At 41.3% G+C, this 144,179-nt stretch overlaps 5 protein-coding genes across 12 annotated transcripts; 2 read left to right on the top strand and 3 right to left on the bottom strand.

Annotated features, from left to right (window-relative positions):
• Positions 1-10,289: 10,289 nt before the first annotated feature.
• cdkn2aip (CDKN2A interacting protein) lies at positions 10,290-16,834 on the bottom strand. Of its 2 annotated transcripts, none has more exons than XM_030718494.1 (4): positions 16,782-16,834; positions 16,129-16,378; positions 15,914-16,038; positions 10,290-11,116 (listed from the first exon to the last, which is right to left on the bottom strand). In XM_030718494.1, the coding sequence occupies exons 2-4, from the start codon at positions 16,374-16,376 to the stop codon at positions 10,527-10,529; spliced, it is 963 nt and encodes a 320-aa protein (XP_030574354.1). In that variant the 5' UTR covers positions 16,377-16,378; positions 16,782-16,834; the 3' UTR covers positions 10,290-10,526. The 2 variants fall into 2 exon arrangements, with proteins under 2 accessions (XP_030574354.1, XP_030574364.1); XM_030718504.1 differs by lacking the exon at positions 16,782-16,834 and adding an exon at positions 16,523-16,758.
• Positions 16,835-17,638: 804 nt separating this feature from the next.
• On the top strand, positions 17,639-26,881 carry tubgcp4 (tubulin gamma complex component 4). Its single transcript, XM_030718480.1, has 18 exons — positions 17,639-17,811; positions 20,927-21,055; positions 21,139-21,261; positions 21,329-21,382; positions 21,474-21,530; positions 22,043-22,122; positions 22,465-22,666; positions 22,772-22,937; positions 23,028-23,152; positions 23,262-23,312; positions 23,396-23,501; positions 23,827-23,934; positions 24,631-24,775; positions 24,861-25,038; positions 25,534-25,668; positions 25,767-25,883; positions 25,964-26,103; positions 26,215-26,881. Exons 1-18 carry the CDS (start codon positions 17,734-17,736, stop codon positions 26,219-26,221), a joined length of 2,001 nt encoding a protein of 666 aa, XP_030574340.1. The 5' UTR covers positions 17,639-17,733; the 3' UTR covers positions 26,222-26,881.
• A 12-nt stretch (positions 26,882-26,893) lies between these two features.
• tp53bp1 (tumor protein p53 binding protein, 1) lies at positions 26,894-60,026 on the bottom strand. 6 transcript variants are annotated; one of them, XM_030718432.1, is made up of 29 exons: positions 59,990-60,026; positions 59,481-59,669; positions 58,319-58,397; positions 58,153-58,237; positions 58,002-58,069; positions 57,803-57,913; positions 56,269-56,323; positions 56,014-56,183; positions 54,341-54,467; positions 54,163-54,257; positions 53,893-54,080; positions 50,681-51,791; positions 49,696-49,812; positions 49,417-49,608; positions 49,260-49,326; positions 47,555-47,647; positions 45,720-45,978; positions 41,675-41,743; positions 41,431-41,583; positions 40,452-40,672; positions 39,979-40,149; positions 38,057-38,454; positions 34,275-34,466; positions 31,143-31,322; positions 30,237-30,425; positions 28,933-29,027; positions 28,393-28,589; positions 27,306-27,442; positions 26,894-27,215 (listed from the first exon to the last, which is right to left on the bottom strand). In XM_030718432.1, the coding sequence occupies exons 2-29, from the start codon at positions 59,658-59,660 to the stop codon at positions 27,028-27,030; spliced, it is 5,187 nt and encodes a 1,728-aa protein (XP_030574292.1). In that variant the 5' UTR covers positions 59,661-59,669; positions 59,990-60,026; the 3' UTR covers positions 26,894-27,027. The 6 variants fall into 6 exon arrangements, with proteins under 6 accessions (XP_030574292.1, XP_030574285.1, XP_030574301.1 ...); XM_030718425.1 differs by having other exon boundaries at positions 59,996-60,020; XM_030718441.1 differs by lacking the exon at positions 59,990-60,026 and having other exon boundaries at positions 56,269-56,320; positions 59,481-59,983.
• Positions 60,027-68,255: 8,229 nt separating this feature from the next.
• On the top strand, positions 68,256-117,663 carry map1aa (microtubule-associated protein 1Aa). Of its 2 annotated transcripts, XM_030719102.1 has the most exons (7): positions 68,256-68,328; positions 69,023-69,124; positions 106,498-106,580; positions 108,287-108,427; positions 108,544-115,447; positions 115,561-115,787; positions 116,652-117,663. In XM_030719102.1, the coding sequence occupies exons 1-7, from the start codon at positions 68,259-68,261 to the stop codon at positions 116,805-116,807; spliced, it is 7,683 nt and encodes a 2,560-aa protein (XP_030574962.1). In that variant the 5' UTR covers positions 68,256-68,258; the 3' UTR covers positions 116,808-117,663. The 2 variants fall into 2 exon arrangements, with proteins under 2 accessions (XP_030574962.1, XP_030574967.1); XM_030719107.1 differs by lacking the exons at positions 68,256-68,328; positions 69,023-69,124 and adding an exon at positions 86,107-86,149.
• An 8,984-nt stretch (positions 117,664-126,647) lies between these two features.
• Positions 126,648-144,175, bottom strand: ppip5k1a (diphosphoinositol pentakisphosphate kinase 1a; the record flags this gene model as incomplete). Its single annotated transcript, XM_030726205.1, has 13 exons — positions 126,648-128,662; positions 130,038-130,151; positions 130,245-130,382; positions 132,012-132,191; positions 132,838-132,897; positions 136,554-136,616; positions 139,026-139,151; positions 141,000-141,093; positions 141,470-141,610; positions 141,706-141,834; positions 143,471-143,578; positions 143,681-143,795; positions 144,000-144,175. Coding segments are annotated over 13 exons (2,082 nt in total), but the record flags the coding sequence as incomplete, so codon positions are not given.
• Between the last annotated feature and the right edge of the window lie 4 nt (positions 144,176-144,179).

The raw sequence follows: 144,179 nt of genomic DNA, 5'->3' as shown, positions 1-144,179 counted from the left end.
TTAGCTTTCAGGACCCTCTTCTGTGGAACCAGCTCTCAATTTGGACTCGGGAGACAGACACCCTCTCTGTTTTTAAGATTAGGCTTAAAACTTTCCTTTATGATAAAGCTTATAGTTAGGGCTGGATCAGATGACCCTGAACCCTCCCTTAGTTATGCTGCTATAGACCTAGGTTGCTGAAATACCAGGTATTTCTTTTCGTACTGTTTATATACACCTCTCCATATTTAATCATAGTCATCTTTTGCCCTGTCTCCCTACCAGGGTTATTATAGTTAACGAAAACGAACGAAATAACGAAAACTGAAATTGAAAAAACATTGTCGTTAACTGAAATAAATAAAAACTATAATTAAAAGGAAAAAACGATAACTAATTAAAACTGAATTGTGAGTTTACAAAACTAACTAAAACTAACTGAAATAATCGATAAACTTACTTTCATTTACTTGTTTTTTTGGGGTTTTTTTTAAGCCTTGTGGATTGATATGAAATCATTGTTTCCGCTCTCCGAGTTTAAGCTGGGAGCGCCACAGGACAACTGTGTGAGTGCGCATGTGCGTGCGCTCACCGCGCTGGTCCGCAAAGTAATGGCTGCGGTCTGCCGAGTCCTGTATGGAGGTTCTTTGAGTACAAACACCTGCACACGACCACAAGGTAATTAACACACACAATCCAGCTACACAAGCATAAATGCGGACATGAGGTCGGCAACTTCTGTAGGTTGTGTACAGAGGCCGCAAAGACCCTGCAGGTTTAATTAGCGAGCATCTAACCAAGCTAGCTCCAAAACAGAAGCAGCTTCAGGTGGTGAGAACATCAGGATGCAGCTGGATTTGAGCTTTGACTCCTTCAAAGAGTTTGTTTTTGTTTAACACCACATGTAGGCGTTATTAATCTGCTGCACTGATGCTGAAGTTTATTGTGGAGTTTATTGTAGAATTTATTGAGTTTGGGAGTTCATGTTTTTCTTTGTTTCTCCCTGATTATGCTCATGTGTGTCCTTAATATTACACAAATTTAGCATGTCTTGTGAACAGTTGGTTGTTGACTATATTTCTTTAAACTGTATCTTTTGTCAAGTTTTCATTACACAATAGTCACTTTTGCGCCTTGAATCTTGCACCTGATTAGGTATGAAAATACTAAAACTAATACTGAAACTAACTGAAACTAACTAAAACTAAGCATGAAACCAAAAATAAAAACTAATAAAAACGAGCAAAACCACTCTGAAAACTAATTAAAACTAACTGAATTAGAGAAAAAAAAGTAAAAACTAACTAAAACTAAACTATAATGTAAAATCCAAAACTATTATAACCCTGCTCCCTACCCTCAGCCCCAACCAGTCTTGGCCGATGACTGCCCCTCCCTGAGCCTGGTTCTGCCGGAGTTTTCTTCCCTGCATCTCTGTGCATATTTTCTTCAGTTCTTCCTACTCTGCCTCCATTTTCATGCTTTTGTCTTTGACTTTGATATAAAATACTTGTAGTTTGGTATTTCTCCTCTCAAAGTCTTCAGGAATATGTTACATCTCTCGCTCTGCATTTCTTGCTTATATTTGTTAATTAAACATTTTATGATACTTAACATTTTTGAGGTGGATCTAATTTTTTTAATGACTTGGACACTTGGAGAATAAACTCTCATATACTGTAAGAATGTAATTGAACTTTATCAGATGGAATGTGTGATTTTTAGGACCCTTGATACAAACATTAGCTGGCATGGTGTTAGCTTATAGCCTGCTGTTGTTTAGTTTATGATGAACTGTTAAATGGTCATACAGTTTAAAAGAGCTAGCTGAGATCTTTAAATAAAACTGACTTATAGTTGACACTTTACAGCAGTTTTTTTTTTTTTTGCTACATTTAAGTATTTAGACTTTTCATCAGAATTCCCCTTTTAGAATTCTCAGGAATCTGCAACATTCAAATAGAATTATGTTGGGATATGTATGTATATAGATGGATGGCTGGATGCACACTCCCCTCCAAAAGTATTTTTGCTGTAGACTGAAAACATTTGGGTTTGACATTAAAAGATGAATCTGAAACAACAGATCAACACCTCAGCTTTTATTTCCAGGTATTTACATGTGGATCTGACACACAGTTCAGAAGATAGCACCTTTTGTTTGAAGCCATCTTTTTGCTTGTGAGCAAAAGTCAACATGACAAGGAAGCAACTGAATAATATATTTTTCTCACAGCTGGGATAGGCTCCAGCCACCGCGACCCTGAATTGGATAAGGGGAAGCGGATGGATGGATGGATGGATGGATGGATGCATGGATGGATATTTTTCTTAACTTCACACTATTTTAGTTGACCCTCTTTGTTGATATTCCACATCACTGTGCTTTATCTCACATCCACCCTTCCTCTCTGCCTCTGTCAACAATAATGGAGTAGGGCCTAGAATAAAATGTTGACTTTTTTATGTTCGTTTTGCTTCTCTGTGTGCTTAGCATGTGCGTGGGCGTGTTACCACTTGGGAAATTATCACGGCGCTAAAGGCAGACTGTAGTTGGTGCTGTTGACTGCACACTTATTTCCTGGAAAAGCTGTTTTTGTCATTAATATTTTACTGACAGGTGGCAGGAGTCTCTGACACAAACAAAGGAAGTTTTAACTGCTTCGCAGCGACTTCTCTGTAGTATTAGAATCACTCATATGATATCGTGTGTAAAGCAAGAACAGACAGATAATTGTATGGTTTGACGTGCATTTTCTCCAGTTTTTGCCTGACCTATAGGTTTATGTACCTCCCCAGCACTTCTGCTCAAATATTCAGGGTACTTGAAAAATGAGTCATAAGTACTCTGGTCTCATTTTACAAAAATATGAAAACCATTACTTAGAACATTTATGCTCCACAGAAGATGAAGGTCTTGTATTTTGGACACTCAGTGACCTTTCTTGTAGTCTTGCCACTGGACAAATTGTCAGTTTACTGGAGCTCTCATGGTTGAATTACCAAGAAATTTGTCATAGATATTTTGGTCCACAATTAAATGAGTCATACTAATTATGATGACTTTTGACCTTTACACTATGGCCACTACTGAGCAAATTCTTGAAGAAGTTCGTTGGCGTGATTGTACAAATCATGCAGAGAAACCTTGGATTCTGTTACGTTTATGCATCAGTTTCCTCTCTATTTTGGTTTGTCTTTGATCTATCATGCAGTACAGCCCTCTGGCTATGCAATCAGCTGTTCACACAGAGTTACTAATGGCTGTATGGCTGCACAACCTTCTGGAAATATTCATCATCCCAGAAGAGGCTGAATCATGTTTGTTTTGCACGTCCTGCTGTCTGTCCTCTAGCACAACGTTTAATCTTTTAACTGTGTGTAAATCCAGTAATAGTCGGGAATAAATCCTCAGCCATGCAGCCAAACTGAACAATTTCACGTTACTGATCCTTTCTCAGAGAGCTTTGAAAAACTTCAGCAAAAGTGACGTTTTTACTTCTGCTCAGTCGAAAATATAAAATACAGAACAAATAGATGAGTCAGTCAAACCAGCTCGTATTAAATCTTCAGTGCACTCCACTTTTTAATTCTTCCTCATGTCATAAATTGATGCTGATGTGTTAAAATACCACAAGAGCGGTATACCTGATTAAGCATCAGTAAGTGACAATATGCTGCTTTGTCTCCGGGTCTTCTCCCAGTTGGACGAGCCCCAAGGGGTAATTTACACTTGTGACACATCAATAAAGTTCTATGTTCTCTGTATGATACAGTGAGGTTTCTGCTGCTACAATCCAAAAGCATACATACACCTGTTCTCCTGCGCATCTTAATACCAACCTTCATGTGGCACACTGATTCATTAAAAAATATGTTTTTATAGATAGCTTGTTTTTCCATTTAAAATCATCTTTACTGAATGTAAAAAAAAAACTCTTTGGTGACACAGTAGAAGGGCTAAACTGTTCCATCCCAACACATGAAAACGGTCCTATTAGGTTAATGTCTTTATGCCCACAGATCCGATTAGACAGTGTAAAGTCATTTTCCAAATTAAAAATATATCATGGAGCCGATCAAGAGGCAATTCATCCATCCTATGCTTGCATGAATCATGTGATCTTGAAGGTGAGACAATGACATGCTATTGATGTGGAAAAATCTTGGTTATCTTGGTTATTTATGCATAATTTGAATCCAACTAATACATATCAAAGAACACTGGACAGTCAAAACAGTCCATGGTGGTCACGTAGGGAACATCAGACAGTTTATCTTATTTCCTGAACAGCAATACTTTCTCCAGACAGCAAGGATTGTTATTGATTCCTCAGGGAATTACCTCCAATTCCAATAGAGATTGAATGTGTGGATAAGAGCTCTTTTTTTTAACCTCACACATTGACAGTTCCAACCTGCAGCAATTGCCCATTGGCAGTGGTGTTTGTTTTTGTGTGATAATTCGACAGAATGACAGATAGAAATGTTGATGGAAACAGGGAGACAATGAAAGAGCGAGTGAACGAGACGGGATGGTTGAGTGTGATTGATGGAGCGACAGAGCAGCTGACAAATGATACAGTCTGACAAAGAGATTGCTCTCTGAGAATGACTTCATTGGGTGAAAAATACTCTATACATCAAGACCAGACAATGCTTTAGGCTGTGAAGCTGATTTATAATGTGTGAACACATGCACATTGAGCTTGTTGTGTATTGTGTACAAGCCTCATCTCATGTAATGCCTCTGATTGTTATCAGTGACCACACGTAGTGGCTACAGTGCCCTTTAATTGCTTTAGAGCATGGCTGGATCTCATTGAAGTTACCTGGTACCACTCACATCTAATCTTAGTGTGTCCTATTAAGCCAAAAAAAATATGTATATTATACAACTTATTAACCAACTTTCTTCTGCCCCACATAAACAGCAGAAAAGCAGATGGGTGGGGTTTCTGTGCTCACAGCCGAGATAACCATGTTAGGGATATACCCTCGCTCTGACATCATACAGAGCCGAGAGTGGAAACAACTGTCTGTGTTTACAGCAGTCTGAAGGCTAAGCCTATTGATTATGGGGATTCACTGGATTTTGCATATATTGACTTAATTATGTGAAACTTTGGACATCTTTAATATCAACATCCATCCTTCTGACAGTACATACCAGAAAATGAGGAAAAGTATTATAGGGCCCCTTTAAATTTACTCGACTCTCCTTTTTGTCTTTTACCAAGGGCTCCTGGGAAAATACATGAAAATGGCCAGGTTGTGATGCTGGATATATCCAGAAAATGATTTGTTTGCCTTGTGATTATACACTCAGATGAGACACTGTCACTTTATTAGGCATACCTTGCTAGTACCAAGTGGGAGCCCTTTTTCCTTCCGAATTGCCTTAATTCTTTGTGGCACAGATTCAACAAGGTGCTGGAAACATTCCTCACAGATTTTAGTCCATGTTGACACAATAGCATCACATACTGCAGATTGTCAGCTGCATCCATGACATGAATCTTTCACCACACCTCAAAGGTGCTCTGTTGGGTTGAGATCTGGTGATTGTGGAAGCCATTTGAGTGTAGTGAACTCATTTTAATATATATTAAAAAAAAAAAAAACAGGTTGAGATGATTTGAGTTTTCTGACATGGTGTGTTATCCCACTGGAACTTGCCAGCAGAAAATGTGGTAATAAAGGGATGATATGATCACCAACAATACTCAGGCAGGCTGTGGCATTTAAACAATGCCCGATTGGCCTAAAGAGGCCTAAAGTGTGCCAAGAAATTATCCACCATTACTCCACCAGCAGCAGCTTGAACTGTTGACACAAGGCAGAAGTTTGTCCAATCTTCTGTTGTCCAATTTTAGTGAGCCTGTGTGAATTTTAGCCTCAGTTTTCTGTTCTTAGCTGAGTGGCACCCAGAGTGGTCTTCTGCTGCTGTAGCCCATCTGCTTTAAGGTTTGACCTATTGTGCATTCAGATGCTCTTCTGCTTGTAACAGGTGGTTGTTTGAATTACTGTTGCCTTCCTATCAGCTTGAAGCAGTCTGGCCATTTTCCTCTGACCTCTGGCATTAACGAAGCATTTTCACTCAGAGAACTGCCACTCACTGGAAATTTTCTCTTTTTCAGACCGTTCTCTGTAAACCCTGGAGATGGTTGTGTGGGAAAACCCCAGCAGATCATCAGCTTCTGACATAGATCAGCACATCACAACCATGTTCCATTCAAAGTCACTCAAACCACCTTTCTTCCTCATTCTGATTCTCGGGTTGAACTTCAGCAGGTGATCTTGACCATGTCAACATGCCTAAAAACACTGGGCTGCTGCCATGTGGTTGGCTAATTAGATGTTTGCGTTAATAAGCAGTTGAACAGGTGTACTTAATAAAGTTGCCAGTTAGTGTATTTCAGGCTAATTCTTATTGATAAAGAAGAAAGTGCAGAGGTCTTTCAGCCAGTAGTTAAGATGCACACCAGAAACATTTAATGCACTTTTTTTATTATTATTACAACCTTGTTTCTGAAAAGGTTGTGACCCTGTAACAAAAACAGGATCATTTAAACCCTGCATCTCATTCAAAATAGCAGAAAGATAACACCCTGGATTTTTTAACTATATTTACACAGTGTGGATGATGTCCACAGTTCTGTGCCTTTTGTGTGTACTGTTTAATTTTCTTTCAGTTGGACTTCCCTGTTAACTTCTCAAGTTTTGACAAATGGCAGCTGTGATTTTGTAACTTCACTGCTATCAAATTGCTGCTCTCTCTCTCAACACACTCAAAAAAAAAAAAAAAAAACATACCTCACTCCGCTCATTGATGCTGGCCACTTTAGAAAGCTAATGGATCGCAACAACTGTGTCTTTACAATGAGAGTTCACACCAGCTGACTGCAAAAGCAACAACAGGAAAACATGTTACTTTCAAAACGACAGGAATCGATCTCCTCAGTTCCCAAATACTTCAAGGGTCCTGTTGAAAGAAGATGTAACACAACAGAGTTTTTTAAGTTTTACAATGGTCTGCATTGTTCCGGTCCCCTGTAGTACCCATAGTCAGTATCAGAAGTGAATTTTTTTCCTCTTGATTTTACTCATGATTGTGCAGTCCAATCTTCTGCTGCGCTTTCTGGGTCTGCCTGTGTGCTTTCTTTCAGCCCATTCTCATTGCCAGGGCATCAAATACTTACATTGTGTCAAAATTGGTGGTGTCTCAAAAATACACACGTAACTAGAATGGAAAATGATAGAGTGCAAGCAAATGATGCTTGATCTTTATTCCGAGCTCATTTCACGTCACTGTTATTGAGATGCTTTTAACTACAGAGGATGTCCAAAAATAAGTTATGCCTAATTTCACTCAGGGTCACTCAGGTTAGCTTACCACGTTAACAACAGACATGTTCTACTAAGTTTCTTCAAAACTTATGCAAGTGTTTTTTTGCTGCTATCCCTTTGGGGTTGCATCAGGCAGAGCATCCGGTGTAAAAAATCTGCTAAACCAAACATGCAGAGCTACCTTCTGTGGCAACCCCTTGTGAATAAGGAAGCAGCCAAAAATAGCTTGTTGCAAGTGATTACTTGAATTGTTTCTTTTGGTAAAAATTGGTTGTTTGGGGTTGTTTGGAGTTATCCTTGACGATATTCAGCCACTCTAGTTCCAGTGTTAATGTGTAGAAAGGGAACACAGAGTTTTTGGTGTGTGATATCAGTGTGTCAGTGCTTCTGACTGGTGCTATCCTGAAGGAGCTTGACTACCTGTGCAACCTGAATGGGCTGCAGGTACTGGTAATACTACCGGTAGTGATAAGGACACTAGCAAGAAGCAAAACTTTTTTCTTGGAAACATATAATTTATTGTTGAAAAGAATTTAAAGACGTCTTAATGCATGAACCAACATAAACACAATGTGGGAAACTACTTCAGTATTTGAGGTAAACACTGCTGCCCTTTAGTGGTGAATGCCGGGACTTACTCTGAAATCAAACAAATGAAGTTGTACATAAGATGTGACAAAACACATTGACCCAAAGGGACTGTGTGTGGTTTGCTAGGCTTACGCAAAACAAATATTTCCATAGTCTAATAAGCTGGAGCTTTCTGAATAGGCCATGCAAATGTGATGTGCCCATTTGCCACTCATCATTTTCCTGTTTCAACCATAAATCAAGAGTGCATCATTGCTTGTGTTTAGCGGGAAAAAAATGTGGTGCAGCCATGCGAATGCAGTCCAGTCAGCTGTGTCAAAGAGGCCTGAAGCCTGCTTATATAAACAATAGGTCAATTTGAACTGTGGGAGGAGGTCAAGCATCAATGTCACTCAAATCACTGACAGCTCCTGATTATTGGATCCGCTATCTTTCTCCCATCTCTAATGAGCTACTGAGTCAGGCAGTGCAGCTGTGTATGAACTTGAGCTAATTAAAGCTAATGAGAGGAAATATGTGACACAACAGCAAAATTCTGTACTTGTCGCAAATTCTTGAAGTGAACTGAGATCATTAAGTTTGAGGCTGCAAGTATCACGTCTCAAGTTCAGGTGCTGTAGGTGAATACCAAAGACACTCGGCTTAGTTTAAATTTTGTTTATTTAAAAATATATAGAAACAGGACCACTGGAGTAAACATACACTATCATGAAACAGTATAGATATTTGCACTTTAATGCAACCCTGTTCAATTTCAACTCAGACTGGAAAAAAACACGAATCACATGTTTACGGCTGCACGTTACCCTCAAACACATCAGAAATGTACACAGTGTCCAAATGAATATTCTTTATATTAACAACCAAATATTTTAAACATAGAACACATCTCTCTTTTAAATCAGTCAACTTATATATGATAAAATAAAATGAAAGCAGTAGCATTTAGTTCTTCTGTGTACAGTAAAATGGACACTAGTTGGCATTTGGAGTTTGAGTGAAAGAAAAAAAAAGTCTTTGTAGAACCTGTGTGTGTGGGCATTTTTTTAAAATTCACTTTAGCCTGTAATGCTAGTTTCATCAACAACTGGAAATCACTTCAGCTATCATCACACTAACTGGGTTTTGAGAAGTTTATCTGAATCCAAGCTAATCAAGAAAATTTAAGATAAACTCAACTCAAATTCAAAGGTGCAGTTCTGCTCATGAACAATTACAGGGGATATATATATATATATATATATATATATATATATATATATATATATATATATATATATATATATATATATATATATATATATATATATATATATATATATATATTTATTTATTTATTTATTTTTTTTTTTTTTTTAGAGTGGGGGGATACTCATATTGAATATGAAACCGATGTTTAAAACAAACCAAAAAAAACGGGTCAAGGAATATGCAAGTAATCCCATGTGAGCCAAAAGCTGCCAGTTTTTTCTGCTCTGGGCTCTGCATGACATCAATGAGAGCGGGTAGCCCTTATTCGGCTCTCTCAGGCACACTCAGCTTTGGCTATGAGCACAGCAACCCGGTCCCCCTGCTGTTCATGTGCGGCGGCCAATCAGAATAAAGTTGGATGAGAGGGGAAAGGAACTAAAACAGCTTTGTTTGAGACAGGATGAACTGAAAATAAGTAAGAATGGCTTTGAATTGTGAATCATGCAAAGCTACTCTCATCAAAGAATATAAACATGGAGCTGGAAATGAGCATAATGGGACCCCCTTAAACTGCAGGTCATGGTGGAATAAGAATGTCATTACAACTAGTTACAAGTTAAAAAAACAAAACAAAAAAACTGACATTTATTGCTGAAATAAAAGGTTCACAAAATAAAACCAGTATTGATGTGCCTGTTTTTTTATATTCTCAGTACAAACACTAAGGAACAGTACATCGTGTTTAGAAAAAAATTAGTGACTGTATTTGTTTTTTTTTTTGCAGTTATTGGTGAGTCCATGTGTCTCATTTCCCTTCTAAGTCATGAGTTGGAATCTAAAACAAACTGAAACTCTATTAAAGTCTGAGAAAGTAAAACTGTGTGTTACTGTACCCAGTTACACTCATAAAATCACCAGAAGAAAAATTGTCACAACAGGAATGAAGTTGAGGGGGAAAACCGTCTACACTACTCTTAACATGAAGTACTGGCCAAACTGTTTTATTCACTGTGTTGGGATAAACAGTCATATCCAAATGTAATATTGCAGTTAAGCTTGTTAGCGGCTGTTTGAATTTTAAATGGTGGCACATATGCCACCTCCACACACTTTGTTACACTATTTGCTGCCTTTACAACTCTGAAAATGGCTGAAAAATACTGTGACTAGTGTAGTGATTTTTTTTTTTTTTTTTTTTTGCAGATTTGGGACTAGTTTTATTATTTTGGTGATCGTGCACAGATGTTTGTCTATTACCTGTGTTAAGACACCAACGTATTGTGTGAAATGCACCATGATAGTTAATGCTCCAGGTTACCTAATATTCTCTGGTTTAGCTCTGATGGTCAGCTGCATAACAGTCTGGTCCCGACACAGTCATGAATGCCTTCAGTAGCTCCGTTCAGCATAAGCTTCTATGCAGAACTCTCTTCCAGCTGCTCATCCTGAAAAGGGTAGCTGAGAGCAGGAGGAAAGCCCTGGCTCCGCGGCTGTTCGTCCAATAGCATCAAATCATCCACGTCTTTCCCTTTGTACCTCCGCCTACAGATCTTTACAGTCACTTTTCGCCCCTGAAATACTTTAAGGGCTTCTTTGGAAGCCATGGCTCTGGCAGCGGCCTCGTCGCGCCCGTATCCCGTGCCCATGAAGACAGTCTGACAGCGAATTTCACACACGTGGCCTTCCTTCTGTGTGCGGCCTGCGGGGAGGCCTGTAATGTCCTTCAGTGGCACAAACACACATGTCAGGGTCTGTTTACAGGACTCCACGCAGCTGCGAAGTATTTCAAAATGGTCCAAGTTGGGCCCGAAGCCCCCTGCCGACACCAGCTTCCACGCCACAGCCTTGTAGAGGCGGTTGAAGAAGGGCTGGTGCTCTGCTGGAGCCTGTGGAGGTGGTCCCAGCTTCTGACTCCCAGACCGTGCTGCCGTCCTAACCGCAGATCGACTGTCGAGCTCATTAGGCCCAGTTTTGGCTCTAAATGCACAGCTGTCATCATCAAGTTCTGCAAAAGACACAGCAGGCAAGACAATGATGGCACAGGGATCAACATTTAATGAGGAAACAGCCTCAGGTGTGGGTGTGTAAAGGGAAAAAAAAACCCTGCACATAGGTAATTACACTGAAAACCCACAGCAACAGAAAATAGCACTGAAATGTTTTGTTGGTCTGTAACAAGCTAGAGAAAACTAGGAAACCTTCTCACCGTCAAATCTATGAATAGATTAGTCACATCATTTGTAAAGGCTATTCAAGGTAACCCAAACTCTGTTTTTATGGGTTATGGTGTTTACAGTAGTGAAGTCAGAAAAGTAAAGCAAACAGAAACTGTTTTGGCTCTTAGAAAGGTAGAGACATTTATGCATTATTAGCAATACAGCACATTCACGGATAGATCCTAGTCAATGCTCGGCAGATGGCTTTAGCGAGTCAAAAATACATAATGGTAAATATTAAAGGTTTTACAGTTTTACTACTGTTTACATTCACAGCTGCTGTTTTAAATTGTTAAATCAGGATCGGTGGGGCTACATCAACTTTCCAAGCTGGAAAGCCAACTCGAGAAGGCATTCCAGTTGAAACTTCTGGCTGGGAAGATGAACGTGCCAGATCCCATCTGCAGGTGGATCATTGACTTCCTGATGAACAGGAAGCAGCACGTGAGGCTGGGGAAGAATGTCTCGGACTCCCGGACCATCAGCACTGGCACTCCTCAGGGCTGTGTCCTCTCTCCTCTGCTCTTCTCCCTGTATACCAACTGCTGCACCTCTGACCACCAGTCTGTCAAGCTTATTAAGTTTGCAGACGACATGACTCTCATCGGACTCATCTCAGACGGGGACGAGTCGGCCTACAGGATGGAGCTCAAACGTCTGGTGTCCTGGTGCAGCCATAATAACCTGGTACTGAACGCCCAGAAGACAGTGGAGATTATAGTGGACTTTAGGAAGCACACAGCCCCTCTACCCTCCATCATCCTGACTGACACCCCCATCACCACAGTGGACTCTTTTCGCTTCCTGGGAACTACCATCACCCAGGACCTCAAGTGGGAGCCCACCATCACCTCTGTCATCAAAAAGGCCCAGCAGAGGATGTACTTCCTGCGGCAGTTGAAGAAATTCAACTTGCCAGCAAGGACCATGGTGCAGTTCTATACTGCCATCATTGAGTCCATCCTTACCTCCTCCATCACTGTGTGGTACGCTGGAGCCACCACTAGGGACAAACAGAGACTACAGCGCGTTGTGCACTCTGCTGAGAAGGTGATTGGCTGTAACCTCCCATCTCTCCAGGACCTGTACACCTCCAGGACACTGGGGCGTGCAGGTCGGATCACAGCCGACCACTCTCACCCTGGGCACAGACTTTTTGACCCTCTCCCCTCAGGCAGGAGGCTACGGTCCATACGGACCAGAACCTCCCGCCATAAGAACAGTTTCTTCCCCTCTGCTGTTGGACTCATGAACAATAACCCTAAGACTGTTACCACCACCCTCCACAAACGCTGATGACCCTATGTCTATGCACCTGTCTGATTGCACTGATGTACATATTAGTGGAATATAGTTTACATTCTTTTATCTTTTAATTAGTCTCTGCACTGTATATTTTGTAATTTTGTAATATTTTGCTATAGTTATAGCTCTAATATCTCTGTATATTTGCAATTTGTATACTTGTATATTGTCTTATAGTTTTTATACTTATTTGTTTTTTTTTCTGTAAGCACGAAGTACCGCAGCAATTTCCTAATGCTGTGAACCTGTTCACCCATATGGCAATAAAAACCTTCTGATTCTGATTCTGATTCTGACCTCTGAAATTCAGACTTCCGACTTCAGCACAAACACATTAATAGTATTTGAATCCAATGCAATCACAATATACGCCAGCATTTTAAGCATGGCATTAACAACTTTTTAAATAATATGTGAGCGACGGCACTTAAATAATCTTTACCTGAAATTTATAGGACAATTGACATGGCTGAAGAAGTGTCCCTTTGTGAGAAAAGTAATATTTTAAAACCTTAAATTAGATCAAGCTTTAAAAAGCTTGATCTAACCAGGATTTTCACCAGGATTTTCAACCTCTCCCTGGCCCAAGCAGTCATCCCCCCCTGCCTAAAAACAGCCACAATCATCCCCATGCCCAAAAGGTCATCTGTCACCAGCCTAAATGATTACCGCCCTGTGGCCCTCACACCGGTAATCATGAAGTGCTTTGAGAGGCTGGTTCTCCAGCACATCAAAGACCATCTGCCCCCCACTTTCGGCACCCATCAGTTTGCATATCGTGCAAACAGATCCACAGAGGACGCCATCGCTGTAGCTCTCCACTCTGTGTTGAGCCACTTGGAGCAGCAGCAGAGCTACGCTCACATGCTCTTTGTGGATTACAGCTCAGCATTCAACACAATCATCCCGGACATTCTCACCACCAAACTGCACACCCTGGGCCTCCCCCCTCTCACATGTTCCTGGATCAAGGACTTCTTAACCAACCGGCCCCAGACTGTGAGACTTGGCCCACATCTCTCCTCCACCCGCACACTGAGCACTGGCTCCCCACAGGGCTGTGTGCTGAGCCCCCTCCTGTACTGCCTCTACACCCATGACTGCAGTCCGGCCCACAATAACAACCTCATCGTCAAATTTGCTGACGACACCACAGTGGTCGGACTCATCTCAAAGGGAGATGAGGCAGCTTACAGAGAGGAGGTCCTGAAGTTGACAGCCTGGTGTTCAGAGAACAACCTGGTACTGAACACCATGAAAACCAAAGAGATCATCATCGACTTCAGGAAACACAGGACTGACCCAGCTCCCCTCTACATCAACGGCGAGCGTGTGGAGAGGGTCCACACCTTCAGGTTTCTCTGTGTCCTCATCTCTGCTGATCTCTCTTGGTCAGATAACATCACAGCTGTTATCAAGAAGGCTCAGCAGTGACTTCACTTCCTGAGGGTCCTCAGGAAGAACAACTTGGACTCAAACCTGCTGCTGACCTTCTACCGCTCATCCATTGAGAGCCTGCTGACGTACTATATCACAGTATGGTACGGCAGCTGCACTGAGGCAGACAGGGTCAGGCTTCAGAGGGTAGTCAAGACAGCACAAAGAATCGTTGGCTGCCCTCTCCCCTCCCTGATGGACATCTACACCTCCCGCTGCATCAGCAGAGCCAGGAACATCATCAAGGACAGCTCACACCCTGGCTTTGACCTGTTTGACCTGCTGCCCTCTGGCAGGCGCTACAGGTGCATCAAAGCCAGAACAAACAGACTCAAGAACAGTTTCTTCGCCAGAGCAATCACCACCCTGAACTCACACACTCACCCACTGTAACTGTGCAACACCCACATCTCTGTGCAATATTAGATTATTCATACTGAACAATATCTATCACTCCTATATTGTGTAATATCCAGTATTCACTCACTACTGCAATATTCATTCACCAAGTGCAATATTCATCATCTTCATTATTATATGTATACACGCATTTACTTTCTTACAATGTACAGATGCACCAATGTAGGTATGTATATATTTTTATACATTCTATTTTTTGTATATTTTACACATTGTTTATTTTCTGTATATCTCTTGATCATATTGATTATACTAGATTATAATATTTTTCTTTTCATTTTAGAGAGTTTGATTTTCTGTTACATGGCACTGAACAGGAGTGGCCCTCCAATCTCATTGTACATCCTGTATAATGACAATAAAGGCATTCTATTCTATTCTATTCTAAAGCAGTTTTTACTCAGATTTGACTGAGTCTACACATGTGGTTATTTTATTAAAACTGAAGTTAATTAGAATGTTTCCAAATTACAATCCCTGAGTGCTTCAAAATGGCTGACAAGCAGAAAGACTTGTTTGCAGAAGGACTAATCCTGTTGTAATTTGTGACTGTTTTTGATTCGATCACCTTTACAGGTGTGTTAATGTCACCTGTACACACAAAAGAAAAACAGCCTATTAGAAACACTTTTTAACACAATACAACTCAATAAAAGACCAGAGTTTTGTATGTTTCTGTCACCTGTATATTCCCTGGAAGTTAAGAATTATTGGAGCACTAGGCTTTGTTGATTATTTGCATTATATTTCAATTACAATTTTGGCTTCCAACGATTAGATAGTCGACACAAAATTATTCTTCTGCATTCATTTTTGAAAACATGCTCTTGTGTTGCCTGGTGTTGTAAATTGAGCGTCCCCCTTTCCTTTACAGTACTGCAACTTTGCCCCTTGCTGAACAGCCAAAGCTCAGCTGGAGCCGAGATGATAGACAGAGCCTTTGGTCAACAGGAAGTAAAAGTTATAATGAGGTTCCACCAGTGAACTTTCAGAAGGATCATTAACAGATGCTCACTGTTGTCACTGGATTTGCAGATGTCTCATGCTTGGCCTGCTTTTGTGAGGCAGGAGGCATGCAGCTCTGTTACCGCCCTGGAGCCTGTGACAGGTGGGCTTCAAGGTTTAAGGGGGAAAAAAAAAAAAAAAACATCTCCTGACCATTTGACCCTGTCTCCCATTTTATTGGGTTATTTATTTGGTTTGAAATTGGCTGAACAATATTTGAAGTTCAAGGAAAACCTCTCTTGAAAGAAAAGATTTTTTTAAGTGTAATAAATGCATGACTTTTCTTGGATAAACACGTAATCAAATTAAATAATTCTGATTATGACTCATGTCATTATCAAGCAGCCCCAGTAAAAACTGGACCCCATTAAACACTAGCTAATGGTTTTCCCAAATGTTAAAAATGTGCACTGCATTACCAGCTGAAGCAGGCCGCTTTCCTTTGCCCATGAGTTCACCTTTCGCTGTTTTGTGAACAGGAGCATCTTGGACATGTATCCCCTCTCCCATCTCTTTGATCTTGTCCATCACAGCCGGTGGATAGCTGAGGGATTTAACAGGTAACAAAAATGAACTCTCATCTGAACAGAAGGTATCTGCAGGTTGTCAACTCTGTTCCAGCAGCCTGTCTTACCTGCAGCCGAGAAAAACGTGATTAGCCCAGACCATGGACAAAGAGAGCAGCCTGTCTAGGCCGCTGCTGGGGACTCCTGGCTGCACCGTAGGGAAACCTTCCATGTTCCTCAGAATGAACTCTCTCCGAGCGAGCCACTGCTTGTTGCTCTCACAGTAGCCTCTGAACGTTTCGACCCATTGGGCCAGCTGCGGATTCTGGCCCAGGTACTCTGAAACTAGGTCCTCTCCGCCACTCTCACCCGCCATCCCTACAGCCAGACACACTGAATAAGGTTTACAAGCACGACAGAAAACTGACAATCCCTCATTTATTTGCTAGCGGTTAGCAGAGTTAGCTTGAATCATGCTACTTAAATTCAACAAATATGCTCTAAACTTGGTGGTGACCTTACTGGTTTTAAATTGCTGATGGTTTCCTGCTTATTTGCCCGAGTGCAGCCTAACATGTATGTCAACGAGTAAATATTACAGAGTGGCACCGACAAATTGACGGCATGAGCGAAGGTTAAGATAAACGGCTAGTCGAGTAACATTAGCTACAGCAGAAGACACGCTAACAACAAAAACACACTTATCAACGAGAGCAACGGGGTATCCGCTGCTTTTACAATACATGTAAAGTCAGTATTTCACACAGTGACTACGACATACCAAGGCTCTCCGTTGCGATGTGTTGTTAGCTAACTACATGACCAAATGATGACGTAAGACTCGCGACTATACCTTACTGCACAAAAAACTACAATTCCCATAAGTTGGCTTGTGCTTGCATACCTTGCAGAGCTCACTTGAATTTCGTCGAAGCACGTGTTTGTTTTCTAAATGTTTTGTCGATTTAAAAAAAAAAATCGCATAGCAAGCCTTATTTTCGTGATATTTCAAACTACGTACACGACTACTGAAAGGCTTCCGCTCCTGCAGCACTCATCCCGGTGTTGTGCCAAAAAGTGATCGTCTGCCAAAAAGTGATTGCCAGAAAATGATTGCCTGTATTTATACTGTGTAAATGACTTGCTGACCTAGAATCTGTGAAAAATATGTCAAACATTTCTCTTGTGAATGATACCAAGTAATTTTGAGTAAGAAACAACATTTCTGTCACAAGGTAGACGCTGCAATCAGTGTTTAGCAGCGACTTTTATATATTCTTTATTTATCAGGGTAAAAACTGTGATCGGTCAGATTTTAAAGAGAAATCTGGCCAAGAGAGCAGCAGAAATCAGAACAAATATAACATTACTCTCTATAAAGATATTTTAAGTGACCAAAGAGGACTGGATTTATTATAATGTACGTGCAATAATGCAGAGTCATAAACATAATTGAAAAACAGGCCATTTCTTCATTTTATATTTAAGCCCTTCATAAATCCTATTGACTACACTCTATTCACCAATATAAGCAAAGACATTACACATAAAAGCACATAGAAACATCGAAAATCACTTTATGGCAGACGATCACTTTTTGGCACAACACCGGGATCCTTTTCGCGGTTACGTAGTCAGCCTGCGACAACCCGGGCGGCGGCAGTTTGTTTTGGTTGCTGAATGGGAATCTCACCCGTGCATTTTGAATTTGAAACAGCCTAAGTTGATTTGACATGATTCACGAGCTCTTACTGGCGCTGAGTGGATACCCGGGGACGATTTTTACATGGAACAAACGGACGGGTTTACAGGTAAAACGGAAACACACTGCAGCTCTCTGATACAACGTCTCTGCTCTGCCACGGAGATGTTAGCTAGCAATATGCGCGTTAAAGCTCAGTTTTTAAAATGTAAATAGGCCTTAGCTAAATTATTAACTCTGCGAGCAATTCAGCATGATAAAACTACACTCACCGGCCACTTCATTAGATACCACCGATCAGCTGCTCGTTAAAGCAAATACAGCTGATCATATGGCAGCAGCTCAGTGTGTTTTGGCATATAGACATGGTCAAGACGACCAGCTGAAGTTCAAAGCGAGCATCAGAATGGGGGAGAAAGGTGATTTAAGTGACTGAACGTGGCATGGTTGTTGGTGTCAGACATGCTGTATTTAAGAAACTGCTGATCTGTTGGGATTTTCCCACGCAGCCACAGGGTTTATAGAGAATGGTCCAAAATATCCAGCGAGCGTCAGTTTTCTGGGCAAAATATCTTGTTGATTGCCAGAGGTCAGAGGAAAATGGCCAGACAGCTTCCAGCTGACCATTGTTGTAACCAAGGTATGCAGAAGAGCATTTCTGAATGCACAACACATTGAAGCAGATGAGCTACAGCTGCAGAAGACCACACCCGGTGACTCTAAGTCTCTAATCCAGTCAGCTAAGAACAGGAATCTGAAGCTACAATTCACACAGACTCACTAAATTTGGACAGCAGAAGATTGGGAAAACTTCTGTTTTCTGCTGTGACATTAATATGGCAGAGTCAGATTTTGAAGCAAACAACTTGGATCCATGAATTCATCCTGCCTTGTATCAACGTCTCAGGCTGCTGGTGGTGTAATGGTGGATATTTTCTTAGTACTTTGGCCCGTTGGTACCATTTGAGTAGTGTTTAAAGTGCATTATCCAGCAGGATAATGCACCATCCCATAAAGCTCAAATCATCTCAAACTGGTTTCTTGAACATGACAGTGAGTTCACTGTACTCGAATGGCCTCCACAATCTAATAGAGCACCTTTGGGATGTGGTAGAATGGAAGATTCTCATCATCTATGTGCAGCTGACAAATCTGTGTCAACTGTGTGACGATATCATGTCAATATGGACCAAAATCTCTGAGGAATTTTTCCAGCACCTTGTTGAATCGATGCCATGAAGATTTAAGGTAGTTCCGAAGGAAAAGGGGATCCAATTTGGTACTAGGAAGGTGTAACTAAAGGCCAGTAAGTGTATATTACAATAATAAAAAATAGCTGATTTTTTTCCAAGTACTACACATAATTTAATTAAAATCTGCTCTTTATATATAGTACGTTATGTCACTGAGATGATGTGTAATTTTGTTTCAGCAATGCATTGTGAAACAAATTTAGTCCAAAAAATATATATTGCGGCTCATTGGTGTAATTCTCTAATTATATAATATTGTTCTTTTGTTTGTTTTATTTTTTTGACATACTGTTAAAGTCAGGAACAAGATTCACCTTAAATAATCAGAGCAATTAATAATGATAAAAAAAAAATAGTGAAGAGAAACAAAATAAATTATGTTTTAGACCAGCTGGATATGAAGCATATGACATTATCAGTGTAAGCATGTATGCACTTCTGGTGTTCCTCTGAGAATATGGGGTCTATTCTATGCTCTTGAGTCTCTTGTTCTATACACATGTAAACTATCTTAGGACAGAGTATAAGGAACTGTTTCAGACACTGGGATACACTGAATGAGTACCCCAAAATACAGATACTTTGCAGATAGTAGGCTATGTTATACTGATTTTTCTTTTTAATTCAGTTCAATTCAGTTTTATTTATGTAATACCAAATCACAGCAACAGTTGCCTCAAAGCAAGGTGGTTTTATTGAAATGATTAACAATATTACTTCCTTCTTCCTTTCACTGCAACATTGTCCGCTGTTGTTAAATCCATGTAAACTCACCACTTGGGTATCTATAGTACTGATTCATGTATTTGGTGAATTTTGCAGTTAAGCACCAACATGCAAAGTGTCACGCTACACCTAAATGGGTGAATGGGTGTGGTGTTTTGAAATGTCTAATTGAAAAAATACTCCAGCTGTAAGTAAGACGGCGCGCGGGCGCTCCATTTGATGTGATCTCTTTTATGAACGGCAGCGCACTGAAAAGGCAACGACGGAACATCTTGTGAACATTGTGTTCTGTGTTTAGAGAAGAGATGTGATCTAAGTTGACACAACTGTGTGTTATTTTTACTGTTACAGTGTAAGCAGTTGTAAAAATCAAATCTCTGCATTTGAATAAAATGCTCTCAGGCTTTCTTACCACTTAAAATATAAATAAGTATGTTTATTTTTCTTTTCAGAGTACCTGTTTTTTTTTTGTTTGTTTGTTTGTTTTTAAGGAAAAAAGGATAAAACAATTCAATTTTGGCTTAAATATTCCGTTTTGCTTTTATTAGACATGAGTTTCAAATAGAATCATTTTATGAGTAACACAGGTAGAGAACCGCTTATGATCAGTGTTTCTTTCAGCCAGGCTGCATGTGTCCTTGACTGTTTTAGGGAATGCATGCAAACAACATGCAGAATCCACACAGTGTGACGTAATGTGACAGTGCCAGCCTCTGCACTGTTCAAAAACATTGCATCCAATAAACAAACTAACACGAGCGACTCTTCAGCGAACATTTTGAACAAGCACATGATGGTGACCTCTGATGGTATGAAGCCAAGCACGTTGAGGTGTTCCTTGCAGATAAAGTGACTTATCCCTTATGTCATGTTTGTTCTTTTTGTCAAGATTATAGTTTCAGTGGCACCGCCCCCAAAATATTGTTTGATACAAACATCATATTTTCTACTTCCCATTTATCTTGAAACTTTAGTGACTCATTCTTTGGCAGATTTAAAAATAGAAATCTGTCAGTGATTTTTTTTTTTTGTTGGATTATTTCATATAAGACTGTCTAGAAGTATATAAAGAAATTTAAAGGACAAAAGAGAAATTGGTCTGTGAAAATGGTCTATTGATTTAAGTCTTGCTAAGGTCAAGGGAAAGAAAGGGTTGGGGTGTTACGCATCAAATTAGCTTTTAAGTATTTTTCAGGCATACTGTTGTGCTTTTTCCAAACGTAACACACTTTATTTCACTTTCAGGTGTCCCAGGACCTGCCCTTCCTCCACCCAAGTGAGACCAGTGTCCTCAACAGACTCTGTAAACTGGGCTCAGATTATATACGCTTTACAGAATTTATAGAACAACACACTGGCCATGTGCATCCACAAGTGAGTTCCAGTGCCGCATGTTTTTTTTTGACCGTATCTTAGACTCTTTCATGGTTCAGTAATATGCATCATCTCTTGTGTAGGAGCATCACACAAGCCAGCCCAGCCAGACTGGGCTTCATGGAATTTACCTGCGAGCTTTCTGCACAGGACTGGACTCCATGCTGCAGCCCTACAGACAGGCCCTGCTGGACCTCGAACAGGAGGTAAAACGAGAAAAGGTCGACAGCAACGTTTGTGAGAGAGCGCTCGTTTAACTCTTGTGTGTTTCAGTTCCTAGGAGATCCACATCTGACAATATCCCATGTAAATTATAAGCTTGATCAGGTAAAGACATTAAAAAAAATATCAGATTTGCTTTTTAACTTAAAATATAGTAAATAGGTTTATTTAATACTACTGTTTGTTTTTTGTTTAGTTCCAGCTGCTGTTTCCATCTGTGATGGTGGTGGTAGAGACTATAAAATCACAGAAGGTAAGAATAGTTTCTGAAAGTCTCTGGAAAAGAGAGACAGTGTTATTGAACTAAAGAAAACACTGTAGTCATGGCAGCACTTCCCCATCATCTGTTGTTAGCTCAAATTGGAACTTTATCAGCTGTTATTGTAGTTCCAAAAATGCCTGCATTTCAAACAGCTCATAAAGCAAAATCCAAGAGTTTCATAGTCAAAAAAATGAAAGCACTTCTTTCATTGTTTAATAGTTTAGCTTACTGGTCTGTTACTCATGGTACGATCCATAATCTGATTGATAAGCCTGTTTTGTTGTCACAAACACAGTATAAACAGGAAGTTGAAATTGATATGTTCATGGCTGTAATGTGAGCTTAGCTGAATGCTTACACCTCTAACAGTGAGTCAAAATGAATTTTGAAAAAGTGGACCTTTGGATGAGCAGTTGGACCCTGTACATCAGGTAGTAAGAGGATTTGTGATGCATCAGGAGGTCCACGCATGTGATTGATGCCTCGTGTGTCTGCTGATTCAGATCCATGGCTGCCAGATCTTGGAGACAGTGTATAAGCACAGCTGTGGGGGGCTACCTCCAGTACGCATGGCCTTGGAAAAGTAAGTCTATGTTTTAGCAGAGTTTTATATTGTGTTCATCTTGGTAGGGGGGCATATACACTATATTGGCACAGAGACAATAAGTAACCAATGTATTAGATAATTAGATGACAGAATTTGAATTATTTTACAGTAATTTTTCCCCTTGATTTGTGAGTCCAGCTTTAAAAAAAAAAAGTAATTAGCATTTTAGATATGCTTTAGATATGTTGTGTATTGTCTTAAACTACAATATGTATCATAAAATCCTTTGGATGATTATATTTTATTATTGTTTAATGTGTCATCCTGGGCTACAGAAGCTTTATTTTTTGATTTTGCTACTTTTTTTTTAATATGCAGGATTTTGGCAGTGTGCCACGGTGTGATGTACAAACAGCTGGCAGCTTGGATGTTGCACGGACTGCTGCTGGACCAAAGTGAGGAGTTTTTCGTGAAGCAGGGTCCCAGTGCAGGAGGAGCTGCTGCCAACCAAGAGGAGGAAGAAGAAGACCTGGGACTTGGAGGCTTGAGTGGGAAACAACTCAGAGAATTACAGGACCTAGTGAGAGCCACAGTCTCACACACACACACACACAGAGCTCTGTGCAGGTTTTTGTCAAGTTTTACAGTCTGAGTTGCATGCATGCCTGTCTGTGCTGTTGTGCAGAGGCTGATCGAGGAGGAGAACATGCTGGCTCCGTCTCTCCAGCAGTTCTCCCTGCGTGCAGAGATGCTGCCTTCTTACATTCCCATCCGAGTGGCCGAGAAGATCCTCTTTGTGGGAGAGTCTGTCCAGATGTTTGAAAACCACAACCACAGCCCATCTAGAGCTGGTATTCAGAGCTTCTTTTGTAAAGTGTGGAGTAGAACCTCTTCTTTTTGTGTCTCGAAAACAACCCAACCTGTTGCCTTCTTTATTTTAGGCTCTATACTGAAACACCAGGAGGACATGTTTGCTGCTGAGCTGCACCGACTCAAACAGCAGCCTCTTTTCAGCCTGGTGGATTTTGAGAATTTGATCGATCGCATCAGGAGCACGGTGGCAGAGGTGAGCTCATCTGTTGCATAATTTTCAGTTTTAAAGGAAAAAAAAAAAAGTGAGCTTCTGTGGACAGTGTTGGAAAGTAAAGCCCTCATGTTTTCTTATTGGCTCGCAGCACCTCTGGACATTAATGGTGGAAGAGGCAGATCTGCTTGAACAACTCAAGGTTTGCCCTCATCACACTTGGTTCTGCATCATAAATCAGTGTGAAATGAACTGTGCTGATGTTTGTGTTCTCTGTATTTCCAGATCATAAAGGACTTTTACTTGCTGGGTCGTGGAGAGCTCTACCAGGTTTTTATTGACCTTGCGCAGCACATGCTGAAGACTCCCCCGACGGCCGTTACTGAGCACGGTAAATACTGATGTGCAGATCTCAGTGAGCTTTATCAGACAGCTTCTTGCTGTGCTTATTTGTACAGAAGGTGAATTGCACACATTTGTGTCATGCTGCATATTAGAAAACATAATAAATCTTAAGCTAAAATAAAACATTTGCAGGAAATGCCCAAGTGTAAGGCATGCTACATGTGTGGGGGTTATATACAGCAACGGCAAAATAATAACACATCGAGGTTATAGTCATGTTGCACAGCAGTCACGCTCATAAGATGTGTTTAAGGTCAAGGATGTTAAACGCATCATATCATGTGTCATATCTTGTAATTTATTTTCCGCAGATGTAAACGTAGCGTTCCAGCAGGCAGCTCACAAGGTGCTACTGGACGATGATAACCTCCTGCCTCTGCTGCACCTCACCGTAGACTACCAAGGCAAAGATAGCAAAGGTGGGCTCGTTTGTTCACGGCGTAAAGCTCATTTAGGAGGCGGAAGGAGAAAACCATCCCGTTCGTGATGTCTTAAAATGGGTCCTTTTTATGCTTTCAGTTGCACTCTTTATGTGGTGGTTGGTGCCTTCCACTGGTTTTACGATTAAACTGTTTCTGGAAAGCTAAACATTCATGCCTTGCCATCAGTTTAAAGAAATATGTTGGTTAATTTTTATGTATGGCACAGCTGCATCATCTGTCTATTGTTTCATTACAAGCTATTGCTGTGTATACTGATCAGATGTTGATCCGATGAGCAGACACACATATAGTTGTTAGGAAAACTTGTATAGACAGAATGTACAGATATCAGCTTTTTTTTTTTTTCCACACATGCAAACGGTTTGATCGAGCCGTGATGATTTTAAATAACTAACTTCTCATATTTGGGAATTTGCTCCTTCTCTCTGGTTTGTGTCATCACAACAGTGCTGATCAGACAAAATACACAATGTGAAGACATCACTTTGGTTTCTTGGAAACTGTGATGCACATTTGCCACTTTTATTTAGAAGACAAAGTACTTTAGGTGCTTAATCCACCCTCCACACAGTATCCACCTGGCATATTCATACTGTCCATCTCTCTAGCTGATGCTGATATAGTTATTGTCCAATAAGAGGTGATGGTTCATTACTATGTCTGCTTTCTCAGAGGCGTCAGGCCCCAGAGATGGAGCCACTCCTCCACAAGACACTTCTCCTCGCGAGGTTCCTCCCACAGGTTGGGCGGCCCTCGGCCTCGCCTACAAGGTCCAGTGGCCTCTGCACATCCTCTTTACTCCTGCTGTTCTGGAGAAGTGCGTGTTTACATCCTTACTGCAGCTTTTATTCAGTTAGTGTGAGTGCATCTAGTCACCATCCTCTCCTCGTGTGTGTGGTCAGATACAATGTTGTGTTTCGATACCTGCTGAGTGTGCGGCGGGTGCAGTCACAGCTGCAGCACTGCTGGGCTCTCCAGATGCAGAGGAAACACCTGAAATCCAGCCAGACGGACGCTGTGAAGTGGAGGCTGCGCAACCACATGGCCTTCTTGATCGACAACTTGCAGTATTACTTGCAGGTAACAGTACAGAGTTGTTTGTTTTGCACTAAAGTGTTTATAAAAACACATCCACATATTTTAAACTGCAAGCACGTGTGATTTTTCCAGATTGTCGTTACATCCATTACATTCAAAGCGCTAAACATGAGCTTCCAGGAAGTTTTGGTCTCTAACAGTGTTTCAGGTTTTAGGTCTCCTCAGAGACTTTCCTCTGGATGGAAAATGGTTGCTCCAGGGTCAGAGGGATATTTTTTAACCAGTTTTCCCATATCCTAATTTTTAAAAAAGATACTATATCCATTTCCCATGTCTGTTCTGAGCAGTTTTTTCATCCTGTCTCTACTACAACTTAAGAACAGTGGAAATATTTGCCTAGATCAGGCAGCAGTGTCTAATGCCTGTGGAAGCTGAGGTCTGTGCAGAATAAAAATTCAAGAAAAAAAAAAAATCATGTGTTTAAACTTTACCATGTGAACTATTGCAAAGGCCTCAGTGACGGTTATTTGTCTCCAGGTGGATGTGCTGGAGTCTCAGTTCTCTCAGCTGCTTCAGCAGATCAACTCCACCAGAGACTTTGAGAGCATCAGACTGGCCCATGATCATTTCCTCAGTAACCTGCTGGCTCAGTCCTTCATCCTCCTGAAGCCGGTATGAATCACCAAACCAAAATGATGTCACATCTCCTGTAGCTGCTACATTCTGACCTCCTTACTTGAGGCTGCTTGCTCCATATTGCTTGTCTTCAGGTGTTTCACTGTCTGAATGAGATCCTCGAGTTGTGCCACAACTTCTGCTCTTTGGTCAGTCAGACTGTGGCTTCACTGGATGACCGAGGCGCCGCTCAGCTGGATCTCCTGGTTAAGGTAACATCTACACAACTTTTTTTGTCCTCTGTGGGAAACTGTAGAGATCTTTTGTAATACCAACACTTGTCGAATTTCAGGGCTTCAGACGCCAGTCATCCCTCTTGTTTAAAATTCTGTCAAGCGTCAGGAACCATCAGATAAACTCTGATCTGGCTCAGCTGTTACTGCGACTAGACTACAACAAATACTACACCCAAGCTGGAGGCACGCTGGGCAGGTAGGACCACATTGTCATCCTGTAGCACGTCCAGGTGCAGGAATTTTAATGCACTTCAAAAAGTTATGAGAATGTACCAGTTAATCTAAAATATATACATGTCTTTTTCAGTGTTTAAGAAGAAACCTGCAGAAGAAACTCCCGTCAGTTTGATCCTCTGACTTCATCAAAGTTTGAACAACCAAATTACAAGTATCACTTTCTCTTTACACTCTTATAGTACTGAACAGAGCAGATAGTTCTGGTTTTATTTGCATAGATGATCAAATCATTGCTTCTGAAACTAAAGTTAGGAAACAAGAAAAGTGGATGTCACTGTTTGTAGCAGTTGTTTCACTGAAAAATGGCTAATCCACAACAGACACCAGTTCAGTGTCCATCTTCTCATCTAATTCTGTGCCAGACTATACTCGCATTTTTCAATAAAGTCTAAACGTTCAAGTAGCTCCTTCTGGGATATACTACCATGGTAACACATTTTAAGTTAGATTTTATCAGAAATATCTGCAGTAATGAACTTGTTTTTTGGTGGGGTTTTTCCATTTTAAATCCCATTTCAATGCTGTGCTCATAATACCATCAGCTTTCAGTGTATGGAAATGGAAGCACAAATTGCAGAGATGGATGTCAACACCTTAAATGTACGATGAAGTATTGCTGGAATTTCATGGGGAACTGTTCTTTGTAGTGTGGGTGATTTGTCCCTTTGACTATAAATCTTGTACAAACTGTAAATATTAAACGCCTGCTGCGTGTACCATTTTCTGTGGAGAAAATAAACTGCAACGCATTAAAATGAAACAAGGGTCACAATTTATTATCCCATAAAAACAGACAGGATCAAGTTATATACAGCAGAGGCATGCAACAGAACTAACGCTCAACATTTAGCTTGGTCAAAGGCATTTTGCACGTGGGGTCAGATTATGAAGAGGACGAGTCGTGGCAAAACTCAGGCTTGCTGTCGAAAGCCAGGCGCTCCCCGCAGACGACACTCTGGATGAGCCACTCTGGAGACACCAGCGGGACTTCCTGTGATATCGCACTTTTCTCGACCAGCGGCGGACAGGCATGGTCTGTCACCACAAGGTCATACTTGCCAGCGGGAATGTCTACAGAGGGAGTGGAAAACAAACTGATTAATGTTTCATCATAACAGCAACACGGTGCATTCTTCGGACATCGTGGTGTGGATTCTGTACCAGAGTTGTCCTTGTCTGCTTGGAACTGCCGGACAGAGGAACCTCCACCCAAGGTGATCAGCTGGGCCCAGAGGTCCACGGGCTTCTCAAACACCAGAAGGGCCCGCAGGCCCTTAAACGGGCTGCAGCGGGGGTGCCTGAGGGAGCAAACAGAAAATATCAGATCGGAAAGAAGAGGCTTGGAGAAAAGTTTGACTTTTCTAATCCCTTAATACACACGAGGACACTCAGATTTATCCCGCATGAAAATCCTTCAAAGAGTGGCGTTATAATGTCATAAGCAACTGACAGACTTTGATTCTTATTTCCTCTTCTGACCTATACCTGCCAAGACCAGAGACATAAGTGAGGAGACACATTAGCACACTGGAAAGAAATCAACGTAGAGATTTTAACAGTAATGTTTTGTTTGGGGCACTGACTCATGGTTTGACTCACAGATGTGCTTCCATAACAAAAATCCAGTAAGAGACATTTTAGCAGAGCACCAGATTTTCTCACCCACAGCTTCCTAGCAGGATTTGCCTCGAAAGCTTGAAAACTGCTATTTTATCAAACATGTACATGCAGCACTTGATTTTTAAATAAACTTTCCTGCATTACTGGAACCTGGAAAGACATTTATTATAAAAGCAGGAATGATGAACAGGTCAAATGACTGGCCACCAGGTGGAGCTTGATTTTAACTTTTGACCGTCAATGCCAATAAAGATGTTTTTTGTTTACCGTTAAAGAATTTTACATGCAGGAGGTGTCCTACATTTTCACATGGAAACTATTTCTTTGCGCCATAAAAAAAAGGAGCTTCTGAATGAAATGATGTTTGGATTAAGGGCCATGAGATACAAGTTAACTGTTGCTGTAAAAAACAAACAAAAAAAAAACAAGATATGTTTTGATCCGTATTGAGTGAACAGCCTGTGAGGATTCTGGAGATACAATAAAACAGCAGCAAAGGTTTTTACAGACTGCCAGGGATTTATCTCTGAAGAACACCTTCTTAACTCTAGAATTATTACACATCAGGCAAAATCCCCCCAAACCATCAAATAAATCCCAAAGAATGAAAAGCGGGGCGTCCTCTCACCACTCTACTATGGCATCGTCTGGCCCCAGGCCGGCAGGCAGCAGGTAGTTCCTGTAGTTGAGCAGCTTGTTCTCTTTGCAGCAGTCTCTCACCCATATATGTGACACACATGGCACGCCGCTGGCCAAACACAGCAGGTACTTCCTGGTACGGCAGTGCTGGTCTGCGATGAGAAGGCTCTGGTAGGCTGCCTTACACTGAAGAGGGAATCAAATGCAGAACAGAAGACATGGGTAATACTCATTTACTGTAGCTTTAAGTGATGATGGAGAAGAGAATTAAAGAACACATCAAACAATATGCAAGGTGAATGCTTGACAATACTGAGTTAAACTGGCACATTTATTACACAGCTCAATTTTATTTGTATAGCGCCAAATCACAACAGTCACCTCAAGGTGCTTTATATGATCAGGTAAAGACATTAGAATAGCAGATCCTGTGTCACACAATTTAATGTTTATCTGTTTAACTTTCAGGGATTACTCATAACTCTTGTATTCACATAACTTTGTGAATGCTGGTGTTTTGAGTACTTACCTGCTCTTCATTGAAGTCTGGCAGGATGAAGCCTCCACCTGCCTGCAGCTGGGATTCTGTGTATGCCTTGTTATATGGACCCGTCTCCACATATTCTGTAAATGAGAAAAAAAAAACATCAAATGAGGAAGGAAGTTGAACACTCAAAGCACTTTATTCAACACATTTTGCATTTGCACATTCACACAAGCACTGTTTTCTACTTCAAAGACCTTTCTATCTAACACTCATGCACATTCATACTCTGACAGTTACATCGAAGAGCAACTTGGGGTTCAGTATCTTGCCCAAGGATACTTTGGCATGCAGACTGGAGCAGCCAGGAACCGAACCACCAACCTTCCGATTAGTAGATGACCTGCTCTATGTCCTGAGCCACGAGACGCAAGAAATTACAGTCATGCATACTCAATACTCACCTCATCCAGCCCAATTTACACACGACTGTAACTTATTATTTTCATCTTTACTCAACCATCCACACCACATGTGTCAGACTCAAGGCCCGCCGGCCACATCTGGCCCGCAATCTTATTTTCTTCTGAACTACGAATCATGTAAACCTACGCTAGATAGGAACAGAATCAGTCCCCTTTAATATCCTGAGAATCTTCTTAATATTTGTGCCTTTTCTCAGTAATTGTGTCGCACCTGTGCCACACTTTATACGCATGTTGTGATCTTGAGATGCAAATAGTTCATTTAGAGCTGTCTGGTGTTTAAGATGTTTACTTTTTGCAAATACCAAAAAAAAAAAAAAAAAAAGAAGAAAGCCCTGCACGCAAAGCTTAATTTAAGTCCATGTAGATGGCTTGGTATGTTAGCCACCCTGAGTCACGACACTCCTGCAAACTGTGGGGTGAATAGTCTGAGTAGGCCCATCGCAGTCTTTGTGACAATGCTGTCTATCCTATCTGCATCAGTGGAAAAGGGGTAGCTGGGCACCAAAAAACATTAACAGCCCAAGCATAGCTGTGTGGGATAATATGCTGTAACATGGAAATTGACTTAGATTCAACAGGCAAGCAACACTGCTCCCTTCAACATCGTTACCTTCCTTTTAACAAAAAAATGTTTTTTTGCCTAAACTGTCATATTTTCTGAAAAATGACAAACTATTATTTAAGATAAAGGTCCCTGTAAAATTCTGTCGACAGGCTACATTTGGGTGTGTTGTATAAGGATTTAGCTAACGTTTCAACATTAGCATTTATCTGGCATAACTGAAAGCTCAATTCTGGACTCTGTTAAAATCAAATCAAGAGACACTGAGGCTGAATTGTAAAATAAGTTTTCCGTCTCACCCTCCTCATTGTCGCTTGTGAGCTTGTTGGTCAGTCGGTCGCTCTCAGACGAGGCGGTCAACATGAAGGCGAAGCCCATAAAGAGGGACGTGTTCTGGGGCAGCGGACCGTGAGTCTCTGCCACGTCTCTAGACTGACCCGGGGCATCGGTGCCGCTGCCGGAGGTGTTACACATACCGACCCGCTGACCTGGGGATGCAAATACATGCTGGTCTTACAAGTAAAAAAGACAGTAAATGTATGAATCAGACACTTTCTTTAAAGGACTGGTTCACCCAAAGCCAATATAAAACAGATTCATGCAGATGTTTTTTGCTTTATTGTGATGATATCTGGACTACTTCCTGCCAAAAGAATCAGCCATCATGTTGGCTGTATAGAGCTCAAGAGAGAAACTGTTTATGATTTGGTTGAACTGATCATCTTAACATCAAACATAACAGTGCCACCCAAATAATTCTTAAAGCAAATGCACCCATAAAATACACTTCCCTTGCCCTCCACCTGTGAACCAACACCATGTAATACTGGTGGTATGTCGGTCATTACCGAGTCAGTCTCAGCGGCAGTGCCGGCAGTAGCAGAGGATGCACACACGCCATATGGAGGTCAAACTGTCTTAATAATGCTCAGTACAAAAATTATTGATTTCACATGAACAACAACCTGAATCAAGTCTTTGTCAAATCAGCGACATATATAAATAAAATCTGTCAACATTCAAACATCAACAGTAAAACAGTTTAAAATAATCAGCTGCCAATCATCCACACAGTCCATTAAAATCAGTTTGCATCATGTTTAAAATCTAAATTAAAAAATTCAAAGCTAACTGCAAAACTCTACACATGCACGCAAGCATGCGCACACGAGGCAGTCGTGGTCATGGTGAGTCAGGCTTCATACCAGCTCTGGCCCCTGCCCCCCTGCGCCCTCTCTTGGCCGGCCCTCGGTGGTCCTCAGAGATCATCAGCTTCCTCTTGCCGGAGGTTCCCGGGGTCCGTGGGCTGCTGGATGAATTGCGGTTGGGAGTGTTCTGACCCCCAGGGGTTCCTCTGCGTCTCCTCTTCCCCTCAACCAAGTTATCTGAGGAAAATAATAAATTCACAGCATTGGTAATTTGAATGTAATGTAGAACTGGGAGCAAATGCTTCTTGAGAAAACAGTTTGTTTGCACAGTATACATGGATCAAGCATAACATTATGATCACCTGCCTAAGACTGTGTTGGTCCCCCTTTTGCTGCCAAAACAGCCCTGACCCATTGAGGCATGGACTCCACAAGACCCCTGAAGGTATGCTGTGGTATCTGCACAAAGATGTTAGCAACAGATCCTGTTGCGAGGTGGGGCCTCCATGTATCAGACATGTTTGTACAGCACATCTCCCAGATGCTCAACTGGAGTAACATCTGGGGAATTTAGAGTCAACACCTCAAACTTGTTGTTGTGCTCCTCAAACTATTCCTGAACCATTTTTGCTTTGTGGCAGGGTGCACTATCCTGCTGAAAGAGGCCACAGCCATCAGGGAATACAGTTATCAGGGAACACATGAAAGGGTGTACATGGTCTGTAACATTGTTTAGGTAGGTGGTGCGTGTCAAAGTAACAGTGACATGGAGGGCTGAACCCAAGGTTTCCCAGAACATCACACTGCCTCCACCTGCTTGCCTTCTTCCCATAATGCATCCTGGTGTCGGGAGTTCCTCAGGTAAGTGACGTACATGAACCTGGACATCCATATTATGTAATTATGTATTATGTACATTATGTATCATGTTGTATAAGCGCTTTGAGTGCTCAGACTGAGTAGAAAAGCGCTATATAAGAACTAGTCCATTTACCATTTAAAAGAAAACATGATTCAGGTCAGTGCACGTTCTTCCATTGCTCTGTGGTCCAGTTCTGATGCTCATGTGCCCCATGTTGGCACTTCCAGCATATGGCAGGGGGTCAGCATGAGCACCCTGACTGGACTGCAGCTATGTAGCCCCATACACAACAAACTGTGATGCTCTATATAATCGGACACCTTTCTATCAGAACTTTTTTGGCAATTTGAGCTACAGTAGCTGGATCAGACCACACGGGTCAGCCTTCGCTCCTCATGTGCATCGGTGAGCCTTGACCGCCCTTGACCCTGTTGCTGGTTCACTACTGTTCCTTCCTTTGATAGATACAAACTGGGAACACCCCACAACAGCTGCAGATTTGGAGATGCTCTGATCCAGTCACCAAGCCATTACAATTTGGCCCTTGTCAAACTGGCTCAAATCCGTACAGTTGCCGATTTTTCTTGCTTTAACACATGAACTGAGGACAAAATGTTCACTTGCTCCCTCATATATCCAACCCACTAACAGGTGCCATGATGAAGAGATAATCAGTGGTCGTAATGTTGAACTTGATCAGCGTTTACATTCATTTTAAACACTAAGTATAAATATCAGTACTACTGTACAATTACTGATGACCTTTATCACAGTGTTTTGGGTGGGGGATGGGGCGGGGTCTCACTGTATCTGAAGGCCTCAGCTTTCTCAGCCATAGCCCTTAAACTGTGGAATGAGCTACCCCCTCATGTTAGGCTGGCCCCCACCTTGCACGTTTTTATTCTTTGGCTTTCAACCCGGACTGAGAGCTATAGCATTTAGGCTGTTGTATAATCTCCTGTAATTTTGCAATTTCTTGGATATATTTATTGATGTGTGTATATGGTGTATTTCTTATTTTACTGTGTAACCCTTTGTTTCATGTCCAGCACTTCAGTCAACTTTGTTGTTTTTAATGTGTTTTATAAATACATTTGGATTGGACTGGACCATGCCTTGACTTCAAGTGATATTCCAGAATAATTGTTTCTATTTTTCATACCTGTCCTCTGTCTCCCGGACAACTATTAAGCTGATTCCATCATAAATTACATAACTCACATAATAATTATATAACATCACGGGTTCTCAAGGCGAATGCAACCCTTAGATGACAGAGCTGTGCAGAAAAAAGCAAACATTAGCGTTTACAATGGATGAGGATGGAATGGAAGAGGATGGTGGTGCATATTAGCAGTTGTAATGTTAGTGTTGGTTTACTTTCTTGTAACCATCAGTGACATAGCTGTTAAATATAGCTGCTGCAAAAAATGGATCATTGTTAGGAAGGTTTAGTGTGCCAGAGGAACATTCATCTAGTCTCATTGTTCGGTGCAGCTATATCACAGTAAGACATGAATGAAAGGCACATTTGAGCATTCTTCCATTGTCGTATTCACAGGTCGCGTAAAATGTACCATTGGCCACACTTTATTATATTAAACCAGGGTTCTCAAAGGTAATTCATACTTTGTCCCTTTCAGCTTTAAACTGAAATCAGGGTGATCTGTGAACACTCCAAACAAGCTCACAGCCCACTGAAGCAAACCAAACTCAGACCCCTTCTTAATGTATTGGAGTTCAGTTTGTTGTTCCATCAGCCAGTGTACTGTTAAGATTAGGTGTTAAGATTAGGTTTGCATTATTTTTTTGCCATTGAATTACAGGTCTATTAGGCTGCTGTTTACACATGACATTCTACTGCATTTGCTTGCTGGGACAAACAAATAGATGTCAATATGCCCCTGATAATGAAAACCAAACTCCAAGATGAGCGGTAGTTTGGTCTAAGAAAGAAACTCCTGCACTTCCCCAGGTATGGAACAAAGAAAGAACACATCAAACAACAACTGTATGTATGCACAGACACATGATGGAGTTCCTCCAATTTACATCATCTGAGCAGTAAAATAACTGAGGAGCTTTTAGAACTGCACTGCAGTGTATATCACAGTAAAAAAACTAAGTACTACTTTAACATACATGAAGCAGAAAATCCTGGCATTAAAGGCACCTTCTTTGGACAGCATTTTGATTAACCTGTGCCAGCCCTGATTGTCATTCAAGAGGAAAGCACTGGCCATCACTCACATTTCTGACTCCACTGCTCTTCACTAAGTCCACAAAAAAACAAAACAAAAAAAAAAACACATCTCTTGCCCCCTTACCCAGACTGATGTCGGAGGCCTTGGCCAGGGGAGTAGTGGGTTCATAAGGCCCAAGGCTGTGCTGCTCCCTCAGCTTGTTCCCTTGCTCCAGCGACAGGATGACCGCTGTCCTGTTGTACCACTGCCTCTGACCCTCCTTCTCCACACTGTAGAACAGTTCCTGGCCCTCTGTCTTATGGCCCTTAACAACACCTGAACATACAGAAGAGACAGAGCATATCAGTACTGTAATGGTCTTGTCTTTTATTTAATAAAATATATTTAAACAGCCATACATTCAGTGTTGGTATCTTGATAAATTTTCTCAGTCCAAATGAGAAACCAACTGGAGTAAAGACTCTGGAGCTTGAAAAAAACGGCGACTGGACTTCTTTTGTGTTTCTTGAAGATGTTTCAGCTCTCATCTCAAAGGCTTCTTCATTTCTCAAACCAAAAGGTGGAGAGACCCAGGTATTTAAACCCCAGTGGGTGTAGTCCCCTGGAGCTGGTTGTGACCCACTATTGTTCATGTGCATAATCACATGCACCAAGCTCCAGAGACCACTATGACCTGGATGACTGAGAACCTACACAGACATTGAGGCCTGTTATTTTTACTCTCAGAATTTGCACGAGGCCTCAATCTCACCTAGGCACACATTTTGGTTCACATGACATTGTATCACCTTTATTTTACTTTATGACTGTCTGCCCCCTGAAGCATGACTCAGTCGACCAACTTGTGTTTGGATAATATGAATTATTATTTGAATAATTAATTTCTAATTAAGTGGGTTCTGTCTAAAAGTGGTAGTGTAGCAAAGGCTTTCAATTGGAAGAGTAGCCATTATTTACTATGCCTGTCAGATTTGTCACAAAGCATGGGGTACTCCAGTGACATGTGTTGGCAGTTTGCCTTGAAGTTATTGGTCTGTGATTAGGTTTCAGGGAACGACAATTTATGCAGATTGAGAGGGGTCAAAGGGCAAGTGGGCAGAGTTAACATCCTCAGTTTATATAATGAGGTGTCAGCTCTTCTCTCTTCTTTTCCTTTTCCTCTGCATCTGTCCCTGCCTCTTTGTTTCCCTTTCCTTGTGTGTGATTCCTTGTTTAATGTGTCCCATGGCAAATGCTCTGAGATTTTTGCTGTCTGTGTTTAGTGTAACCAGTATGTCTAATAAACAGCCTTCACTGGATCCTGCTCATCCCAGTGAATTTTTGGAAACTGTAGATTTAATTGAGTTTTATACAGGATTGAATCCACTTCATTTTGGCCAAAGGGACACTCGGGGACCCCCAAAATTACGACCCCAACAGGGGTAGGGAACATATACATATAATGATCATAGTGTATGTGTGTTTATATTACCTTTAGAAAAGTGGTGTAACTGCCTTATGCTGCCTTGAGACAACAAGCCAAAAGAAGTAAATACATGAATTCAAAATCTTTCTTTAAACAACCAAATATACTTCTTTGCATATTCATGCAAATGCACATATTTTTATTAATAAAGTTACTTTAATTTAAACATGGACAAAAATGATATTAATCCTGGAAGTAGCTAGCACTCCATCCCATGTAAATTTGGCTGTTCAAAAGATTGCTCGACCCCCAGGTCAAAGGTCAAACCAACTTGCATTCCTCAGTTTATCAGACTGGACAGTGAAATGTCTTGTATTCCAGTTTCATTTCACTGAGGCACAGACTCCACAAGAATGTGATATGTGGATGAACCTAAAAGACCGTGCATATATATGTGTGTGTGTGTGTGTGTGTGTGTGTGTGTGTGTGTGTGTGTGTGTGTGTGTGTGTTTAGGAATTTCAACTGGGTTTTCAACATTGCAGTGATTGCTGTGTCTGCCTTTTGAGTGCCAACTGGAAGGCTGTTCTCCATGTCAATACAAGGATCTCTGGAGGAACTGTGTGAAAGGCTGGTGTCAAAAAAGGGATGCCAGAAAACCTCCAAGGGTGTGATGCACTGGTTGGCATCTAAGTGCAGCATCTGTTTAATCAGGCTCACCAACAAATCCTGACCGTTGTGGTGTCCCGTTCTCATTTTCATTACTTCCTCAAGATCATCAAGCTCATCAAATTCTAAATATCTTGTTTCTCGAGGTTTGATTCCTGTCTCACATTGGAATTGTTTAACAGACTCAAGTCTCCAGTGTTGATTGCCACAGTTTTGTTGAATAAAGTAATAATCCGTGAGAAATCCACAGTCTAGGACACAGTCTGGTGGCTGGCCCTGAGTGTCTATTATAAATTTGAGAACATCAAATTCCGTTTTACCAGGGTAGAGTGGCAGCCCTGTGGCCAGCTCCACAGCTATGAGGCCCAGGGACCACATATGATTACATGGAATGAGGAGCATTATCTCTGGTGCCCTGTACCAAAGGCTCTGCACACGGACACCTGGAGCCACTGCAGACACGGGACATGCCGGTCCAAAATCGATGATTTTGACTTTGAGGGGAGACTGATGGCAGTCCACAACCATCACGTTACCTGGCTTGAGGTCAGCGTGTACTATTCCCATGGAACTCCGGTGAGACAGGGCATTTGTCAGCTGATATAAAACTGGCCTCAGCTCACTTAGGAAGGTCTTGGTACTTGCGGTCCGTCATATAATCATATAGGCTTTGGTCGAGTAGTTCAAAATTTAAGCAGATAAACTCGTTGTCAAGGAAAAAGCCATTCCATTTCACAATGTTGCACCTTTCTTATTGTGATGCACTCAGGTAAAACGTCTGATACACACTGGAAGAAAGTTCCTAAAGTCACTGGTTAGCACCCCAGATAGCAAAAGACTCCGGGGCAGATCCACCTTCAAGTCAGCAGATCCGCCCCATTGTGCCACTCATTTCTTACAGAGTACCACTGGGCAAACATTACCGGCTGCTCTCACACAGAAAGTAGGGGTGAGTGCTTCTCTAAGGTAAGCACTGTAAACTATTCTGTCAAATATACTTCCTTTATGGAGTTACCTGTTCAATAAAAATGATCCTGGTAGGAGATAATGAAGCTTACTGCTTTATTTGTGATTTTTATTGAGAAATGGGAGACTGTGGCAAGAGGCGTTAGCTTATGACACATTAGCTACCGGCATATTAGCTAACATAGCTAACCCTAACCCTAACCCCCCCCCCCCCCCCCCCCCCCCCCCCCCCATAAAAATCTGAGAGAACAGCCATCAGATTAAAGTGTCTCATCAGTTCAGTTGGTGTTATTTCAGACATTGAGCCCCAGTTTTGGCAAAGAGTTGATTATATTTTGGCCATAAAATTATCCTGATTGCACTAGTAACAATCTCTTTTGAAACATAGCCACTCATTTATCTGATCTGTCAGGACTGATATGACTGAGTTATGATCTGCAAAGGACTCTTTATTTATTTAACTCAAATTCACCAACTTATCATATTTCCTTGACCCTGAGCTCATACTTGAGTTCAAATGGACTCCAGGACATAGAAATGTCACCAGTTTCTTTCAGATAAATCATCTTTAGTAATAATGTTATACATCTATGTTGTGTTGCAGCTTGCAGCTCACTGCTAACGATCTTGTTCAAGGCCCGTCTCATCTCTGCACGCTGCCTAATTAAGGTAAATACAATTTGAACTCTGCTTCAGCAACTCTTTTTTTCAAATGTTGTGTTGACAGGCTCTGCATAACATCTGGAATCTATCTGAACAACTAATCAAGTATCGAATGAAACGTACTACAGCTATCTTATGCCCAAAGTATGTGTGGTTATCACCGATCTAACCTGCATTCTACATACCCCTCGCCTTCTTCCTCACCTATGCTGAAGTACTCGTCTTCCAGCAGAGCAGTGACCTCCGTCTCCAGTGGGATGGGATCACACAGCAGGATATCCTTCCCAGCCACTTCACACTCATAGCCGTCATCAAACCGTAGGCGGAATCTCCCCTCACCCGCGTCTTTGATGATGCGACCAGAGTAGAAGTAGCCATTGGATGACCATTTAGCCACCACTCGCAGGCCGACAAAGCTGCTTCCAGCTGAACTTGCCACCTCTGGCGAAGACCTGAGGGAGTCTGAGTGGCTGGGCAGCTCGGGGTCCGTGGGGCTGACAGGGAAGCGCGGGGGAAGCATCCGGCTGTAAGGCTCATCTTCTGAGGACGACTGTGGCTGGCTGTGAGCTCCGAGTCTCCGCAGCGAGCCACCCACTCCTCCCCTTTGAGAGAGAACAGAGTGTGTTGTAAAAGGCTTATGTCTACTTTTCCCCATCAACAGCTGTCCATATAGAAAAGATGGAAGACATTTCAGAGACATAAGGAATTTTAATTTATTCATTAAATATCCTTTAGCTTTAAGATTTCCAACAGTACATTTTTGAACCTGCCTTTGTTAAAATAATCTATTTGTCCTGTAGTATGAGATTATATTTTATTTGTTGACAAGAACCCTCTATGTAACGTATTTAATACAAGAGCATCTTTAAAGCAATTTTTATCAAGCTGCAGAACAACTAGCTCACAACAGCATTCATGTCCCACGCCCTTTTTCCCAGCAACTAAAGGCTCACAGTGTAATGAATCTGTCAGCAGTTAACAGAAACAGTGTAGCAGTACAGAGTCATGTCTGAATATTAACTTAGTCCTTAATTATACCACTTGTATGTTTGCGTGGTATGGGAGCACTTCAAGAGCATTAGCTGCAAAATCTACAAACCTGATGACACATAACACACTAGCTACACTGATCTGTCCTGTTTCCTTAAGGTCAGATTGACCACACAGGATAACTTTGAATGAGGTTGTGACTGTTAAGTGGAAAGTTCTGTGGGTGGCTGTCTAAAAAGGTATTCATTTCTAAACACATCCCATTCATTTCAATAGTGATAAGCCAAATCTACCAAAAGCAGCACAAATTAATGGGTTACAAAGAAGCAAATCTGGGTAAGAGAGCAACTCATCTACCAGCAAAATTAATAGTAAGCTCAGGTTTTACACCTGTGTTTCTTACTGAACCAGTGTGACAAATCCAGATCAATCAGAGTTTAAGATCAATCAATTTGTCCTGATATCAAAGAAAACCCTTCTGTTAGAGATTCCTGTAAACTGTGCAGGGTTTTGGAGGTTGGGGCCAGTGTCTCTCTGGAGAAACCTACCAGATCATGAGTGCAGTATTTAGCTGGAGCTGATTTATTACAAACATGTCTGCCTTATAAACCTGAAATTTCAGATCAGATCCGGACCTATCCACATGTTCATGAAACTGCTACTGTGTCACAAGATTGAACATACTCATTACTTTTTTCTGCGTTCCATATTTATTGAAGTCAAAAGGAAAGAACCTACCCCGAGGGCAACAGTTTATGCAAAATCCTGAAATACATCAAGTGGCACCTGAACAACACGTAGATGAGACATTTAAGACTTTTGAAATTTGATTAATTACTAAATGAACCTCAGTAAATGATCTGGAATGATTTTTGACACAGTAATAATGAAGGAGATAAAGATGACACTTAACTCTGGGAAATTTAGATATTCTTTCTTTCAAAAATTTACAAATCAGACAAACCAGAAAGATCATTAGTTTCAACACTGAGTGGGAAGATTAGTTATAGGAAAATCAGTAAGAAAAGGAAAAATAAAGTGTTAAGGTTCTGCAGCTGGTGAGGGCTCAAAGTGTTATAATTCCTGCCATGTCCATGGTTTCTGTTAGTGCAGGGCGAGCCTCAGGGAGGACTCACCTGGACAGGGAGGAGCGGGATGGGGGTCGGCCCCTTCTAGCCCTTCCTCTCGGGGTCAGCGGGACGAAGGCCCGGGACCCCAGCGTGCTGTAGCCTCTGTTCATTGTGACCACTGACCCTGCCCTGTGACCCCTGTGACCCCTCTGTTGATGCCCACCTCCCCTCCTTGGACTGCAGACACACAGAGGGGACGAATGGAGCCAGTCAGGTTGCACAGGCACTGATCTGGAGGACGCTCTTAAAACGAAAAGCCACCTCACTGAGGAGTGAGAGCTGTCCAGTGACCCCAGATATATACCTGTGACAACACGTACCTGACGCAGGCAGGGATCAGTGAATCACTGAGAAATCAGGGTGTTAGAGAGTCAAAGAAGGTGAAGAAGTGACACATGATTCAGCATGCAACTAGTACGGACAGACAGAGCAGAAAGACTGAAAAGAAATAGTGAGAAGGGTGGAGGATGAGGAGGTACCTAATGGATTTGCCCCCTCTGCTGGCTGGGATGATGAAGTCTGGCCTGGTGAGGCCAGTACTGCTGCTGGTTCCCCCAGAACTGTGCTGCAGGCTGGATGCCTTGGACGAAAGAGAGCTGATATCACCTAGGTCACCAGAGGTCATAGAACTGCTGCCTGTGCGGCATGGGGAGATATCGCTATCCAAAACCTGACAGTCCACCACGGGCTCCTCAGTCTCCTGGTAACATCAGAGAGGGCAGGGGTACGAGAACCCATTAAATATGTGCATGAAAGAAAAACAAATTACATTTACAAAGTTAATATCAGGATTAAGAGTCTATCGCATTATTAGCTTTTCTACAATGCAACAGTGTTTGGCTCATTTATCAAATATTATAGTTTTCTTTCCAAACTGCTGGTAAAAACAGCCCAATAATTATTAGGAAAGTTCAACAAGAACCATGGATGTCTGCCCCAAATTTCATGGCAATCAACACTTCATGAAACTGAAACAGAAACATAACTCCATTTTCTTCTTCTTCTGGAGGCTGCAGCTTATGTTGCTGTTAAACTGTATTCATGTATATGTGAGAGGTTTTCTGATGGTGTTTAGTTCTAGGCCTGTCCTAAATATTCATTAGTAATCAAATTCATCGTGAGGGTGTTTGAACAAATGATGTGGATTTTAATCACTACAATGTTTCTCGCATATAACTCAGATGTAAGGACTGAAGCATGATTTCTGAAAGAAATCATGTTTTTTTTTTTTTTTTTTTTTGCTAGCTAAATCATGCCTAATGTTGGCAATGAGATGAAGTGAAGCATAATTATCATGACTGTAGATACATTTAAAAAAAGAACAGCAAATGAATTTCCAAATATTTGACTATCTGGGTACAGCCCTGTGACCTCTTTAGGCAGATAGCAAACATAAAGACATGATTCAAAGGCAGCACGGGCTCCAAAATCCAAATCAAAGGCCACAAACACAGTTACCTCAGTGACTTTGCGATCCACCTCTTTGCCATCCTCATAATACACATCTGTAATGATCCGTGTGATGGTGGTCCGCACTTCTTGGATGGTGCGCACATGTCTGCGATGAGACGGGACAGTGGTTCTTCTAAAGGACGGAGACTCGGGCTCACCCTTTTAAGATGAAAATTGAAGAATGACAGTTGAACAACAGTCACAGCAACACGGCGCAAATCTGTTTTTCAAAAAGGCTCAATGTTCATACCCTGCCAGCTGGGGAGCGGAACCCCGGTGCATCAAAGCTGGTCTGCTGGGAGACTGTGCGCTGATGTACCTGAGACACACAGGACAGACTGATTAACATCACCACAATGCCTGACCACAAAACACACTTTTGTTTGACAGGAACATCCTTCTAGTTGGGGGATGGATGCCAGGTCTGACTCAAATGTCATTCAAATCTGACCCCACTATTGCCATTTCAAGAAGGTCGTCTAGTGTAAACACTCCTAAGCTCTCTAAATAAGTCCAACTAAAATGGATGGAGCTTACATTGAATTTGGGTGTTTTTTCCCCCATATAAAAAAAACACACACACAAAAAAAAAAACAGTAAAAAAAAAATTACAAAATATCTGTAACATTTGTGTTAAATAAAGCATAATAGTAAATTGAAAGTCACCACAGCCAGTGAGATTTTTAATGTCCCTGGCTGCAGGAGAGGCAGGTGTGAGAGCGTTTAGTAATGTGCAACAGGTACCAGCAGCTAGAGATGAATATATTTCTGTTCTTCTTTTGGCTGCTCCCTTTAGTAATCACCACAGCAGATCATCTCCCTCCATCTCACCCTCTCCTTGGCATCCACCTCTGTCACACTAACCCACTGCACGACCTCCTTCACAACATCTCTGAACCTCGTCAGAGGTGTTATTACAATGAGCAATTAATAATGATCATAGCAAAAAATTAAGTGGTTATGGTCACTAGCTTCAAAGCAGAGAAAGTCCATACTAACCAACTTGGGGCAGGAGTGTGTGTGACAACACTCTCTCCCAGCCCCTTAAAGTTCCCCCTGCATGTATGAAGAAGAACAGAAAGTGGCTGCCAACAGAAACTTGCCTTTAGCCAAGTTTACAAGTACCCTGACAAAGTGCAGATGAAGTCACAGCAGTTTGTCTGCAATTCATATCAGCCTAACATTTGTACTGTTATGTAAAGCGCAGCTGCAGTGGACAGGCACGCTTTTTTACATGTTTCAACTTTGCAACAGCTGGTTTGATAAAGGCCTCTATTTGGCCTTTTTGTCTGCAAAGGTTTTAACAGCTTACAGCATAAGGAGAACTTGCTATCATCTTTCACTCCTCTGTGGTTGCCTTTACTGCAGTACTGCCGCTTTGCTGTCCGCTGTGTGTCAGTTAACATAGAGCTACCACAGCTCTAAACACCCTTCGCAGACTTAACCCTCGTAATGTCCTCCCAATTTGCATACACCTTTTGTCCTTAGGGGTCAAAAAAGACCCCAAATGGTTTGACTGTTATTTAAAGCATACATTGTGTTTGTTAATCAATTCTGTGTTACACCTTTAGTCCTACTTCAGTTCAATGCATTACCCCAAATTTTTCCATTTGTTTTGAAATTTAGGGACAATAATTCTTGTTTATATAAAAGTATACCCCATTTTTGAATGAAAATAAAATTTCAAAAAGAATTACTTTGAATTAATATAATTTGGACTATTTGACATATTGCAGATTGGTATATGGCAGAGTTTAGTGAGGTTTCTTTTTTTAAATCACTTCAATTTTTTTAATGGCAGCAAATAATTCCACCATAATTACACCTTTTGTCCTCTGGGATCCAAAAAGACCCCATCGAGTTTGACCATTTATAAGGAATATAAAGTGGTTACTTCACCCAATTTTGTGCTACACTTTTAATAACAAGTTCAGTCAAACACATACACACAATTTTTTTTCTCTATTTTGAAATTCAAGGCCAGTAAGACCTCATTTTCAAAAACTTTCACCTTTTTATTGAGTAAAAATAATTAGACCTGTCGTTCTGTGGGGTCAAAATTGACCCCATAGAGTTTGACTGTTTTTATAGCATACGGTATAAATTATCACCAATCTTTGTTTCTACTTTTTAGACAACTTTATTCCAACTCATTAAATGACATATAAAACACACCAACATTCATTTCCAGAACCTTTTATCTTTCAAAACTTTTTTTTTTAATAGAAAAAACTGTCTGAATGGGCCCTAAAGTTGCATGCAAGGCAGCTAGTAATGGCATGATCTTTGCAGATGTATTTATTGTATTTTTGGCATATTTTTAATGTCTTGAGATCACTCTGGCGAGGGCAGAATTTGCAACTACCTCTTTTGGGTGCTGCAGGGGCAGAGGCACTCTTGCTCAGAATCTTTCTCATCAGTTGATTCTTCCTCTTGGTTGTGAGCAGAGTTCTCCACTTGTAACATTTTAGATTCTACTCCATCATCATGTTCATTTTTTTTAATTTTATACCCATCTTTCATTTGTCCAGCAGGTGATGTGGGGAATTCTTCAGAGGTAGAGGTAGCATGTGGTCTATATGTTGGATCTGTCACCTTATCATTACTTTCCTCCTCTTTAGTTGATTCTTCCTTCTCATTACACTCAGCATTGTCTTCCTGGTCATTCTTTCCCACAAAATTGTTAAAAATTAGGGCACAGGCCTAATTTTTTAGTATAGTTCTTCTTTCTCTGCATGTTGCACAATGTGAAACACCTAAACACCTGTGAGAAAGGCCCTGTTTTATTTCTTTTGTTTTATTTTGCTGCTATAACCACTGTTTGATCTCACACACCAAAGATCTGAGATCAAAGATGTTTTGGAAAGCTGTACAGGGTGACAATTTGACCCACTGGACCACTTTGTGCTGTGGGGTCTTTTTGACCCCAGATGACAACAGGTGTTATTAAATTCAATAAAACACCCATAATTCTGTCAAATTATGTCAAATTGATTTTGATATTGAGGATCATAGTATTAAACAACCCCTGTTATTTTCAGGTAATTTGATGGAAAAAAAAACATATTTTGATGGCAAAAGATTTCATTTGGGGTCTAAAAAGACCCCAGGACATTATGGGGGTTAAGCACTCGCACTGTCACAGCAAACTTAGCAGGCATCATGTGACACACTGTCTCATTTTCACTTATCCAGCATTTAAAAATTAGTTTGATATATGGTTTACTGTAATCCACTGATAAGCTGTGACTTCTGTTTCTCATTAATTAACAACATTTAGCTCTTAAAACCCGAGCTAACAATGTCCCGAGGTAATCACTGCCAACTTATGTTAAAGACTTTAGTGAGTGCTTCCTTGACATTGGGAGGACATGCTGTATTTGTAAGTTTTCCTGAGGTTGTGGGCATTACTGTGCTTACATGAACTACTGTTTCACAGTCAGTGTCCATCCATCCGTTTTCCCCACGGGGCCACACGGGGCCGTGCCATGGGGGCAGATAGGCTGCTGCCCTCATGACCATAGGTGAGGGCAGGGACGTAGATTGACCGGTAAATCAACAGCTTCACTTTCACACTCAGCTCCCTCTTTACCGCAACAGACCGGTGCAGCGTCAGCATCACTGCAGACGCAGCCCCAATCTGTCTGTCAACCTCCCGTTCCCTTCTCCTGTAACTTGTGAACAAGACCCCGAGATACTTGAACTCCTCCACCTGAGGCAGCAACTCATCCCTGAGCCGGAGTGGGCACTCCACCCTTTTCTGGCTGAGGACCATGCCCTCAGACTTAGAGGTGCTAATTCTCATTCCAGCCGCTTCACAATCAGCTGCGAACACCATTCCACTGCGAGCTGGAGGCCACCACCTGACGAAGCCAACAGGACCGCATCATCTGCAAAAAGCAGAAATGAGATTCTGAGGCCACCAAGGTGGAAGCCTTCTGCCACTTGGCTACGCCTAGAAATTCTGTCCATAAAAATTTTGAACAGAATCGGTGACAACGGGCAGTCCTGACAAAGTTCACCCACAGGACATGAGTCCCAATCACTGCCAGCAATGCGGGCCAAGCTCTCGCTGCAGTTGTATAGTCAGTGTACCGGATGTATATGCATTTTGATTCAATATAAATCTAAAACTTAGCCAATTCTATTCAACATCCTGACCCGTGAGCCACATCAGAAAAGTGGAGACTGAAAAACACTCAGTAACATCAAACATGACTGTGACTGTATTTTTTATTAATGATAAACACATAATTCAAATACATCTTATACATCACTAATCCTGAGTTGCATACCTTGCTGGACGGAGGGGAGGTGATGGTGTTATCAGAGGTCTGCTGGGAAATCCCCTTCTGCCTGACTGTTGTGCTGTTTGGGGAGGTCGGCTCTTGAGCTTCCAGCAGTCCTTGCCTGTCCTCAGCCGGCTCAGCAGGGGGGAGGGTACCCCGCTGGTTCCGCTGAGGTGCTGTCAATGCGTCCTGGCTTTTAGGTAGACTGTTGCATTCTGATGCGGGAGCCTGGGAGCTCCTCTGTGGTGAGGCAAACAGTTCCCCCCTGGAAAAAATGTTACACATGTAAAGCTGAGAAACATCTTGCCAGTGACAGTATGAAAAAAAAAAAACCTCACTAGTGCAGAAGTTCAGACACAGCTTAACCCATTCGGCAGCAGTACAGGAATTTTGGTGGAAAAAAAATTCATCTTCTGCCTACATAATCATTTTAGGTAGGAGGCGACAGAAAATGAATATTACAGTACAAAATCCAACTATGATACAGAAAGTGACCAACGGGGTTAATGCATCAACCAGAGCCACATGTCAGGAATCCAAATGAAAATGCTTCTGCTTTCAAATGTTAACACAAAATACACACATGATTTTAGATATGACTGTAGCCCCTCCATTGTTTGGACTCAAGTGGTCTGTCAGTCCACCAGTTTGGATTTGAGTGAAGACAACCTTAGAAAAAATACTACTGTCAACAGCTTTTCACAGATGTTTCCCCATTGGAAGCTTCATTATTTTTTAGCTTTTTATTTTTCTTTTCATTTTATGCTACTAATGTCATTTTTCTATGTGCATAGATGAGCTTAACACTATAAATGTGCTCCAGTAAACATACTGAAAAGTTGATCATTCCCTACCCCTCTATCAGATGTCAAAGAGCTGTAAATACCTTCACCTTTAGACTAGAGGTATAACGGTTATAATGAATCACAGTACAGCCAACTAGACATGCCATTATGGACGTGAGTATCACAATTTCAGTCTTGGTTTCAGAATTTTTGCACCCCTGCCTCAGATACTGTCAGATCCTTTCTCAATTAGTAGACTGATAAAGAGTCAAATCAGACTTAATGTAGAGCTGATGCTGGTCTCTAAAGAGGATAACAATATGGTGATTCCACTATTTTGGGGCCAGCAGAGAATAAAAAGTGTAAAAGAGAATTTAACTGCAGAAGACATTCAATAAAATGACCCAACACTGTCACACCTTACCACTCTTCATGTCCTGGGAGAGTATGCACCAAGTACAAAAAATAACCACCCAATCAACTGTGGAATCCAAAAGTAGGTCTCACTCTCTGTCTCTCTCTCACACACACACGGTACAGTAGGAGGCCTATTTCTGTGCTCCAACACATTAAATTAGGGGAAAGGGATTCAAAATCCCCCAGGTCAGACAGACATGTGAAAGACTAGCAGATTAAAAAGTGGGAACATGTGTATGTCAAGATAGTGTAAATAATAAATGACAAAGGACAACCATTGCGGTGAATATTGTGATATTAATGTACAAACATTTTCATTAGGGAGGCAGGAGACAATTTTCAAATGACAGGCTTAAAATGCAAAAAATAAAAATAAAGTGGGACAACATTGCTGTGAGCATCTGGCAGTCTTTTCCCTCTGGTACCTTCATGCCTGCACTGCAATGCATAATCTCAAATGGTGAGTGATATATTAACTAATTTATCAAGACATATTAACTACTAATCATATGCCTTATTGTGAACAAACACTGAAATGAAAAACTGGGCAATGGATCTTTATCTATTTATAACCACAGCCTCAACCAGTTCCGGCTTTGCGAGAATATTTTGCATTACTTCAACGGTGCATGAGCTTACCTGACAAGTGTAGTGTTAGCTCCAGGCTGGCTGTCCTCCTCCGTCTCCTGCTGCCGGTGCACCTGCCTGACCCGCGAGAACACCGACGGACTGCTGGAAGATCAATATTGACTTTTACTTCTAAGACTAATACAATCTTAAAAGTTTAACTTCAAGAATGAGAGGTCAAAGAAGTGACAAAAACAAACTGAGGCTATTTAAAGATTTCTTTGACAAATTAAGAAAACCAGCATGTCTGTGCCCATTAAAAAAAAAAAAAAAAGATTTTCTTTGTGTATTAAACTGCCTAAAGTCCAGTCATTTTCACACATGCATGCTTACAGTTCTAGCAAATTAATAAGTCCAGATACCAAAATCTAATATGATCATTTGCTCTAAATGCTCTACCTGAGCTGTAAGTACAAAGTTTCTGCTGTGTGTTCATGTTCTTGTTTTTAAATTCTGGGAAATCATTTTAGCTGAATACTCTGTTTCATATGGAGAAGCTGTGGTTCAAGTTTCTGCTTCATTAATCAGTAAGATGATATATCCCACATACCACACACACACACCACTGAAAGACATTTTTTAAAGAAATTCAAGTGAGCACGTGAGCTTTATATAAAGTACAGTTATTAATGATTGAATTTTAATTACCAATTGTTTTACTCACAATTTTATCTAAGGTATGTAATATTTGTGGCCTCACCACTGTGTTAACATAACATTTTGTTAATCAGATATAAGTCACCTTTATGTTATGTTGAGCACCGTACCAGATGACTTTTTTTAACCTAACTACCCCATGATGTGTGTTTGTTTCCTTTTTCTGGGGACTGATTGTACCAGCAGCGCCAGTGTGGCTGCAGCTGCAGACACCCATCTCCCTATGTTAGTCTTGTCTGGTCTTCTCTGGATGGTTGTTCTGAATGAAATTTCGTTATATTATGACGGAATGACATTATATGATGTATGATGATTAATTTCGTTGTATGTATAATGACAATAAAGTTTTATTCTATTCTATTCTATAACAGAGATGTACAATATTTATAACATCGCTACTCTGAACCAGAGATCCCAAAAACACCTCACAGACATACGCCTTCATCTTGTTGGAAAACAGAAATGGCGTTGGTGAGATAAAATGTAATTTTCTTTCAGTGAGCTGAGCCAAACACAAAGACATCGGCAGTCAATACATTTACAAGGACAGCATTAAGTTCAGACTTTTGCCAACCTAAGAAGTAACATGTAAACACGTAAATGTTACTTTTCCATCCCAGCTGTTAAAGACAGTGAGCCAATGACTGAGCATGTCTGAAAGAGGCCTATTAACAAACCGATAAGAATTTTATATTAATTAATATAAATTAGATTTCACTTAGTTTTATGAACCAATTTAATAACTAAAATTTTGGTGCATATTTTTAACAAAGCAGTGCTTTCAAAATATCTATTTAATGATTTTAGAGTTCAATCAATACGATGTGTCAGCATCTCAAAACCAGGTAGGCAGAGAACATGAAGACACAGCATGAACAAGTAAACATAACAAAACTGATCCTCAAAGAACTAAATAGACTGAAATGCCTCACATGCTCATGTATACAGATGCTTATTTCAATTCATCATCTAGCACCATATTGTTGCAAGTAACAAGAAGAAGAATGAAAGTTCATCAATATACATAAAGACAAGTGTCAGCATTAGAGTACCAGGTTACCTGGTTACGGCCTGGGAAACAGTAGTAACCCTGGTGACAGATCCATCCTCTTCTGATAGTGTTGGCTCTGGGGGAAGCAAATGTATTGCTGAGCGAGTGATCAGAGCGTGCAGCAAGTAGATACTTATGCGTAAACAGTTTTTGGAACAGTTCTTACTCTGCAGGCTGAAACGCTCCGAGTTGCCCTCTTCAACAGGTGTCACCAGCTTCATCCTCAAACTCAGCTTCCCATCACTTTTTTCAGCTGTGTCATCAGCACTTCCACCCAAAACAATATCACTACTGGCCATCACCACATCTGCAGAGACGTCACCCACCACATCTGCCTTTTCAGAAAATGAGGTGATCTCTGGGAGGGGAAAAAAAAAAAAAACTACTAAGACCACGTGATGCTCTTTGACATTTGGTAAACCAGTTTGGTGACAGAGGAACTCACCGATAGGAGTGCTGTGTCTCAGCGTCTGCTTCAGCTGGTTGATTAGGGGCGGTGTGGCACCGACAACAGGACCAATCAACTCCCCTTCTTTAGGAAGTGTGAAGTGGAATGAAATTTCTGTAGCAGAGACACATGAGTGGAATTAGAATATTAAGATGTTTTGTCAGCTTAAAGATATCTTCATGACCCAAAAATGACATGGCCAGCAAAAGCAGACTACTGTTTATTTTTTATTTGGGAGATTATGGTATCCATTAGCATCGATGAGGAAGCTAAAAGGACAATTTAGGGTGGGCCCACATTGTAACTGACAAACTGCTTTTACATGACTGTGTAGTGCCTTTCATTCAGATCTGCCCCTCAATTATCATGTCTGTTTTCAAAACCCCAAGATTGCAGTGATGATAAAGCTCGGCTCAAGTATTCACAACGGGACCTCACTCATGACATTACAGTGGCCTCATCCATTTTTATAAAACAGTCTATCAATATAAAAGATGACTTACTATTCTAATTTTACAGAACGTTTCAGGTACCTCCTCAAGAAGTCTGAGTAGCAGAGAAATCTACTGAATACTTGGAGGAAGGGTTGATAATGAAAATGACACTTACATGAGGCAACCCTCAATTAGACATTTTGATTTCCTTGTTCTTTGACACTCTGATGTCAATTAAGTTCAGCAGGTCTTACACCACTGCTTATGTTTTCATAGGTTCACAGGACAAACCTATGGTAATCCTTAATGACAAAATAGCAGCATCCTAAGATGCATGTGTTTGACCATTTGAAAGTTATTCAAATTAACTTTACTTTTCAATATATCTGCTTAGAAGCCTGAAATAGTACAAGTAAACTACTGAAGAAAAAGAAAACCTATCCTAGGCCAAACTGTCCTGACTGTCAGGTTGAGAAATACCACTTTAAAGACCACACAGTGAACACAATTATCTGCTTACTGTCGTACAATATATGCACAATGTTTACCTCCCGAGCTATCGCTCAGGCTCTTGTCTTTGAGGGCCTCTGGTTCACAGCCCGTCCTCTCAGTCTGGGACAGCCGATCGGGAGCCGAGTTCACCGGTTTGTCCTGAGCCTGGGTTTCATGGCCATTGGTGGAGACTGACACTTGGCCTCTGACTGGCTGAGAACTGTTGGTCTTTGACTGCAAAGCCACATCTTTCTGGGAGTCTCTCTCACTGTCTGTTACAAAGATGACGCTGTCCTCTTTCTCATCTTCACTCTCCTCCTCCATGGGTTCAGGTGACAACAGCTGGCTCTCGGAGAGAACCAGAGCCATTCCCGGGGCACCCTCTGTGTTCTCCACCTCCATCGCCACCTCCTGATCCTCCTCTTCACCTTGCTCACATTTATCCATTGTATTTTTGTTTGTCTGGCTGTTACCAATCACCTCATGCTGCTTTGACAATGAATCCACAAACTGATTCTTCACAGTTCCTTCTGTCAAGTCTACAGAGGTCTTTACTGCATCCACAGCAGATGTTTGAGAGATCATGGACTGTGAAGGAAGACTGCAGGGCGTAGTGTCTGACGGAGTCTCCTGCACACAGCTTTTACCTGTCAGATCAGCTGAATCAAACTTTGTCTGCGAGCAAGATACTATGTCAGCACAGCCAGCATCTTTGCTGTCACTCTTCACATCTTTTACATTCACATTTTTTACATTCAACGAAACAGTTGCTTTTTGGGCCAGATTGGTCGATTCAATCTCAGCACATTCAATATGGCGCTTCGGTGATTCAGCAGAGGAGGACGCTTTGGAACTGGTGGCAGCTTGTGACTCAGATAGGACGGCTTTACTCTCATTTTTCTGATCACGACATGAAATCACAGAGTCGCTGGTGTCAACGCCGGGCGGCTCCTCAAGTTCCTCGATCTGTGTGGCTTGGCTGTCCTCCTCAATCCTTTCAGAGGTGTGCTGATGAGAGCTACTGCTCTCTGTGTTTACAGAGAGCTGCAAAGGCAAGGTGAAAGGAGCTGACTCCAGATGATGAGACTCTGTCTCACAAGGCAATGATGCTGACTTTTCATCTGTCTGTCGTGGTGCCTCTTGGCTCTGTGTCGGAACAAATACGTCCTAAAAACCAGATAAAGAAAACACGGATATCAAACTGGAGCCGAAACTAAAGAAAAGATTTATTATCATTTCAGTAACTAAAGTGGACCTATTCAATTATTTATTTTCTCCACATACGCTACGCTAGTGAACTGTCACATTACCTATGGCCAAAGTTTCAAAAAAAGTCTACATTACTGTGCAAACATCTTGAGTTACCCTTCAATTCATTATATTTTGCTAGGAAATGGGAATAGGTGCAGTGATTTATTGAAACATGTGCAAACATACATGGAAATACAGTATATAAAGCTACAACAGAGTTCGTGCAGCTGTTTCCACAGCTTTAAACCACCTTTATTCTTCAACACAACCTGAACGCTCTTAAGGAGCTTTCTCTCATATCTTTAATTAACCTTCAGGAAGAGTTCTCCAGGCTTCTACTTCAATAATGTTGATGTCTCTGCTCTAGGGAGGCCGATCCATGACTGCATATGCCAAATTTCATGGCTCAACTCCTTGTGGTTTTGGAGTCTATAGACTGGAAAGGTAAAACCTCATGGACAAAAGGAGGGACATGACATCCTCCTGCTTTACATCAGGCGGGAGGATAAAAATGAAGCAGCTGCCAATCAGACACTTTCCAGATGGTATTAAAATGTGACTGTAGTTTTCCGCATTCACAATTCCATCTATTTTGACAGGATCCCCAACGTCACGAGCTAAAATGCAGCCCCAAACCATGAAAGAGCCTCCACCTTATTTTAGAGATAGCTGTAGACACTCACTATTGTACCTGTCTCCTGACCTCCTCTGCACATATTTATAACAAACTGAACCAAATATTTCACATTTGAATTCATCAGTCTACTGATTTTCAGTCCAGTTCTTCTACTTGAGGCTTCCTTCCCCACCTGACGAATTGCTTCTTGACAGCCACCCTCCTACTGAGACCATTTCAGATGGGGCTTTAGCAAACAGCAGATGGATTAACTTAAGGGCCATACACATCTCTCAGGTCCAGCGTCAGGTCTTTGCTGGAGTTCTTTCTATTTCTTAAGAGCATGACTTTCAGTTACTGTCTATGTGCGGTACATAGTTTAAATTTTGCACCAACATGGTGAGAAAACTGTCAAACTGTTACCTCTGGCATTGTTCGTAAAGTCATCTGTGGAAATTATAGTAACAAATTATGTGTTTGTAACAGGCTGCAAGTTGCAAAGAGGCTGAAGACACAGTTTAAGATTGGTTCTTTGTCAAGTTCCCTGTAATGTGTAGACATAGCACTGGTTCATTCCTTGAGTTGGGTGCATTTTTAAGCTTGAAAATTTCATAGGTCGGTGTTAAGTGGCTTAAAAATATTCTGATCTGAAAATGAGTAAAAAAGCAGCCAATGTCCAAAGAAAAAAATTGAAAGACCATCAGAAAGCCTGAAGAACCATTGCTCAAGACTGCTTCAAAAGAAATTACAATAAACTCTGGCTGCTTGGAAGCAAAATGTAAACAAATGAGGGGTGACTCAAGACTTTTACACAGTACTGTATGTACAAGTAATCCTTATGAGTCAAAATGTACCTTTTCGCCTCTAAATGCTTCGTTTTAGACAGCCGGCACAATGTAACTGAGAGGCCACATCCTTAATATTCTGAACTGTGAAACATGCAAAGTTATGCTGGTGGAGACCAAGAACAAAAGATACAAACTAGTACGCTTAAAACTGGGTTAAGAATTTTCACCACCAGCAGTCCAGAACTCCAAGTAACTGCTCTCCTTCTCAGAGAAATAAGTACATAACACCTTTCTTTGATAAATGATTCACAAAAAAATTAGTGCTGCCACAATAAATCAATTCATTCCTCAACCAATTGGTCAACTGACACACAATTGACCACACAACATAATTTGCTGCTCTTTTCTGTTTTTTGATTAACAAGTCAAACAATTTGTCTCAGTGTCACCTTGGGCTCTCTGACTTGAGTAGGTTTCTCTATTTTCTGATATTTCATACTATTTCTGATATATACTCCATTCATCCACTTTCTAACTTATAAATTGATATCAACAGGTAAATAAGGAAATTTTTAAACAGGCTGGTTAAACTAGAGAAGAATGAAGAACATACATGAGAAAACTCTGGCTGGGAGGGTACAGAGAGAGTTCGCTCTAACACAAAACCAGGTGAATTCTGGGATACGGGAGTAGATGCAGATGGTTGTGGCTTAGAGGCAGCCTCAGTTTCCATTGGCTCATCCTTTTCCCCTGCCTCCCTGTCATCTGGGGGCAACGACGTGTCCATCTGCGAATCAGCACCTGACAATGCAAAAGAACGTTGGCTTTATCCAGCAGCTGGCTCGATATCGGAATTTAAATTCAGACAGTGATGCAGGTTTACCATGTTCATTCTCTGGTTCAGTTGGGGAGCTGGGAACTATTAAAGGAGTATGGCTAAAGTTGTCTGGGGTTGGGGCAACATAATCAACAGAGCTCCTAGGGGAGAGAGAAGGACATCAGCTCATTTTTCAGGTTGTTTTTGTCTGTGGATGAATACAAAGAAACAACATGTAGCTTACTGGGACAGACTCTCCTGCACCAGTGTTCCCTGTCCTGAGAGATGCAGCAGTTGTAGGGTGTGGGCTGGCGTCGGGGTGGGGTGACCCTGCTGCTCCGGCTCAGATACTGTACTGTCCACTGCAGCACCTGAGAGCAATACAGAGGTAAAATGAGAGAAAGAAACAGATCGTTTTCTGTTCGACTGGCATGACTAAAATCAGGCTGTAGAAGAGAAAAAAAAGAACAGAATATCTTCTATTACCTATAAATCTTGAAAGACAACTGCTTTGAGTTTCAGCCTGTTTACTAAAAACCATGCTGTCCTGTGAAAACCTACTTTCAAGAACATAGTATTCAGTCCAATACAGTGGGCCATTGTTTCTAGATCACATTTAAACCCATCAAGGGATGAGTTATTTTGATTCTAGCACACACACTGGTTCAATATGGCTGTAACAACGGGCCAGTTCATTCAGTTTAATTCCATGTCAGGAGAATACCAGTGTACCCATACATTGAAAGAGCTTAGACAGCATGGAGGAAGATTAGAACAAAGGAGCGTCGGCCATTTAGAGGCATTTTATACTTACTATGCCAACAAGTTCTGTTTGTTTGTCTTCAGTGAATTAATTATGATCTAACAGCAAAAAAAGATCAAATCAGGTGATGTAAAAACTTTGTCAATGGTGCTTTCCCTGTCGACTTATTTTTGTTATATTATATTCAACACTTGTTGGTAAGCTTTTATTGCACTTACAACAATACAAGCTGTTGACCAAGTTAAGGTCATCTTCAGTTTACTCTTCTCATCTACTCAGAGAGCAGAGAACGAGACACTAATCTAACAGCAAAACTGATTCTTTCACCGAGTTGAAATGTAACTAGTGCAAATCATTTAGGTAGATAACTTTTATTACTGGTAAATTATTTTTTTAGTAATGAATGACAATTCAGTAAATCTATACAATTCACATATATATTTGTTACACTGTGTCTTACAAAGAAAAGCAGTGTTTTACGTAAGCATGACGCTCACTTGCATATAAAAGAAAGAATCCCAGTCTCTTCCTCACAGTGAGGAATACATAAGAACATTTAATCCAATCAGTTATCTGTATCAAGAAAGTTATATTGGTGCTTCACAACACCTGTCCCTTTGACAAATACTGGATTAGTAAATGGTAAACATACAACATAGGGTCAAAGTATGGGGTGTGGATGACCAGGGGAAGACATGGAGTGAGTCTAGAATGAATGAATGTCATTTTTGTAGAAGGGGATAAAAACAAACAAACAAAAAAGCATCTAGACTTTTTTTGATGCGATCCTGACCCCTAAAATTGAACTTGGATCCTTTTTAATTGTACTGATTAACCAAAACTGTGGGTGCAAATTTTTCCCCAGTCTCAAAAAATAAATCTTAGAATTTAAAAATACATGGTTGACACAGTACAGATGTAAATCTGCTGAGATGTGCTTTTCTGTTATCCAGAGGCTACTAATTGAAACATTAGATTTCAAAAGGTCTATCCAAATAGTTCACTGACTGACAGACAGCAACCTCATAATGCAAGAAATGCCACAACTCACACTTACTAATGCTTGCTTAAAGTCTTTCTGATGTGATATTCTGTTGTAATAAACATAAAAAAAAGAACTCATGCATGATCCCTTAAGTGCTACATGAATGTACCTGTCTTATCAGCATCAAACAGATCATCCTGTGAGGACAGGATCTCACAGTCCTGCTGGTCCTGCTCAGCAGAGGCCTGCAGGTTCTGAGAGTGCAGCAGAACCTGGACACTCAGCTGCCTGCCTGACTGACCCAAAGACTCTGATGAGCTGCTGGAGCTCACCTCAGACCTGGAGAAGAAAATACATTTCAGTACAAGGTCAGAATGCAAATCTCTAATGAATGCAGAATTTAAAGCATCACATGGAGCTGTACCTTAGCACTTTGTTGTCTTGACTCTCTGAAGTTCTGGAACTGATGTTTTGCTCTGCTGGGGATGAAAAGACCATCAGTTAATCTATTTGAAGTCAATAAGAATGCTCTGATCAGGCACCAGCTAAATCAATATTACACCCAGTTATCATTCTGCATCCAGAGGGATCAGGAATGCCTCTCTGTTGCAACAATAGACTGTATACCAAGGACGGCTAGACACATGGTGACGTTACCCACTTGCTTGTAAAGCCCATGTCAAAGCCTCAACTTTTTAATCGCTGCCATGTTGGTTATTTGGAGGCAGAAGTATGGCTGTCTGATTATAGCAATAAGCATAATCACAATTCCTCTGTTCAATAATTGCTATTTAATGGGTGCAGGTGACCATGTATGCTGCATAGCACTGCAGGCGGCATGGGTTTGCGTCCCAGCCCATGGCCATTTACTCCATGTCTTCCCCCATTCCTGTCTCTCTCACTGTAACCTATCAAATAAAGCGGCGAAAAAGGCCAAAAAAAAATAATAATTACAATTTAAATTACTCAATGTGATTATTGACAAACATGAAATTTAAATATAGCCCAAATCTAATAAAATAAAAAAATAAAAAAGGTGGACATGGTGGGGAACATGGAGTCATCTGGTTGGGAGTTAGGTCTAGACTAGCTGGTGGTGTTGACTGTAAAAGCCCTTTTAGCAAGGGCAACTGCCAGTTCCTGCTGTCCTGAAGCCTTCACCACGGGACACATGCAGTGGCAGATGGGGCAAGGAGAGCCACAGCAGGCATGGGGAGAGCAATAGATAGACAATAGCTAATCAACAGCTGAGTTATGTGCCACTGAAAGCAGACCAGGTGGGACACCCTTGGCAATCTGACATCAAAGGCATTAGTGATCTTTTCACAGGTTCAATTACTGAAATCTTTTGCTTCTTCTTGTTGACCAATGGCTCCCTTTCTGACATCTTGGAAACGGCTGGATTAAACTGAGTGAATTTGTGCTTAAGAGAGGAGTGAAACCAAAGGGAATGAGCATGCTTGATTTACAGCAAGACAAAAGCAGCTTGGATAGCAAATTGTATCCATCCATGTATGCACCAAAAAGACGAACACCTGCTAATTAGGCTAAGTAACAGTAATAAAAAAATTTATATTTAAAATATTAAAAAAAGTTCCACTCTCAAAAACTGAAGTACAGAGTTCTTGGATGGGTGATTAGTACAATTAAACATACAACAAGTCAATATTTGTCAGATAATTTCATTAAAACGGTTCCAAAACAGCATAAACACATTCAGGACATTCAACTATGCAAATATGGACATTCACCTGAAAGTCATAGCAACTATGCCTCCAGGTTTTGCCTGTTTGTTCTAACCAAGGCACATTTCATGTATTTCCCAACCATCACGAGGTAAACCAGAGAGCAACTGCCCCAAAGCAGAAAGAAAAGCAGCTGAATGCAGCCCTTTATTAATGCAGATAATGACAATGTAATACAGGACGGATTAAAAACATGGCTAAAAGTCTTTATACCTAATTTTCTGCATCTCTCACCATCTTCCTCCTGACTGTTCAGCGCTTCAGCACACAGATCCTGAGTCTGAGAAAGCTCGAGAAAACCAAACTGAGAAGATCCCCCTGAAACTAAACAAATGATAACAGTTATTTAAAAGTACTACACTGAATGGATGATAGATGCTTTTGTACTCTAATGTGTTAGAAAAATATGTACCATCAGCCTGAATACAGTGTGTGGTAGAATCAGCCCCAGAATCCATGTCAGTGTCCTCTGGTACACACCTGAAAAAATATAGTCAAACCCTTTATCTCCATCTGACCACGAACATTATATCAAACTGCAAAAGTGGATTCACCACACATACTTTTTCTTGTTTGGAGGAGGGCAGATGTTTAGAACTTGACTCTCCTCCTGGAATGCTGAACTGGGGTTGGCTGCAGCAAGACCATCTAAGAAAGAAAGAAAACAGCTGTATCTTTTAATTCAGTGAAAGGGACATTAAAGTGCACAACACTACAAAAAGCACTTACCGGGTTCAGCCTGGTTGTTGCTCTCCGACTGGCTGTCAGTCTGAGAGCACCTGCTTCCTATTGGTGAAGATATCAATTCCTAGATGACAGAAAAAATTTTTTTTATAGAGATTGTAATGTAAATGATAGTTATGTTGCATTAGTAACTTTTAAGGTGAGAGTTTTTTGGGGGGAGTCTAAACTAATTCAAAGCCATACAACAACTAATAAATGGCAATCATTACCTCTTCTACAGATGCCTGAATGCTGTATTTCAGTCACTTAACTGTTTCAGTGTGTTCCCAGAGGTTGACTGCATTGGAGAGTGGAGGAGAAACCACCTGACAGCAAAATGGTCTGAACAGAAAGCCAGGGCAGGCCTTTGTGTGGGGAGTCTGTATATTCTTTACATATGAACTGCAATGTCCTCCCAAGATTCAAGAGAAATGCAGGTTTGGTGGTCCTGAGACCTCTGAGATGCCCATAACTCGAGATGTGAATTTAAATATTTGTCAGTATGTTTGTTACAGATTAACAGCCTGTCAAAAACAAGTCTGGCAGCCTGTCCAGACTGTAGCCTGCCTTTGACCCAGTTTTTCCAAGTGAACCCAATTTATGAATAGACGGTGGCTACATAGAAATGTGGACAGGTTGAGAGCAATTTTCTGTGAAAAAAGCCACGCGTGTTACCAGGTATGTTACAAAAAGATTTCATTCTTTCCAATTATATCTGAAACCTGTGCAGAGGGAAAGATCGTGGAAAAAATTAATTTTGATACCTAAACCACATGAATAGCCCCAAAAAAATAATGAATTTATAGCCAATTAACTACTCCTAATAACGCCATGACGGAATCCGGCTTTGAAAACAGAACATTCCGGGAATTAATTAATAAACTACTTTCTGATCAAGAAAACATGATGAAACTAGGTTAGTTTTAAGTTGAGACATAAAATTACGCGTCCATATGCCTTAATATGTCCAAATGTGCGATCACTGCTGTTTGCAGAGTACGAGAGGCTCCCAGCAGGTGAGCTCGGAGATTGTAACACACCTGGTGTTACCATTTTACTCAAGTAAAAATCTCTGCTACATGTACTTACTTTGGGCATTTCAAAGTAATTAATAACTAACCTCATTACCGACATAACATCTGCTCGATAAGATCAGTGTGAACCTTACCAGTACCGGACTGCGAGCGGTGGGCTGCAGGCTGGACAGGCGGCGGGCCAGCAAAGCTCGGTAGCTGCTTTCGGGATCGTCTTCCAAAGCGACACTGTCCGGCTGGGAGTCCTCCACTATCAAACACGGATTCTCTGGCTGAGGCAGGCTGGAGTCCAGTTCACTTCCACCGGGATCCATGGGGTCAGGCTGAGGACAGGAGACGAGCTGCGGTTAGCTAGCCGGGCCGCAGGGAAACAACAGAGATGGAGCCACGTGAGTGCCCGTAGCCGGTTATCTGAAAGCACCCGCTGCTAGTATTAGCTACATTTAAAGGCTAGCAGCTAACGCTCCACCCAAAAACAAAGGGTGCTGCTTCCTGCTAAAAAGCCAGTCTGCCCCAGAGAATCTCAACCATACGCCTACAAGTGCCAGGTAAATTTACCGGTAAGCCAGCAAGGTAATTAAAAACTGGTTCGCATATTTATCTAGCGGCTGCTTATTATTTTCTTTAGAAAAAACAAACGTACACACACCCCCACTTCGGCACAGCTCGCGTCCTCGCGGTAAAACTTGGTAGAAGCAATTTCATTGGTTCAGCTGTAACGATGGCGTCACAGGGAAACGCTGATTAGTTTGATGGTTGCAGGACGGGTATGGGCACAAGATATATTTGTATGCGTTCATCGTATTCCTGTTAATATAGCAGTATATACTATTTCTATTACTAAATAATGTGTGTATTATACAAGCTCAGATACTTTACAAATAATGGATATATATGAAAAACTGATATTTCATTACTAAATACTATAAATATATTACATATATATATGAATATAATATATAAACACAAATATAGAGGAGAAATATATAGGAGAGAGGTCTCCCGCCTGGAGAACCGGTGCCGGGAGAACCATCTCCTGCTCAATGTCAGCAAAACAAAGGAACTGATCGTGGACTTCAGCAGGAAGCAGCAGAGGGACTACCATCCACTTGTCATCAGTGGTCCTGAGGTGGAAAGAGTGGACACTTTCAAATACCTGGGAGTGACCATCTCACAGGACCTGTCCTGGACTCATCACATAAACATCACTGTGAAGAAGGCCAGACAGCGTCTCTACCTCCTCAGGCGGCTGAGAGACTTCAAGCTCCCACTCAAGGTGCTCAGGAACTTTTACACCTGCACCATTGAGAGCATCATGCGTGGGAGCATCACCACCTGGATGGGAAACTGCACCAAGCAGGACTTCATGGCCCTAAAAAGGGTGGTTCGTTCAGCTGAACGGACCATCAGAACCACCCTCCCCAACCTGCAGGACATTTACACCAAGCAGTGCAGGCTGAGAGCCATGAAGATCCTAAAACAGCCCAGCCACCCCGGACACTCTCTCTTCTCCCTGCTCCCATCAGGCCGGCGTTACCGCTGCCTGAGGACTAAGACTGAAAGGTTGAAGAAGAGTTTTTACCCACAAGCCATCCGTCTGCTCAACTCTGAGCCCTAACTGGACCATTATTGCACAGTGTAAATATTATAATTTAAAAAGTGTGTATAGTGTATAGTATATAGAGTATAGTGTATAGTGTGAATTACTTATTTTTATTTTTATTCTTCTTATTTATATGTGTGTATATATGGTTGCAGGTACAAAATACATTTCACTGTGCATTGTACTGTGTATAACTGTGCATGTGACAAATAAACACTATCTTATCTTATCTTAAATAAATACACTAATCTTTTCTTAATTCTTGTTTGCTTTAAATGCATTCAGCCCCTTAGCCCCTTAACAATAGGTATTTTATTAAATCTTAAGGACACTTCAAGGTTTTTTGCGTTACACTGTGGAGTTTCACACCTTGTCATGATAAATCGTATCTACGAGAGAAATATAGGACACTGGGTCCCGCGCTGGGATCTCAAAGACCTTCATGGGTCCTTGTGGGGTTTTCAGGGACTCCAGCAAGAAGAGATATAAGTTCAGTTTTTTTTAACTGTAATTCCCCTCAAGAATTTATGTGCACAGATTATATGTCACCTGATATGCTGAATACAGTAAGGTCTGTGTTTTTTATATTTTGGTATCACTGATTTTTAGAAAAGGGGAAACCTGAAACCAAACCTGACTACGTGATGTAATATATGTGCATCTGCAGATCTATCACTTTCAGTTTAAATAATCTGTAAAATTCAGGTCTCCCTCTCTTTTGGACTGCCTGCGCTGTTATAAAAGAAATGAATCTCTATCAGAACTTGTGATCACAGTGATTAAAACTGCAGTGAAGCACGTGTTTATTAGATGCACTCTGTAATGAGTTCTTAATCTTGTGCTGCGTGCTTGCGGGTTTGCACATTAATATTAAGTGACTTTGTCATGATTTGACAGCCCCAGTTTCCATGGAGACACCACATTACCAGTAACACCGCAGTCTATGCTAATGTAGATCACAGTTTGGCAGAGAAAGTACAAAGCAGCAGCCTCTCACAGCGCATTATTGGTCCAATAATGCGCTGTGAGAGGTCTGGGGTGCACAGCAGGCCTTTAAAACAAAACAAAAGCCGGGTGGGCCAAAAAGACATAAACACCATCTTCAAGAATCAAGAAGACTCCGAATAACAGTCACCACAACCATGAAATGGTCACAAGGAAAGGTTAGATTTAAGAAAGGGTGATGGGGTCATTTAGGTATCAAATGATATCCTGTGAGTAATTTTATAGCGATATTGACTAATGAAGACTAATGAAGCAGGATGAGGTCACTTCAAGTGATTGCAGGCTCTAAGTTCGTTCATTTTTTACTTAATAAGGCTGTAAATGTCTGTGCAGAGTGATTTGTATGGTCGTTATCTTTGTGCGCCCCGTGTGTGTGTTTGAGCTCAGCCTCTGTCGACCTTTATCTATTCTGCTCAGCTTAAAGGTGCATAATGCCAGACAGAAAAGATAGGCCCTGGTCCTCTGACACAGGGAAGCAGCAGCATCAGCAGGAGCAGGGATACTGACCGGCATTTCAATATGGAGACATGTGGCTGGCAACAATGCAATAATGAAGCCCAGATTGTGCCAAATAGATCGCGGTGGCTCTATTCACGATAACAAAAGACGAGGAAGTGTCATTTTCGTCCGTAGCTGGATGGATGCTGGTGGGCATCAGCTTCCTGCAGCCAACCTTACGACTGGCACCGCGAAGTTCAGCGTCACATCGTCATTTCTGCAGGTCGGCCTGACACCCACATTAAGAAATGCGCAGGCACTACCCAAAATGTCTAATCTGAGCCACCTCTGCTGGAGCCGGCAGACACAAACACACGGACACACCGTGGAAGCTTACAACGCTGCGCCTTCTTCTTTACCGCAATGCAAAAAGAAACAAAAGAGCTTTTACCTTTCGAGATCAATATGTCTGCTCCTGGGCTTTCCAATTTCTTTCACTGTCCCGTTGCTTGGAATAATAAGGCGTCCAGCATCGCTCAGTTCCTCCTTGCCTCTGTTTTGCTGAGAGTCGGGGTGTGGGATATACACGCATGGCACGTAAAGATGCAAAGGCATTTTTAATGTAGATATCATGCTCCGCTTCTCTGGAGTCAAACGCGGCAGCGCCCTATTGATTAGACTAATTTGGAAAGACAAAACGATTTTTTTGCCTCCCACAAACAAAAATTAAGTCCCGAATTAAATGAAACATTAAGTGTATTCTCTCGAATTTATAATCAGCTAGCTCGATTTATTTCTAAAGTCATTTACTGTCTGGTTTGGAGATTATTTACTAATCTGTTTCAAGTATTGTACTGAAAATGTGACAGAAACGAGTTTTTTCTTTTTTTTTTTTCTTTATATTTTTATGTGTACTGATACTTTACACCAACAAACTTTGGACGTATGTGATTATGCATGTTACAAATAAAATAGCCCCCCAAAATAAAAAAAAAGGTTTTTGTCATAGATTTCCTTTGAGCATTTGTGTGTATAGACTAGGGGACTTGCATTAAGTTTTGAACAGTCACAAATCATGATGAAAAACATCTGAACTATTAAAATAAACTGAAATAATGTGTCTTACAAGTCTACAGAAAAAAAGAAAGTGGTCTGACACGTCTTCAAGAGAGACCATAAATGGGAAACATGTAAATAATTAATCATAAAACATAATGATAAATCTGGAGTAATTCGGAAGTGACACAAATGATGCAAAGTGGCGCATAATGAGGAAATGAGGTATCTGAAGCTCAAAATCATCTGATGAGGTTCCTCACACCCCTCACTTAGTAGCCTGACCCCCAGTACTCAAGCAAAACCTACAATCATGGGGGTCCAGGTGTCCTCCCTCAGGAAATTTGGATCCAAAACCATTTCTGGTAAATTTTGCTTCTTCTCTATATCATTTTATGAGGGAAGTGTCTATCTACTTAGAAACAGTTGGAAAAAACTAAAGGAAAACACAAAAATCAGGTATCCATTCATCATTTTTGTCCTCGTGTGTGTTGCCAGACTGAGAGTTGAATGTAATCAGTTGACAAGTCTGTCTGATAGCAGCCCTTTATTTGTAAAAGTAACTTTTTAAAATCTGTTAAATGGATCTCTTTTTCATAAAGTAATTAGTCAGCCTTTGGAAGTTGATAGCTCAGATGAATTTCCTACAATTTTCAGCACATTCACATTCTGGATAAACAGGGCGGACCCGTGGCAGTTGCTGTTGGGACGCAAGTTGGGGTCTGATCAACCCCAGCTGGGTCACCTTGGTGAGGGTGTGTGATGTTGAAAGACCCAAAACACCCGATGAGCCCAGGTTACATCAATGATGATGGATTTTTTAGGAATCATGAACATCTCAGCTGTGTTATTGAAACAGGAAGCACAGGCTTGTAGCAAATTAGCAACAACACTTCTGAAAACAGTGGCTCTTTACTTGCTTGTTTTCAGGCTGAAAAACTGTCCTGATATTGGACTTCCTCTCTGCAATAAACCAGAGAAGAGGAGGCGAGGCTGTGCAGCTGAGACACACCCCCTGCACCCATCCTGAAGTCTATGCTTGTGCTTTCGTCAGACTTATTTTCTACAGCATTTGAGAGCACATACAGTCACTGTGACTGTTGATACAATAAGTTAAACTTTCTGAAGTGAAAACATATTAGTGCTGCATTTTAGGATGTGACCTGCACTTCATGATATTTTGGACATATCTATATTTTAAGAGCTATTTTTATGCCTTTAAATTGACCAGTTAAATTACAGCAGTTACAACATTATGTGGGACATACAATTTGTACATGTTTATTTTTCTATTGTTACACATTTTTTTGTATCCATCATTTTCTGCCTTTTTGCAACTTAAAGGGGGTCTTTTATGTTAATTTCTAGCTCCATGTTTATATATATATATATATATATATATATATATATATATATATATATATATATATAAATAAATAAATTACTTTTCCTGGGGGGGTGGGATCTGCTGTTGTAGCTCTTTTTTCTCCCAGCAGAGGCCAGCAGATACTCTGGAGTGTTTGACCCTGGACTGCTGACTCACTCCTGGTAATGCACATCTTCCCAAGGAGCGATTTTCTGTAAGGAGTCAAATTAAACCCCACAGTGAGCAATCACTGGAGCAGGAGAAGTCAGAGCCTACAGCCACAGTCCTGTGCTGCAAATTTAAAAAAAAGAAAAAAGAATAACAAGCTTTCAAAAGGATTAAAGGTCCATTAAAACCCACAATTATAAAAGGTTTCAAAAGACAAATAGTTGAGAACATCTGGTACTCAGGATTTGCTGTCAAGAAGGAAAAACTATTAAAAAGATTAAATGCATATGTGTTGTAAGAATAAAAGGTACAAGAGAAGTCTGTGTGGGATTGAGTATTTGCATTGATTCACTTTGGAGGGGGGTGTCCTGTAATGGCAAATTGCAAGAGAGAAACGAGACTATCAAGTTGCTCCATGCAGCGATCCTGCCAAAGCATTGCAATATAAGAAAGACAGATTACATAGCAAGTAAAATGAATTTAAACTTAATGCAAAAATAAGGAAAATTGTCTTTGGTTAATTATCTCTGTGCTGTAATGATGCTTCTTGGCAATAAATCTTATGTAAGGAATTCACAATTGTGAATTGCACCCATGAAAAACTTGCAAACAGTTTGGGGTTGTTTATTGGATTGGATGACTGAAGTCTGGAGAACTGAGACATGCTGCCAATTTAGCAATTTATTCATTTAACAAACAGGAGCCTCAGCAGCATGTGGAAGAACCATACACAACCACAACAGCCTGGCACCTCCTCCTCATGCTGGTCACATACTGCTGTGGGATGGCATCTCATTCTTCAACCAGCATTTGTTGCAAGTCAGCCAGTGAGGGTGTGTGTTGGTCACTATGACACAAACAGCACATACACAGTGTCACAGCATTGTTACAGCAAAAAACTAATCAACCAAACACAAATTTCCTTACTTTCTGTGCTAAGTTTAGTTTATTTCTCCAAAGAGGCTAAAGTGATGTGAACAAATAGATTCAAATGTCAAAAACATCAGCAACAGGAATAAACAACAGGGGACAAATACTGATTTATAGACAAGACAATGGACTGAAGGACTGGTTCATTTTAAAACCAGGCTGACTCTAATTTGTAACAGTTAGAACGCTTTGTTTTAGTGTGGCCAGAGTACATTCATTTCATATTTGTATTCTAACCTAACCTAGTCACTTTCACTCAAAGAACTAGTTTGTGAAATGAAGATTCTTCATTCTCACTATCTAACAAAAGTAAAAAATAAATAAATAAAATAACCCACAAGCTCTTGTGCACTAGCAGATGTTAAGACATAAAAACTGTTTTTGTTTTCTCCAAGTCTCTCCACCCCTGTCTGTTGCCTTCCCTTTGCTCAAGGCTTGGATGTCTGCCCAGAGTGTACCAATATCTGCAGTGCAGGACACGCATCATTCATTCTGCAGGACTTACTAAAAAAAAAGAGAGAAACTGAAACACGTTTTAGCATGAGTTTCACATCCATTCATGTAGCAATGGCTGTTGGTATTTATGCAAACACAAGACCACGATAGAAAAGCTGTGATGTTCAAAGGACTCATTCTGTCTCTTTATGTATAATAATGAGAAATGACACAGGGAAAAAGTATTGATACAATCCCAACAATGAAACATGGTGGTGGCAGCATCATGCTATGGGGGTGTTTTTCAGCTGCAGGGACAGGACGACTGGTTGCAATTGAAGGAAGATGAATGCGGCCAAGTACAGAGATATCCTGGAAGAAAACCTCTTCCAGAGTGCTCGGCCCAGTCTGAGGTCCTGAAGGTTCACCTTCCAACAAGACAATGACCCTAAGCACACAGCTAAAATAACAAAGGAGTGGCTTCGGAACAACTCTGTGACCATTCTTGACTGGCCCAGCCAGAGCCCTGACCTAAACCCAATTGAGCATCCCTGGAGAGACCTGAAAATGGCTGTCCACCAACGTTCACCATCCAACCTGATGGAACCGGAGAGGATCTGCAAGGAAGAATGGCAGAGGATCCCCAAATCCAGGTGTGAAAAACTTGTTGTATCATTCCCAAGAGGACTCATGGCTGTACTAGCTCAAAAGGGAGTTTCTACTCAATACTGAGCAAAGGGTCTGAATACTTATGACCATGTGATATTTCAGTTTTTCTTTTTTTTTTTAAATTTGTAAACATTTCTACATTTTCTGGATTTTTCTGTCTTTTTTGATTTTAGCAAATGGCTGCACTGAAACAAAGAGTGAAAATTTTAAAGGGGTTTGAATACTTTCCGTTCCCGCTGTAAATGAAACTGGATTGAACTGACAACAATGGAACCATATGATACAGAAGAATTGAACAAGGCACTAACATAAATAAAATAACATAAATTTATTGATAATTTTTGTTTCTTCAAGGACTTAATTATAAGAAGTTGCAGAATAGGAGCAAATATATCCATTATAAATGATAACAGTTTTTAGCAGAGTCACACATTTGTTGTCACTATAATAGCAACTTTCAACTTTCATATTGCTTCATCATTCACATGAAGCCTAAAATAATTGTTTTTCTGATGACTGTGAGCTTTTGTCAGCGTTACTCTCTGCACAGATGAAGCACTGTTCTGTTCACGATTTGAACAAAGAAGTGTCAGTTCAGTAATCAAAGGCACATTGCCTGGTACTCACAGTGACACAGATATAAATAGAAGCTTTGTTTGCCACAAATGTCTAAGTTCCAGACACCTTTGTCTGGAAGTAAGAACTTTATACAAAAACAATATGAGGCAGCATTGCACTGAATAAGCCATCAAAATATTCTGTTTAAAAATGTTTACATCAACAGCTTTATGAATATTTTCAAGCATTTGAACATGAAAATTTACTCTTTTTAAAAACTCTGTGGAAAAGAAATTGGCACTTTGATGCTGTAAAATCTTTTTAAGCTTCAGCTGTCTCATATAGGAAATATGATCAACATTAATTCTCATATCCCTCTCTTCTTTTTGTCCAATGGCATGCTGCAACATCAAATAGCCACATAACCTGCGATCCAATCCAGTATCCAGCTTCTGCTGAGCCACGCCTATCGCTCCTCCCACCTTGTCCTGCACTGTCATGGTGCTCACTCTGGATGCAGTTGTCATGGAGATGGAAAAGGGCTCAGCGTCCATTAGTGGCACTGTTACCATGGAAATCCCTATCTCAGCCACTGCCTCTGTGGAGCGAGCAGAACCGGAGGAGTCTGTTCAGCACCACGGACAGCACCACCCCGGTGCTGCATTCCAGCACAGAAACTATCGCATGCTGATCGTGATCGGAGAGATTTCCACCAGCCATCACCTCGAAGCTGCCAGGAAACAGATCACACAGGGTAAGCCAACCACAAATGGTCAGTGAGTGGAGTGTGGAGTGGAGTGGAGTGGAGTGGTGAAACAGCTCAGTGTACTGTTGTGTTGTGTAGTACGTGTTTCCATTCAGTTCAGATATCTTTAATGAACTCAAGGGCATAAAAACAAGAAGTCAAATATTTAATAGTTAAAAATGCACATGCAGTCCCTGAAAGGGCTTCATTTTTAATTACCACACAGTAGTGCATGAACTTTTAATATTTACCTGTAATCAAAAAACACTACAGTACATGTAAAAGTTTTGGCTTCAAAATTTAAATAACCAGAAATTAGAAATAAGTAACAGATACACAGAATGATTCTTTTCACTTTTATATTAATTCATTGATATGATTAATGAGTAATGCACATAAAGTAAAAAGCTAATGTTGTAGTTTTGCATATTCAAGTGTTAATCAATTAATAAAAATATTATATGTCATTAAATTGACCAAATATAATATAAAAGGTAATTGTGGGCAGTAATTGATTTGTGACAAATGTCTTCTCTTTTTTTTTTTTTTGCTTATGTTTAAAAACAAACAAGCAAATCTTTCCTTTCTATGCAAATGATGATCGTGTGCTTTCTCACTGTCAGACAAAATTTGGAAAATGTTGTGCAGGGTACATTTTACTGTTGATTATGAGCATTATTCCTGCTGTCTTTTCTGAAAACAGGTTTGCGCTCCTGGAACGTTGATCTGGACGTGTTTGACCTGAATAAAGAGCTGCAGCTGTTTGAAGCCAGGCACACTGCTCAGTTTTCTTCACAGGTCAAAGGTCAGTCTAAGTTCATTTTAAAATAAACTTGTACAGCAGGAGATATTTTGCAGCCTTTACAAGGTCTTTGTTAGGCATGTTTTCATCTGCATTTCCTGGGTGATTGCCATCTCTGGTAGTAACCTGTTGTCCTTGTTGCCCATGTCTGCAGAGAGGCAGTCTGACAGTCAGCTTCATCTTGCATGATTAGACTAAAAACATGTGGAATTAGCTATTTCTGAAGCCTTACTTTGATGTAGAGATCATTTTATTACGTATCGATTCTACACTTGCTGCTGTTTGGGATGCATGTGTGTCCAGGTTTCTGGTGAACTTTGCATGAACTTTATGAACAATGCAATAACAATAAGAACCTGACTGGCCCCTGACTGGTATTTGTGTGTAATTAGAGCTGATTTGATGTCATCATATCTCATGAACTTGTAGCAGAGTACATATCATTGGATATGGTGATGTGTAATTAGGTGGTGTCTTCACATTAAATTCCTAACTAGTTTGTGAAATGCATTGCTGGTACGTCAGCAAACAATGAATCCATCTTTTTCCCTTTTTAATATAACTCTAAAATATTATATTATATTATATTATATTATATTATATTATATTATATTATATTATATTATATTATATTATGTTATATCAAAATATTATATCAAAATATTAATAATATCAATATTATATTTCTATACATAAAGAATATTAGCCAACATATTTAAAACCAAAACACCCTAAAAATGTTATAATGGTTCTAACTGGGCTCTGAGAGAATTGATCAGTTACAGGTGTTCACTGCTGATTCAAACTCTGAAATATGTCTGAATCATATAAAACAATAAAGGCTAAAAAAAAAGTCTCTGTTTGGTTCATAAGTGAATGTTTAGTCGGCGTCTTGTATGTTTCTGCAATGGATGTGTTCCAACAGCCCCACAATTTCCATTCCAAGCTCACAGACTAGTTTATATGTATTAAATTCCTGGTTCCCTGTGTTCTCTGTGTCAAGTCTGCGTCTCTGTTTGTCGTGTTCTTCCATTTTCTGTTGTATTTTGCTGGTCCCTGGTCTCTCGTGTATTGTGTTTGGCTTTGCTTCCTTAGTCTTGGTTTCAGCTGCGTACGCTTGTGTTTCTCATTACCCTAATTTCTCCTCTGTGTATTTAAGCCCCGAGTTTTCCTTCTGTTCTTTGTTTTGTTGTCCTTGATCCACTGTAAGTAGTTTGCTTCCTGGTTCTGGGGCTTCTGGTGAATTCCTAGTCCATTGGATTTATTGTTCCTATTGAGTTTCTCTGTTTCCTTGTATTTTGTGAATGACCAGCAATAAAGCTGTTTAAGTCAGTCTCCAGAGTCCTGTATTTGGGTCCCCATCATGCCCAGTTATGACATCCTCTGAAATTCCATCAGGTTGCCAGTGACTTCTTTAGGGTTAGGAGTAGGGTTGTATTGATTTTTTTTTTTTATACCTATACCACGCCCAAATTGAAATCTTACAAAATATGAGCTGCCAAAATGAGCTGGTATAAAGTTAATATGCCTAGCTATTATTTTTTAGCATGTGTTTAAAATTCAACCTAACCCTAACACTTCGCCTAAGTGGTTTTCTGGTGACCTGCTGGTTGTCTGAGGAGTTTGTGGTTTCTTTTCACTTTTCCATTTTTTCCCCCCTTAACAATCTGAGAACATGGCTTTTCACCTTTCACTTCACAGGTAAAGGTCTTTTCTGTGTTTTTTTTTTTTTTCCCAAACAAATTTTTGCTGGGTTGGCATGAGGAATGACTCACACTTGACTTCAAGTGTTTTAAATGATCTCTGTGTCAAATTAGCAAAGACATAACTGGCTGTACTTGTGTTATCAGGACATATTGAAAAAGGACTTTTTAGAAACCAGAATTTTTTTGTACATAACAATGTTGTCTACCATGATCTCACCTTGTCTTTTGGTCCATAAATACTGCTAACTAAACCCTCATTGCATAAGGGGAAGTATTTAGATGTAAGATTTATAAATGACATCAGTCACAAATGAAAGAGATTACATTTTTAAGCTCACCATCTTTTATGACTCAAACATAAGTTCATGATGCCAATACTAGGAGTAAGTGCCGCATCTCTTTATTCGATTTTTTTTTACGCATTCATTGGACATTGGATCCTAGGCGCTGATGACAACATAGCTCTTATTGATTAGGGTCTCAGACTGCATGTCAAAGTGCAAATCAATAAAGGCTGAATCCAAGAGTTTTTGCCACCTGCTGGGGTGACAGAGGATCAGGGTGTGCCACGGGGGATGAATGTGACTCTCGCTGGAATTGTCTGCCGGGAATGTATTTGCTCTCTGAGTCGCTGCTTTGTATTTATAAAGAAAACACTTGTCCTACCCACATTTCTAATAACACAGGCATATTCAGCATTCACTCTAGCTTAGCGGGGTCAGATGAGCAGCTCAGAGGAGAAGGTGTATTGGCTGAATAAATGGAACTCAGTGTTCACCGAGCATGGATTTTATCCATGTACATGTATCTTCCTACGCAGTGTATTGACTGGTAGTGTTATATAAAGAGTGGAAATACATCTGTTGGATTTACTACAGCACATCCACAAATTTGAGGAATTCACAAGAGTGAGAACTAATGTTAAAGAGGCTGAGATATGCTGAATTCTAATATTATAGCCCAAGCTCTATTATACAGGTTTCATTTCACTGGTAAATGGACATGTCTTTCAAATACCGTGCGTCCTAGCAGAGCCACAAAAGACTGAGATCAGTGTTGACAGGCTGAGTAGTATTCACATGATGAGTACACTAAGTTCGATGTGTAGAAGCAGTGAAGCAGTGACCATTTAGTAAACATTAATGTCAGTGGTATTCTAGAATGAGGATGATTGTGAAACGTGCTAATTCAACTTCGTGCAGAGTTAGACACGGGAACAGTATAGACTGTATATAAAAGATGGGCATAATCATCATAAAGTCACCAGTTGGTTTGTGAAGTCCTGTGTTGAGGAACAAACTTGAGCAAATCCTCAGCTCACCTGAGTTAGAAACGAGGACAGTGACTTAGCAGAAACAATGAGAAACAGCCCGCCACATTCTCGTAACGCCGTAGTTGCCTCTGGACTCATTTGCAGTCTTCCGTGGATGGCCAAATGTATATTTGATTGATTGATTTATTTGTTTGTTTGTTTTAGCATAACTGAGTAATGGATGGATGGATTCTTCTCTCTGACTGGTGCTACAGATTCATTTTGTCTTCAGCAGTCTAAACCTTCAGCGCACTCTTTGCTTGCATTGATGTATATTCTTGTATTGATATCTTTTACTGAAGCCTAGAAAGAGGCTCACTAAGTGCAGCTCAGGTGCAACAGAGCTTCATCTGTCATCTAACCTGAGAAGATGTGTAGAAAAGCAGAATTATTCTGCTGTTGATGAGGAATGATATTTTTGCCACTTATCTTATTTCTGCCTATATTAAGTTATTAAATCTGTAGCCAGTCAATTGCCATATTTTCTACACATCTATGGGCTTTGGTTCTATTATTTTATAGCCACAGAGTGTGCAGGACTTTGTTATTTGAGCTAGACTGCCATATCATTTTCATTCACGCCTCCCAGAGGATGGCCTAAATTTTTAAAAAGGCACTCACTCACGGTTCTGACTTTGATGATCTGCAGATTCTTCCTCTCCTGCAACAGTGAGCATTTTCATTAGAGCTGTGTAAACGTAGTGTTACAAATGCCTGCAAAGCTAATCACATCCCCATCACCATCAGCTGTACATTAAAATGGAGAATAGTACAAACTATATACCTGCTTAGCATTAGCATTAGCAAACATTAGCATGTAACATCTCTGAAGAAGTTTCACCTGGCCTGAAGGCCTGAAGCCTTTCAGATGAGATGTGAAACGTCTTCTAGAAACTTAAAGAAGTCCAATCGCCTTAGTTCAAGCTCCAGAGCCTACCGTGACCTGATGACTGAGAACCTACACAAATATATTAGCATAAGCATCATAAGCCATGACCATGATAATATTAACATTTAGCCAAAAGTGATATTTATATTTCACTAGCTACCTGCTGGTACTTGTGTTGGAGCTATGTATTACTTCTTGACATATTACCTCAGAAGGGCCCTGTTTGTATCCTTTAAGAAGCAAACTACTTGTGTTTTAAAGAGGTTTTTATGCAGCTGGAAACATTTCATCTGATTGGATACTGACAGCTTTTGGCAGTAACCTGGTTTATTCAAACAGGATGAATTTTTTTTTTAGGTGATTTAAGGCCGGGTTTTAATGGGTTTTACATGGATGCATTTACATGGGAAAGCCATTACACACAGGCAAAGTGTCACTGTTACAGCCAGCCAGTATGGTGGAGTGAGAGGAATAATTTGTCCAGTTGAGACTTTGTTTTACCCAGATAATTAAATTACTTGGATACAAGTAATTGAATTACTTATATAAAATAAACCACAGATTATGACCCCAGAACATAAGTATGCACACACACACGCATGCACGCGCGCGCGCACACACACATACATGCGCGCACACAAACACCGAGGATTGTATTTCAGTAATTGCTGAATTTGTCTACAGTCTGTAAAACAATATCTACCTGTCAAATATTACCAATAAGGTAACTGAATATGGTTTAAGAGCTTCCATCCATACACTGCAGTCTTTCACAAAACTGCATTAAAGCGCATTATAGAATCCACTCACTTCCACTTTTAGTTATTTTAACACAGGCATTCTGATAATTGCACTTCTCTCCTGCTTGCTGCTTGTGCGTTTTGTGGTTAATTTTCTTCATATTGTTAAAAAAAAAAAAAAAAAAAGAATATTTGACCTCAGGGTAGTTTTACCCCCTGTGCCCTAATTATGTGCAGCTCAACATCTCAGCGGATGCAAGTAATGATTGCAATGTGCTTCCCTTTAAGACAGGTCAGTCTTCTTGTGTTTTCTCAAAAATGCAAAGAGATTTTGAATCCAGAGATTTTTGTTATGAGGCTGAGGTGAGGACATGAATGAGACACAGGAATGCAAAATAAGGAAAATGCCTTTGTGCAATGAATTGAGTGGAAAAAAAAAGAACTTTTAGCTTAGCTAGCATTCAGTGAACCCCTGAAAGCGAACAGATTCAAAAGGCCACATTGCCCAAGGCAAAGACTTCAAACAGCCTGACATTAAGGTACATCAAGACACAGCCCCAGCAGCAGCAAACACCTCCCACTGCAGTCTGATGCCAATTTGAGAGAACAATTCTGGAGTCTGCTCTGCTATTCTGTAGTTTTTATGCTGTTTGTTATGTCAGCAAATCTAAAAAAAAAATTCACAAGCCAGGGTCTTGAAATCCTGCAGGAACCTCTTGAGTGCAGGGTTAGGATTAGCTTAAATTATAATACACATCTTCTTAAGACAGTTCCAATCTTTCACAAAGGTTACTTGGAATGGATTTGGCATTGATTTGTTGGGGACTACATTCAGTGGCAGATGAACACACACTTTATGCTCTACTGATTATTTATGGCTGCACACTGATGTATGTTTTTTTGAAAAATTTGACATTTAAGTAAAGGTGGCTTTTATGATTCCTTCAGCTACACTGGGCACACTGACATCAGCAGTTTATTTTAAAATAAGTCAGCCAAGGCACTAATCAATTTTTGCATCAAGAGGAGGGGGGAGAAGGTGCACTGGATTTGGAAAGGGATGTGAAGGTGCCTGTGTGATTATAATGGCCATTAAACAGATGCTTGTTGTTACTTGTCTCATCCTGCTCTTAGAGGAAATATTGTTATTTTATGTTATTGTTTCTATAGTGCATGCTCGTCTGACTTGATGAAACCTCTGGAAAATGTACAGCTCAGTTCAGCTGTTAGAGGATAAAGTCAGTTGAGTGAACTGGGCTGTTTGCTGGCATGCAAAGGTCAAACTGGGAAATTGATCAGACTGTGTTGGAAATTCTCCTAGTGGTTTAGAAACCTCCTGATTAGTATTTACCTTTCAGGAAAATCTCTCACACTGCCCACAAGGTGATTGCAGGACCGGCTTTCCAACCCGTCATACTCCAGTTCCTCCTCGTCTGTGCCTTGAATAATAATGCGCAGCTGGTGGAAGAGTGCAGAGTCATCATGGCTGACAGGCTCAGATGCTAAGAACACAAAGGAAAATCTACGAGACAAAGAAGGCGGGCTCATTCAGCTGGACTGAACTGATTTATTAGTTTTTACAAACATATTCAGAAACATTTTATTCATGAAATAATTTATTCATGTCTGTTATTTTGACTTCATCTGCAGTCATATAGCAGCATGGCTTTACGGCTTTATTTAACCTTTTGTCCACAACTTTTTCCATCCATCCATTTTCATAAGCGCTTATCCAGCTCAGAGTCATAGAGGAGCTGGAGTCTATACCAGCTGTCACAGGGTGAGAGGAGGGGTCCACCTGGACAGGTTGCCAGTCGATCACAGGGCTAGTACAGAGATATATAACCATTCGCGCCCACATTCACAGCTGCATCCAATTTAGCATCAACGCAACTTAGTATTTTAGTCTGGAACAAAATACTTTATACAGACATACATAGTTCTCAGACGATGAGCCCTATGATTCTTGATTTTGACTGAAATGTCTTTGAAGCCAGTGTTTTCTCTAATGCTCACCTACTCGGATGACTTTACTAACAACTAACTCTGTAGATTGAAAATGTATGTTGCAAGAAAATAAGCTCGATCTCTGTTGGCCCTCCCTCCAGATCCAAGGTGCCCCTGCAGAAGCTCAGGCAGCCAAGATGTGAAATGTATGCTGAAGGACAGCCAGTGCTAATCTTACATGTCTTCCTCAAAGTTCCTGCTCTGCCTCTCTAGAGCTATGGTGTACACACCATTGAGAAAAAGGCAGGAAGATACACTGTGTGGGAACAGAAGGGTTCAAGAGTTTACACGGTAGCTGATGCTGTCTGACCAAGGGATCAAGGTTAAGTGTGAAGCCTGTGCAGTAATAGTGTAGATGTGGAGTTTGGTGAGAGAATGTGTTTTGTCGTTTAAAAAATAATTTGGACTTAATCCCTAAGACATGGTAAATAGCATCCATCTTGGCAGCGGGGGGGCTGGAGCCTGTCCCAGTTAAAATTGGGGCAAAAGGCAGGGTGCACCCCCTCACAGGGCTAACACAGAAAAGCAGATCACCACTCACGCCTACAGACAATTTTAGAATCACCAAACAGGCTAGCATGCATGTCTTCAGACTGTGGGGGGAAACCCACACAAGCTCAGGGAGAGCAAACAAACCAGCCAGCAGATTTTAATCCCCAACTCAGGCAGCCATGCTTAAACTCCTGCACCACTCTGCTGCCTATACAGTCTATGTCCATTTAAGCACATGCATCATTTCAAATGAATCCCTCATGCATTGGTACTGTACCTTTGATCCCCATTACCTACCTGCTGGTAGGAGCACACAACAAATCTAAGCTCTGTTTACATACACTGCCTGCCTACAGCAAGCTGTATGACTGTTAAAAAACACACCTGACAACATGAATGCAACCAAGAAAGGAGTTTCCTCTCGCGGTCTTCAACACAAACTCAAACATATGTTGTTTAATTCAGTTCAAGTAACTTCAGAAACATTCCCACTGAAGCTGTGAGAAGGATGAAATAAACACTCACAACCAGAGTTTTCCCAGGCTAACCACTGACAGTGAGAACTACTGTTACTATGAGAGGATTTTACATACTATTCATAGCCATGAATAGTCGAAAACTATGATTAAATGTAATTTAAACAGCTGACACAATTAATTAACGCTCCTCTTTGCAGAAGACCTCCTTTTTTGTCAGCCTTAAAATCCTTTGTGGTCTTCTAAAGCTCAGACACAGATTCCCTGTGGTGTCTTGCAATATTGACACACCGTTGAGGCTCTTACATCATGATGTAATGGATATGACACACAGGTAATCAGAGCATCCATCAGTGTGTATCCATTAGTGTCTCATTCCCCAGCATCTCCCCCGCTCACACCACACTGTTTCCTGACTGACCGATGAGGCACACGGACAGTCTGGCAACACGAATGATCAGATTTCATCTCAAGAGAGGAGTAAGATGATGACGGCGGTGCAAGTAATGGTGTCCATGAATGCAGCTGTCGCCCACATGGTGCAATTAATAAAGACTCAGTGAAGCTAAACTTGTTAATGTTAGGTTATAAGCAAATGCTGGTGGCTTCAGTAAACTCTCAGGGGAAACATAGTCAATAAAGTTCAGTGAACCTAATCTGTGTCTGAGTTTTGTGCATCTCAGCAGGGATACAGATTCTCTCCAAATCCTTAAGGTTTCTAAGTAGTCACTTGGATGCTCAAAGCTTCAGCTGTCTCTATAGATTTTGTAGTGGATTAAAGTCCAAAGAGTGGCTAGGCCGCTCCATGACCTGGATGTGCTTCTTCTTCAGCCACTTGTTTGTTGCCTTGGAGTGAAGGAGGTTCTTGTCCCAGATTTTTCCAACCTTCCCCCAACACGATACAGTCACCCTGTACCCTTAGTAGAAAAACATCCCTAAAGCATAACGTTACCACCACCAATTTTCACGGTAGGGATGGTGTTCTTGGGGTCAAAACTTTTGTGCCATCTAACCACATTTCCCAAGTCTCATAAACAGGTGATGCTCTCAGGTGCAGCAGGATTTCAAACCATGATGTCATGTGTTAGAAATGGTTGTCTTGGTGACTATGCTCCCAGCTGCTTTGAGATCACTAAGAAACCTAGTACTGAAATAACAACTATTGGCAAACAGGTGACTTGAGGCTCCTCTCTGATTGGTTTCTTCAGCTTTACCAACAAAAGTTGGATAATATCAATAGGATCGGTGTCCACGGTGCCCCAGATATTCTCTCTGTCTGAAGATGTGTGGAAGAAGTGGAGCAGGTGACAAAGAAGATTTTGTTTTTTCTTTAATACACTAATATAGCTGATAATATGGTGCAGTTACAGGTCTTCCTAGCTGGCAATCCAGGCCTGCACAAGAGGGATTCCTTCCTTAATAAAAGGTAACATGGTTCAGAAAAACTCATTGGAAACTAAAAGGTGTTCACGTGAGAATTTCTAAAGTGGGAGATTCCTTGCATTGGTCCTTGAATGAAGGCAGCGTCCATGTCAAATGTGCCATACTACTCGATTTCCCTGCAAACGCACACCCAGAGGCTGAGTGGGTGTTCACACAGCGTGACGGACAAAACAGCAGGTTGAAGCTGACAAGCACAGTCAGAGATGAGTGATGGTGCATATACAGAAGCTGCTCTCCAGGGAGCTGAGAAGCAATATGAAAGACCCCTCACACACACACACACACACACACACACACACACACACACACACACACACACACACACACACACACACACACACACACACACACGTAGCTCTGGCAGGGAGTCAGTAGAGAAAAATGTAAAAACCATTCACAGATTAATGGAAGCATCATGCGTGCCAGTCATATTTAATACTGCAGCATCAGCAAATCAGCAAAAAGTTTATGTTTCTGACAGTGCCATTGCTACATTATTAACCACATTCACAACGCAAATGATGCCTTTTTTTCCCTCTTCATAATCTTCAAAAGTTTGGATTTTGATGATGATGCTGGATCAACAGCAGGGCTGCCTATGAGCTTCTCTCCCACATTGCACATGCTTGGCAAACAGTAATCTGTTTCTCTATTGATTTCTGTCTGAGAAAGGCCCGAATACACAACAAATCACAGAGACGTGCTTTGAAAAGCAATACTGTCAGGTCCCACCAATGAGCAGGAAGCTGATTCAGAGAATAACCTGCGGAGATGATGTGTAATCTGTGTCAATCAGCTATCAAATGAGTGTTTAAAATTTTAATGATGCACCATAAAAATCTCCCGGTATGGTAAACAGTGCAGATCATGAGTGCAGTTCAGGAGAATGCAAGCAAATTAATAATTCAGTGATTGTTATTAACCTGTCCCTCGGCTTTTCTGAAGGCAGGACGGAGGGTCTCGTGCCCCAGATCCTTTCATCTGGACCTGGACACACCCACACACTGACTCAAGCTGTCAGTGGAAGCTTTTGCAAACAGGTTTGTGCATTAAGAGCCTCAGAAATTAGGCAAATATGAATAATATTCAGGTTTAATTCTAAGCTTTGTCTCTTATGTGCAAGAAAATCAAATGATTGCGAATGTGAGCCTCACTGTGAAAGAAGAGAGTCTATTTGTATTTTGCTAATGTCCTTGGGGTGGAGGATGAACATACTGGGTTACCAGTTAATAAGGTACACTCTTTGTAGTCCATTATAATTCAGTGCAGCAGCCCTGCTGTATAGCCTGACTTTCAGAAGCTTTTAATGTTTGTATGTCTTGTGGAAAATCTCTTCTTTTACATGCAGTAGGAATAAAGAAGGGCACTTAGAGAGTGCAGTCCCCGTTCATCATTTTAATGAAAGTGATCTGGAACAGAACCAATGTTTAATGGGTTCTTCCTTTGCTCGTGCTCCACCTCTCCACCTAGTTTCATGAAATGCAGGGTGCTGGTTTTTGTGTAATTCTGCCATCAGACAGGAGAGCAGTCAGCGCTGGAATCATTACACCTGTCGAGCCTTCACCTTCTTGGTGGGTGCTTCAGCACAGCAAATCTTAGCATGTAAAATGTTCACCCCATTGACTGCATGTTTACAAAAATAACTCTGAACAATGCTGGTGGTTATTTTTCTGAGTTCTCTCACAAACTTTTATCATACCATAGTTGGAAAAGACAGCACGAAGGAAATTCAAGATGTCAAAATAGCTGAGGGATGACATTCTGTACTGCTTTTGGCTCTTTAATCTTTTTTCTGATTGGCTGTCTGTCATAAACAGGATGTTTCAACAGCAGATTCTGTGCCCACAGGTAAAACTATGTACCTGAGATGACCATATTATGGATATCTCCATTGTATGACAGACCCTAAAGTAGAAAAACTGTCTGAGATAGAGTGCTTTCTGAAGTTTGAGCTTTTGCCTCACAAGGATTACTTGTAGATGTGCTGACCTCATTATTTGGAACTTTATCCATGTTTAATGCGAGCATGTACCACTGCAACAGTACATATTTGACAGGAAGATAATGAAATCATAAAAGATCTCCAATAAAGGAAACAAGGCTAGGAGATCACAGCTATTCAGCAGCACCACAGCTCAGCTTTGAGCTACAATTTGGTGCTAATGCAGTGACTATACAAACAATGGTTATTTTGGTGGCTCATGCACACTTGCTGAGAAAGGTATTAAATAAACTGTTTTACACAGGGCACAGAGAATAAAGTCACTCTAGTTGAAAGCAGTCATGGTGGTAATACTCAACCTTCTCAGAAACACATCAGTCTCCAGATACTGAAAAAAAAACCACATGACCTTGGCCAGCTGCCCTGTGTGTACATGCGTGCATGTGTGTGTCCTTCCATTTGTGAGAGAATTGAGATGATGTCAGGGGGAGGAGGGAGGAGAGCGCTGGAATAGCTAAGACATTTCAGAGGAGAGAAAGGCAGCTTGTCTGGCGAGAAGGGCGCGGCAGGCCCGGTATCCGAGCTGTGCAGCTAACAGCTGTCTGACATTTAAAGGAGACTGCCGGTCATCTGAGATGATGCTGCATCAGTGCTGCTTCAACAGAGTGTCTGTGATGCACTTGAGTTTCTCTAACAGGCTTTTTGCAGAGACATTTTAAAAAACAAATGCAACCGTAGGCAAAATCCCTTTTGAAGACCACTTACAGTAAGTGGAGGCAACAGGCCTGACCTAAATAAACATATGAAGGCCTTGCTCTTTTGAAGGTGTGACAATCTACATTTTAAACATCTTGAAATAATAAGTGGTTGGATACATCCCCAGGGCACATAATATGAGTCACAAATGACTCTTTCCTTCAAGCTCAGTCCTTAGTTGCTGTTGTTACATATATCAATCATAATTTCCATTGCAGCACTAAACACACTCAGCTTAGAGAATGGAGGCAGTTTACTATCACAATTCTTGAGTCGTATTTAAAGTTGCCCAGTAATGTTTGAGAAAACAGGTGTGAGATTTTACCTCTTTTATTCAATTAAATTTTATTTATATAGCACCAAATCACAGTCACAAATCACAATCACAAACAGTCGTCTCAAGGCGCTTTATATTGCAGAGAAAACAGTCAAAATGACTCTCTGTGAGCAAGTACTTAGCTCCCTTTTAACAGGAAGAAACCTCAGCAGAACCAGGGAGGGGCAGTCATCTGCCACGACCCCTTGGGGCTGAGGGGAGAGAGACAGGACCAAAGGCATGCTGTAGAAGACAGCCAGAGGTTAATAATAGGGTTTAATCCCGGGATCCGGGATTCCCGGGAAATGCGATCAGAACCATTTCCCGTTTCCCGGGAAACGTTAGACGGGAAACCGGGAAAAAAGTCGCGCGCGTCGATTTGACTTTCAGAAAGAAAAGAAAGCTTCAGAATGTTAAATTTAAGGAAATATTGAGAGAAGGGTTCGTTTAATGCGAAAAGCATTACTCTTCATTTCAGGCACGTTCAGCCTCCGTTTAAGGCTTCAGCCTTCATCTCAAGCGTTTTAATAGAGGTATTACACAGTTGTGCTTTTTTCCTCTTTAATTTGTTGAAATCGTAGGCAATGTGTTTACCCTAAGGTATTTTGTATTATATAATTTTATATTATTATATATTGTTATATTGCATTATATAGCCTATAAAATATGCCTGCCCTGAACAATAAAGAAATATCTGTGTAACTTCGAGTGTTTCTTTTCCTCGTTTGCAGCCGCTTACTAACAATCATGAATTAGGATACGGGCCTAATGTGTGAAGAAATTATCATGAAATAGATTGCTTTAACATATTTCGCTTTTAAAATGGAGTTGAGTAAAATGTATATTTTTTAGGCTATAAGGATTGGCCAGTTTTTCAAAGGACGATTCACAGCGAACCTACTTTAACCCTCAGACACGGTGTTATAAATTTGCTGTTGCCAGAATGGCAATGACCAAGTCGTAGTGCATTACTCAAGGCCCTGTGTTATGCCATATTATAGTGTAGTACGGTAGTTAACTTTTCAATGACTATTACAGCGTTCCACTGGTGGAGATATAGCGCAACAGATGTCGCCACGACAGCGTGGCTGAGCCTTTATCAATGCTGTGGAGATGAACCGTATTGTTTTGCACCAGCAGTTGTAAAATAGCTTGTTATAATTCCATGTACAGTGGAGGAATATTCGAATTATATTTGTTAAGGGAGTGTTGAGGAACGATACAACACCGCATAGCTCGAGCACTCGAATGCAGAGATGTAGGTTTTATTGCGTTAATCAAGCCGACGTTACCCCCTACTGGGCATAACAGGACATAGCTGGAAAGCTACCTCTACAATATCACAATAGGTTAAGGCCGACACAGGCTACAGAAGGCCTAATTAAAATAAATAAATAAATAAACTTTTTCCCGGGATTCCCGGGAAATGGCTCGTCGGATTTGATTCATGTCATTTTCGGGAAAAATATTAAACCCTAGTTAATAATAACTAATGATTAAATCCAGAGTGGTGTATAAGCAGAGTAAAAAAAGGTGAATAAAAAAGAAACACTCAGTGCATTATGGTAACCCCCCCAGCAGCCTAGGCCTATAGCAGCATAACTAATTCAATTCTGGATTTAACAGGGAGCCAATGAAGAGGAGCCAGTGTGGGAGAAATCTGCTCTCTTTCTAGTCCCTGTCAGTACTCTAGCTGCTGCTTTTTGGATCAGCTGAAGGCTTTTCAGGGAGCTTTTAGGACAACCTGATAATGAATTACAATAGTCCAGCCTAGAAGTAATAAAAGTTTTACAGCCCGTGAACATGTTCATTGGACAGCACTGGTGGTGCAGTGGTGTCGTCCTCATGAGCTGATGATTCGTATAGAAGACGTATAAGGAAAGGAGCAGCATTGCAACACAGAGCAAGTTAGTCCCACAGAATAAGAAAGACAAGATTTGACTGTTATGTCAATATTGTTTGATTGCTTATGTTATGTACATGGTCTTATTTTCATATTTTTTAAAAATTATTTCTTTAAGTTTTTAAATTTTATACACATATAACATAACCATAATAATAACAAATGAATACGAACATCAAATAAAACAAAAAGAAAACAAACAAACAAACACCTAAAACAATCCACACAAAAAAAAATGTCATATTTAGTAATACAAGAGAAAAATATGACCTTTGCATTATATTTGATGGCATATTCTACAGTAAATCTGTTCACCTTTTTTTATGCAAACTATAATCCTCTTATGTGCTCATCAGCCTGGGAAGTGCTTTCTAATCGAGCAAAAAGATAGTTCAGACAAGCTTAAAAAAGTCAAGCTCAGCTGGAAATCTTTGTAGACTAGCTGAGTTCAGTGCTAGCATACATCAGCTGATAGCCTTCTACAGATCCAATTGGCAAAATCATACTGAGCGCACCATTTAAGCTGCTTTAGCATATATACAGCTGCTCTGCGTCTATAAGCCACTTTGCAACCCACCTCCACCCTAGCTCCTCCTTTCATGCTCTAGCTGACTCAGTTGTTGTGATGTTTGCTGTTATTGATCCCTATTCTGTTCTCTGCTGGGTTTTGCTGTTGCACTTCCAGCTTTCTATGCATATGGGATGGCAGAGAGATCCTATAACAAAAATATATTATTGCACATGGAAGTAACAATCTTCTTTGACTATACTGCTCCTGGCTGAGCTGTTGGTAGTAAGCTAGAAGCTAAAGCTGAGTTTAATTCTGTCCTCAACCCTTTACTTTTTGAAAAAGCCAAAGAATACCCACTCCAGGTCATCACCTCTCACCGAGGGCAACTCCAGACTGGAACAGAGTCCCGTCCCTCTCCAGGAGACTGGTTCCAGGGCCCAGGCCTTTCATTGATGTGAACCTGACTATATCTAGCTGGTATCTCTCAACCTCACACACTAGTTCAGGCTCTCTCCCCACCAGACACACACACACGTTACATGTTACATTCCATGTCCAATTAGCCAGTCTTGTTAACTGGGGATCAGCCTCCGACCCAGATACTGTCCGAGTTGGTATACAACTCAAATGAAACCTATACAAAACACAGATACCGAGCACCCTGGACGTAACGTTTAAATTTAACAGCATATGGTCGACCTGTATCATTGTGATTTTTTTTTTGAAATGCCACTTTCCAACCCAGCAAACGTGCTCATGCTGGCCCACAGTGGGTAGCTGTGGATGAACTGTGGGACTTGGGGCAGACCCACAATTATCCTACACAGGCCCCAAGTGGATGTGCCCAAGGAGGGAATTCCATGAGTAACCCATGTGGGTGACATGTAAGCTAAGCCATATGGGGCCCATAACAGTTTTGTCCTTTTGAGCCCCCAAGAGGGCTTTCTGTGGGTAACATGTAGCTTGCCCATAGAAAATGTCATGGTCATCGGGTCTTGGACTTTTGAGTTTTGTGAGTTTGGTTTTTAGATGATTATTGTTCTAATTTATTTTTCCTTGCTTTTTGACATTATTATAGGGCTTCTGTGTATCTTTGTTTCTCATGTTGTTGCCCCACTTGTGTGAAGTCAGTTGTGTCTCAGTGTTTGTTTGCCTTCCTGTCCTGGTGTCAAGTTCATGTGTCTTAGTCCTGGTCTCTGTGTTTAGTTACTTCCCATTTTATTTTGGTCAATCTTTGGTCCTTGTGCTGTGTGTTTAGTTTTGCTGCCTGTGTTTCCCTCCCAGCTGTTTACTATTGTCACATTGCCTGTGTGTGTATATTGCCTTTGTTTCCCTCTGCACTTTGTCGCATTGTCCCCTCACAGTGGTGTGTCCGTCTGTTCCCTGTTTCTGGAAGATTCTTTGTGTTTGTATTATTGGATTATTTGCCTTGTTTCTCTTCTGGAAGGATTTTTGCATTTATTTTTTAAACTAAAGCCCAGATGTGCCCTACATTTCACACCAGTACTGGGGCCTACAGTGGGCCATCCACTGTGAAATGGAAAAACATGGACAGTCAGAAAGGTTGAAGAATGTTTCGAGGTCAGGACGAATAAAATTAAAGCACAATTTAAAGTGCTTACCTCAAAACGGCGTACATTTGAGCTGCACTAAATGTTATTGCAGTATGTTCTTTGATGAAGGCAAAGTACTCACTTACAGCCATCTTAAAGGCAATAAACAACAGTGTCATCCTTTTGAAGTGTCGTGCAGTATTTTTGTATCAAAGGAAATTATTTTATGCTCAATCCAAAAAAGGTGCAGATGGGTTTTCTTTTTTTAGGAAACAAAGGAACGGTGAAATGTCTAGACTATTCTAAGGGTAACTGAAACACACCTCTGAATTAGCATCAGTCTTAGTCAAGTGTTATGATTCATGGTTTACAGTGGGTCAAGCTGGCAGAGCTTAGAGTCTATTTTAGTTTGTCTCTGTCCCACCCAGCAGCTGCTGTTTGAGTCACAGCTGTTTGACAAGTTCCCTTCCCAGAACAGACCATCCATTTGCTTCCCATTAAATAATAATAATATTAATTGAGGTCTATATTTATTCTACTAAACAACATTTATAGACCTGTTATATTTCTCGTAATCCAGCCACGCTTTTAGGCCAGCAACATAATTAGATACACAAACGTGTGCCTGTATATATAAAAATCAAAGCAGTTTAAGAATAAATTAAGACTGTTTGTTGGTTTCTAGTAAGCATTTTCTGAAACGTGGAACTGAAGGTGGGGGAATCTTAATAACCTTTTAAAATCAGCAAGTGGCGCATCTCAATGAGGCACACGGTAAGAAGAAGCCGTTTCTGATTTACGTGAATGCTGCTGGATGTGAATCTCTTATGTACGACGGGCTCCTGAATGCAGCACGGCGGATAGCACGGTGTAGGTGTACCAGGCCGATGCCGCCTTCATCCTCATCCGCAGCCCAGCAGCAGCAGCAGCAGCAGCAGCATCAGCGCCCCTCCCTCTGCTCCATCCTCCCCGCTGAAGGACGGTAAGACTCTTCATCGCTTATTCTCGCTTCAGGCGCTCTCGCTCACATTCTGTTGACAAGACGGTGGATATATGCTTCTTGTTCACCCGGAGGCTGCGTAGTTATCCATCCATCGTCCACGATGTTGTAGACGGAGAGGATGATTTTGGAGAGCGGTCGGCTGGTGGTGTGATTAGGCTCGGCTGGTTGTTTCAGAACGCCGCAGACGGTCGGAGCCACTGGAGGAATCTGACCGCAACGATCTGTACTGACAGTAACTGCATGTGAGGCGTTTTCAGCGGTCGCGGACTGCAGTATAACATGTTGTGAGTAAATAATAATACTGCACAGCATATGGCTGTCTGCACACTGCTTCTAGAAGCTGAAACACTGTGCCATGCATATGGTGGTTTTTTTTTTAATTTATTTATTTTTTGGAAGTACAGAGGTCATGAATCCTGAAGGTGACCAAATCACTTTGAATTTTTATTTATTATTTTAGCGTCATTCCTAAAATATGTACTTCTTGCAAATTCAGTTTCCCATCTGGGTGGTCTCAGTGATAGTTTACAGATAGAGAAAATCAAAATTCATGTATTTTATGTTATTTCAGCTTGAAAAATGTCAAATTTAAGAATAAAAACTTAAATGTACACATGTAAAAGTTGTTGTAAAAATCACCCCTTATTTGTACCCCTTAGGGGGTACAAATAAATACAACCTATCAGGTGTAGCAGCCACTGTACCCCTAAAGGTACAATGAGGTACACCGTTTTCTGAAGGTGTAGTGTATAGGCCTCCAGCCTGTTAATGGCCTGTCTTACTCATGTTTACATATTAGCATAGTTTATGCTCATTTGTCAGTGAACTGAGCGCTCTCAGTTCAGTTGAATAATTATGGATGACCTGATTTTTAAGGTGGGCAGAAAAAAACCACAAAAACAGCACATCTTCTGACCTGAAGGCGACAGCTGAGACTCGTCTCTGGAGAGACTCTGCTGCATGGGAGAGTGTTTCAGCTTCTAGAACCGATGTAGGCTGCAGCAGCTTTGTTAGCTCATGTGAAATCTGTGTAGGGATGTGGATTAGACTTCAGTCTCCAAATAATGCCAAAATTATGCAACAGGCTAGACAAAAAAAAAAAAAAGTCTAAAATTAGAAGGGTACATGCAGACTCATGGACAGCTGTTTTAATCCAGAAACAAGGAAGGAGGAGAAGATTAATTCCATCTGTTAAGTTGGGTTACTTATATAATGGGAACGCTGGAAAAAGATTTACACATATCTTTAGCGATACAGCTAATCCACACATACCCTCTTCCACTTTGGACAGTTGATTCATAATTTAAATAATTTATTGCACAAAAACTCCAAATATGAAATGTTTCGTGTGGTTTTCATGTCTGAGTTTTTGCAGATCATATCACCCACATTTAACCCCTTTAGATTCTTTACTTTTGATTATAGCAGTGCAACTGGAAATAATTTAACTATGAATCATCATGAAACTCAGGATACTATCTTCCATAGTGCATTAGTATTCACTAGTCAAACAGAAATGTGGGTTCCAGATTCTCAAATGTGAATACTTGTAGGATTTTCTCATTTACTAATCTGAATATCTTTGGGTTTTGCACTGTTGGTCAGACAAAACAAACATACACTCAGCAAACATTTTCACCCCTGATGGATCTAAAAATTCTTCCTTTGAGTATTTGTTTCTATAAAATGCAATAAAATATTGAAAGTCCTGCAAACAATTTTCCAGAGTTGATTCTCTTAACCCACAGTCTGTAGTGGACAAAGCCACTGTGACATCACCCATTTGGGGCGTTTTGACTGCTGCTCGTGTTTTATCAGGTAATATTAACAAACTGTCAGTGAGCTAATATCATCGGCCAATATTAGCTATGTGCTGATCTGTCAGTTTATAATTTATAATGACAGTAAATCAAAATTTAAAAGCAAAGACGAAATGGGAGAGAAATCCTTCAATCATGAATGTTGAATTTGCATAGTTTGTCCACCAGAGGGCACTCTGCAAATGGCCTGTAGGCATCGTGTTTCAGGAAGCCACAAAAACAAAAACCAGCTGATCCCAGCAGAGACAAATAATTAATGTTAGGGAAAACCGTTTTTCTTTTGTGTGTCTGAATGACAAAAAATCAAATATATCAGAATATTGGATTTTTAAATTGCCAAATATCAGTATTGGTCTTAAAAATGTTATATTGGTCAGGCACAATAGACTGTAGATGGGCATGTTGTGGAAACAACACACAGACACATTTAAAATGCTTTAAAAGGCCCCAGCAGCACAAACATGGGGAAGAGGTCTAATTCAGTTACTCAGATGGCCACGCCCCTTTAAACCTCAACAAAATCCAAGCGGGTCAGTTATAAAAGAATTAACCCCACGTACAGTTGTTATGAAGAGGGAAAGTACTGAAGTTTTGAGACCATTTTTATATCAGGCTCTAAAAATGGGTATTTATGCTGTAAAGTTGTATATTTTAACATGGGGGTCATTTTTGGAGCCGGTCTCAAGTGGCCATTAGAGGAACTGCAGTTTTGGCACTTGTACTTGTTTGCTCAGATTGCACACACAGAAAAAGAGTAAATGGTGATATGAGAAGATGAAGCTAGTCAATGTTCAACATTTTTGCTTAAAATATCAAAGGTTTCATTCTTCACACAGACTGTAGGGTTTCCACATGCAGGCTGAGCAGGGCAGAGCAAGTCAGGTCACTGGTGACTCTGTAATAATGCTTTCAGATTCTTGTTTCATAATGTCTAAAGCCAGGGGATCAGGTTTTTTTCTTTAGATTATTAGATTATTACGCAGACTCACCGTTCAACAAAGCATCCTTTCCCTAAGCAACCCCCACGCTTCCCTGTAGTGTTCTCTGTGAACTCCTGTAATGCCTTAGGGTGGGTGAGGCATGAGTGCTGAACTCAGCAGGATCAGGCAGGGTGTGGTCAGACTGGATGTCCAGCAATAAACATAGCACCACACTGATAGAGGGGTGGCTCAGACTGCCTGCTGTTACATTCACTCCGCCAGTGCTGACAAGGAAAGCTCTCAGCTCAGCATCTTTGACACACAGATGTAACAGATGTGTTACCAGTGGTGTTCATGTTGTAGAATAAAAACAGCAAGGGTGTTTTTCTGGAGCTGCCACTTTGCCTTCATATCAACAACACAGGCAAAGGACTGCGCTGAAAATGAGAGACCAATTTCCACACCTACATTCTCCCTCAAAAGACCACAATGCATTGCAGCCAGGGGTGTACTAAACTCTAAACTCCCCTGGCTGCAAATTTCACTTCTACCTACATGTTAGCATCAGCACCAGGCAAGTTCTTTGGCAGTTAAAGCAAGGCATTCTGGGAAATGTAGAAAATCAGTAGAAGTAGGCCAGCTGGCAGCTATAATGTGGTGCTGAGACAAGTAGTCGAATAATTAATTACTACTAAATGCAGGAGAAAATTAATGAGCAACAAAAATATTGACTATCTGATAATCGTTTAAGTCGCCCAGTGACAGCTGGGACAGGCTCCTGCCTCCCAGTGACCCCGAGGTGGAAACAACGAGGAAAATGGATGGATGCTTAAGCCATGAAATGTATTTCTAATGTGCATCAAGTGAAGGTTTAAAGTTTGGTTTCATAAAAAGTGGATCTGTATTCACTTCTCTTCTATAATTCACATGTTTGGCACACATGTTTCAGGTCATCAAACAATTTTAACATTAGATAACTTGAGTAAATACAAACTGCAGTGATTTCATTTATTAAGGGAAAAAGCTATCCAAACCTACCTGGCCCTGTGGGAAGTAATTGCCTTTCATTGTTAAATCATGGATTAACTGTGATTAACAGCATGTTTTGGAAGGATGAGTTCACTTTTACCAGCCACACCCAGGCCTGATTACCACCTGACCTGCTGAATCAAGAAATCACATAAATAGAAGCTGTCTGACAAAGTGAAGCAGGGTACGAGATCTCAAAAAGCAATGATAAACAAAATGTTTGACATCTGTCACTCTGGAAAGGGTTACAAAGCCATTTCTAAGGCTTTGGGACTCCAGTGAACCACCGTGAGAGTCATTATCCAAAATGGAGAAAACTTGGAACAGTGGTGAACCTTCCCAGGAGTGGCTGGCCTACCAAAATGACTCCAAGAGTGACGACTCATTCAGGAGGTCACAGAAGAACCCAGAACAACATCTAAAGAACTGCAGGCCTCACTTGCCTCAGTTAAGGTCAGAGTTCAACAATAAGAAAGAGACTGGGCAAAAATGTCATCCAGGGGAGAGACCAACAGTCAAACATGGTGGTGGTAGTGTGGTGGTAGTGTGGTGGTCTGCGGCTGCTTTGCTGCTTCGGGACCTGGATGACTTGCCCTAATTGATGAACCATGAATTCTGCTCTCTACCAGAAAATCCTAAAAGAAAATGTCTGATCATCAGTTGGTGCCTTCAAGGTCAAAGTTATCCGAAACACACCAGCAAGTCCACCTCTGAATGACTAAAAAAAAAAAAACAAAGGAAGGTTTCAGAGCAGCCTAGTCAGACAAAGGTGTAGACAGTAAAGACAATAAGACAGGAAGTACAACTAAATACAAGACATCCTGTCACTGTCACAAGCATGTGCTTCTCATCATGGGTAGATGGATGGATGCTTTATTCTGCTCTGTGTTACAGTTGTTGGGTGTAACTGGGCAGAAGAAAAAAGTAGTTTCTTACACAGAATACAGAAATAAGATAGGAAAGTCTTGAAATTATGATAGATACACTAAAATGTGTTGGGTTCTTGACAATAAAAAATATAATAACACTGGTGACAATAGGTAACCGTAGATCTGTACAAAATGTGGTCCATACTAATCAGCTGATGAGAAAATAGAGGTATTTTTGAACTGGATGTTGATGTTGAAAACCACAGTTTCTATAAGTGAGAAGATTTTTGTTGGCAGTGCAAATTAGTTACTGTTGCTGCAAATGAGCTGTTTCTTGGTTACCTGAGGCAGGATTTGTTTTAGCAGGGGTGAAATGTACGTATCTTTGAGCAATGATCTCAAGAAGAGACAACATGCAGGTATGAGATAAGGTTATCCAGGCTGGATATTGTAAAACCAAATGTGGTCTGAAAGCAGCTTTTCCAGAAACCAACTTGGGTTAGTGCTTTAAACAAGCGCTTCCTTCTAACAAAGCATGACAAAACCTTCATTTAATCAGGATCAAGTTGCTCACACTCCTCTCTTTTGAAGGTCTCACAGTTTTTTGTTTTAAAAGGATGCCAGAATAAATATAATTATCAAATTATGATTTTTGCAAATAAGGAAAAATGATTAAATTGCATAAGACAGCAAAATAAATTAATTCAAATTCCAGTAGCAGCAGCAGCAGTATTAACTAACAAAGCTAACATGTCTGATTTTTTTAAATATTCAGTTCATTGACAGCCCGTGACTAGGATTCAAAGCTTACATCTGCAAACTTTGGGAGCTATTACTTAACCCTCAGAGGAATGATGACCCTAACTCTAACTCTAACCCAAGGCAATCAGAGTGTGTAAATCTTGCTTTTATTAAATTGGTCTCCCATGTTTTGGCAATCAGGGAACAAAGAAAATAATCATTCCAACTAGCATCAAAAGATCATTCACATTGTTTCCAAAAATCACTTTTGCCTTTCTCCAAAATAAAAGGTTATGATGACTTAGACCTCAGAGGGTTAATGACATTTTGAAGATATTAATATTAAGTTCCAGCTTTGCCTGCTTAGATAAGCTTAAAGTGTTTCCTCCTCTCTAAGAGGTCTAAATATAGCAGCTTTGTTGGTAAGGTAGTAAGGTTTGGGATCTCACCTCATGCTGTATTCCTTCCTTCCATCCATCCATCCATCCATCCATCCATCCATCCATCCATCCATCCATCCATCCATCCATCCATCCATCCATCCATCCATCCATCCATCCACCCACTATCCAAGCATCCATCCATCCATCCATCCATCTTGAATAGAGCAAAATATATTCTATCACATATCTATTGTTAACTACATTAATATCGATATAGTTTTCAAACAAGTAGCTTTTAATATCATTAGGACTGCTGCTGTGCCACAGGCTCAGCAACAGTGCTTTGATTATTTCCCCCAAGGCTTGGAAACTGCATCAGTGTTAATACATCTGACAGGAAAAGCAGCAGGTACAAATCAACTACACTTCACACTTATGTCCCTCTGAGGAAATAAATACTGGAGTGCTTTTTTTTTTTTTTTTTTTAACTCTCTTTTTAACTCTTGGCCCCTGCTCCTTTGAGTCATGATTCACTTCAAATGTAATTCTCCATAGTTACAGCAGTGTGTTTGTGCTCTCCTCTCATCTTAGTTTATGTGTTCTGTACTGTGTGAAGGATGAAGACTCAACAGTGATTGAGCACTGTTTCACTTAGTTGGTGCAAGACTGTAAATTATTTCAACATAAAACTGCTTCTAAAAAGCAGTTTGAGCTCACCAGCGCTTCAAACATGGAAGTGCTAATTCTCATCCAAGCCATTTTGCATTTAGCTGCAAACTACCCCAGTGCAAGCTGGAGGTCACAACTCAGTGCAAACAGCAAAGATACCACAAAAATCATAACCTAGTTGCATTAATGCTCAAAATGTGTTTTCTGTTAGCTTATAGTTACGATATGCAGGTTATTGTCTGTTTTAAAGTGCAGCTAAGCTACAAAAAAACCTCTAAAATAAATAAACATGAGTAAAGTCCAGTGGGTTCTCAGCCCCAGTTTAAAACCCTTGATAGCATACATTAAGCTAGGCTATGTACATTAACCAGCAAAATGAACAGGACAAACTTCAGTGAGGGTGTTAAAAACACACGTTCTCAAAATTCCTCCAGACTCCTCAAAGCATCTTTGAACAGTATGAAGTGTCCCATCAACTAAATTATTTTTAACCCATTTCTTTATTGTTTTTAATTGAAAATAAAGATAGCGGCCCATATGTCTGTGTAGATTCTCAGTTATCCAGGTCATAGTAGTCTCTGGAGCTTGAAAAAGGCGACTGGACTTCTTTTTGTTTCTTGAAGACGTTTCACCTCTCATCCGAAAGGCTTCTTCAGTTCTCAACCAAATGGTGGAGAGACCCAGGTAACAAACTTTCTCATCCTGTAGCAGAACAGATCAGGATGAAAGTTTCAGCCACTCTCTCCAGTGCAAGACTTCCTCCGTCCAACCTCACCATTCAGGAGAAGAAGGCCATCACAGCCCTAAGCAAGGATCAAAACATCACCATACTGCCAGCCGACAAGGGGAGGTGCACGGTTGTGCTGAATTCATCGGATTACCACAACAAAATTACTACACTCCTCAGTGACAACAATACTTATGAGGTCTTGAGACGTGATCCCACAAGCAACTACAAGAAAAAAGTTGTTTGCTGCCTGCAACAACTTGAAAAGGAAAAAGCCATTGACCGCCCCACTTACTACCGCCTGTACCCTGGAGAAGCCACTCCATGCATTTATGGACTCCCAAAGATCCACAAAGAAGGAGTCCCACTTCGACCCATTATCAGCAGTATAAACTCGGTCACCTACAACATTTCCAAACACCTCGCCACCATCTTATCACCGCTTGTTGGCATCACACCCCACCACATTGAAAACTCTACAGATTTTACTAACAAGGTCCAGAATCTTGTACTGGATCCAGATGAAACCATGGTGTCCTTTGATGTGGTTTCACTTTTCACTTGCATACCTACAACTGAGGCAGTGGAGACCGTCAGAAGACGACTACAGGAAGACGATTCCTTACTGAACAGAACCAGCTTCACCCCAGATCAGATTTGTGCACTTTTAGATCTCTGCCTTACCACAACATATTTTAAATACAATGATGGATTCTACAGACAGAAGCATGGATGTGCCATGGGCTCCCCAGTGTCTCCCATTGTAGCCAACCTTTACATGGAGGAAGTGGAAAGTAAAGCTCTTGGTTCTTTCAAAGGGAAGGCACCTAGCCACTGGTACAGATATGTAGATGACACCTGGGTCAAAATCAAAACCCAAGAAGTAGAAGCCTTCACTCGTCACATTAACTCAGTGGATAAATACATACGTTTTACCAGGGAGGACACCAGAGATAACAAGTTACCATTCCTGGACTGTGCGGTGCTTATCGAGGAAGATGGAAGCCTCAACATTGAAGTTTACCGGAAGCCCACACACACAGACCAGTATCTCCTCTTTGACTCCCACCACCCTCTGGAACACAAACTTGGGGTGATCAGGACCCTACAACACCGTGCGGAAAGTGTTCCCTCTAAGGCAGAAGGGAAGCATAAGGAACACACACACATTAAGAAAGCCCTCAAAACATGCGGTTACCCCAACTGGGCCTTCATCAAATCAGCTAAGATGCACAGGAATGAAGGCCAAACACAAACTACAGAGAATAGGAAGGACAAGAGGAACAACATTGTCATCCCATATGTGTCAGGCTTGTCAGAGAAACTGAGCATGGCATCTCAGTATACTTCAAACCAAGTCACACCCTAAGACAAAAACTGGTTCATCCCAAGGACAAACCCGCCAAACACAAGATCAGCGATGTAGTGTATGCTGTTCAGTGCAGTGAAGAGTGCTCGGACCTCTACATTGGTGAAACCAAACAGCCTCTTCACAAACGAATGGCACAACATAGAAGAGCCACTTCGACAGGACAAGATTCAGCAGTACATCTGCATCTGAAGGAAAAAGGGCACTCTTTTGAGGATGCCAATGTCCACATTTTGGACAGGGAAAACAGATGGTTTGAAAGAGGAGTGAAAGAAGCCATCTATGTCCACTGTGAACAACCATCATTGAACAGAGGAGGTGGATTACGTCACCAACTTTCCCCCGCTTACAGTGCTGTCCTGAGCTCCCTTCCCAGACGTCTCAACCCCCATTCACACCTTTGTTCCAGTGACCTCAATAGGCCACAGGAAACAATGGAGCGGAGTCCTAAGTTGGTTTCAACTGAAACCACTGATTAAATATGACCCACGCCCCCTTCACACCTGGGCACATGTGTTCAAGCACATGATCAATAGAGGGTCATAACCACCTCCAGGGGACTACGCCCACAGGGGTTTAAATACCTGGGTCTCTCCACCATTTGGTTGAGAACTGAAGAAGCCTTTCGGATGAGAGGTGAAACGTCTTCAAGAAACAAAAAGAAGTCCAGTCGCCTTTTTCAAGCTCCAGAGAATAGCGGCCCATAATTTCCCAGGATCCAAAACAGCTGCAAATAAGGAAAATAATTTTTACACTGAATCAGCAATATAATATAAATACAATATGTTGTCATCTTGATGATTAAAATAGCCTCTAAGGATTCTGTAAATATGATCAGAGGTGTAAGTCTTTATTTTATTTACTTATTTACTCCCTATAGAAAGTAATTCATTGCACTCCTTGTTGCATTTCTTTTGTAGTACTCCTCAATATCACCTGCATAATTAATAGTCAGCAATATTGTACTGAACTGTAACATGTATATACCATCATAACTGGCCAAAAACCCATCATACAGAGCTGGCTTTTGGTAACCTATGTAAGTATTACCAGTTGACAGCAAAGTCTGTGAAAAACAGCCCATAGAGAACACACAGAAATGTTGTCTCAACAGCAATGCTACTGTGTGAATGAGTAGAGGTAAAAATCTATGAGGCTTTTGTTACCAATTAAAACAAAACTGCGTGTTTGAGCTCAGCAGTCAGATCGAGCATCCACCAACTCAAGTTCCTGGAGCTTCTCGCTGCTAGCCTGGTGTAGGCATCTTAGAGTGTGTATAAAAGAGGTTAACATGTTACTGTCACAGGTGGTTGTAGAGCTTAGATGTTGCATTCATAGCAATGGATAGTTGTTTTTGAGAACAGTTTGCTCTTTGGAACTGGTTACATCTAAAGTAACACGGTTCATCCTCAGGGAAACACGAATGTTGGTCTGTTGCTTTCCCAGATTTCTAGCATTATCAGCAGCACTATATTACATAGAAGCATTTCTAGACTTAGAATAGCTTTCCTATATAAACAGTATTAACTTATTACTTATGACCATGATAGAGTGCTTCTTGTATAAACAGTAATGAGAAACACTTTTTATGAGGTAATGATTGCAGCTTGATAAAACCATACCAGTAACTGAACTCATTATATTCACATCCAGCTTTCCCTCCTTTGACTAATGTCCCTCTCTCACATTCTGACCAGTCATAACAAGAGCAGCTTATTGCTTTTGTTACAGAAGGGCAGCATCATTCATCATGTAGCTGCTGAAAATGAATAAGCTCATATAGTAGTTTATAAACATAAGCTGCTGACAGCTGAAGACCTGCCAGAGACTATAAGCAGCTTTTAATTACTTTGTTTATAAGAGCTGCAGAGAGCAAAACTATCTGATAGCTTGACTTTTATTAAAAATGAGTTTTGAAGTCTTTCTTAGCTCCTACTGGATATACTGAATAAGTCCAAGTTCTCAGAGCAGAATAACGTTGTGTGTGTCAGCAGTGCTTTTTCCTCCTCATCACTTCTGTATTTTTTTCTTTGCGGTGGAAATATTGAACTGCCACTGGCAATATTTTCCTGTTTTATTTTTAACCACCACAGTTAGGCTGTAGCAGAATCAGGCTATGTAGAGGCACACAGAGTGACATATATGGGACATGGTCTACTTTCACAAGTAAACACACAGCTGAGATCCCACTTAGGTGGCATTTTAGTGCATGAAACTGTGGCCCTCAGCTTGGAAATGATTTGGCAGAAAATGTGCCGCTGCCTGCACGGACGATAGAAGATGCAAAGCACTTCCCATCATGCACCAGAGACAGAAGCGTGTGGGCTGGCTCTGCTTTGGATGTATTCCTCAATGCTGTAAAAACCCACTCACTAGTGGACATCTCACTCGGATTTTCAAGTGTGGGGGGAAGCTTTACTTCTACACTGTCTTGCAGAAACAACTTGCTACAGGACTGTGCAACAGAGAGGTTGTGTGTATGCAGTCCATACTAACATAAGACGCTTTATTCATAATATGTGGATAGCTTTAGAAAGCACTGGCAGAATGCTGAAATGTTTGAGCGTTATCAAAATAAAAATTTCACATGAAAAAGAAACAGAAGGAAAAATAATCAACACAGCAGAAACAAGTTTGTTGCTGATGTTAAATTTAAGAATGCTGTTTTCCTAGAATACCCACAAAAATCCTGTCTGGAAAGGTCAAAGAAAAAAATATTAAAGCCAAAACAAGTAGATTATTACCAAGCAGCAACCTCTGGGGTAAAAAATGAAGCCAGCATGAAAACTGCAGTTCCTCTAGTGGCCATTAGAGGCAGACTCCAAAACAAAGTCTGTTCTTATTGGCTTCCATGTTAAAACGCTTCCATTTGTAGCATTTAAAAAGCATGTTTACAGCCTGGTACAAAAATCTGTCTTGACCTGTTGAATCTGTCTTAATAACAGCTTTCTGAGGAGGTGATCTTTTTTCTCATCCATCTCTATGCCAGAATTCAACTCATTCATCTCATTCAATACTGTTAAGACTTGAAGTAAGGGAGAGGGTTTGATTGACAGGCTTCCTGATGTGTGTTTAGCTTGTCACTAAAGGGAGTCATTGAATCAGACCTTTCAGCCGTGTTTGTGCTGTAGGTGCATTTTGGAGCATTTTTAATGAAATTTTAATGGAATCTGACAAATAATATAGCCTGCTGTGTAGTACAGCCAGCCAAGAACTTTGTGCTTTAGATTTTTTGAGTTAAATTCTAGAAATTAAAAAAAAAAAAAATCAACATCGGGGTGTCTTAAATATTAACATTGAGGTTTCAAAATGTTAAGTCCAAAAGCAAGTTTCAGAAACAAAAAAGACAGAACCAAAGGCAAACTTTATTAAAAAGCTGATAAATTAAATTCAAGTTAGGTTTTTTTTTTAAAAAAAAAAAGGTACAAACCTAACACAAACAGGATGCTCAGGAGATGGATGCAAGAAGCACAGGAACACAGGAGGAAAAACAGACAATCTGACAAAGTCAGAGGGAACAACAAGACTCAGTACACACAGAGGTCTGATCAGCAACTGACGCACAAGTGGGAACAGTTAGGCTGAGCTGACAATCAGGAAAGAAGGCAAAAGGAACAAAGGCAAGACACATAAACTTAGTCTTAAAAGTAAAACACTAAGTAACTAAAAGAGAAATAACACTGAACACATGAAAAATAAATGGTTAATGGACTGGTTCTTAGATAGCACTTTTCTACTCAAGCACTCTTTACACAACACGTCTTCATTCACACACATTCATACAGGCACTTTTTTCTACATCTAAGTGCTTTCTATCTAACAGGCACACTCCACTGAATGCATCCGGAGCAGCCCTGGCTTCAGTATCTTGCTCAAGGATACTTTGGACTGGAGCAGCCAGGGATCAAACCATCAACCTTCTGATTAGCAGATGACCTGCTTTCCCTTCATGATAAGGTGTCTTAGAAGTGGGAACACAGAAGGAAGCAGTGAACCTAAAACACAAAAGAACACAACAAAACCAACAAATATTCACGAGCCACCACAACATCATGGTGGCTAAGTCCATTTTATTCTATACAGCCAGTGTCCTGAAGCTATATTCTTCTCCTCCATCAGACGCAACAGTGATGGTCATTATGCAGTCAGAGCCAATGAGGCTAATGAACGGTCATATTTTTACCACAGCATCCACCATCCTTCAGTTAATCTCCCTTTATTAGTGCATGGTGTTCAGCCAGATCAGAGGCACGAGCCACTGAGGCCCAGACTACGTTTGGGCTGCGTTTGTTTCCATGATAACAGCCTGAATGATGTGTGGGCACAGAAGTGGCCTTACAGCAGATTGTCCTCATACACATTATTAAGTACAAATAGGGATGAGGAGTGTGAGGCGGTTAACAGGCTTCTCAGACATGCAGAGCATTTATATTAGTTGGCTGGAGTGGGAGTGTTCTGTCACACACGCAGAGGGAGCAGGGAAGAATCATGGAAACGTCTGTTTTGTTTCATCCACACATATTATGTCATAGAGCAGCCACAACTTACAGGCTTAAACACAGAAGACTGGCACAGTTCTATATCAGAGATCAGAGTTCTTGCTGACCAATCAACATCACCTTGTCTTGACTGAGGTTTTTAAAATATCTGAATTTGTGACAATAATAGTTCTCTCATTGAATCTTTCCAGCTTCTAATGATTCAGCTTTAATTAAAACAATCCATAAAATGGCAGCACATTAAATCAGCTGTATCTAATTTACATCAATTCTGTAACTGCTTGACAAACCTTTTGATTATTTTCTGCAGTGATTAGCTGATGATGATTCCTGTAAGTCATTTTGAAAGGAATTTCTCTGAGTTAGTGGAGTTGGCAGCGGATGTGGCTCTGAATGCTTTTCTAACTGTTGTTTGGACTAAAGAAAACATCTGAACACTGCAAAGGTTGGGGAACTGGCATAATTGTTTTCCATGATTTTGTGGGATTAACCTTATACAGTTATTACTTTTGAATTTTATCCTGTCTCCCTCCCCTCACCCCAACAGGTTGTGGCAGATGGCTGCCCCTCCCTGAGCCTGTTAAAAGGGAGTTTTTCCTTCCCGCTGTTGCCAAGTGCTCGCTCATAGGGGGTCGTCTGATTGTTGGGGTTTCCTCTGTATTATTGTAGGGACTTGTCTTTACAGTATAAAGCACTTTGAGGTGACTTGTTATTTGTCACTATATAAGTAAAACTGAACTGAATTGAACAAGAGTTAAGCATAGAGGTAAAGTTACAGCACAGTGTAGTTACTAAAGTGAATCTTTGAGTTTTAGATACTCATTTGTTCTTTAAGTGATGACATAACAACCCTGTTTTGGGACCCAAGTATCTGTTGTTTTGGATCAAGCTCTGGTCTTTTAAATGTGCCACGGTGCTCTGTCCATTATTTTTTGTAACAGACACAAGCACATCCAAAACAATTCATTTTTGGTTTTCAACTTGTGCAGCTTTTCACTAGGACTCTTCATGTGAGGTTTGGTCTGTTTTCAGTGTCTTCATCCTGCATTTTTCTTTGCCCATCAAAGACTCTCAACATGTACTTTTATTGAGAACATGTTAACCCTCCTCTTACATTTTCCTTGTGTTAATGTGCTCAGCTTAACCAAAGATCCACAGAACTTGTGAATTTTGGCTCTTTAAACTGTAACACATGGCAGAACAGCCGCAGCTGCTGAAAGAATCTGGAGCTTTATTAACTCTGTGCCTCAGTGCTTGCTTCCTATTGGAAAACAGCATTCAAACTTTTTTAATTTTCTCAGTTTAAACATTTGATACGTTTTCTATGTTCTACTGTGAATAATGTTTGGGTTCATGAGATTTACAAATCCACCCATCCGTTCTCTTCCGCATATCTGTTCGGGGTCGCAGGGGGGCTGGAGTCTATCCCAGACAGGCAACCATTCACACCTGTGGGAAATTTAGACTCACCAATTAACCTCCACTAACTGCATGTCTTTGGACTGTGGGCGGAAACTGGAGTACCTGGAAAAAACCCATGCAGACACGGGGAGAACATGCTAGCTCCACACATAAAGGCCTGGGCCAAGGTGGATTCGAACCCAGGCCTGAGGCAACAGTACAAACCACGGTGCTGCCCCTAGATTTACAAATTATTCTTTTTTGACACACACACACACACACACACACACACACACACATGACAGAGAATAAGGAAATGAATACTAGTTTGTGACTCCCTGACTTTGACACAGTCTGGAGGTCCAGCAGGCTTCAAATTCATTGCAGGGTTCTAACTTGATCAATATCTGTCAGTTTTGGCAGCTCACTCGATAAATTTTGGATAGATAGGTGTTTAAACCGTTAACAGGCTCCTCAGCTGTGTAATTAAGTGAGTTGTTGGTGTTCAGTAATATTAATAAAATAAGGCTAAAATAAGTTTTGGACACTTTCATTCACAATTGTGTGTCGATTGTGAGCAAACAAAGCTTCAAGTGGCTCACAGAGAGCCAATCGTCTGGTACTATTAAATTGTACCCACGCCAATAAAATATATGCACAGTTTTGATCCTCCAATCTTCCTTATTTATACTGAAAAGGAGATATATATATATATATATATATATATATATATATATATATATATATATATATATATATATATATATATATATATATAAAAAGAATATTAATATGCCTTAATAGGCATCTTTGGTTATTTTTTCAGCACCAGTTAATTCATTAAAAATACAGTGCTCATGCTGCAGAAAATGAATGCCACTGCTTTGGTGCTTTTACAGACCACCAGTTCCACTCTGATTGTTTGATCAGCAGCTGAGCAAATGCAGATTGTTCATGGATTTCACATTATCTATAAAGCTGGGCCACATGTGTTTACTCACCAAACATGCTATTAAACTGACACTGGCTGCTAGTTCGCTCCTGATTATGACATGTCAGCTGAGCCACCTTTGTCTCTCCCTAACATGTCTATGGATTATCTCTGACCCAACATGCAACCTTGGAATATTGAGGCATGTCATTTTCTCTTTGAGTGCTTGATTATTTTTCCTCCCCTCACTAACCTTGCCTTTCTCTTTCAGCAGGGAAAGGAGCCATAAATAGCCAATGTCAGCTCCTTCACGTTTTCAAGGTTGAGGAACAACATCTTTTATGCTAAATATAGAGTCTCCTGATGAACTGGCAACATACTTATAAAGCTGCTGCTGCTCTGTCACTTGCTTTTACCTCCTATACTTTGCAATGCTGCTTGCGTGCTCTCATGCCAATGCGAGCCTCCCCTCCCTCTCACAGAAATGCTGCAATGCGTCTCCCTCAGCCAAGACTGGGTCAGTGTAACTCAACTAGCAGCAGCAGGAGCCAGTGAAGCATCCCCATAGCAACAGCCAGTAAGACAGTAAGACTTGTGGCTGAGGATTTTTTTTCAGTGTTGTTGTGATTGTACATGACAAAAGCGTAGCTGTAAGATTAACACCCCCCCCCCCCCCTCCCGTCATGACAGTTTTAGTTAGTGGCAGTGAAGAAAAAAAGACTGTGATGAGAGGGCGGGGCTGAGGATGCTTTTGCACAGCCATATGTTAAAGATTGTTCTTGCAAATGTTGCAATACTGACATATTCCACTCAGTATTGCCACAGTATTTGATGCAGATAGATTGCTTTAAAGTCTTTCACTTCTTTATCTTTGAACATTTAGCGTGTCCAACACTGACTGGACACAACAGACAAACACTGGCCACTGACATCATTTATGCCGCTTTTCCACAAGTACCTACTCAGCTTGACTCAACTCGGCTTTTAGGGTTTTCCATTAGGTGGCAGTACCTGGTACCGGCTTTTTAATTCCTACTTAGAAGCAGTTCCAAGCGAGCTGAGTCGAGCTGAAAATGTGACGAAAATGGCTACATACTAACCAACACGGAGGTTTTTGTGACTGGTGGCTGATGACAGAATCCAGACGGAGGTAGACAGAGCAACTGTTTGTGATTGTGTTGCATACAAATGGAATTGTAATGGAAAACAAACGAAACCAAGTAGAGTCAAGTCGAGACAAGTAGGTACTAGTGGAAAAGAGGCATTCAGCGGTAGCACTAAGGATTTTTTTTTTTCGTGAGTCCATTTTTTGTCAGCAGACTGGTGTGTCTCCTCTGAAGCCTATTTTCATGAGTTCAGATTTTCAAAGGCAAACTGATGCCAAAAGCTTAAGCAGAGAATCGCCATTCAAAGCTGTGCTGTGCATATTGGAGATTTTCTGGCTGTGTCCAAGGTCAGCTGATAAAGATGCCTTTAAAACAGGTTTTGAAATAAAGCAAAAGACAAACAGGTATCTAATGAACTGTTCTATATTATTAAGAATAATTTAAGTCACTACTGGCAAGCAGCAGAGATACATTTTTGTTAATATTTCACAACTCAACAACCATGGCTGGGCATAATTGGCAGGGTGGAGAGTGAGACAGAGATCGTCTTCTTGTTAAAATAATACAAACACTGATATAAATAACAATTCTGTTTATAGCAAAAATTTTGATATAGTAACATCCTTTTGAAGCACCACTCAACATACATGTAGTTGTAGTGTTTCTGTTGGATATAACAGAAAAATCTTGGTCCCCAGAAAGTTGTTTTAACAGTGTTTGACTGTTGGTGCATCAGGAGAGGACCTCTCTGTGTGGAGTTTCCATGTACTCCCCGTGTTTGCGTGGGTTTCCTCTGGGTACTCCGGTTTCTTCCCACAGTCCAAAGACATGTAGTTAGTGGGGTTAGGTTAACTGGCGATTCTAGATTGCCCATAGGTGTGAATGTGAGTGTAAATGGTTGTCTGTCTCTCTGTGTTAGCCCTGCGACAGGCTGGCGACCTGTACAGGGTGTACCCTGCCTCTTGCCCCATGTCAGCTGGGATAGGCTCCAGCCCCCTGTGACCTTGAGAAGGATAAGTGGGAAAGGATGGCTGGATTGATGGATGGATGGATGTAGTAACTGAACAATTATTTGATTTTTAAGTCACAGGCTAAGGAAGGGCCTACAAAAGGTGTACAATCTTTGATTTTACGGCCGTTTTGGCTGAAATCTAAAGGCAAAAAGTCCCCAACCATTTCATTTGAATGCCATTTTCTCTACCACAGTCAAACCCGATACAAAAACAAATTCGCTTTCAGGCCAGAGATCCTGATACTATGGTTACCTACATACACAAACTACTTCCTGGACTTGAGGTTTGGGTTTTTCCAGCAGGAAGAAGCTGACTGGACATTATAAGGTGTTATCTAAATGCACCAGTCCTTGTCAGCTGATAGATAAATTGTTTTCCTATATAAGCCTCTGCAAAATTGATGGCTCTAGAAGGGTGCCGATGTTTTGTACTTTCAGAAGGTTGAAAAACATGCGTCTACCACATGTACACTTACAATTTATTGAATTTTTCTGGGGTGAACTTCTAGTTCCAAAATGCATCCAGTGACAGCTTCCGTGCATTCAGGGATGCATGGAAGCATCTTAGTGCTACCCCCTGGGATTAAAGTCTTTATTTAATCTTATTTGCAGATAGATATCAGTAAAACAAGGCCAATACTGGTTGATATTGGCTCTCTCTTCATCCAAGACTTTGGTATATGAGCCAGTATCTGCAGAACCAATTACATTTCCAGCAATCTCAGCTGTTGTACGTATAGCCAGATGAATTTATTAGCAAATGCCAACATGCTACAATGATAGCATTTCCTAGCATGACAGTATGTTAACATATCTGGAACCACATTGGCAGGCAGGCTGTGGACACAAATACAGAAGTCCAGAGGAGAATGGAACTCAGAACTCTGCTTTATTGCTGTTACTCCACAGAAAACAAACCAAAACATGCACTGGAAAACTCAGAACTGGAAAAAAACACAACGATGAAGCTTAAATACATATGAGGCAATTAGGAGAATAGGACACAGCTGGGGAACACAGGTGAACAGTATCAAACCGACAAGACAAGGAGAAGCAAAACTAAACACACAAAACTAGGAAAATAAAACAGGAAATGACTAAAAACGTTGATTTGACACAGAGAACAGAGTGAAACAAAGAATTACTGTAAACATGAATATACTAGAACCCAGAACAGAACTCAGATAGCAAAAGTAAGAAGGCCTGAGGATCAAATAAAGAAATTAACAACCAGGAATTATTAAAAGGAGTAAAACTCAAAACTGCAAAACCCACAAGAATCAAACAGAGACATTAAATAACAGAATTTGAAAATCCATAAGGCACAGACCCAGGATCACTGATTATAATAAAGCTATAATGTTATAACCATCCAAAGCAGACTTTCTACAAGCTATGACATTGTGAAACAATGGCGTACGCGCCTGTAGAAACCACCAGTCTGTATGATGTCATCCTTGTTTTAACAAATATGTGTTTTATTTGCTTGTGGAAAAGAACTTCTCACAACCCTAAACTAAAACAGCAATGTCTCTGATTGGTGGAGGTTGCTGTAACCATGGAAATGTTTAAACCCACGAAGGTCATGTTGCCTGGTGAGAGCAAAACTTCAGAAACCAGAAGAGCAGTGGTTGCAGTCAGGAATGAATCTCGGTGCTGTAACTAGGCCAACTAGAATCAACACTACAATAATGAAAAGGATTAAATTCAAGAAGGTTGGAAGTTGTTCCCTGTGGAATCTGGGATTTGCAATGCACTATGGGATGAGTAGTTCCTTCAGTGTTAAAAGTATTTGTATACAGTCTTGTACCCTTGCCTTTTTTCTCATTTTCCTTTATTTATTTTTTGGTTCAAATTAAATCTTTTTATGGTTATAGTTCACCTCATAGTTGGTTATCCTGTTTCAAGGCTTAAAATTCTTTATATAAAGATTACTTTTTAGCTCTATTGTCTTATGATGCTCATTTTCCTTAATGCCTTACGTAAAGCACTTTGAACTGCATTGATATTGATTGTGCTAAAAATATGAACTTGCTTTGCCATGCCTCTCACATAAATGATGCTCTACAGCCGTGAACTTTTCTGGGATTTTCTGGATGGAGGTGCATGTGAGAAGGGAAATGTGAGTTTGTAAATGTCCAGTGCAGTCAGATTGGACATTAGGTGCTATCTGAATAGTGCAGCTAATATTTGAGAGCATTTATAACTAGGGTGTCTTGTACACCGCTTCCTGCACGCTTTACCTTGGCAGGTATTTTAGCTCCTTTGCCAAAAATCAAACAGAGTATTTCTAGCTTTGCAAACACATCTGAAGTGGATTATTTCCTGCGCCATGCTAACACAGACAAAACAAAACAAGACCCAACCTGATTCTCCCCAAACTGTCCAAAGTTTATCTGTGGAAACAGCAGTTTTTATAATGTAAGCATTCTGACTGTAACAGTTAAAGCATCAACAAAAAGAGGTAAACCTCACCATACTACAGCAGGGCTATAACTGTTTTATTTTGGCCCAGTTTTCTCTGAATTCTGGCTGCAGAACTGGAGTTTGTTATAAATGACCAGTTGGCAGACATTTAAGAGGTTCCCAAGCAGGTGCCGATTCCTTTCAGCCAATCTTTCAGGAGGAATAATAAAGATATATTGTGGAACCAAAGGAGCAGTGTTTAGAAGATACAATTACCCAGCACTTTGCAATTGTATTGTACCAGGAACTCTTTTTGCACAAGCACTGTGGATCTATTCCTGATGTAGGAGCAGCAAATGGATCTTAATCCAGTGTTGTTTTGCTTCTTATTCATTGCTGATCATTTAATGACCTCTTAAGGTTTTTTTGCATCTATTTCCCACAGGCCAGCGAATTCTCCAGTATCAGAGTGATGTCCTCGAGACGGTTGTGTTGGTGAACCCATCACAGGAGACCGCTGTTTCAGAGGTAAGTCACATTCAGACAGCGTAGACAAAAAAAACCCAGCTGCAGGGTGATGATGACCACATGTTGTGATTCCTACTGCACACTTTGAAACGTTCTGTATTTTCATTTAAGTCACACTGAGGCGTTTTGGGCCAAAGTGTTCGGTGTGAGCTGAGCTCAGTTTGGCTTATTTAGAACTTAGCAGTACCCGCCGTTCACCGTTGAGCCCCCCCACTCAGAGGTGCACGTCTTTCTCTGTGATAATCACTCCTCTGATTAACATGAGAACACTTTGTCACTCTCAGCTGAAGCCCCACAGTGTGTGTCAGAGACAGTGTTTTGATATTCTGCTTCAGATTTGCTTGAATATCAGTGGGTTATCTTGGCTTGTCATTTTCAAACTATTTACATTTAAATAGATCAACTTCATAGTTTTGATTGTTCACTATTTACATTCATGTGTTCCTTGACATGTTACTTCTATCTGTAGATCAGTGTGAAACTATGGGTAAGTGCATATCTACAGTACTGAAACACCTGATCCCTCAAGCTGGGCTGGAAACTCACACTTTTTTCTGTTTGTTCTCTCTTTAATCATTTTCTTAAGGCCACAGCACCTTCAGCTACTCAGCTGCTTATGACTAAATCAAGATTTGAAATGGATCCTCATTGTTGCCTCTTTTGCTGAACAAAAATAGAAAATACTTTTCTGTTTTGGGTATTAAGTGACATGATTTTATTAATGCACTCATTTTTAAATTGCTGCATTTATATGTTGTGGAAGGAGCGGTTTTTGCAACCTGAATGTTAGACCTTTTTTCTTAAAATCATAGTGTGTTTTTAGCGTATCGTTCATCGTTCAGTGGTTCATTGTTGACTGATTCACATGACAGAAGGGACACGCTGTGCGGCTATGAAGCTCATTTCCAGCTCCATATTTTTATTCTTGGACTATATTTGAGAAGCTTTGTATGATTAAGCCTCGGTGCAGCCTGTCACTGACTGATCTGCACCTGAATCCTGATTTGTGTGAAAATGCACCAATTTCTTTACAAGGAATCCTTTTCTTGCCAGTGTTGCATTAAAATGACTTTTATAATCCTCTGTACAATATAGACAGTCTTTGTCAAAACAGGAATTTTTATATGGAACATATAATCCTGTATTTTATAAGTGCCCTACACTAGATATTATTCACATAAAGCAAACATTTATTTTTTAATTATTAAGAACAGAATGAATCTTCTATTCTGTAATTAGTAAATCCTAAATTCTTGCCTGAATTGCTTATCATACAGTACCAGTCAAAAGTCAAACTGGAGTTCCTTCTGCTACTCCAGGAGCAAGAGGCCTTTTGTGAACAAGTAGAGTCAAATTGTGTCTTTGGTACAGACTGGGCAATGAGAAAAGCCCTTCAGTTCATTCTCTATCTTAAACAAGTCATTTTAGTTCCTCTCCCTTCCTTTAAACCAGCTTTTTTCATTCTGATTGGCTGCCTTTCAAAAACAGAAGGTTGGAATAGCAGGTGTGTGCAGAATAAAAGGACCCCTTTAGATGTTTGTATACCTTTGAATCAGTCCAGCACACATTTGGGCATTCAAAGGTTTTTCATCATCCCTGTATGCTGCCATTTGTCATTTCTGCTTTGATTATTGACAGATTATTGAAGATAAAGTATTCTAAATATATTAGTAGTTCTTACAGTGGTTATACTGTCCTCTACCCAGACTCGCTCACTGATCACTGCCTCTGCTGGGAATAAGTTGCTGATCCTGAGCGGCCAGAGCTCTGAGCAAGGAGGTGACATCCTACTGCAAAGTGGAGCCTTCACGTGGCAACATTTCTCCGACATCATCTCCAGCCCTCAAGTAAGCAAAGTGTGCTTTCACTCTGAATACTTTGTTTCTGTGTATGTGTATAGGTCAACTTCTAGTTATAAAAATTGTTTAAGGTCATTTTTCCCTGTTGCTGTGCTTGATTGAAGGTGATTGAAGTCCTATCCAGGGCCTCTTCTGAGCAGCCATCGAAGCTTACCGTTTCCTGTCAGGGAGACGGGGGCTGGAGCTCCCTGGGCCAAAGCCAGGAGCAGCAGCCACTCCAAAATCTTCTGGAATACCGTCTGAACCCCGAACCTCACCTCCCCGACATGGACGGAGTCACAGAGTTTACGGAGTATGTTGCAGAGACGGTGGATGTGCCGTCGCCCTTTGACCTTCTGGAGGCCCCAACCTCTGGTGGATTTCTGAAGCTGTCCAAACCCTGCTGCTACATCTTCCCTGGAGGTCGGGGAGACTCTGCTCTATTTGCCGTCAATGGATTCAACATCCTGGTGGACGGAGGGTCTGAGCGGAAGTCCTGCTTCTGGAAGCTGGTCCGGCACCTGGACAGAATCGACTCTGTTCTGCTCACCCATATTGGAGCAGATAACCTCCCTGGCATCAATGGGCTGTTTCAGCGAAAGATTGCTGAGCAGGAGGAAGAGAGGAACCAAGATTCTGGCTCAAGCAGCAATGGTGACTGGGTGAAGAACCTTATCTCCCCTGAGCTCGGGATTGTGTTCTTCAATGTCCCAGAAAAGCTGCGTATGCCTGAGTCCACTCTTAAGGTAAAGCGAAGTATTGAAGAAGCATCTTTGACATTGCAGTACCTCACCAAGCTCGGTATCACACCAGAGCCTCTTCACAGAGTAGTAAGCAACACCATTGAACCTATCACGCTGTTCCACAAGCTCGGCGTGGGAAAGTTAGACATGTATGTTCTAAACCCTGTTAAAGAAAGCAAAGAGATGCAGTTTCTAATGCAAAAATGGGCTGGAAACAGCAAAGCCAAGACGGGGATCATGATGCCGAATGGTAAAGAAGGAGAAATATCTGTCCCCTATTTAACATCAGTCACTGCACTCATTGTGTGGATTCCACATCGTCCAACAGAAAAGATAGTTCGGGTGCTCTTCCCAGGAAATGCACCACAGAATAAAATATTTGAAGGCCTTGAGAAACTGAAACACCTGGACTTCCTGCGATACCCAGTGGCTACCCAAAAAGACATATCATCCGGTCCACCACCTCCCATCATCAAACAAACTAAAATAAGATCAAGAACTGATAGCAAAGAGAGTCTGAAATCTTCACCCAAGCCACATTCTAAAACCACTAAGAAAGAAGTCAGTGGGCTAGAGGAAGAGTCAAAGAGTGAAACCAGTAAAGAAAATAAAGTTGATAAGAAAGAAGAGAAGAAACCCAAAAGTGAAAGTCTAAAAGCCACCAAGCAACAGAAAAACAGTGAAGTTGCCCCTGGAGTTCAGAAGACTGAGAAAAAGAAAATATCCAAGGAAAAAACTGTTAAGCAAGAGAAAGCATCAAAGATGGATGAAAAGAAAGACAAGGAGAAAAAAGAAATTAAGAAAGAGAAACGTGAGGTAAAGAAAGATGAGAACATAAGAAAGGAGGAGAAAAAAAGTAAAGCCAAGGAGGACAAAAAGAAAGACCCCAGTAAACCTGAACTGAGAAAAATCACCAAACCAGACCTGAAACCACTGACCCCTGAGGTGAGAAAAACTTTGCACAAAGCCAAGACTCAGGCTAAACCTAAGAGCGACAAAAATAAGGCAGTGAAAGAGGAAGCAAATGAGAAAAAACCAGTTCCAAAGAACGTCCCTGAAGAGGTTAATGCAGCAGCTCTGGCTGACAGGTCCATTGTGTCTTCACCCGAAGACCTCACAGAGGACTTTGAGGCTCTAAAACAAGAGGAGTTGTCCAAACATAAGACAAAATCTATCCAGAATGATGTAATGCCTGAACTGTCAGTGCACACTGATGCTAAAGTTTCTTCCTCGGTTTTCCCTGATGAAAAAACCACAGCCCCAACCGCTGAGATTAAATCTGTTTCACCCAAATCACCTATCAAACAGGAAGTGCTGGCACCTACTCAAGGGAAGAATGATGGCAATGATGGTTTCAATAAGAAGTATGAAGAAGAGAAAATGGAGAAATACGATGAATACTCCACCAAGGACAGATCAAAGAAGAGTGACAGCTCAGAGGAAGAGGGTGATGTAATTGAGAAAGCTGAGCTCGAAGGAACTGAAGATGATGAGGTCCTCAAGTATAAAACTGAGGAGGTGAAAAAAGAAAAATCAAAGGAGTGGGACACCAAGCCATTTGAGCAAAAACCTTTACCAACTGCAGCGTCTGGACAGGCAGTGGCAGCCTCCGCCTCTGAGCAATTCTCCTTTATACAAGACGAGACCATACCTGGATACTCTGAGACTGAACAGACCATCTCTGATGAGGAGATCCACGAGGATACGGAGGACAGGATTCCACAGCTGCGCTATGATGTGGGCTCTTATGACATCTCTGTTCCTGATGTCCCTGGCACCTTTGAGTCAATGCATGGTATAAAGGAGATGAAGAGCTCCACTCTGTCTGATGTTGCAGATGTCAAACCCAAAGCCTTTTTGGGGGGTCCCGAGCCTGAGCTTGCACCTTACCCCACCATCATTGCTGCTCCTCTTGCTGAAGAGGAGCACATCTCCTCAGCAACATCCATCACAGAATATGACAAACTGTCATCATTTGCCACATCTGTAGCTGAAGACCAGTCCATTGCCTCCGTGACAGCACCTCAGACTGAGGAAACTGGGAGGAACTCTCTCCTGCTGGACACCATCAACAGCGTCCCCTCACGTGCAGAGGCTGCCCAAGGGAAGGACTATCTCCACTCAGCAGGAACCATCTCACCCACATCCTCTCTAGAGGATGACAAATGCTTTAAGTCTCCTTCCTCTGATGAGTACCAGCCCATCATCCCTGAGATGGAGGGTGATGTGAATATCCAGTCAGTCCAGGATGAAGAAGATGAGGACGAGGATGAGGACGAGGACCAGACACCAAATGTTGACATCCCTCTGGGTAAACTTCAAGAGGGCTATGAGCATGCAGCCTCCTTGATGCTCCAGGAGAAGGAAAAATCTCCCTCTTCCACTTTTTCTCCTCCCCCCTTCTCTACGACACAGTACTCACCCACACAGGGTGTCAAAGAAAACCTCTTTGCTACAGAGGGATTTAAGACTGGTGTTGAAATAAAGCCTGTATCACCCCCTCCTCCATCATTCTCCCCTGGACTAGAGTCCCACTCCAGGCAGGAGAGTGAAGAAAGATGCTTAAGTCCAGATGACAGCACCATGAAACTTGCCTCACCCACACAGTCTGTGCCCACAAGCAGTGGCTACTCTCCGACAGAGGAGAAGCCCTTTAAGACAGAAGACAAAGACGAGGCAGTGACCAGCATGAAAACCGACATCCAGAAAACAGAGAAATCTGTCACTATCTCAGACAATACTTCTTTCATTGGTGTGTCAGGTGACAAGACAATGTTTGAAGCATCTGAAGAATCTGATGAGGATGAGGATGATTATTATGCCAAAAAGGATCTACAGCCTACCGTTAAGGCAAAGCTTATGGAGGCAAAAGAGGGTTGCTTCTTGGATGATGACTTTAGTTTTATGGCAAAGTCTGCAGAGACTGAAAAAGAGGTCGAGAGTTTGGACAAAACAGCTGTGGCCTTTAGCACGAAGGAGAAACCAAAATCTCAAGTGATGTTTTCAGATGAGGATGAAAACGATGATGACTTTCCAAGTAGGGCAGGGTCTAAGCCCTTGTCGACTGATCAACACAAAGCAGAGATTGCAAAAGACAGCACAGAAAAAACAGATGTCACTATTAAAGAGCCTGAGAAAAGTGTTCAGTTCAATCTGTATGAGTTTCCTGAGAAGGAGGGCAAAGTAAAGGCCTCATATGTAAGACAAGACACTCCCTATGTACATGGCAAAACATTCTCTTACAGTGACATTTATGACAGCAAAACAAGCTCAGTGGACTCTGATTTCTATCGTCAGGAGTCCATAGATAAGACGGAGAAAGACATAGCAAAGGGCGATGTGGATCTACTGAAACATGAGCCCCCCTTCCCAGTCACAGACATGGACAAGATGTCAGAAAAGGAGGGATTTACTGTCTCTTATGGAAAAGAGTCCTCCACCTCATGGTTTGAGTCCAAGAGCACTCCAGCTACGGCTCCATTTGAAAAAGAGGTCAAAAAGAAGGAGACTTTTGAACACAGTGAAAGTAGTCGATTCCCTTCAGTGGCTGACAGACCTGAGGCATGGACCACTTCTTTATCATCAGAAAAGGACCTCAAAAGCCAGACTGACAGCGAAAAGCCCTCAGCGCACTCTCCAACGACAGCATCTGGTATAGACAAACTTGCTGCCTCAGGCTACAATGAGAAGGGAGCATGCCTGGAGATTGATATGCGAAAGCTAACGGCGAGAGATGAAGAGGATTATGATGATGAAATTGTTTATGATGATGAGGAGGATGAAGATGAAGAAGAGGAGGAAGAGGAGGATGAAGGTGCTATTGATTCCGATATGGAGAAAGGTGCCAAAGAGAAATCTGAAAAGGAAGTGAAAAGTCCAGTCAGTGAAATGCTTGGCTCAAGCAGGCCTGAATTTATGGTTTCTATGGCTGGATATGGTTATAGCAGTCAGGGGCAGCCAGATATTAAAGAAAGCAACTCTAGCTCACTCACAATGGTTGAAGATAGGGCCAAGACCGATTCCTCATCCATAAGTGGAAAGCCTGTGGATTTAGGAGCTGCAGGTTTCTCTAGCTACTCATCAGGGCTTGAATACTCATGCGGAAGTGATGAGAAAGAGTCGTTTTTATCCGGTCAGAGTGCCGACAAAGGAAGAGAGGACTTCACTTTGAAATCAGCAGATGACAGTTATTACCAGAATGACAGAGCTGATCCTGACTTTGAGAAACAAAAGACACCAGATCTTCTGAGTAAGAGATCGCTGGACACGAGCTTCCAGTACACAACCACTGCTGCTCCTGGGTTCTCCTCCTCTTCAGCCTACAGCTACTCCTCCTCCACCTCGGGCTCCCTCTCCACCAGCCGCCAGTTTGGAGAGGAGCTGGAGACACCCGCCTCTGCTGAGCCTCTCTTTGAGTACTCCTCCTTTAAAGAGGAACACTCGCCTGTTACAGAGTCCCCATTCTCCAGTTCTGCAGTTGCAAAAGATGACTATTTAGAAGTGTCTGAGAAACAAATTATGGCTACAACCACAGCTGAGTCTACCTCCAGTTTAGCCCGATTCTCACCTCTCAGTCCTTTTGAAGAGGTTAAATCTTTCCCCTCCCTCTCATCCACTACCCTTAGTGATGACAAGAAGGAGCACATGACATCATTAGGTAGAGTAACAGATAAAGTCTCTCAACCTGACTGCTTCTCTAAGCCTGGGTGGCCTGAAGGGTCCCAGCTGGACACAGCTGTTGGGTTTGGGGCCTCAGCAGCAGGATTATTCTCTCAACTTCCAGAGTTCTCCAAGGACAAGGAGGCAGCTAGTGCTGCTCTGTTTGGCGTCACTTCTTCGCCTCGGCCAGACACAGAAGGCAAGCATTACTTTGAGGAGACCGAAAGCAGCGAAGAAGAGGATGAGGAAGCTTATATGCGTGAGATGACTCGGAGGTCTCCTTCCAGTGGCCTGGCTAGTAGCCTTTCATTTTCTGACAAGCCTGTTGCTCCACTTGTCACTGAAAAGACAGGTGGTGCTCTTCCAGATGTTCTTGGGTCCTACATTCCCTCAACTCTTCAGACCGGCAGCCCGGACACAGCGAATGGCCCCACAGAGGTCAGCACTAGCTCCACCCTCCCTCCTGGAGCAGCAGCCAGTGGTGCAGCTTCAGGCCCAGCCAAGCTGGAGTCACAAGAGGGAGCAACAGGTTATGTAAGGAGTTCTTATGAGTGGGAAATACCAAAGCCCCAGATGGGAATGGTGCCTGGAGACTCTCCTCCTCATTACCGTCATGATGATGAATTTGAAGAGGAATGTGAGATGGAGCCAGAGCATCCTGCCCGTCCACTTTCACTCTCCTCAGCAGATCAGCCATTCCGGTCACCATTCTACGCAGAGGAGTGCAGCCGGGGAGGGCAGGACGATGATGATGATGATGACAGTGATCAGGATGCACCCATAGGAGCCACCTCCTCTTATACCAGCCGCACTTCTCCTGGATATTCATCTTCTGAGTACAGGCAACGCAAAGAAGACCTCTCACCTTCCTTCATCAACCCCTGCATGCGGCAGCTCTCCAGCGATGAGGACGATGAGGTACAAGGCCGCAGAAGTGATCAGTCACAGGAGGGTGATGAGCATGACCTGTCAGTGAAGAGAAGGGCTCACAAACAGCCCCATCAACACCACTCCCAGAGCAGGGACAGCAGCTCTCTGCACCAAATTGGTGGGATGTCAGCAGGGTTGGGTCTAGCTACAGAGGACACTCCACCCACCTCCGTCAGTGAATCTTTGGCCTCTCAGTCAGATTCTGATGCACCACCAGGCACTGAAGAGTACCCTTCAGTTACTGGTGAAGGCAACATGGACTCAGATGAAGACGCTGACTACATGCCAGTTGATAAAACTGCAACAGGAGGAGGCAGCCATCAGTTTACTTCTAGGAGCCATGATCCTCCTCCTGCTCCCCTCATGGATCCCTCCCCACACCCCCCACGACCAGACGTTTGCATGGTGGATCCTGACTCTTTAGACAATGGCTCCCTTAAGAAAGAGCCAAAAACCAAGAGCTTAAAGAAGACTGCAGGCAAAACCAAATCAGGATCACCAGCTAGGCGCAAGAGGTCCCCCATGCCTGTCAAACAGACCCAGTCTCCTCGTAGTGCCTCACTAAAAAAGAAGGAGGCAGACAAGAGCTCGCGGATGTCTCGTCTTTCAGATGGACAAGGCTCCAAAGATGATGACCTTTCCAGATCAAGCTACAACCCTGGCAAAGGACTGACTAACGGTGTCAAAAGCAGTTCAGGTGAGAAAATTTAACTAAAAGGATAACAACAAAAGCTTTTTAGATGTATCAGTTCATACTACACAAAAGGAATGTTTCTGAACAATGTTTGGCTTTTTTTATCTTCCACCCAGGTTCTCAGAAGTCAGGCTCTGTGGCTGCTCCTGGACAACCCATTTATGTGGATTTGACTTACATTCCCAACCACTGCAGTGCCAAGAATGTGGACCAAGAATTTTTCAAACGTATTCGTTCTGCGTACTACGTGGTGAGTGGCAATGATGCAGCGAGTGGGGAACCAAGCCGAGGGGTCCTTGATGCGCTGTTGGATGGCAAAGCTCAGTGGGGATCAAACCTACAGGTATCATTTGCTTGTGTTTTAACCTACAAGTGTAAGCTGTCATCAATGATGACCCTAACACTAACTCTAAGATGTTGATCTGCCAAGTTATGTCCTTCTGTTCTGCAGTAAGAAATTTGCTGTTTTTTGGATGGTTTTGACTTTGATGTACTGACTGTCCCTGTACACGATATTATAACTCGCAAGTACCTTAAAATCAGTGTAAAGACGGGGAGCTTTAAATGGGCAAAATCAAGTAAAAGTGTCTGTATGCTGATATGAATGGCAAAGCAAAAGCTAAAGATAATACGCAAACACGATGATCTAAGTTTTACAGACCCGTATACAGAATACTTTCCCCTAGGGTTGTTGTAGTTTCACTAAAGTATGCAGCTGCTGCTTAGAACCATAAGTGGTGCTACTTCTGTTTTTTGCTAAGCCCGACTTTCTTTAAATTGGACATTGGAGTAACCAGTGTTCTATCTGCCATTGCTAGAAATGTGTTTCATGTGTATCTAAAGAATTTATACGCTCCTTGATTGCTGCAAGAGCCGGGCCTCCAGCCACCCAGGCCGAAGGCATTAAGTGTAACAAACTGTGCTCACCTAAAAACTAGCTAGCCAGTGCATGCGCTACAATCCTGCTCTTCAGTGGTCAGTTGCCAAGAGCTATCCTTCCTGTCCTCTAACATGAATGATCAGATGTCAGAGCTGAATGCTACATAGACCCATAAACCCACATTCCGACAGCCATGATGCTAATGCTGCAGGTTTAAAATGGGCTTCACCAACCAGTGGGGGACTTGACTGTGGTATTTTATATGAGGTCTACTAGAAGAAGCGAGTGCTACTTCAGCTACTACTTTTCTTGATGTCTTCCTCTCAGGTGACGCTTATCCCCACCCACGACACTGAGGTGACCCGTGAATGGTACCAGCAGACACATGAGAGGCAGCAGGAGCTCAACATCATGGTCCTAGCCTCTAGCAGCACTGTCGTCATGCAGGACGAGTCTTTCCCAGCCTGCAAGATTGAGTTTTAAGATTTCTCTTTTGTCTCCTCTCCAGCCCTCCTACTGGCCTCCCCGGTGTAGATCTGTTTTTATTTACTCTCCTCTATAGCCTGATATGCAAATGTGTCTCTGCCCCAGGCACGTGTAGAGTCAAGTTGCGTGGAAAGGAGAAACAGATCTGGATAACTGTCCGTGTTTTTCTAGATTTGTATTTATTTATAAGCTTGTCGTGGCTGTCGCCATTTGTATAACACATTTGTTTTTGTAATTATTCACTGCAATATTAATATTCAGTCCTGTGAAGGGAGGAGTTTCATTTTCTGTCTCTTAACCTGTTTTTTTTCCCCCTCTCCTATAAGACAATGATTTTTGTTTATTGGCTAAGACAAGATACCCACTGTATTGTGAAAACAATGCAACAGAGCTTCTAATTGGCATAAATTAAAGCACAATTAAAGCCAGAAAAAAATCAAGCTTTTCATATTAGAGATGATCTAAACTACTGTCAGCTGCTCTGTTACTCTTAGGGGATTCCTTCCTGTTAGTCAGATGTGTAAACCACTACACTATGGAGCCAGTCATATCAGAGCGGATCAGTTTTAAACATTTTGCTGATAGAATATTGTGATGAATTTCCTCTGCATTTCTCTTTCTGTCTCTTTGTGGCTCCCACTTACATAGTGAAATAGAAACCATAGATCCAGAGGTCCCCTCAGTATGTCTTTTCAGAATATTTGCTGTAGCAATAGGGACGCTCATATTCAAAAATCTGTCTTGTAGTGACTTATGCCATTTCTACAGTCCTCTCAAAATGAAGACCAATTGTTACAGTTTCTCAGTGGCTGTTTTTCTTACAGTGAATTGGAGATGAGTTCTCTACATTTGCTTCTGGAGTCTTTGGTGTATTTTTTTCAGTGTATTTCCAGTTAACATATCGTCACAGAGGTCATGTGGAGGAGCTGTAAGCGGAGGCGATAAAAAAAAAATCCTCGTCTGATCTTTGGTATTTACCTGTTTATATCTTTACATACAGAAAAAAGCACTCCTTAGAGTAAAGTAGACAAACCTCATACTTGTTGCTGTGTTGATACAAAGGCTGTGTTAAAGAATGTATTCCATTACACCAATAGGAACATGTGGCTGTGAGGAAAGATTGCGCGTTTGCCTGGTTGACTAGTTTTGGCTGACGGTCACCCACATGTGCCTTTCTGTCCTGTTGTGCTGGAAGGGAAACGATAGTTATTGTAGAAATGTTAGGCACGCCTGTGTGTGATACATCCGTGGCTCTGTGGCGGAGGCTCAGCTGAGCTGGTCTCTGATGTCATGAGTTTTCTCGTCAGCGCACAAAACAAACAAACAAACAAAAAAAAAGGGGTCAGCGTTGTACATAGTGAGGGTAAAACGGCACTTTTTAAAGCACCAAATCCGCATCCGAGCTGCCACTCAAAGAAGCACAAAGGGTAACCAGCGTGCAAAACTTCAATCAGTTTTTGCTTTTTTGTTGTTCTTGTTTTTTTTTAATTTACCACCATAAAATAATTTCTCTACCTTTTTTCCCTGAGATCCTTTTTTGTTGGCTTTAGTTGCAATCAACTTGCTGCATACTATTTTTAAATTGTAGTCACTTGTTTTTAGCCATAGCTTGGTCTTTGATTTTGGATAACACTACAGTACCTTAATATTATATGTAGATGTGATATAGTTTGATTGATTGATTAATGATTTATATATTTTGATAAGTTTTGGGCAATTTAATAGATTTGAACCAGGAACTAAACCAACAATCTAACAAATGAAAGGACCAACAGGCCTCATCAGGGTTTCTATCTTATGATCCACAATGAAAATGGAGATTTTCTCCTGGATGTTTCCTCAGCTCAGCTAGTGATGCGTGTAAATCAGACCCGTGCGCATACAGGCGCTGGCATCAGCGGCTCCCATTTGATTTGAATGTGAAGATGCAGATTACCTTTACGTTCTCTGCGGAGGACTTTGATCTCCCGGTTGCCTTTGGTTTTGCCGCACATCACACGGTACGCCCGAGTCACGCTCGCAAGAACAACCTCACCGTAGCCTGAAATACATCACATCAGCTGTGTGCAGGAAAGAAAACTCACTGGTGTCTTTGTCTGGATGACAGGATACAGTCTGACAGTGATTTTTGTCAACATACAACTCATACACCTTGAGGCAACAATGACATGAAGTTGAGGGTTATATATGTTTCATACAGCTGGCTGGGATCAATGGTGTTTCCCAGTTAACGCTCTGCGCTGCCTGGTCATTCAGTGACAGTGTAAGCTGCGTCCCTGCTGTGAAGGAATCACACACTACTCACATTTAAGCAGACCACTCAAAACCCAGACTGCCAGACACGAGGGACTTAGTTCACTCATGTCAATACATTTTTATCTATAGTGGATTTCCTGTTATTCACATTTTTTCCAGTCAAAGCTTAACACACACAAACACACACATAACTGCTACATTTTCATATTGTGCAAAAAAATGGAAAAAAGTCAATATCTGTGGCATTCATACTCATCTGCAGTGGAACAAATCATCATAAAGACTGTTGGTTTCCAGTGAGCCCTGCTTGTACGTGCATGTGTACCTACCTTCTGAGTTCTCCTGTATTGTAATAGCTGAAAACAAACCTGACTTAACATAGAAATGCTATTTTAAATGATGTATAGTTAAGAAGCTAAGCTGTGGGGTGCCGAGGAGGCACTGCGCTGTGCCGTAAAGAACGCCTCGTGATTGTTTTCTTCCTCCTTTTCTGCTTCATGGTTTTACTTTCATCTCTTGTTTTAAGTGCAATATTCTCTTTATCGCTCTTTAAATGCTTAAACAGGTCAAATAGAAAAGTGATTTATTGTTAAAAGGGAAAAGTGTGGTGAAGATCAATAAAAATATTTACTGAAAGAAAAATTCTCTGGTCATTTTGTATTATCTTGGGAATGTTTTCTTTGCAAAAACTGCTGGTTTGATCCGTTTAATTAACAGATTAAGAATGTCATTTTTAGGCCAAATGTTTTTAGCTTGAACCTTAAATTTTAATGTTCTTAGAGACCTGGAGGGAGATAATACTGTCCAGTAATTCATAAACAGCATTACAGTTTTAGCATAGTTGTGTTTTGAACTAAATGCTAACAGTATGCTTCAACGTTGAGCATATATTTGTAGTGTATTTGGGGAAGTGGGTTAAAAATCTCACAATTCCTCAGATTTATTCTCCGATCGGTGGTCAAGACAGTTTGGGACACACTCATGTAGGCCTTATAGACCAGCCTTCCAGTGTCAGATTGGGAATGAACCCACACACAGGTCCTGACACAGGAACAATGTGGACTTTGTTCTGCCTGATAATCCCTTTTTTTTTTTTGACAGTCCAGAGATGGGCTGGGTGGGCGTTCCGAGGCCCTGCAGCGCTGATATGAACCATTTATCACACAAAACAAACCAAACAGGGATGGTAGTGATTCAGGGAGAGCTGACTCCCAGACACTGTTTAATCCTTATGAAGCTGATACTGTGTTAGGGGAAGGAACAGCCTGGAAGCTGGAAGACAATTCTTTCTGTGAGAAGCTGTTGAATCGATGCTGTGATGACATCACCTCCTGGGTCACATGATCAGGTTGGAGAACAGTGGGAACAACAGACATGACTGTTTCCCTTTGCTTCAGAGGTGGAAATAACCATATATCCAGATTTGTGCTGTTTACTCTCCCAAATCGATTCAACAGCTGGTTACACCAAGCTTGTTACATTTCAGATAGTTTATGGGATCCAAAAGGCTGCAGCTGCTCCCCTCTTTGGTATGCATTATTGTGGAGAAAATGGCAACTGAAAAAAAATTAAGCCAACATAAAAGTGCTAAAAACTGCAGTTCCACCAGTGGCCACTTGAGACCAACTTCAAAAGCGAGTCAATCCCATCGACTTTACTGGCATTGTGATTTTACCCACTGGTTTTGGAGTCTGTTTTGAAGCTTCATTGTTAGCCACCAACATGCTGGTTTTTTGGATGAAGTTATATTATGGATGAACGGCTGGAGTGCTAATTTAGCAAAGCTGCATTCATAAACTGAGTTGGTGCAATGCACAGACACACATCAGGATGGGCTGTACCACACAGTGAGTCATTGCATTAGTCAGATAATCCATTAGAAATACCCTCAAAGGCACCAACAGCACAGATACTGTGAAAAGCTCCAGTTTAATGACTTGAAGTAGTGCATGAAGTCAAGCAGACTCCCAACAATAGAGGCAAACGACGTTATGAGGAGAAATATCCAGCCTGAACTGCTTTTATACCATGGCATTACAACATGGGAGTTTATGGGGTCTGACTCACATTTGGAGTCAACCTCAAGTGGCACTGAGAGAAGCTGCAGTTTGGTCAGTGCCTCTAGAATGCTTTAACTCTAGAACTCCCAAGGTGGTCATTTTGACCTTTTTTAAATTCCCGTGGTAGACCCAGGACACGCTGGAGAGATTATATCTCTCGGCTGGCCTGGGAACGCCTTGGGGTCCCTCCGGATGAACTGGAGGAGGTGGCTGGGGAGAGAGAAGCCTGGGCTTCTCTGCTTAGGCTCCTGCCCCTGTGGCCCGGCCCCGGATAAGCGGAAGAGAATGGAAGAATGGATATCTTTGCTGCTATAAACCCCATGGATGTACCTATAGGACCCTGACTTTTCCTAAATATGTCAACATTGCATTCGAACATTGTCATTTTATTAAAATTAGAAGACACAACAGAGTTATGAGTGTTTCTACCTAGAACTTCCATAGGTGGTCATTGTGACCACAATAAATTATTTACTTGAATTTATAATAAAAAATGATATGAATAAATATAATCTGTAATCAATAAAAGATCAAAGATACATGTATCTGTAATGTTACCAGTCAACTAAAGATGGCCGTGGCCATTGTCATAGCAGTCGTATTGACCATATGCATATACAGTGTAATTTGGTGAAATTGGATGCTTTTTGATCCCTCATAGCTACCACTTGCTGTTGATGGGCAAAGTGTTGTTCCTGGTGTTCTCAAGAACTTGAAAAAAGATGGCTGGACTTTATTTAACCCCTAGTGGGGGGTTGTCCCCTTTTGCAGGTGGTTGTTGATCCATTGTCTGTGTAGGTTCTTGGTCATCCAGTCTCTGGAGCTTTGTGGGTCATTACCACAAAGGGTTTCCTGTGAAACCACTGTGTGACCCGTGAGACCTTGTCTCACAGGTAAGTAGGGTGTGAGTGGGGTTTGAGGCACCTAGAGGGGATCTCTAGGCTGTATTGTAGGAAGCTGACAGCTGGTGTCATAAGCCACCAATGATGGCTGTTCTCCTCTTTCAAACCATCTTTGCTCTGGGTCCAAAATGTGAACAGTGGCATCCTCAAAAGATCTGGTTATCCAAACTGGGCCTTCATCAAATCAGTGAAGATGCACAAGAATGAAAGTCAGACACATGCTAACGTTATCTCTTACGTAGCAGGTTTGTCAGAGAAATGCGGGAGAATTGTCTCCAAGCATGGCATCCCAGCCACACTAAGACCAAAACTGGTCTCAAGGACAAAACTCCCAAACACAAGCTAAGCAACACAGTGTATGTTGTGCAGTGCAGCAAGGAGTGCTCGGACCACTACGTTGGAGAAACTAAACAGCCACTCCACAAAGGCATGGCATAATATAGAAGATCCACTTCAGCATGACAAAACTCAGCTGTGCTTCTGCACCTACAGTATGGAGGAAACTCTTTGAGGATGCCACTGCTCACTTTTTGGACCAGGAAGGTGGGATAGTTTAAAAGAGGAGTAAAAGAAGCCATCAATGTCCACTGTGAACAACCATCACTGAATAGAGATTGTGGCATACAACACCAGTTGTCAGCTACCTACAGTGCAGTCTTGAGGTCCCTCCCCAAGTACCTCACCCGTCACTCACACCTTACTTCAGGTGACCTCAATAAGTCACATGAATTTGGGGGTGGGGGGCTGGGATGTCACACAGTGATTCCACCTGAAAACCCTTGTGGTAATGACATCTTTTTAACGCCTTAACTTATGTGCAACAGCACATGAATAATGGGTCAATGACCACCTCCACAGGGGACAACTCCCACTAGGGTTTAAATACCTGGGATTCTCCACCATTTGGTGGAGAAGCTTGAAGAAGCTTCTTGGATACGATGGGAACCAGCTTCAAAAATTTTTTAAAGAAGTCCACTCACCTTGTTCCTGCTACTGATCTTCCTTGTCACAACCATCTTCAGTTGATTGGTAACATATTTTATAAATATATATATATAAATGTCAGGTGCCACCTCTGCTAATTTGAGTCACCAAATTAGACTTCTCAGCTGTTTTTGTGCTTTTGATGCCTTTGCAATTCTGTGCTGTACAGACATCCAAGAAGTTTGTAAACCAGCTTTGGTGAGTGAAATTCTTGTTTTTATTGTTTGCTACTTAGTATCAATTGGCAAACGTTTGTATTCATTCATTGCAACTATACAGTTTATGAAGGTAGCTTACTAACAAAGCTTGCTAGTGATAGCTGATAACTTAGATCTAACACAGAGCTGGCAACACCAATGGTTGTGCTAGCCAACAGGAACTACACTGCTCAAAAAAATAAATAAATAAAGGGAACACTTAAACAACACAATATAACTCCAAGTAAATCAAACTTCTGTGAAATCAAACTGTCCACTTAGGAAACAACACTGATTGACAATCAATTTCACATGCTGTTGTGCAAATGGAATAGACAACAGGTGGGCATTATTGGCAATTAGCAAGACACACTCAATAAAGGAGTGGTTCTGCAGGTGGGGACCACAGACCACTTATCAGTACCTATGCTTTCTGGCTGATGTTTTGGTCACTTTTGAATGTTGGTGGTGCTTTCACACTCGGTAGCATGAGACGGACTCTACAACCCACACAAGTGGCTCAGGTAGTGCAGCTCATCCAGGATGGCACATCAATGTGAGCTGTGGCAAGAAGGTTTTCTGTGTCTGTCAGCGTAGTGTCCAGAGGCTGGAGGCGCTACCAGGAGACAGGCCAGTACACCAGGAGACGTGGAGGAGGCCATAGGAGGGCAACAACCCAGCAGCAGGACCGCTACCTCTGCCTTTGTGCAAGAAGGAACAGGAGGAGCACTGCCAGAGCCCTGCAAAATGACCTCCAGCAGGCCACAAATGTGCATGTGTCTGCACAAATGGTTAGAAGCCGACTCCATGAGGATGGTATAAGGGCCCGATATCCACAGATGGGGGTTGTGCTTACAGCCCAACACCGTGCAGGATGCTTGGCATTTGCCAGAGAACACCAGGATTGGCAAATTCACCACTGGTGCCCTGTGCTCTTCAGATGAAAACAGGTTCACACTGAGCACATGTGACAGACGTGACAGAGTTTGGACACAAGGTGGAGAGCGATCTGCTGCCTGCAACATCCTTCAGCATGACTGGTTTGGCAGTGGGTCAGTAATGTTGTGGGGTGGCATTTCTTTGGAGGGCTGCACAGCTCTCCATGTGCTCGCCAGAGGTAGCATGACTGCCATTAGGTACTGAGATGAGATCCTCAGACCCCTTGTGAGACCATATGCTGGTGCGGTTGGCCCCAAGTTCCTCCTAATGCAGGACAACGCTAGACCTCATGTGGCTGGAGTTTGTCAGCAGTTCCTGCAAGATGAAGGCATTGAAGCTATGGACTGGCCCGCCCATTCCCCAGACCTGAATCTGATTGAGCACATCTGGGACATCATGTCTCGCTCCATCCACCGTCACGTTGCACCACAGAGTGTCCAGGAGTTGGCGGATGCTTTAGTCCAGGTCTGGGAGGAGATCCCTCAGGAGACCATCCGCCGCCTCATCAGGAGCATGCCCAGGCATTGTAGGGAGGTCATACAGGCACGTGGAGGCCACACACAATACTGAGCCTCATTTTGACTTGTTTTAAGGACATTACATCAAAGTTGGATCAGCCTGCAGTGTGTTTTTCCACTTTAATTTTGTGTGTGACTCCAAATCCAGGCCTCCATTGGTTAATAAATTTGATTTCCATTGATGATTTTTGTGTGATTTTGTTGTCAGCACATTCAACTTTGTACAGAACAAAGTATTCAATGAGAATATTTCATTCATTCAGATCTAGGATTTGTTATTTGAGTGTTCCCTTTATTTTATTGAGCAGTGTATATGAGGACTTCTTTCCTGACCAGAAAAATCTAACAATAAAAATGTATTAGGTTCTTTTTGGAAATGAGATGCCACAACCTGACAGACTGGTGGGCTGAACATTCTATTGGCTGTGCTTTGGCAGGCCATAGAGCTATGGACTACCCGTGTACCTGCAGTGGTTGCTGCCAGATGGAGGCATTTCATTCTTTTCTCCTGTACATGCTTCCATCTGCTCCCTACTTACACTACAGATCACAAGCATCATAGTCCATGGGGACTCCTGCCTGAACTCAGCTGCCAGCCTGTCCATCACCATTGCCAACAAGAAGGGGCTCGGAGTTGATCCCCGATGTTACTCCAGCTGCACACTTTGACCACTGTCCTTAAACATGTCCTCACATATTTCTGAGAGCTTGCACTGATGCTTTTAACTTTACTTAAAATAATCAAGATCCAAAGGTATGAAACTAGAGACAAAACCAAAATTCTAAACCAGGGCTCTTCAACTCCAGGCCTCGAGAGCCCCTGTCCTGCAGGTTTTAGATGTGTCCCTGATCCAACACATCTGAATCAAATGGCTGAATTACCTCCTCAGCATGCAGTCAAGTTCTCCAGAGTCCTGCTAATGACTTCTATATTTGACTCAGGTGTGTTGAAGCAGAGAGACATCTAAAACCTGCAGGACAGGGGCTCTCGAGGCCTGGAGTTGAAGAGCCCTGTTCTAAACCATCCATCCATCCAGCTTCTTCCACTTATGCAATTTACAGTTACTGGGGGAGCTGGAGCCCATCCCAGTTGTCCCAAGACAATTTAAATTAATGTACATTTCTTAATACTATTGTTCTGTGAATATGCCAGTGTATCTTCAGTCCTGTGCTAATGTATCATTGCAGAAGCAGAAACAAAACAATGGCAAATAATACTGAATGGTGGAATATTGTTTGTTTCATGTACTAATCGGATGAATGCTACAGTCTCCCATTATCGTTCCACACTGCACTCATCTCAACACCACAATTGCATATTATTTAACATTACACCATCTTCTTGATGTTTTCAATTGAAATAGTTTAGTAAAAACAGTTTAGTGTTTTGTGCTCTAGGAACCCATCGGCTAATGTCCCATCAGGGCCCAATGGCCAACATTCTGGACTTCTGATGTAGCCAGCCAACAATCGGGCTGAGACATCCTCTTCCTGTGTGCCAGACATATTTTAAGTGATCCAGAGAAATTAAACAACCAAAGAAGCTAAATTAGTATCGGATGATAGTTGTTAGTGTTGAGATTTCATAATGCAATCCCTCTTTTGCTTACAACACAGACCGTTTGGCTGCGTGGAACTTCAGTCTGTTTAAATGTGACAGTGAGGAGTAAAATGGAAGCAGCCGATACCAAAAATCATGTCCTTTGCCTACAGATTCTTCACATGCACACACCTAAAATAGACAAAGCTTAAAGCTTTTCTCAGAATTATCGCTTCTAATAGAATTTTACATTTTTCGGAAACACCCTCAGAACTAGACACTTGTTCCAAAAAAGGTCCTTCATCTCAAAATTTGGACTGAAAAAAAAAAAAAACAACAACCCCCCCCCCCCCAAAAACCCTGCATACTAGAAATAAGTCAGATAAGTGTGTAAATGAACCCATTATACACAAAAAAATGCGAGCTTAGGAAACGAGCACATTGGTATCATGTTTTTATTCTGTACACACAGACAGGTCGGAGTTTCACAAACCTTTAGTCATGGCTTTCACCTGCAGTACTTTGTGATGTCACATGAAACCGGACTGAAACACAGAATTGCACATCAGCGTCCTCGCCTACCTGAATAGTTTCTCGAGCACGTGTGCACGCCTCCACGCACACAGCTGCTACATATCTGGTTGCCAGATTAAAAGCACACTGAACGTAAAATGCCCGTCCTGTTTGTTCAGCAATAAAATAAGAGATTAGCTTTCAGATTTTTTTTTCCTGCATCATGTCGTGACTTTACAAAGAAATATACACAATAGTTATGATACAATTACATATCTGGTGTATGGATATTAAAAATACAAACTTTTTGTTTAAGATGCAGTTTCAAAATAAATATTTTCTCTATTATTTCCTACTGATTATATTAAATATCTAATGAGGCTTAAGGACTTTGGCAGTAAGCAGTGCACACGGTTTGACCTGGAGACTGAACACTTACGTTTCACCGGCAGTAATGAGGATTCAGCTGCTGCCACTCAGCTTTAAGTTTCTTTAAAAATCAAACATGCAGTACCACAGAAGCTTGGCACCTGATGGATGCTGCAGACTGAAGAGCAGAAGATTTGATGATTGTATTTTGTAACTCTGCGTTTTATCATAAAAGCAACATGTATTAGCTTTTGTATTGGGTAACAAACGGAAAGCCTGCTGCTCGACTAGCGATGGTTAACCACATCAACGTGCCCTGAAAGCTGGTGCTATGAAAGGCTGTTGATTATGTAGATATACATCCAGCACACGTAACACAATTTAAAGCTCCATTAATCAGTAAATTTATGGTCACAATAAATCACAAGCAGAAAATCAACAAAAACCCAGGTTAATTATTTCATGCCAATTTTCTGCAGCTTTTCAGCCTCATTTAACTCAAGCTTTTAGCTAATAGCACATTTAAGACTCACCTGCTTTGGGGTTTTCTGCCCCCCCAGTGGCTAAAATGATACGATGCTACTTCAAACAAACAGCATACGAGTGACAGTAACAAAAAGCATTTTGATTTAGCTTGACCTTCTACCGAGTTGTTCCATCTTTACACATGGATGGACTGAACCAGAGGACTGAATGGCTCAGTTTCAAAGGCAATGAACAGCATGTACGGCATTGTCATATGATTCTTTAACACAGAGCTGCCCAAGATTACTCATCAGAGTCAATAGGCAAGAGGACCTGTGAGATAAAGGGAAGGCCTGGATGCCTGTAGCTCAGTACAATACTTCGCTGTTCACAATAATGATGATGCCTGTATTGTTGGAGATGCCACCACAGCAGTTTCTGACCTTGATAAAATGTTGCCCCAGTGTTACTCTATGGCTCTGCTGTGTTAGTGGGTCCAACCTCCAGAGCTGTCTCTTGATGTGGGAGGCTTTCTGGACTGTCCATCCACAACTCCATAGACTCCTGGGTATCAAAAAATTCATCAGGTCCCTCTGGAGACTGGGGCGTCTGGGAGCTGGAGCCCGCCTCGCTGCTGCTCTCTCTGAGCTCCAGCAGCACAGGCAGGGAGCCCGGGAGGCAGTAACCCTCCATCCGACCCAGAGAGAGTTCAGCTAATGCTGAGCAGGGAGGCCTGAGGCTGGGATCTGAAACTACACCGTTGGAAGGATCTGCAGCTAATGAAGGCCCTTCTTCCACTTCCAGTGGTGGTTCAGGGTTGTCAGGCTGGTGGTCAATGACTGTGCAGGGCTCAGTATCATCTTCTGGCGAGTTATTTGGAGTCAGGGGGACTTCTGTGAGGTTTGGAACAGGAGAGTCAGTTGGGTCATGGGCGTTTGATGCAACCACAGGAGCCAGCTGAGTAGAAGGGTTTTGAGTCGAGTGGGTTTCCTCACTGCTCTGAGGGGTGAGGGAGATCTTATCACTGAAGCTGAACCTTGGGGAGGTGTCAGCTGTGGTGGGAGAGGATGGCCCAGCACTGGATACTGTACTGGATGGACCGCTGCTGTCTGCAAGGACAGAAAAGAAGGTTTGATCTGCAGAGGAAGGTTATGCACATCAGCCCCAGTGATTCCTGTGGTTTGTATTCAGCATTTTCAGATTATGGTTCACTTTTTCAAACTGATTTCCAATAAAAATAATTAAAAAATGAGTTTCTCTCTCTCTCTCTCTCTACAGTCACCACTCTTTGGGCCATCTAAGTGGTTACAAGTCACAAGTAAAAGCCAATCAATACTGAGCACAGTAGAGAGCATTCAATCTGAAGCAGCTCTGGTGAGCTAGCAGAGCGGTGGTTCAAAGTTAAGGCAGGATATAACACTGAAACTGCAATGAAGTCCTCTCTGCTGACGTTACAGAACCATGATTGTGTTGGTAATAAACTGAACCAAAATGCCCAAACAATACAATCCTTTGCAGTGACACAGAGTGAGTAAAGGCTAGAAACGCTATGACTAACTGGCCTGCAGTCAAGCTACAGGGAGTGGCACTAACAAGTAAACTAAGACCAAATTTAACAGTCTGACTAACACATATGCCTCTGCAGCAGAAGCACATATCCCACAAAAAATGAAGCCCAAACTACTGATAGAAATCAGAAAAAAAAATGATCATAGTTGATAAGGCTATGCTAACAAGATTACACTAATGGCTAAGTTAGCCAGCAACCAAATCAACTGCTGGTAAACCTCGACTTTCACAATAGTTTAAGATATTTTTTTAATAAGGCCATGAAAGTGATAGAAGAGTTAATGAAGCGCAGACGTAACTGCAGGCAATGTTTGTTATATGTAAAAGTGACAGATTTAGAAATACAGACTCATTTTTATCTGCTGTTCTTGTCAGATTGATTTCTAATTAGAGAAACAAGGAAAAACAAAGGATGCATACACAGAAGATAACAGAACAATGACAAAGCCATTACTTCAGAATATTACTGCATTAGTTTACAAGATATATAATATCATTAGGAATTAGAAGTATTCACAGCACAGTTTGAAATGGCTTGTTTCATACTTGTTGTTAATATGCATCACAACTTGTAAAAGTTTTGTTTGACTCTAAGTTTTGACACTAGTTTGTTTCTTACTGCAAATGTACATCAGTACCAATATCAGTTTCCTGAATAACTGGTATGGGTATTGGCCCAAAAAATGCCATATCACTGGATCCTAGTTGGTTCACTGGGTTCTCCAGCAAAAAAAAAAAAAAAAAAAAAAAAAAAAAATCACAGCAACAACAAAGACTAAATTGTGAGCTTAAATTAAAATGGGACAACTTGGATTCCATAAATAATCCCCAGACGTCTGGAAGTGAGACAGCAGAGAAAGGCCAACCTAGAAATGTCAAATCCTGGTGAGATGGAGGATGTGCTGTGATACTCACACCAAGGAGGTCTGTCAGAACGAGATCTGAGAGAGATGGAGGAAGAGAGGACTCTTTGAGGGATGTACGAGTCTACTGATGGCTGGCTGTGGGCATCAAACATGGCTGACAGAGCTACAAAAAGAAAGAAGGATCGGAGGTCAAGTTAAGTGTGGTTATGATGTCTATAAATACAAACATGAGAGCGTCTTTGTGTGTGTTTCTTACCTCTGGTAGTCCTAGTGTGTGGATCCCCTGCATTCTCGCACACACCAGTGAGGAACTCGCTAACCTGTTTCAGAGACAGTGAGTTGTGCAGCGTCTCCAAAGGATAGATGGAGGGCACCATGGAGCAGCCTTCAAAGCCTGCGGCAGAAGAGAGATAGGACGCCCGCAGGCCCATCAGCCCTGAGTCGGCCCAGGGAGTCAGAAGAGCAGGCAGAACCACTTCAGCTGACACCCAACACCACTGCCCCCCAATGCCACCCATACACTACACCTCGAAACAGCGCTCTGAAATCCTGCTCCTGCTCCAGAACAGGCTCTAACCCACTGTGGACTCCTGCCAGCCTCTGCGGTTCATTTCCACGCAGGCAAGTTGCAAAAACCATGCTGGACGCAGAGACAACATGACACCATAATCAAAAAAATGTAACAAGTCTACATATCTCAGACATCTCGCTGCATTTGCAAAAGCAAGCAGGTCGCAAAAAGACATAACGTCAGCCCTTCTGCTCAGTCCTGTTACAGAACTCCAACCGCAGCACGCAGCAGTCAAAGCTGTCCAGACTGCAGCTCAGCCCCGACTCATTATCAAAGGCAATTCATCCACTGTTAGTTCACAACCAAGCCGCATTTCACCAGAGCCGTTCACAATCACAAAGCATCAAACTGCAGCCTGCCTCGGCCTTCTAAAACCTCCAGAGAGGGAGGGTGTTCTGTGCTCATCTGCACAGGGTGGGGGTGAGTGTACGCACATGTACAGCAAACAAGCAGGAATCACATGCTGGTTAAGGTCAGGTAGGAGGGCAACTGGCATTCAAACTGAACCCAAACAGAGAAGCTGACCCCAAATGCACAGCTGAATGTTGTAGATTTATACCAGTCTTTGTATGTTTTGATGAAACATGGAGCTGGATCTAGCTAATATAGGCTGATTAAAACAAACAAAAAAAAAGCTTTAAACCTGAACAGAGTGCAATGCAAAGAGGGTATTGCATCCGTGTCTGCTATATCTAGTATCTGGAGGAATGTGTAGAGAATGTTGTCAGCTCACCTATGGAGGTGTGAATACCTGAGAGTTTGGGTACTTTGGTACAAACTAATCTAACAGTCCTGAGTGGCTGCCAATATTTTTCTCTTCTCCTTATTGAAGTAACTCCAGTAACCGACCAATGAGAATTTGGCTGAATGAGAGCAGTGACCAAAGACCCACCACCTGACTACAGCATTAGTAAACTCATTATGTATTTTTCTTCCTTTTGCAGGGGATTGGACTGTTGGCTAGAAAACACAAAACATTTTAAAACAGTCTGGCATATAGTAATTGTTCAATGTATTTTTAAGACAGTTAATAACACTTAATAAATCATAAAAAAAAGAGAACAACAACCCCAAAAACCCAGAATATTTGGTGTTATTATATGCAACCCTATTTTTGACAGCTTATTATAGCTGAATTGCAAAAACGAGGTATTATCCTAAAAAAGAAATTAAAAACTGAGAAAAGGAAAAAAAAAGGAGGGAGGAAAAAAAAAACCGCTGAGACCTCAGAGAGGAAGGACAGTAGTTGCAAAAATGGCCCCCAAGACCCCCGACTGCTCACACTTCTCCAGCTTGCAATCTGCATAACCACAGAAACAGGCAAGCATGCAGAAACATCAAGAGGCAAAGCATGAGAGTCAACCACAGAACAAGCACAGTCCCAACTAAACCGAGAGCGGTGGCTGAACAGAGCGTGAGGCTGGGGTATGGAGGGCGGGGCCAGGGGCTGACCGTAGAGGTACTCTAGGGGATCGTGGCCGGAGATGAGCCAGTTTCGGAAGAGGCGGAGGTGGTAGGAGCACTGTTGGAGGTGGTGGGCCAGTGCCCGGTCCAGAGAGAGGTGGCGGCCCAGGCTGAGGTCAGTGGAGAAACGCCTCAACAACTGGGCCACATGGTGCTCCTCCAGGGGCTCTAAAGAAGAACAGGGAGAGCGAGAAAGGACAGAGCAGTGGTAGGAGAAGGGAGGGGAGTGGGAGCAGCACAAAAGACATGAAACGATAGGTTTTAAGCAAGGAAGGAGGGAGAGAGAAGTACTGAAGTATGATACAGATGAGAGGAGAAATAAGAGCTTGGTGAGAAAGGGTGGAACAGAGAAAGAGAGGAGGGAGAAGTGTAATGTGTGTATGAGGGTGGTACTCTAAATGAAAAGCAGCAGCCAGCAGCTTCTCCTGGCTGCCACACAGCCAAAGATCAGAAAAAAGCAGCAGATCGTCAAGCACTTTAGTAAAGCTTAAAGCAAGAGGGGAAAAAAGAAAAAGAAAAAAACAAACAAACATATTGCTCCTCTGTAGTATCTCAACATTACTTAAACCAATGATAACATGAACTATGAGAATCCACGAAGGAGCAAGTGTAATAGAGGGCGTTAATGGGAAGCGGCAGAGCCCAAATTTAAGACCACCTCTCCAAAAAAAAAAAAAAAAAAAAAAAAGACAGCAGAAGCAGTTAAATGTGCAACTAAATCTACTGTCCACATCAGGGCCGTCTGATTACGCCGTTCGTTTATACTGCAGCATTTTATGCCAACACAAAACGGCAACGCTGGGGGTGCTCGTACCTGCCGCAGTGCACCAGAGTGATGGGGCCACTGCAGTGGTGGAGGTGTCGTCTTGTGTTCCTGTGGTGAATGATACACTCTATGTAAATAACACCAAAAGAAACCAATTTAGCACGTGGAAAGTATTTGCAATGTGTTTGCAAGGAAGTGGGGTGGTTTTAAATTTGAAATAGACCCAATATTATCCATATTCTTCATCTTTGAGGCTCACACAAACCTGTCACCACAGCATCAACATTTTCTGCCATCACACTAGTTACATGACCGGAAAAAAAAAAAAACTCTTAGCCCAGCTAATAAATCCATATAAAGACTTAGAAAATCCCAACTACATGCCTATTAAATCCATTTAAACCAGTCCCTTGGAGCAGAAGGCCAGAAAAGACAGCTGAGCACACCGACATGTGGTCCATAGCAATATAATGCCTGCTGTTGTGGTAATATCTTAGTGTATATAATCCCCCTCTGTCTCAACATCCATAACAAAGTAGTGAAAAAGAGAGAGAGAGTTTGAATCGAATATTTCCATTTTTGCAAACAACCACATCTGTGCACTGAAATCATATCCATATTTATGAATATAAACACCACTGACCAATGTTTCTTTAGGAACAGACACAGGAGATGGGATGAACGATGCCTTAACCCTTCCCCAGTTTGCCAGTAAGAGCTGATCCTGGTTTGCTCAGGTGTGACTGAACGGGCAAACCAGGAGAAACCTCACAGGTTGCAAATCACCGCGGCTCAGCTCAGAGGAGAAGAAGAGAAGACACTGACTTACTGTTGGTGAGCTCAGTTCACATCCTCTACCATAATGACAACAGTTGTATATTTTATGTGTGTACACATGCACACAAGTGCACTCACACACGCACACATCTACTGGGAGGAGGGGGGGGAAAACAAAAAAACAAAAAAAAACAAAACAAAAAACACACACACTGAATTATTGGGGTAATGGTGATCAGTTTACAAATTGTATGCAGGATGTTAAACAGGGTTCCCACCCTTGGTTCCTGAGGCTCTTTACATTATTCTCCTGCTTCTTAAAATCAGGGACATGCAGAAGGCGGGACGATACATCCAAAGTTTACAAGCTTGATAAATGCACTGCAGCTTTTACTTTTAACTTACTGAGATTACAGTCAAAAATGAGCCGTCCTCTGCTATAGAATACACTGTAATGTATCAGTGTTACAGTGTTAACACAAAGCCTGATGGCACTAGATTTGACAGATGTTTACCAGTCAGAAGTCACCTTTGTGTTTTCCAGAAATGATGCTATGTAGGAACATAAAATGATCTTTTACCCATCAGCTCCCTCATATAAAGTCTGCATGGCATCTGATTGCACTGATGCAAGAATAAAACATCAGGTGTATCCGCAGCTAGCAAGTGCACTGATCCATTTTTTTCCCAGCTTCCCATATGCAGATGTTTTGGCTTCTGTTTAAACAGCGCACTGATCTATAACCAGTGTTACATTAATTAGCTGTAGGAAGCGACTGGGAATCACTCTTTTATGTGCAAGGGTTCCAACACGGCTCTCCGGTGGCCCTACGCACAGCTTTGCAGACTGTTGTCTTGTTGTAGCTGTCTCCTGCCACCAGGGGACAGTGTCAAAAACAACCTTGCTTGTGCCGGTTGTAGGTCCAGAGAAGTGTGAAATTACAACATACAAAAAAACTCAGGTGAAACTGAGTGTTAAAACCGATGTCCACTGCACCCACTATCTGTGCTTCTTATGCTCCATTTTGTGATCTTTGTTCTGTTTTCCCCTTCGCTTCTCTGCTGTTGCTCTTTTCCCTGTTCCTGCCCACTTTCAACACATATGCATAGCGTCGTCTATATGAAGCTATGTGTTGCTCGGTTTTTGGAAGATTGCGCAGGAGCATGTTTGCATGGGTTGAAAAATCGTAGGTTCTGCACAGGCAAAAACGGACACAGTCGTGGTACCAGAAATTAAGCATAAGCCAAAACCAGGCTTGGCTTATACATTGTTTTCCCAACATACTGAACTGGGTTTAGATAGTAAAATATTAAATGCTAACAGGCCCAAAATAAATCAAGTGAGAAATTTAAAAAATGATTCGTCTCATTAACTGTTTGCACTAGTCTCCTGTCAGCTCAGTGTAAGAGTATTACTGCTACATACTGCTGTCATCTGACAAACACATCCATGTGAAATTAAGCTGAGAAGATCCAGGTGACATGACAATCCTAACTGGGTTGACAACAACATGTTGTGTTCCTATGAGTGCGATAAAATCTTCCTAACACGTGCTACACTGAAGATGACGCCAGACAGCGAGCGTGCGTGCGATCGAGATGAGCTGTCAGGAAAAGCGTCGCTGGAGCTTTTCAGTTGTTTCATGGCAAGTGTGAAAAAAAGCCTTCAAACTGCTAATCCTTTGTTGCCCTTCCATGCTACGTTAGCGCTCCTGTTGCTGAAGCGTGGCAAAGTAAAAACAGAACACAACTGAAGCAATCTAGATTTCTGAGTCAGGACAGGACTGACAGCACACAGTACAATTCAAATATTGCTAGGCGCATACCCACCAAAAAGCGTTCATCCTATTCCCTAACTCTATTCTACTCTGGCAGCTCCCTCACCTGAACCAAATAAAGGATTTTCAGTAGTGATGTGGACCCATGTCCTGTTGTCTGCTACATGTAGGAAAGGACAAGCTTTCCTACAGTGTCCCAGACAACATCCCAGCAGACGATGTCCCACCGTGAGTGTCTGGATAGTTTCCAGAGTTCTACTTAATACTCTGGCTGGTAAACATCTAACTGGTTTTAATTAGCTGAACAGGAATTGTGGTGTTTTTGACCCGTAATAAATGATTCTGCTTCATTTCTGAGCCTTCTTTGTCTTTTGCAAGTCCTCAAAACTTTTTGAAATCCAATATTAAATAAAAACAGTCCTTTGATAAGTCAGGGCTGATGTTAAAAAAAAACCAAAAAAAAAAAAAAAACAACAAAAAAACAAAATCATTGATGTTGACATTCAGAGGCACTTTTTTTCCAACTGGCCCAGTGATTTCAAACCTGAGAGTCTTCTGGTCCTGGCCAAACTAAATCAGCATCTGCGGGCATTTTCACATCAACTACAGTAATATAATAAACACAGTAAACTGATATGTGATGTAAACAGAAGGCAAACTGCAGTGCTGCAGAGGTTTTGAAGTCTACTTCCCTTCCTCATGTACTCAGAAGATTTGCTTAGGGCAGAAATTCCTCCTCTACTTGGTAGTTTGTATCCATCCTATGAAGTTGGAGACCAAATGGGAAGTAGACCAGCAATAAAAGTTAATAAAAGGTGATGTTATTTTATATATTTTTTAAAGGGTACATGGCTGTGAGGCCTTTGTAAAATTCTCTGACATTCCCTGTCTCAGTATTTATTTTTATGTATTTTACAAATTTAGTGACTAGTGGGAACCCTGGTTAGAAAGAGAATGTCAGGTAGTGTTAGAAAAGTAAGAGTTTAAAGCGTATGGGTAAACAAAAAATAATTAAAATAATTAGGAAAAAAATAATAGAAAAAATAGAAACCTGGAATGCTGGAGGGCCATGTGGAAAAAAAAAAACTAACCAAAAAGGAACAATAAAAAAATCCAAGGCCAAAAAAAAAAAAAAAAAAAAAAAAAGTTTGAAGACATGCAAGACAAAGGTAGGTGAAGTGGAAAAATACTTGAAAGAAGCAGACGTACCATTAGTCGGATGCTTTGCAAACGACACAGAAAATCGTTTTACTGCCGGCATTGACAACAACTCTGAGGAAATAAAAAAAATAAAAATAAATCACTATGTTACTATGAGCCACAGTAAATTATATATTAGGTTTGATCACTCCTTGTTCTTTTCTAATGCGGGCGCAATGAAGAAAAGACCCGTCAACAACTACAAATGTGTTAGGAATCAGTTAGTGTTCCAGTTTATGGAGGAGCCCTAACTGAAGGTGCTGTTAAAACAGAAAGTTGATGGTTAAAGATGTCTGAAGATGGCTGTGGGCCAAAATGCTGGCACAGCATCTTCTAATTAAGTGAAATGAAATGATTTTAAAACATATAAAAACAAGCCCAGTAATCAGGACTAAATGCTGCTTTCAGTTTTTCCTTCAAATCTAATTGTGACAAGCTAAAGGACAAAAGTATATTCTGACTGGGTTGTGTTTAACAATTTCAAAACAACTACTGAATCTGACCTATATTACGATGTTTGAGCTTGGCAAAAAATAAAAAAATAAAAAATACAAATATGAAACCGACACTGCACTCACAGAGGAGCATCCACTGACATGTCACCATCTGGAATCAATGGTTGCACTGAAAATAGAATGGTTCCTGATGACAAGATGGATGACAAAAGACCAACAGCAGCGCCTAAATGTGAGACAACCAGGAGGATGGATGCCATATGATACCGCACTGACACCTACTGGACAAACTGACAGACACTGATGTCGGCCACAGCAACATGACCAAACGCGGTGGCCACACTTCTGATGCATCACTGAGATTTGAATGTTATTTTTCTTTTCACGTGCAGGATTATTAAAACAATGTTTGTACAACAAAGCACAGCTACAGCCCTGACTTCCAGATTCAATCAGCAGAGGGCCTGAAGAACATTACCTTTCTAAGCTTGTCATATTTTTTTCATTAGGGTTCTATTAAATCTATAGCTCAGCTGACTTAATGTATAGATTTTTGGATCACTTGAAACTTAACAGGAAATCGATACATGGGTCTGCAAAGGAAACATGGGAGGGCTTTTTTTTTGAACGAGGGGCAGCTGGCTGCTTACTGATGAACTCTTTTCTGTTTCTTGAGGAGATATACAGAAACATGATAAACAAAAAAAACTTACAAACCCCATTTCCAAAAACAGAAAAAAAAAAAAGTTGGTATACTGTGTAAAATGGGTCATCCAGCATGACCAATCCAGCACTGGGAGAATGACGGACCAGGGAGACATATTCTTGGAGGGTCACACAGACTTCCACATGCTAGCCAACTGTACCCTTGTTGCTATTTGGTCCCTGGATGAAACCCTCAAACCTGCTGTCAGCCCTTATGCTGGTGTGTTCTTCCTGGAGCAGGGCAAAGCCCGGCTTCATGTGGCCAGTGAGTGGAGAGCGCTCGCTCTCACTGTTCCCCTTGACAACCTTTGGGATGTTATGTATCAGTGCATTCTAATCCACCAAACACCACCAAAGGCAGGCCAGGAGCTCACTGATGCCCTGATCCAGATCTGGGAAAAGATCTTCCAGAACACCCTCTGTCACCCTCTGGCCATATACACCACTGAACCACAGCACGACATAAGCTGGATCAACCTGTGATTTCAATGTTTATCTCTGATTTTTGGTGATTTTGAGGGTTGATGATTATAGTTTCCAGTGTTACATTATTTTCTTCCTAATCAATTACACAATATAATTCATTTTTTGAGAAGTAAATTACTTAATTAACCATCTACTGACTCATTTAATTAGCTGTGACGTTCCATCAGGTCATTTTTAAATGAGTTTAAATGTTTTGCATTTTGTTTTTAACTGACATTCTACAAAGCATCCCAACTTTTTCTTTTGGAAACAGAGGTGTAAGACTCCACAAACCAAGAAACATTAACTCTACTACACTACCGTACGATTCTGAAATATATCCTGGAAAAATAATTTTAAAGCAGGCGTGCTAATCTGGGTAAATCTTCTTGCATTTCCTGTTGCGTGCTCAGCACAAATTAAACAGTCGATATGTGACTGGAAGTTTTCATTTGGCCTGATGAAGGAATCCTAATACGAAGCACATTGATTTTACTCAAAGCAGTATGGGGGGAAAAAAGATTCAAGTGGATATGGTGACTAGAATGAATATGGAGTCAACAAAAATATGACTAAAATGTAAAAGTAATAATAAAAAAAAAAAAAAAACAAACTCCCCAAAAAACTATTATATACATGTATGAGCATACATGATATTTGTCCCAGTCCAATGACTGTTTTCGCCTAACTACTGTAATGAATCCATTTTAAACATATTTAATGTTTAAGTGATCATCTTTCAGGAGATCATTGTAGGTCAAACATACATATTTTACACATTACAACAAGGAGGAGATGTGTACTGATTTGCTGTTGTCCTGTGCAGGTTTGTGAAGGCGCGCGATATCAAACATACCGTCTTTGTAGGACAGACTGCCGGTGGAGAATTTTTTGCGGTGTGCGCGTGCGTAGTCCTGCAGGTTGGGGGCACTAGAGGACCCACCTAGGACAGTGGTGCTGAAGAGCCCAGCGCACTGAGAGCCTGTGAGGGGGGCGGGGGCTGGGTTAGTCACTACTACATAACATGCTGTTACTCAAACAACTGACCAAAAAGAAACAGAGAGAAAAAGACAGACAAGCAGAAACAAGGACTCACAGAAGATCATGCAATCTGCAGCCTAGAAAGAGGCCGTAGAATTTTTTTAAATCAACAACTACTAATTAAGCCATGAGGATGAAACATCTGATCTGACACCCCATCACAGGTTTTCTTAGTATTTTGCAATACAATTAGAGAGGACCTACTAGGCCTTTGTTTTCTATCACATATATAATATTATAATGGTGGAAGCTCATAAAATATGCAAAGTTTCAAATGAGAATGCCCTGAGAGTCAAAACCTGAGAATTCAGACTTCTCAAAATGCTCAGTTTGAGATGTTTGTTTTCTACTATTGGCTCCGTATGATGTCTTAGAGAGGGGATATCCTAATAGAGTCACCTCAGGCATACAACTCAGAGGCAGACAATCAGAAGAAAGCTACCTTAAAGTGGAAAGGAAGGGAGCTTCAGAAAGTAGATAAACTGAGGGTCTGTATAAGAAGATTGAAACTGTGACTCATCCAAAGCTACTCTAGGACACTCCAAAGCTAAAAAAATTTACGTATAAATCTGTAATTAATTGTAGAATTCCCATTCTCTCTTCCCCCTGACTTATTTAATTCCTACATTTCTCAGATTGCTTTAACAATAATAGAACATTAACAGAACACCAATGAGTCATACAGGAAGAGGAAAGAGTTTAAACTGCATCCACACTGGAACCAATTTGCTCAACGCGCATCGCTTTGAAGCTGATGGTTGATCGCTTGTGGACATTCCAAGCTCGAATTGCCTAATGAATTTACTACAAGATCATCTGTCAATCAACAGTATTCCACACTCTCATCACTTTAATCACTCGCCTGGAAGTTGAGAAAAATTTATCTCAGGTCCCGAATACTTAATATTGCCAGCAGATATTTTGAAGTCATTTATTTTCTGTGGTCTGTGATCATCACCATGTTGCTTAAAAATCGTTTCCAGTGCAGATGCAGTCTAAGAAAATTCAGAAGGATTAACACCAAAACCTGGCATTATCCATGATGACTTCAGCTCAGACTCTATCTGGGCCCGATGTCATTCCAAAACAGAATGACAAAGGAGGATGGATTTTTCAACAGAGCTCAGCAGCTCCACAGTCAATCACTGAAGTTGGCATAAAGGTGGAGAAAGATCTGAGGCTTACTGTGATGGAAAGATGGATGCAGCAAAATGTTAACCTTTATGGACCTGCCTAAAGGCTGCCATTATAATATCTGAAGATTCCACTGATACAAATTTTCATCATATTTAGTTTGTATGAATGGAGCAGAAACAACCTTAAAATAATTTCAGTTCTGTAAGCAAAAACAACTGTTTATTAAAATCATGTCACAAACACTTAACAGTATCTCATGTTTTATATATATAAAAAAATATATAAAAATATATAAAGTCATTATAAGTGATTTATGCAGAATTCATTTTATTTCAGGATGACGATCATCTCTGCCCTGGGAACTAGGCCATCTTGCTGCAGAGAGATGGTTTACCTCTGAATACTGATGAAGTTACAAACCTGCAAAATGTGCAGCTCTAAAAGTTCATTTAAAAAAAATCTCCATCTGATGTAAAGACCAGCTGCTTGCACGCTTTTCCCAGTGCAGTGGAAACAGCTCTCATGCTGTGTTATTTCTATTAATAAGAATGTCTTCCCAGGATAAAAACTGTTGTAATGATAGCTGTAACCCAAGCTTCCCACTCAGTCATTTCACACAGTTACCACGGCAACAGAGCATTATGGCACCTACCTAATCCACTTTGTTTCATCTCGGGGGAATGACGAGAGCAGAGCGAGAAGAGGCGGTAGCTGCCTACTTTGGAGGAAGAGGTTTCCGAAAGGACCTGGTAAAAAAAAACAAAAAAACACACACACACCATTCAGAGGCTGGTAACATGTAGGTACCACAAGCATATACGTATTTGTTATATACGCACCACTGCTACTTTATATATAGAAATATAACCTTCGATGAGAGACTAAAACCACAGAAAATAAGCCTGAGTATAAAACAGAGTGTTTACAAGTAGCAACTTAAAAGACCCACTTTCTCTGTAGAGCTTACATGCAGCAGACATGATTTCAGTTGTAGTACTGTAACTGTGCAAGTCTATGGCCAAAAAACACTGAAACAGTATAAAAAAAACAACAAAAAAACCCTATTATGGTGCACAGAGTCTGCTTCTTTCTACAACTCACTGCATTACGTGTGAGTCTCACCTCCATGGATCCAGTCTTATGGTTGCGAATAAGTGGGGACTTCCTCTGAATGGTGATTGGCTCAGACAGTGGCACAGCCCGGTCAGTTTCATCCCGCGAGAGGTCCTCCAGGCTGCTGGGGTCAGGTGGTTTTTGCCCATTCTAAATAGAGCAGACATACTGTGTAAAACTAACTGCAAAAGGTGCCATCTACAGAACAATAACAAGGAAGAGAAAACTCTTCGATGCAACCCCACCTGCCGTGCTACCTCTGCAGAGGCGGGTCTGAAGCCAAAGCCGGTGGGAGCATTCTCCTCCTCCTCAACACCTTTCACACCAGGACTGAAGTGAAGCTCTACATGGAAGCGTTCCTCAGAGGAGAGGTCCTTTAGTAAGACAAAGTTATTTATTAGAAATTTGTAATTACTACTCCCTATGATTGTTGAATTTTATTTTTCTGAATAACTTCCTATGAAAAGTTAAAAAAAAAAAAAATTAATGAGAATTTCTTTTTAAACTCTGCATCTCAAAATTTTAATACCATCAAAGAAAAAGAAAAAACATTTTTTGGTACTTGTGACTAAGAAGATTATGGTGTATAGTTCATGAAAAAAAGCCACAGAAGGCTTAATGAACTGTCACTACTGAAAAGGCTGGCTTTTCACAGAGCGCTGTATGAAGGTATACTAATGGAAAACTGACTGGAAGGAAAAAGTGTGGCAGGATAAGGTGCACAAGCAACAAGGATGACCACAGCCTTGAGAGGATCGTCAAGAAGAGTGGATTCAAGAACTTGGGAGTTTCACACAGAGTGGACTGAGGCTGGTGTCAGAGCATCAAGAACCACCACACACAGATGTCTTCAGGAAAGAGGCCACAACTGTTGCATTTTTTAATATCAAGCCACCCTGAACCAGAGCCAATGTTAGAACCTGACTAAAGAGAAACAGAACTGAACTTGCTCAGTGATTGAAAGGCTCTTTTCAGATTAGAGTACATTTTACATTTCAAATGGAAAGTCTCAGAGCCTGGAGGAAGACTGGAGAGACACAAAATCGAATGGGTTTGCAGTCCAGTGTGAAGTTTCTGCAGTCTGTGATGATTTTGGGCACCATGTCATCTGCTGGCATTTGTGTTTTATCAAGTTCAAAGTCAACAGAGCCATCTAGCAGGAGATTTTAAGAGCATGTCCCGCTTCCATCTGCTCGTAAACTTTATAGAGCTGCTGAGTTCCTTTTCCAGCAGGATTTAGCACCTGCCCAAATAGTTTGCTGACCATGTTATTACTGTGGTTGATCAGCCAGCCAACTTGCTTGACCTGATCCCCACAGAGTCTCTATGGGATGTCATCAAGATGAGAAACACCCAACCCAAAAATATAGACGAGCTGAAAGCCACTATCAAAACAAACCCGGGCTTCAATACCACCTCAGCAGCCCCACATGCTGAGTGCCTCCATGCTATATTGCACTGATGCAGTAATTCATGGTAAAATTAACACACTTTTTGGTTGGACATTTCTGTATTGTAAATCCTTTTCAGACTGATCTTACAAATATTTTGAGATACTGGATTTCTGATTTTCATGAGCTGTAAACCCTGCACAACACACTAGCAGCTACCAGGTATTAGTCTAGTGAAGCGTCGATGGGGCGGTGCAATTAGTTCCTGGTCTGCAAACAGGAGAAACATGTCAAGATAAGGAATATACACCAGTGAAACAGTTCTGTGTTAAAGTTCTTCAAAAAGAAAGTAATGTGAGTTCCAGTGGAAAGCTCACCATGTGAAGCCAGCATGACAAGTCCAACAACTACGTGCAGTCATTTGCGACCTGTCTGAGGTGAGGCGGAATCTCACTGCTCTTAGCATATAGCTTGAAAAATAATTAACTATATGTCTAACAAAAAAATGGGCAGACTATCAGATTTTACCACATGACACAATGTCATGGAGGCCATGTGCAGAAGCAGCTGTGAAACACAATTAATAAAGAACCCAAGGAAAAAAAAACAACAACACTACCTTATTGTTGTCCTCATACAGCATGATGACAATCTGAGTCATGTAGTTGAGTTCGGAGACAGCACTGAGGTAATCCATGGCACGCTTCCACTGCTGGTCCTTCTCCTCCTGTTGCAAACAGATGTTATACAGGCGCACAGAAGATATTATTTTCAGCTTTGAACCCCCTCTGAAAACATTCAAAGCTCAGCGACATCCGTATTTGCTCACATCAAGCAAGCCCCCATAGCGGAAAATGCTGAGCAGGGAGTGGACATGGCTCTCACTGGTGAAATATAAACGGGTCCGGACGTGGCGTCCAGGAGACATCACCCCTCGAGAGTACCTGCAAACATACAACTCAAGTCAAATCCAAAAATTTTCCACAGTCAGTCAAAACACTATATTCCACAATAAATCATTCCGTGGAGTTTAAAATCACATGTTCTCTATCCCAGTGGTTCCCAAAGTCAAGAGTGCTGCTGCCCACTTAAAAACCAGAAAATCCCACACTTTGGGAACCACTGCTCTATCCTAATCTTAGACTCACAGAGGGTGCAGTTTGTTGACAGACTCATCCTCATGGGTCCTCTGCAGGTCAAGTTGGATCTTTCTGACCAGTGGGAGGCAGTAGGCGTATGCTATGTCCAGTTTCTCCACTTTATTTATGCCATATTCCTGCAAAAAAACAAAAAACAAAAAAAAAAAAAACAGGCAGATGTGCTCAACA

The sequence above is a fragment of the Archocentrus centrarchus genome, chromosome 3 (genome assembly GCF_007364275.1).
Source record: "Archocentrus centrarchus isolate MPI-CPG fArcCen1 chromosome 3, fArcCen1, whole genome shotgun sequence".
Classification (NCBI taxonomy): Eukaryota; Metazoa; Chordata; class Actinopteri; order Cichliformes; family Cichlidae; genus Archocentrus; species Archocentrus centrarchus.
The sequence above is the reverse complement of the archived record's forward strand: the minus strand, read 5'-3'. Positions and strand labels throughout refer to the sequence as shown.

Excerpts from the sequence above, each read along its gene's own strand:
- cdkn2aip (XM_030718494.1), bottom strand. The coding sequence starts at position 16,376 with ATGGCGGGTGAGAGTGGCGGAGAGGACCTAGTTTCAGAGTACCTGGGC. Across the intron at positions 16,039-16,128 it reads CACGTTTTTCTCGGCTGCAG|CTATCCACCGGCTGTGATGG; the intron begins GTAAGACAGGCT and ends TAAATCCCTCAG. Across the intron at positions 11,117-15,913 it reads AAAGCGGCCTGCTTCAGCTG|AACTTGATGATGACAGCTGT; the intron begins GTAATGCAGTGC and ends TGTCTTTTGCAG.
- tp53bp1 (XM_030718432.1), bottom strand. The coding sequence starts at position 59,660 with ATGGATCCCGGTGGAAGTGAACTGGACTCCAGCCTGCCTCAGCCAGAG. Across the intron at positions 41,584-41,674 it reads TCCGCTCCCCAGCTGGCAGG|GGTGAGCCCGAGTCTCCGTC; the intron begins GTATGAACATTG and ends TCATCTTAAAAG. Across the intron at positions 30,426-31,142 it reads GGGGGCAGGGGCCAGAGCTG|GTCAGCGGGTCGGTATGTGT; the intron begins GTATGAAGCCTG and ends TTGCATCCCCAG.
- tubgcp4 (XM_030718480.1), top strand. The coding sequence starts at position 17,734 with ATGATTCACGAGCTCTTACTGGCGCTGAGTGGATACCCGGGGACGATT. Across the intron at positions 22,667-22,771 it reads TCAGAGAATTACAGGACCTA|AGGCTGATCGAGGAGGAGAA; the intron begins GTGAGAGCCACA and ends GCTGTTGTGCAG. Across the intron at positions 22,938-23,027 it reads CCACAGCCCATCTAGAGCTG|GCTCTATACTGAAACACCAG; the intron begins GTATTCAGAGCT and ends TCTTTATTTTAG.
- map1aa (XM_030719102.1), top strand. The coding sequence starts at position 68,259 with ATGCTGATCGTGATCGGAGAGATTTCCACCAGCCATCACCTCGAAGCT. Across the intron at positions 68,329-69,022 it reads CAGGAAACAGATCACACAGG|GTTTGCGCTCCTGGAACGTT; the intron begins GTAAGCCAACCA and ends TTCTGAAAACAG. Across the intron at positions 108,428-108,543 it reads ACATCATCTCCAGCCCTCAA|GTGATTGAAGTCCTATCCAG; the intron begins GTAAGCAAAGTG and ends GCTTGATTGAAG.